General features: G+C 43.6%; 5 protein-coding genes across 8 annotated transcripts; 2 read left to right on the forward strand and 3 right to left on the reverse strand.

The window, feature by feature from the left end:
* Window positions 1-1,079: 1,079 nt before the first annotated feature.
* Window positions 1,080-8,649, reverse strand: LOC120054159 (BLOC-1-related complex subunit 5-like). 3 transcript variants are annotated; one of them, XM_039001595.1, is made up of 5 exons: window positions 8,581-8,649; window positions 7,285-7,385; window positions 4,380-4,523; window positions 3,985-4,142; window positions 1,080-3,766 (listed from the first exon to the last, which is right to left on the reverse strand). In XM_039001595.1, exons 2-5 carry the CDS (start codon window positions 7,340-7,342, stop codon window positions 3,533-3,535), a joined length of 594 nt encoding a protein of 197 aa, XP_038857523.1. In that variant the 5' UTR covers window positions 7,343-7,385; window positions 8,581-8,649; the 3' UTR covers window positions 1,080-3,532. The 3 variants fall into 3 exon arrangements, with proteins under 3 accessions (XP_038857523.1, XP_038857522.1, XP_038857521.1); XM_039001594.1 differs by lacking the exon at window positions 8,581-8,649 and adding an exon at window positions 8,418-8,574; XM_039001593.1 differs by lacking the exons at window positions 7,285-7,385; window positions 8,581-8,649 and adding an exon at window positions 8,418-8,574.
* Window positions 8,650-16,249: 7,600 nt separating this feature from the next.
* On the forward strand, window positions 16,250-26,738 carry LOC120053530 (aurora kinase B-like). Of its 2 annotated transcripts, none has more exons than XM_039000664.1 (9): window positions 16,250-16,365; window positions 16,540-16,578; window positions 16,865-16,916; window positions 17,049-17,097; window positions 17,221-17,412; window positions 17,982-18,120; window positions 18,423-18,571; window positions 21,947-22,121; window positions 26,034-26,738. In XM_039000664.1, exons 1-9 carry the CDS (start codon window positions 16,357-16,359, stop codon window positions 26,205-26,207), a joined length of 978 nt encoding a protein of 325 aa, XP_038856592.1. In that variant the 5' UTR covers window positions 16,250-16,356; the 3' UTR covers window positions 26,208-26,738. The 2 variants fall into 2 exon arrangements, with proteins under 2 accessions (XP_038856592.1, XP_038856593.1); XM_039000665.1 differs by having other exon boundaries at window positions 17,224-17,412.
* A 6,535-nt stretch (window positions 26,739-33,273) lies between these two features.
* On the reverse strand, window positions 33,274-71,853 carry LOC120054161 (cytoskeleton-associated protein 5-A-like). The gene is made up of 43 exons (XM_039001596.1): window positions 71,774-71,853; window positions 69,542-69,629; window positions 67,309-67,502; window positions 65,831-66,037; window positions 65,526-65,697; window positions 65,110-65,242; window positions 64,150-64,250; window positions 63,839-63,952; window positions 63,614-63,718; window positions 63,332-63,421; window positions 62,957-63,121; window positions 62,571-62,699; window positions 62,116-62,268; window positions 61,841-61,939; window positions 61,588-61,698; window positions 61,151-61,243; window positions 60,714-60,899; window positions 60,482-60,576; window positions 60,122-60,305; window positions 59,709-59,851; window positions 59,280-59,454; window positions 58,908-59,021; window positions 58,547-58,675; window positions 57,910-58,104; window positions 57,522-57,654; window positions 51,839-51,954; window positions 48,923-49,051; window positions 48,123-48,275; window positions 47,541-47,744; window positions 45,817-45,952; window positions 44,007-44,200; window positions 43,509-43,705; window positions 42,376-42,549; window positions 41,931-42,051; window positions 41,473-41,652; window positions 41,103-41,290; window positions 40,802-40,877; window positions 40,373-40,561; window positions 40,115-40,243; window positions 39,864-39,947; window positions 39,530-39,692; window positions 34,721-34,845; window positions 33,274-34,449 (listed from the first exon to the last, which is right to left on the reverse strand). The coding sequence occupies exons 2-43, from the start codon at window positions 69,596-69,598 to the stop codon at window positions 34,195-34,197; spliced, it is 6,090 nt and encodes a 2,029-aa protein (XP_038857524.1). The 5' UTR covers window positions 69,599-69,629; window positions 71,774-71,853; the 3' UTR covers window positions 33,274-34,194.
* A 5,856-nt stretch (window positions 71,854-77,709) lies between these two features.
* Window positions 77,710-88,013, forward strand: c9h11orf49 (chromosome 9 C11orf49 homolog). The gene is made up of 9 exons (XM_039000666.1): window positions 77,710-77,895; window positions 78,073-78,175; window positions 78,442-78,572; window positions 82,975-83,059; window positions 84,658-84,743; window positions 85,770-85,965; window positions 86,546-86,655; window positions 86,814-86,877; window positions 87,119-88,013. Exons 1-9 carry the CDS (start codon window positions 77,835-77,837, stop codon window positions 87,282-87,284), a joined length of 1,002 nt encoding a protein of 333 aa, XP_038856594.1. The 5' UTR covers window positions 77,710-77,834; the 3' UTR covers window positions 87,285-88,013.
* Window positions 88,014-89,078: 1,065 nt separating this feature from the next.
* On the reverse strand, window positions 89,079-107,625 carry mapk8ip1a (mitogen-activated protein kinase 8 interacting protein 1a). Its single transcript, XM_039000441.1, has 12 exons — window positions 107,522-107,625; window positions 106,896-107,007; window positions 105,368-105,709; window positions 101,379-101,466; window positions 99,779-100,825; window positions 99,395-99,470; window positions 91,626-91,792; window positions 91,135-91,238; window positions 90,808-90,918; window positions 89,874-89,944; window positions 89,327-89,425; window positions 89,079-89,151 (listed from the first exon to the last, which is right to left on the reverse strand). Exons 1-12 carry the CDS (start codon window positions 107,623-107,625, stop codon window positions 89,079-89,081), a joined length of 2,394 nt encoding a protein of 797 aa, XP_038856369.1.
* Window positions 107,626-144,179: the final 36,554 nt, after the last annotated feature.

Genomic DNA, 144,179 nt, shown 5'->3' on the forward strand with positions numbered 1-144,179 from the left:
GGATGCCACCATCACACCTGTCACAAAGGGAAGCCATAAATTCAGCCAAGCCAACAAGGCCACGGAGCAGGGGTCCGACACCCAGGGAGAGCTTATATCGTGACCCGTTTCGAGGAATAGGAACCCGGTGAGGGATAAATTACCCAGTACCTCTGCAAAAAAACAGGGAAGACCCGTGTTGGAAACGCAGGCAGACAAAAAAACAGCAACCAGGTAATGGATTCTATTTTTTTGTTTTACGCCAACTGCAATATTACCTAGCCGGTTTAATATCCAAGCAGTAAAAACAGCACCATATAATAGAGTAACTCCGTTAAGGATCTCCAAAGTTAATGTCTCAATGTAGTGGAAAGCCCACCACATACTCTTACACTCAGCAGGGGGAAAGAACAAGAAAAAAACCCTGCAGGGTAATTAGCAGAGAAGCAGCATGTTAAAGCAATTCACAACACACACACATAGAACAAGCCAGTGGGTAAGTTGTGTAAGGTAAATTACAGTTTGTGGCAGCTAGATCCACCATACTAATGGATGCACACGGAGTAAAAATGTAACTCTAACGAAACACAAGTACGACAAACCACGGGCGACAGATTCAGAACAACCGCGCGCAGCGAGTGGAGCACTCAAGACAAGCGGCTGGCCCAGCCAGTGAGGATACTTCCACGCAAGATATTACACTTGCCAGTGACTTTTCAAGCGAACTTCAGAAAGTTTGTACCTCAAACCATAATGAAAGAGAGCGTGTGTCGCAGCCATGGGGTCTATATATAGGGGCGGACCCCAGCCGTGACAGAGGTGTACACGAGAGTAAATCTGTAAATCCTCACCTCGGGTGTATCCCTCCGCCGCGGAGTGATACCAATATATTGGAGTGATGCAATATAGTGAAACATAACTGCACATTTTAGAGTGGCCTTTTATTGTCCCCAGCACATCGTGCACCTGTGTAATGATCATGCTGTTTAATAAGCTTATTGATATGCCACATGTCAGGTGGATGGATTATCTTGGCAAAGGAGATATGTTCACTAACAGGGATGTGACCAAAGTTGTGCAAAAAATTGAGAGAAATAAGGTTTTTGTGCATTTGGAAAAATTCTGGGATCTTTTATTTCAACTCATGAAACATGGGACGAACACTTTACATTTTGCGTTTATATTTTTGTTCAGTATAGATACGTTCTATTATGGTTTTCGTGGTTGTAAATGAAACTGTACTTATTGGAAACATGTTTATGGTAGGCTGGCATTGCTTAATTGATTACGTGGGTCCGAATTTGATCCGTGTTGCTGTACTCATGGTACGCATGGTTTTTCATGTTTGAAGCAGGCCTATAGGCCTATTTGTTTGACAAGACAGCTGTGCACTATAGAAGCCTGTTTTGGTTATTTTTATATTTTTACTGCGTTTGTTTACTGTTATTGTAACGGGCTTAAATACAGATTGTATCATGCCGCTGGCTGCTTTGTTCTGTTCACATTCATTCGTTTCTTATTCACAGTTGTGTCAGTATTCTAAACCAAACCGCTATTCAGTATTTTTGTTTGCATGCATTAATTACTAGGCTACTACTTTCAGCATTTAGTTTGCATTGTTTTGGTAAGACAGCTGTATTCACATAGTGTTATTCACCGATTACAAACAACCTATCTTGTGGCCTATATTCATTACCAACACAGCCTTGCTTTAATGTGTAGGGCGTTGTTCATTGTGCTGATACAGCTGAGCGCAGATAGCCTACTGATTTCGCACCAACCTGTCACTTCAAAAGCACTTATGGTATAGCGTGAAATAAGCAGAATTCAATACAACTCCAATGCGAGAACACAATATAACTCCAATCCGGCTCACCGATTTCAACCTCCCCCTTAGTCACTTTATCCTGGTGCCGGGTCTGCAACCGTTTGACGTTGGAAAGTATCCCATACCTACTGTAGAATATGGTGGTGGATCTTTGATGTTATGGGGCTATTTTGCTTCCACTGGTCCTATGGCCTTTGTTAAGGTCAACAGCATCATGAACTTTACCAAGTACCAGGACGTTTTTGTCAAAAACCTAGATGCCTCTGCCAGGAGGCTGAAACTTGACCGCAAATGGATCTTCCAGCAAGACAATAACCTCAAGCACACAAGAAAATCCACACCAAAAAAAAAGTTAATTGAAAACAAAACTCTGAGTCTCCGGACTTTAACCCTATTGAAAATCTGTCGTTGAATTGAAGAGAGCAGTCCATAAGCGCAGATGAAGCATAACAAGGCTCTGGAACGATTCTTTATGGAGGAAAGGTTTAAGATCCCTCCCAATGTGTTCTCCGATCTCATAAAACATTTGAGGAAAAGGCTCAGTGCCGTTATCCTGGCAAGGTGAGTACTGACAAAATCTCTTTCTCTGAGCAATTGTAAAGTATAAAATGATTGCCCCCCCACCCTTTTTTTTGCATACAATATAGCACAGTATTTGTATTATATATTTTAGTCTTTTTTGCTCATCTTTATCAAGGGTGCCAATAAATTTGGACCTGACTATGTGATAACACCAAATGTCAATATCCTATAACCAAACATCACATCCAATTGAGAGGATAAGTATCTGATTCTTTAGTAAACAGAACAGTATAAGCACCTTTATACATTTGGAAAGAAATTCAAATTATTCAAATTCCATTTTTTTTTTCTTTCCCAAATAAAACGCCGTTGTTAGGTAAATCATTTGAAACTCACAGAGAAACCAAAATATTCAAGCATCTAACACACATAACTTTCACAAAATTCACACAGATTACTATCGATGGTTTGAAGTGATATCCATAAATGATCTTCCACAAAGCTGTAGCTATGTGTAGGCCTAATTTGCACAATATGCCACATTTGAGACTACTAGGTTTCTCACATGCTGCACAGTGCAACACAGAATCTATAGGTCAGTTGCCAGAGCTGAATAATAAGCTAAAGCTTATTGGCTAATAAGCTAATAAGTTAGCTTCTTTTATGGGAGTCTTCTGAGCTCATCTTTGACCAATATTACTTCTAGAGATGAAGTCATTTTTGGAAGTCATTTTGTCGCCACACTTCGTGTGGTGTCCTCAAAGTACCAGTAATCCAAGAAGTTTCCCTTCAGTGCATCATCAAGTCAACTTCTGTTTTGCAGTCTTCCAATTCCTTGACTGAAGGTGGTTAACACTCACTGACATGTAAACCCCAGTGTGGGGTGCAGCTGTCCCTGTACCCCACTGCTTCTGCTGGATTTGGTGGGACGTGTGTATGGCTTATGGTGAGGGGCTGAGCTAAATGTCCAGGCCTGGTGGGATGGTGAATTGTGGACGTGAAGGGTTCAAGATGGCTTGGGGAGCTGGTGGGGCAGCGTTCTCTTTCTTTTGCTCGCTCCCTCCCTCTCTCTTTCTCTAAATGATTCAATAAAGTGCTTTCAGAAGTCTCTCTGGAGTGGTGGTTGGCAGGGGCATGGGAGGTAAGACTAGAGGTCCATGACAGTGAGTGTATCAGCGTACTCAGGCAATGCTGCTACTACTATTACTTGGCTGCAGCGTCCCCCTCCGGCCTCATGCCGAAGGGCTCCAGGCGTTCGCTCTCCGGCAGCAGGTTGTTGAGCCTCTCCATCAGAGGGATGGTCTGGTCGATGCCCATCTGGATACGCCGCAAGATCATGGACATCTCGTTCACCTTCTGGATCTGCTCAGCGTACTTGGCGTAGCGCTTCTGACGGTCCTGCATGATGCTGAACAAAGTCTCCACCGATAGGTCCATCTGGGAGGAAGAGTGAGGAAAGAATATGCCTTTCTGGCTGTGGCACACAAGTGACAGACGTTCTTGGTGATATGGCATGTATTTCAATAGCCTAAAGTGCCTTCCTCTCCTCCTTTCCTACATCTGAGTTCAGTGCAGATGAAGGAAAAGAGACAAGGAGAGGAGGCCACTTTCGTCTATCTATAGGGATGCAGACAGTTAATTACGGCATTAGTTACCTCTTTGATCCTCTTGACCAGGGCGTTCTGGTCGAAGGCCACGGCCTCAGAACACTGGCGTAGGTGGTCCTGATAGCGGATGCAGAGCTGCAGCACCTGGGCATAGTCCAGCCGCTCCAGACACACACTGCTGGGGGATGTCTGGCCACTCAGCACACCTAGAGACATGGACAGACTGACCCTCAAAACACTGGACATTAGCAGTCTTTCTGTAGACTTCATGGTCATAAAGGAATGTCTAGACCTATTCATACTTTTGCACATTCTCACAATGTGATTTTCCTGGACTATTATGTAGCGTATTCAAACTTGTGTCTGCTTTCTCCTCCGAATCTCTGCAATACTGTAGAGGCAGAGAAGAAGTCTAGATCCCGGTTAGAGGCCGTTGAGCTTACCTTTCAACAATGGCTGAAAAGTTGGGATTTCCTGAAGCTTGATGACATCAGGGTCATTGTGGATGTTGCGCAATGACTGTGTCCCCTGGGCCACCACCACAATGTCATCCATTTTAGCCTTCTGCTTTGCTGGTGAGGGCACCACTGCAACAACAAAGCAATAAATAAAAAAATGCCCAACTATAAGTAATACAAATCAAATAAAAAAGTATTTGTCACATGCTCCGAATACAACAAGTACCGTGAAATGCTTACTTACGAGCCCTTTCCCAACAATGCCGAGTTAAAAAGTAAGAATACTTTGCAAATAAAAAAACGGAAATAGTAACACAATAAAATAACAATAACGGAGTTAGAAAGTTGGCTGTCAGAAGTTTTACAATGTAATTTAACTTTTAATCTACATACTGTATTTCAAAACACGGCATATCAGGGTGCGGTGAGATACACAATGGGTTGGACCATACTTATCTCAGTCATAAAAAAATATATATATACTTAAAAAATTGAATCAAATGATCCTCCATCATTAAGACAGTGGATGAATCAAATACATTATTTAAACATTGAAAAAATGTTGGCTACAGAGAGAAACAACATAGTGCAATTTGTGTTACAAGCACTGGAGATATCCAAAAGATGAGAAAAGGAAATGGATGTTATTGTGAGACGGACGGGATGGGTATGAATACGGTGTGAGCATGTGGGTCTAAGCAAGTGTGATGTCATTAATGATTGTTGAAATGTATGTACGTCTGAGTTGGTGTTTTTTGTATTTTTTCTTTATGTTAAAGGTTGCGCATTAAGTTCCAGTCAACGTCATGTCTATTTAGTGGATCTGTTTGTGGAATGTTAAATTGTCTATGTACACTGAGTGTACAAAACATTAGGAACCCTTGCTCTTTCCTTGACAGACTGACCAGGTGAAAGCTATGATTCCTTATTGATTCCACCTGTTAAATCCACTTCAATCAGTGTAGATGAAGGGGAGGAGACAGGTTAAAGAATAATTTTTAAGCCATGAGACAATTGAGACATGGATTGTGTGTGCCATTCAGAGGGTGAACGGGCAAGACAAAAGATTTATGTGCCTTTGAATGGGGTATGGTAGCAGGTGCTAGTTTCACGCTCAATAGTTTCCCGTGTGTATCAAGAATGGTCCACCAACCAAAGGACATCCAGCCAACTTGACACAACCGTAGGAAGCATTGGAGTCAACATGTGCCAGCATCCCTGTGGAACGCTTTCGACACCTTGTAGAGTCCATGCCCAGATGAATTGAGGCTGTTCTGGGGGCAAAAGGTGGTGCAACTCAATATTAGGAAGGTGTTCCTAATGTTTTATACACAGTGTATATTTGTGTATTGTCTAAAATCCTAAATAAATTACAGAAAAAAACATTTAAAAAAGAACGAGGCTATATACAAGGAGTACCGGTACCGAGTCAACGTGCAGGGGCACGAGGTAGAATGTACACGTAGCTAGGAGTAAAAGTGACTAGGCAATAAGGATTGTTTTATTATCTGAGTAGCAGAGTTAAAATAGTGTGAAAGTGGGTATACAGTGTGACTGTGTGTTTGTGTGGCGTCAATATGCATGTGTGTGTGTGTGTGTTGTGTGTTTGAGTGTATTTGTGTTGGGAGTGTCCGTGTAATGTGTGGGTAGAGTCCAGTGAGTGAACACAGAGCCAGTGCAAGAGAGGGTCAATGCAAATAGTCTGGCTAGCCATGTGATTAACTAGAGGACCGAGTGGCGCAGCGGTCTAAGGCACTGCATCGCAGTGCTAAAGGCGTCACTACAGACCCGGGTTCGATACCGGGCTGTATCACAACCGGCCGTGATCGGGAGTACCATAGGGCGACGCACAATTGGCCCAGGATCGTCCGGTTTAGGGGAGGGTTTGGCCAGTAGTAGGCCATCATTGTAAATAAGAATTTGTTCTTAATGGACTTTCCTAGTCAATTAAATGTTTTACTGTTCAGCAGTCTTATGGCTTGGGGGTAGAAGCCTTTTGGTCCCAGACTTGGCACTCCAGTCCAACCACACCAACACAGGTGTGAAGAGGGCTCGACAATTCCCTCTTCCCCCTCAGGAGACTGAAAATATTTGGCATGGGCTCTCAGATTTGGCACTTCAGTACCACTTGCTGTGCAGTAGCAGAGAGAACAGTCTAGGACTTGGGTCGCTGGAATCTTTGACCATTTTTAGGGCCTTCCTCTGACACTGCCTGGTATAGAGGTCCTGGATGCCAGGGAGTTCAGCTCCTGTGATGCATTGGGCCATACGCACTACCCTCTGTAGCGCCTTAAGGTCAGATGCTAAGCAGTTGCCATACGAAGCGGTGCTGCAGGCAGTCAAGATGCACTCAATTGTGCAGCTGTAGAACTTTGAGGATCTGAGGTGACATGCCAAATCTTTTCAGCCTCCTGAAGGGGAAGAGGCATTGTCATGCCCTCTTCATGACTGTGTTGGTGTGTTTGGACCATGATAGGTCCTTAATGATGTGGACACAAAGAAACTTAAACTTGAAGCTCTCGACCCTCTCCACTACTGCCCCGTCGATGTGAATTAAGGTGTGCTCGGTCCTTCGTTTCCTGTAGTCCACGATCAGCTCCCTTGTCTCCTTTGTAATTGTTTTATATGTTGAAAGATTGCTAACTAGAGCTCCTAAACAATGACCTATCACTATGGGCCCTGGTCAAACGTAATGGTCTATATAGCAAAATAGGGTCATTTGGGACACATCATAGGTCACCCTGCTAATATGAAACACTGTCGTTTTGTAGTTTACATCCTGCAACCACCACTTTTTTCAGTATCCTATGTGTAAAAGAGGGCAAGGAATAATGTAGGGTAGGCACTTTGCGCGTCACCTACTAGACTGACGATGCGTGTTCTCCCTTACCCGAGGTGCTGTAGTCAGAGTGTTTGTGCTCAGAATCACCACTTTGCTCGGCCCCCATCGTGTCGGTTATCCTATGGCTTCAATTCACCACCTCAGGAGACCTAAATCCAAACAGTTAGTTATCAAGCTAACGTTAGCTGTACCACGCAAACAGACGGTTGAATGATAAACAAGCTCCGCTAGCTAACTTAGCTAGCACATCTCTTAGCTTAGTTTGGTTTTTCTTGCTCTAATAGACCGCGTCTGATTTCTATGAAATCTTTACCATCATGATGCTATCATGATTTAGCAAAACGATATTTAATTTAAGTAAATTATGCTAACAAACTTAAAGACAGCTAGCATTTCCGAGCTAGCTACTTCTGTAAACAAACGTTCTCTTCTTCACTAGTAGTCTGCCAGCAGCACAAACGATGTTTCTTCTGTGGGTTTTATGGCGGACTACAACCCAAAAAGGTGTATTGCCGCCACCATCTGGACGGGTTGAAACCAAAACAAGGTAAAAAGAAAATCCATAGGTGATAGGAAAACTAAAATAATCCGACAAAATAAAACTCCTACTTTTTCCAAGTGTCCATATCTCCCTTCTCAAGAGGGTGATAAGGCTTGTGACAATATTCCATGTAACTCCGTCGCGAAAAATCTTTCAGCCCCAGGAACCGCTTCCACAATGATTTCTATCTTCCTGGACCTTCTCTCCACCTTGGCAGTGCCATTTATCACCATAGCTATAAAGGCCACCAAGTCCACCTTCCTAACCTTTAAAATGTCACGATCCTGCTGGTGAAAGGCAACCCCTGCAGCCTGCAGTGAAGGCCTATCCACCACCATGGACTAGTCAAGTGCACCATTCAACCCCCCAACCCTTTAACAGCTGCTGCATATGATATGCTCTGGATAGCCCTGACTTTGGCCACCTTATTCTCTTTCACCCATGTTGGGGAATCAAAACACGTAGCTTCATGGTTCCCACCACAATTGCAAAATGTCACATTTTCCTCACTTTTAAAAAACATTACATTATATTTTCCACAACTTGGACATCTCCTTTCTACAAACACTTGAAACATGACCAACAACTTTACAATGATCACACTGCATTGGTCTTGGGATAAATGAACAGATAACGTTACTTTTCACTTTTTCAACATTCGCCACACGATTCATCCGACGTGCATCAATCGCTCCAGAAATATTTTTAATCTCTTCAAAATCGACTTCCCACGAGACACCAGAGGGGTGCCCTGTTCCAAGGAGACACACACGACTCATCAAATCCGGGGAGACGCAACGCACCTTCCTTCTGGTCCAAAACAATCTAAACATGCCCGCCTGTCGTGATCCTCACAGCCTTCACTTTACCCAGCATGCTCTCCTTCTTCTTTGGTGGGATTTATCGGCGGTTGGCATCCAACGTTTTGGTGCATTACCGCCACCTACTGTACTGGCGTGCGGGCCAGAGACGGAGAAACTAAATCCTACCTGCTCTTTAAAAAGATAACAAAATATTTGAGACTATATCTAATGACGTTCTACTCAATATACTTTTAAAACCAATTTCCTGTGTCCCCTTCTCCCTCATACTGTATCTCAGCCTCTCTCTTTCCCTCTGATACTGCTTACACTGTAGCAATACAGGACATGCTCCATGGTCTGTTTCCTGGCTATAATCACACTTTCCTGTTGGATGCTTTCCTATCACATTTAAGGTCTTATTCAACTGGCCGTGTCCCACCCTTGATCTTGTAAAAAATACCCTCCTCTCTTCTGTCCCTTCCTACCGTCCTCCCCTCCCCGACTTTCGCCACTACTAAGTGCTTGTTTAGCCAGTACATCAACTGCCTCGTTCCCCTCCACCAGCACTCTCTCCACCAGTTTGGATATCTCAAATGGTTTCTTCAAGATTGGTAATCTGCTCAACTGCTCCTCATTAACAAACCGTACTCCTATTAGATACGGAGGGACATTCTCTTCACTGTACACTACTTTGCTCCATGTTCAATCATTTTGGACAATACTCAAATTCTCCTTGATTCTACCGCCCTTAGATTCAGAATCCACTTCCTCGTCCGCTTCCGCCATCTTTTTCCTTTCACCGGTAAACACAACTCAGCTTCCCACAAATGAAAGAATACCATGTTAAGACTGGTATGTTGAGAATATTGGGCTGTAGAGAGAACTTTTCTACCTGTCTAAACTAAACTGGGGTTGAAAATACTCAGTAGGTTCTCTGCTAACCAAATATGTGTATTTTTGGAGGGGGAGTGTGTCGTACATACCCAGCAACACTTTGTTCTCCACCATCTCCATAGTCCCCAATGCAATACACTGTAATAGACTGTGCATGGGACACATATTGGCTTGTAGACAGAAAACGTTACAACCTTTCTCAGCTAAAGTAGGATGGGAAATACTCAGGATGGTCTCCCGAGTGGCGCAGCGGTCTAAGGCACTGCATCTCAGTGCTAGAGGCATCACTACAGACCCCGGTTTGATTCCAGGCTGTATCACAACCGGCCGTGATTGGGAGTCCCATAGGGCGGTGCACAATTGGCCCAGCGTCGTCCGGGTTAGGGTTTGGCCAGGGTAGGCCGTCATTGTAAATAAGAATTTGTTCTTAACTGACTTGCCTAGTTAACAAAGGTCACATTTTTAAAACAAATATATGTGTAGTTTTGGAGGGGGACTGTGGCGCACATATCCAGCAACAAAGCTTTAAATGACTGGGTACTATCCATGGTCCTGAAATAAATACACAGTCATAAAAAAATGAAACACAAAAGCTAACCTTTTTTTATCAAAACAAAATCAAATTTGAAATGTAATGAAAATTCACCAGGCTATTTGGACACGGTATAATCACACTTTCTGAACAGCAACAGAGAAAATTATTCACAAGTTGTAGGCCGATATATGCTTCTTATCTATCAAGGTTTGCAGTACACAGTAAAGGCATAGGCCTTGTTACCTAGTTTGAAAGAATAATAACAGAGACGAGATTATTTACAAGCTATATTGTCATGATTTATCCAATCAAGGTCAGCAAAGACACTTTTGTAGAGTTAGAAATGGCTTAAAATGAGGGCACCAATGAGAAAATTCATAGTTTAGTGTCACATCCACCACAAATCCATGAATTGCCAGATTTCTTTCATGCCAGGTATTTCTTAAGTGGAAGTAGTGTATCCTTTAATTCTCTTCCATACTGACTTAAGGAATCCATAATTGTTAGATTTCATCTATAACTGTCCAATGTGACTTTAAGTTCACAGGAACTTTCACACGCTCAAAACCCCATCAATTGTGCACCGTTCCAGGCACATCTGGCATAACCTCTTTGTTTTGTCACAGCAGACTCTGTAATTCCTGACTCGCAAAAGACGCAGGAGACATTAACACAAATTGTTCATTAAGATGCGACTTCAAAAGTGCATTATACCCGTCAATTATTCGGTCATTGAACCACTTGTTGCCATTGCTTAATATGTTATCATCTTAAGTAAGTGAAGATGCAAGAGTTTTGGTTGTCTTTAGAATTTGAAGTTTTGACCCAGATGAGTCATTCTTTGTGCATTTGTCAGAGCACAGATGGCTTTTGTCTTTCTGAAGAAAATGTAGTACCTTTTCACAGTATTTATTTTCGTATGATACCATATAGAACACAGCTTGATTCAATAATTACTGGACCTTCTCTAAGGTAAAGCCCACACTTGATTTTGATACTTGAGTGCAGTCGATAGAACAGAGCTCGCTATGTAGTGTGTACAATTTCACAAATACAGTGGGGAGAACAAGTATTTGATAACCTGCAAAATCGGCAGTGTTTCCTACTTACAAAGCATGTAGAGGTCTGTAATTTTTATCATAGGTACACTTCAACTGTGAGAGACGGAATCTAAAACAAAAATCCAGAAAATCACATTGTATGATTTTAAAGTAATTAATTTGCATTTTATTGCACGACATAAGTATTTGATCACCTACCAACCAGTAAGAATTCCGGCTCACAGACCTGTTAGTTTTTCTTTAAGAAGCCCTCCTGTTCTCCACTCATTACCTGTATTAACTGCACCTGTTTGAACTCGTTACCTGTATAAAAGACACCTGTCCACACACTCAATCAAACAGACTCCAATCTCTCCACAATGGCCAAGACCAGAGAGCTGTGTAAGGACATCAGGAATAAAATTGTAGACCTGCACAAGGCTGGGATGGGCTACAGGACAATAGGCAAGCAGCTTGGTGAGAAGGCAACAACTGTTGGCGCAATTATTAGAAAATGGAAGAAGTTCAAGATGACGGTCAATCACCCTCGGTCTGGGGCTCCATGCAAGATCTCACCTCCTGGGGCATCAATGATCATAAGGAAGGTGAGACGATCAGCCCAGAACTACACGGCAGGACCTGGTCAATGACCTGAAGAGAGCTGGGACCACAGTCTCAAAGAAAACCATTAGTAACACACTACGCTGTCATGGATTAAAATCCTGCAGCGCACGCAAGGTCCCCCTGCTCAAGCCAGCGCATGTCCAGGCCCGTCTGAAGTTTGCCAATGACCATCTGGATGATCCAGAGGAGGAATGGGAGAAGGTCATGTGGTCTGATGAGACAAAAATAGAGCTTTTTGGTCTAAACTCCACTCGCCGTGTTTGGAGGAAGAAGAAGGATGAGTACAACCCCAAGAACACCATCCCAACCGTGAAGCATGGAGGTGGAAACATCATTCTTTGGGGATGCTTTTCTGCAAAGGGGACAGGACGACTGCACCGTATTGAGGGGAGGATGGATGGGGCCATGTATCGCGAGATCTTAGCCAACAACCTCCTTCCAACAGTAAGAGCATTGAAGATGGGTCGTGGCTGGGTCTTCCAGCATGACAACGACCCGAAATACACAGCCAGGGCAACTAAGGAGTGGCTCCGTAAGAAGCATCTCAAGGTCCTGGAGTGGCCTAGCCAGTCTCCAGACCTGAACCCAATAGAAAATCTTTGGAGGCAGCTGAAAGTCCGTATTGCCCAGCGACAGCCCCGGAACCTGAAGGATCTGGAGAAGGTCTGTATGGAGGAGTGGGGCCAAAATCCCTGCTGCAGTGTGTGCAAACCTTGTCAAGAACTACAGGAAACGTATGATCTCTATAATTGCAAACAAAGGTTTTTGTACCAAATATTAAGTTCTGCTTTTCTGATGTATCAAATACTTATGTCATGCAATAAAATGCAAATTAATTACTTAAAAATCATACAATGTGATTTTCTGGATTTTTGTTTTAGATTCCGTCTCTCACAGTTGAAGTGTACCTATGATAAAAAATTACAGACCTCTACATGCTTTGTAAGTAGGAAAACCTGCAAAATCGGCAGTGTATCAAATACTTCTTCTCCCCACTGTATATATACATGCATTATAAGGTTTAATATTGTTCCACAGTTCTTTTCTATTCTCTGCTTCTTTATAAGAAATGGTCTGAGAGATGTGTGAGTTATTGCAGTCAAAACAGATTGTCTGTGAGAAAGCGCCTCAAGGCTGAAATAGATTCATAGACTCTAGAAGTCGACCGATCAATCGGAATGGCCGATTAATTAGGGCCGATTTCAAGTGTTCATAACAATCGGTTATCGGCATTTTTGGACACCAATCATGGCCGATTGCATTGCACTCCACGAGGAGACTGCGTGGCAGGCTGACTACCTGTTATGCGCGTGCAGCAAGGAGCCAAGGTAAGGTGCTAGCAAGCATTAAACGTATCTTATAAAAAACAATCAATCTTAACATAATCATTGGTTAACTACACATGGTTGATGATATTACTAGTTTATCTAGCTTGTCCTGCGTTGCATATAATCGATGCGGTGCCTGTTAATTTATCATTGAATCACAGCCTACTTCGCCAAATGGGTGATTTAACAAGCGCATTCGCGAAAAAAGCACTGACGTTGCACCAAGGTGTAGCTAACCATAAACATCAACGCCTTTCTTAAAATCAATACACAAAAGTATATATTTTTTAACCTGCATATTTAGTTAATATTGCCTGCTAACCTGAGTTTCTTTTAACTAGGGAAATTATGTCACTTCTCTTGCGTTCTGTGCAACAGAGTCAGGGTATATGCAGCAGTTTGGGCCGCCTGGCTCGTTGCAAACTGTGTGAAGACTATTTCCTCCTAACAAAGACAGCCAACTTCGCCAAACGGGGGATGATTTAACAAAAGTGCATTTGCGAAAAAAGCACAATCGTTGCACAAATGTACCTAACCATAAACATCAATGCCTTTCTTAAAATCAATACACAGAAGTATATATTTTTTATCCTGCATATTTAGTTAAAAGAAATTAATGTTAGCAGGCAATATTAAACTAGGAAAATTAAGTCACTTCTCTTGCGTTCATTGCACGCAGAGTCAGGGTATATTCAACAGTTTGGGCCGCCTGGCTCGTTGCAAACTAATTTGCCAGAATTTTATATAATTATGACATAACATTGAAGGTTGTGTCATGTAACAGCAATATTTAGACTTATGGACGCCACCCGTTAGATAAAATACGGAACTGTTCCGTATTTCAATGAAAGAATAAACGTTTTGTTTTCGAAATGATAGTTTCCAGATTTGACCGTATTAATGACCAAAGGCTCGTATTTCTGTGTGTTATTATATTATAATTAAGTCTATGATTTGATAGAGCAGTCTGACTGAGCGGTGGTAGGCAGCAGCAGGCTCGTAAGCATTCATTCAAACAGCACTTTTCTGCGTTTGCCAGCAGCTCTTCGCAATGCTTCAGGCATTGCGCTGTTTATGACTTCAAGCCTATCAACTCCCGAGATTAGGCTGGCAATACTAAAGTACCTATTAGAACTTCCAATAGTCAAAGGTATATGAAGTACAAATGGTATAGAGAAAAATAGTCCTATAATAACTACAACCTAAAACTTCTTACCTGGGAATATTGAAGACTCATGTTAAAAGGAACCACCAGCTTTCATATGTTCTCATGTTCTGAGCAAGGAACTTAAACGTTAGCTTTTTTACATGGCACATATTGCACTTTTACTTTCTTCTCCAACACTTTGATTTTGCATTATTTAAAACAAATTGAACATGTTTCATTATTTATTTGAGACTAAATTGATTTTATTGATGTATTATATTAAGTTAAAATAGAAGTGTTCATTGTTCATTCAATATTGTTGTAATTGTCATTTTAACAAATATATATAAAAATCGGCTGATTAATTGGTATCGGCTTTTTTTGGTCCTCCAATAATCGGTATCGGCGTTAAAATCATAATCGGTCGACTTCTAATAGACACAGAACCCTGCAGGGGAGTGAAAGAGATACGAGACTAGTCAGGCATACAACTATAAAGCAACTTGGGGAGTGGAAAATTACTGCTGAGCCCTTAGAAAACACTGGAACCATTGTCTCTCCTGCAAGTTTGTATAACTGTATATGCATGGGATTGGTCTCATGAGTAGAAGGTGTTGACATAGGCAGTTACATCACTAGGGGCCTCCCGGGTGGCGCAGTGGTCTCGGGCACTGCATCGCAGTGCTAGCTGCGCCACCAGAGTCTCTGGGTTCGCGCCCAGGCTGGGCTGGGTTCGCGCCCAGGCTCTGTCGCAGCCGGCCGCAACCGGGAGGTCCGTGGGGCGACGCACAATTGGCATAGCGTCGTCCGGGTTAGGGAGGGTTTGGCCGGTAGGGATATCCTTGTCTCAGTATGTAAAATGTAATAAAATGTATGCACTCTACTGTAAGTCGCTCTGGATAAGAGCGTCTGCTAAATGACTAAAATGTAAAAATGTAAAATGGGTTGACTGCAAGCATATTAAAGCAACTTGAACCCTTTCCTATTTTGCAGAACTTACTCGGAAACATGCATGCTATGTTCTCGTTGTCAACTTCTGTCTGCAATTGCATTAATAAAGGTTTTTGATTGATTCACTTAAAGATATTGTCTGATAAGCAAATGATTGACAAGGAACAAGGAACCTACCCCAACATTTGCATGTTGGCTAATAGGATTGATGGTAGAGGGGGATTACTCACTCGCCGTCGGATCCTTACAAGGCACCCGAACTACGTCCCCAATATCTCCATCTCTTCTTCATGTGAATGACGGGGATTTGGGCCTTGTCGGGTGTCTGAAGTAAATCCTTTGCGTCCGACTCGTTAAATAAAAAATCTTCGTCCAGTACGAGGTGAGTAATCGCTGTCCTGATATCCAGAAGCTCTTTTCGGTCATAAGAGACTGTGGCAGAAACATTACATACAAAGTAAGTTACAAATAACGTGAAAAAACCCACACAATGGCACAATTGGTTAGGAGCCCGTAAAACGGCACCCATCTCTTCCGGCGCCATCATCAGGACTCATCATGGATATAACCCATTTTAGCATGGACATTGCCATTGAGGGCTTCCACCATTTTAAAGTCGTCAACTGGGTGGGGATTCCTATAAGTTGGGAGCAATCAGCCAATGAAGAAGAAGAAAATAGCTGGAGAGGAATTTGTGGAATGGTATCAAATAATGGCTGGAACGGAGCTAATGGAATGGAACGCATGTGTTCAATGCCATTCCATTCAATCCGTTCCAGCCATTATAATGAGCCATCCTCCCCTCAGCGCCTCCACTGATCTCTATGCCCGTTGTGCACACGCATATCTGCCCTTTTATTGTCTAGAATGGTCCCACCTGATCTTGTTTCCTCCCGCCTGCCTTCTATTGTGAAGAACATGTATTTCCATTGTTAGAGCCGTCACTCGAACTTCTTGTCAATATAGTCTTTGAGAAAACGCAGGCCGATAGGAAGTAAAACGGAAGCGCGTCACTGCTGAGCTTCTTCTTCTTGGGGTTCAACGACGGTTGGCATCCAATGTTAATGGTGCATTACTGCCACCAATTGGACGGGTTACTGCTGATCTGACCAATCGACAAGGAGTTATACATTTGGTAGCCAATCACACACGACAACACAGTGTCTTTAAAACATTGGCGGTCGAAGCAAACGACAATGTAACGTTTGCTTTCAGAATTATCGTAATAACGTTTTGTTTTATGTCACATACATCAGTATGATGCAGGTAAGAGTTTAATTGTTCATTTATTAAGGTTATTCCCACATTGCTGTTGTCTCTAGCTAAAGCGTTACTAGCTATCCAGCGTTGTTTGAAAATGGTGTTGGCTAGCTAAAATTAGCTCAATGGTGGAGCTAACTTGAAGTACTGTACTTGATAAACTATTCCATCTCTTTGCAGAATAAGGAGAATTGTGATCCTAAAGGGCTACATAGACCGGTAGGTTTTGCCACAAATATATTCTCTATTTTTGCTTCCATCATTTCCATCTGAAATTTGAGCGCGTTGTGTCTAACGTTAACGTAACTAGCAAATAACGTTGGCTAGTTAACGCTAGATGTCCGTTTTAGCTGTCTAGCTAGTTAGCTACGATTTGAATGCATTTATTACATTCGAATGACAATTCAGAACGTTGTACTGGGGAGCTGGGGACAATTGGGTTTAATCCAGGATATCTTTTTCTACACCATGGATGGCAACTCCAATGGTTTCCTTGGGTCCTCAGCAAGTTCAAATGCCCTCTGCACCAGACGCTACAGACAAAAAGGCAATTACAGGTAACGTTACATTTCTGTAGGTACTATTTTTGCCTGCGGTGTTTCTATAACTTTTCAGATGCCACATCACACCACCTCAATATAATACACCACCACTTCTGTTGCAAAATTCTGTATCCCTATCTCCTTAAGGTCCTGGGAGAGAGCTTGCCACATCTTCATCCAGTGCAGCTCTAACAAAGTAAATATTCTATCACACAATACATCACCTGACACTAAATGTGTTTAATCTAAAATACCCATTATTTTATGTACAATATTTGTACATTCAAGTTGTGGCTTAGCAACATCTGTGTCTTTTAAGCAGGAAATTCACCATCAATGACTTTGACATTGGGCGGCCACTCGGAAAAGGCAAATTTGGGAACGTTTACCTGGCCCGGGATAAGAAGCTGGACTTCATCGTGGCGCTGAAGGTGCTCTTCAAGTCTCAGATGGAGAAAGAGGGCGTGGAGCACCAGCTCAGGAGGGAGATCGAGATTCAGTCCCACCTTAGGTCAATAGTTTTGATTTAGACTTTTATTCTGTTTTTAAAGGGGTGGTTTCTGACACAGATTGAAACATAATACTGGAATGAAATGTATTTTCAATGGATATTTTGTGTCTGGAAAACCAGCCCTTTTGAATGTAGTAGTATGGGTTGACGTTGCCTTACTATTGTGTTTCTGCAGGCAATGTTGTGGCATGTTGATTAACACCAACATTATGTCAGGAACAATACCAGTATTGTGATACTCGTTAGTATTGTGGCAAGGAAACAAGGGGATTTAACTTCTTTAGGAAAACGGCCCTGATTTTGGAAACAAACATTATGTTGTCATCCAGAGTCACATTTATTTTCCGAGCTATAGCACACAATATTTTACATGTTGTGTGGTCTGCTTTTGTGTTTTCATTTTTGCCATGGAAAAAAATAGTGCGTCCAAGCCCTAACCAATATCATGCAATGTACTTAATTCGGTTCACTTTTGAAACTGACCATAAATTCCTTTAGTTCATTGTGTTAATTTTTCAGATTATGGAAAACTCTGAGATTAAATCCTTGCTCTCTCCTCCCTCCTTTAGACACCCCAACATCCTGCACTTCTACAACTACTTTCATGACCGCACCAGGGTCTTCCTAATCCTGGAGTACGCACCGCGGGGGGAGATGTACAAAGAGCTGCAGAAATGTGGTCGCTTTGATGACCAGCGCACTGCTACGGTAAGACAGGAATCAGTGTTGCAGGCTATTTATTTATAATGGTCGACAAGATAATTAATCTATTCTTACTAATCCATTGTTTTATTTCACTCTATTTGCCTAAGAACACCTCCAATCATAACATTTTGTGACTGAAAGGTGTTTTTTGGTTTATAGATGCTAAAATAATTAACTTGACATGAATATTCCCACTATGGACTTGTTTTGGCAGGTAGATTCATGAGGCTGACATGACTTTCATAGCATTTTAAATGCATCACATTGTCGCAATAATCAAATATTTGCAAAATGTTCTTTGTCAGTACATGGAGGAGTTGTCTGATGCGCTGCTGTACTGCCATGAGAGAAAGGTGATCCATCGGGACATCAAGCCTGAGAACCTGCTGCTGGGATTCCGAGGGGAGCTGAAGATAGCAGACTTTGGCTGGTCTGTCCACGCACCATCCCTAAGGTGAGGGAACCCTGAACAGAACCCTCTCCGGCCTAATATGTTTGCCTTCACAGCATTTTCTTTTGGTACAATGTGTGTTTATATTGCAGGCAGATTGCGTGGAATTGCTAATCTACAAATCACCTTGCGTTCCAAATACCTACTCATGTGATCAAGCGATTAGTGATGTGATTCTTAGCCTCGTCTTGCTCAAACTGAATGTGACCGTACTCAATATGGCTGTCCCCTACAAATCTTGGTCAATTGAAAGTTGTCTGTTCTTCCATACAATTGATTTGTCAATTTTAAAATGTTTATTTTTTTTCCCATAGACAAACTGTTTATAATAAAATCAACTAAACTCAGCAAAAAAAGAAAAGTCAACTGTTTATTTTCAGCAAACTTAACATGTAAATATTTGTATGAACAGATTCAACAACTGAGACATAAACTGAACAAGTTCCACAGACATGCGACTAACAGAAATGGAATAGTGTGTCCCTGAACAAAGGGGGGTCAAAATTAACAGTCAGTATCTGGTGTGGCCACCAGCTGCATTGAGTACTGCAGTGCATCTCCTCCTCATGGACTGCACCAGATTTGCCTGTTCTTGCTGTGAGATGTTACCCCACTCTTCCTCCAAGGCACCTGCAAGTTCCCTGACATTTCTGAGGGGAATGGCCCTCACCCCCCGATCCAACAGGTCCCAGACGTGCTCAATGGAATTGAGATCCGGGCTCTTCGCTGGCCATGGCAGATCACTGACGTTCCTGTCTTGCAGGAAATCACGCACAGAATCCGCAGTATGGCTGGTGGCATTGTCATGCTGGAGGGTCATGTCAGGATGAGCCTGCAGGAAGGGTATGAGGGAGGAAATTGTCTTCCCTGTAACGCACATCATTGAGATTGCCTGCAATGACAACAAGCTCAGTCCGATGATGCTGTACAGTACAGGCCTCGGTGTAACTCTCATTCCTTTGACGATAAACGTGAATCCGACCATCACCCCTGGTGAGACAACCTTGACTTGTCAGTGAAGAGCACTTTTTGCCAGTCCTGTCTGGTCATGCGACGGTGGGTTGGTGCCCATAGGCGACGTTGTTGCCGGTGCTGTCTGTTGAGGACCTGCCTTACAACAGGCCTACAAGCCCTCAGTCCAGCCTCTCTCAGCCTATTGCGGACAGTCTGAGCACTGACTGAGCACAGTCTGAGCACTGTCCGCACAGTCGGAGACAGGACGATCAGCTGTCCATCCTGTCTCCCTGTAGCGCTTTCTTAGGCGTCTCATAGTACGGACATTGCGATTTATTGCCCTGGCCACATCTGCAGTCCTCATGCCTCCTTGCAGCATGCCTAAGGCACGTTCACGCAGATGAGCAAGGACCCTGGGCATCTTTCCTTTGGCGTTTTTCAGAGTCAGTAGAAAGGCCTCTTTAGTGTTCTAAGTTTTATTAATTGTGACCTTAATTGCCTACCGTCTGTAAGCTGTTAGTGTCTTAACGACCGTTCCACAGGTGCGTATTCATTAATTGTTTATGGTTCATTGAACAAGCATGGGAAACAGTGTTTAAACTCTTTACAATGAAGATCTGTGAAGTTATTTTGATTTTTACGAATTATCTTTGAAAGACGGGGTCCTGAAAAAGGGACGTTTCTTTTTTTGCTGAGTGTGTATATATACACTGCTCAAAGAAATAAAGGGAACACTAAAATAACACATCCTAGAAAGAATGAATGAATGAAATATTCTTATTAAATACTTTTTTCTTTACATAGTTGAATGTGCTGACAACAATCACACAAAAATTATCAATGGAAATCAAATTTACAGGCTGATCCAACCACACTACAGGCTGATCCAACTTTGATGTAATGTCCTTAAAACAAGTCAAAATGAGGCTCGGTAGTGTGTGTGGCCTCCACGTGCCTGTATGACCTCCCTACAACGCCTGGGCATGCTCCTGATGTGGCGGATGGTCTCCTGAGGCATCTCCTCCCAGACCTGGACTAAAGCATCCGCCAACTCCTGCACAGTCTGTGGTGCAACGTGGCGTTGGTGGATGGAGCGAGACATGATGTCCCAGATGTGCTCAATTGGATTCAGGTCTGGGGAACGGGCGGGCCAGTCCATAGCATCAATGCCTTCCTCTTGCAGGAACTGCTGACACACTCCAGCCACATGAGGTCTAGCATTGTCTTGCATTAGGAGGAACCCAGGGCCAACCGCACCAGCATATGGTCTCACAAGGGGTCTGAGGATCTCATCTCGGTACCTAATGGCAGTCAGGCTACCTCTGGCGAGCACATGGAGGGCTGTGCGGCTCCACAAAGAAATGCCACCCCACACCATGACTGACCCACCGCCAAACCGGTCATGCTGGAGGATGTTGCAGGCAGCAGAACGTTCTCCACGGCGTCTCCAGACTCTGTCACGTCTGTCACGTGCTCAGTGTGAACCTGCTTTCATCTGTGAAGAGCCCAGGGCGCCAGTGGCGAATTTGCCAATCTTGGTGTTCTCTGGCAAATGCCAAACGTCCTGCACGGTGTTGGGCTGTAAGCACAACCCCCACCTGTGGACGTGGGGCCCTCATACCACCCTCATGGAGTCTGTTTCTGACCGTTTGAGCAGACACATGCACATTTGTGGCCTGCTGGAGGTCATTTTGCAGGGCTCTGGCAGTGCTCCCCCTTGCACAAAGGCGGAGGTAGCGGTCCTGCTGCTGGGTTGTTGCCCTCCTACGGCCTCTTCCACGTCTCCTGATGTACTGGCCTGTCTCCTGGTAGCGCCTCCATGCTCTGGACACTACGCTGACAAACACAGCAAACCTTCTTGCCACAGCTCGCATTGATGTGCCATCCTGGATGAGCTGCACTACCTGAGCCACTTGTGTGGGTTGTAGACTCCGTCTCATGCTACCACTAGAGTGAAAGCACCGCCAGCATTCAAAAGTGACCAAAACATCAGCCAGGAAGCATAGGAACTGAGAAGTGGTCTGTGGTCACCACCTGCAGAATCACTCCTTTATTGGGGGTGTCTTGCTAATTGCCTATAATTTCCACCTTTTGTCTATTCCATTTGCACAACAGCATGTGAAATTTATTGTCAATCAGTGTTGCTTCCTAAGTGGACAGTTTGATTTCACAGAAGTGTGATTGACTTGGAGTTACATTGTGTTGTTTAAGTGTTCCCTTTATATTTTTGAGCAGTGTATATTTGCAGCTGCCCGACAATTTTGCTCCACCAACATCAACCAGTCAAATAATTCGGGTCAGCCCTAGTATTCAGTCATTAATTCACTGTGACATGTTTTTCCTTCTTAATCTTGACGGTCTATTTTGTACATATGGGTCAGTCTAAAAACCCTATCACGTGTATTTTTTGACTTGCCCCTCTAGGCGCCATACAATGTGTGGAACACTGGACTACCTGCCCCCAGAGATGATTGAGGGAAAGCCCCACGATGAGAATGTGGACCTGTGGTGCATCGGGGTGCTCTGCTATGAGTGCCTAGTTGGAAAACCCCCGTTTGAAACCGCCAGCAACTCTGAAACGTACAAGCGCATCACAAAGGTTTGCATTTTTAGATGGTCATTAACTTGTTGGCAGAGGCTGTGGATCTGACTTTTCTGGAACCCTCTTCCTAACATAACAGCCTTCTGTGCAAGTGCGGGATTCTCTACTTTTTACACAATCTCTGATCTACTCTGTCAAGAACCTGCCTTCACATTTCTCACTGTCAATCGTGAATGCTAATTTAGGTTTTACCGGTGAATCGTCCATGCAGCATCTGCATACCAACCATTTGATCTTAATCAATTTCGTGGGGATATGCATTTAGATCTTGAGTTATAGTGTTTTTGAAGTAGCCTACAGTGTTTTGAATGATGTACAGCGAGCAACCATAGAGTAGCCTGTTCTCTACATGTAGAGCAGAGACTGTGCGTAAAGAATCGTGCACAGAACTTCAGGGCCCTTAGCTGTCTAAATCGCTGTGACCATATATTTTTCATTAACAAAAAATATAGTTTTTACTACTGTTTTCGAAGCTGGTGGACCAAAACCCGAAAGTGTCTTTTGGTTTGGTCCACCAGCTTCAAACAGCTGTAAAAATGATACTTCACAAAAGTTATGGGTCGAGTTAAAAAGTATTACAATATAAATTTACTTTTAATCTGTGCATATTTCAAGAATTGCCATATGCGGCTACATTGAGATGCACAACGGGTTGGATGATACTTTTCTTGTATATCATCTTGCAAAAACGTTTACTTAACTGGAAATCAACCAATCCTCCATCGTTAACATGATGGAAAGGTAAAATCTCCAAATGCAGGTGTGCCAAGAAGACTCAATTCTCTAATCGCTGCCAAAGGTGCTTCAACAAAGTACTGAGTAAAGGGTCTGAATTTTTTTACATTCTTTTTAAAAACATTTTACTACAATTTATAAACCTAGTTTTGCTTTGTCATTATGGGGTATTGTGTGTAGATTAATGAGGGGAAATTATTTAATCACGTTTAGAATAAGGCTGTAATGTAACAAGGTGTAAAAAGTCAAGGGTTCTGAATAATATACAGTACTGTGCAAAAGTTTTAGGCAGGTGTGAAAAAATGCTGTAAAGTAAGAATGCTTTCAAAAATAGACATGGATGATATTAATCAATTAACTAAATGCAGTGAGTGAACAAATCCATATTTGGTGTGACCACCCTTTGCCTTAAACAGCATAAATTCTTCTAGGTACACTTGCACAAAGTCAGGGATTTTGTAGGCATATAGTCAGGTGTATGATTTAAACAATTATGCCAAACCGGTGCTAATGATCATGAATTCAATATGTAGGTTGAAACACAATCATTAACTGAAACAGAAACAGCTGTGTAGGAGGAATAAAACTGGTTGAGGAACAGCCAAACAAGGTGAGGTTGCTGTAGACAGTTTACTGTCAAAAGTCATACACCACGGCAAGACAAGGTAGTTATACTGCATCAGCAAGGTCTCTCCCAGGCAGAGATGTCAAGGCAGACGAGGATTTCCAGATGTGCTGTCCAAGCTCTTTTGAAGAAGCACAAAGAAACAGGCAACGTTGAGGGCCGTCGACACAGTGGTCGACCAAGGAAACTTACTGCAGCAGATGAGAGCCAATGCTTACTTCCCTTCGCAATCGGAAGATGTCCAGCAGTGCCATCAGCTCAGAATTGACAGAAAACAGTGGGACCCTGGTACACCATCTACTGTCCAGAGAAGTCTGGTCAGAAGTGGCCTTCATGGAAGACATGCGGCCAAAAAGCCATACCTCCAATGTGGAAACGAGGCCAAGTGACTCAACTATGCACGAAAACACAGGAACTGGGATACAGAAAAATGGCAACAGGTGCTCTGGCCTGATGAGTCAATTTGAAACCGTTCAGTAAACAAACTGCCTTCTGCTACAGCCAAAGGGCTGGACAGCGGTACACAAATGAATGTCTGCAGGCATGGTGGAGGTTCCTTGCAAGTTTGGGGCTGCATTTCTGTTTACATACACCTTAGCAAAATACATTTAAACTCAGTTTTTCACAATTCCTGACATTTAATCGAAGTAAAAATCCCCTGTCTTAGGTCAGTTAGGATCACCACTTTATTTTAAGAATGTGAAATGTCAGAATAAGTGATTTATTTCAGCTTTTCTTTCTTTATCACATTCCCAGTGGGTCAGACGTTTACATGCACTCGATTAGTATTTGGTAGCATTGCCTTTAAATTGTTTAACTTGGGTCAAACGTTTCGAGTAGCCTTCCACAAGCTTCCCACAATAAGTTGGGTGAATTCCTCTTGACAGAGCTGGTGTAACTGAGTCAGGTTTGTAGGCCTCCTTGCTCGCACATGCTTTTTCAGTTCTGCCCACAAATGTTCTATGGGATTGAGGTCAGGGCTTTGTGGTGGCCACTCCAATACCTTGACTTTGTTGTCCTTAAGCCATTTTGCCACAACTTTGGAAGTATGCTTGGGGTCATTGTCCATTTGGAAGACCCATTTGCGACCAAGCTTTAACTTCCTGACTGATGTCTTGACATGTTGCTTCAATATATCCACATAATTTTCCTTCCTCATGATGCCATCTATTTTGCGAAGTGCACCAGTCCCTCCTGCAGCAAAGCACCCCCACAACATGATGCTGCCACCCCCGTGCTTCACGGTTGGGATGGTGTTCTTCAGCTTGCAAGCCTCCCCCTTTTTCCTCCAAACATAACGATGGTCATTATGGCCAAACAGTTCTATTTTTGTTTCATCAGACCAGAGGACATTTCTCCAGAAAGTATGATCTTTGTCCCCATGTGCAGTTGCAAACCGTAGTCTGGCTTTTTTATGGTGGTTTTGAAGCATTCAGCTTCCTTGCTGAGTGTCCTTTCAGATTATGTCGATATAGGATTTGTTTTACTGTGGATATAGATACTTTTGTACCTGTTTCCTCCAGCATCTTCACAAGGTCCTTTGCTGCTGTTCTGGGATTGATTTGCACCTTTCGCACCAAAGTACGTTCATCTCTAGGAGACAGAACGCGTCTCCTTCCTGAGCGGTATGACGGCTGTGTGGTCCCATGGTGTTTATACTTGCGTACTATTGTTTGTACAGATGAGTGTGGTACCTTCAGTCGTTTGGAAATTGCTCCCAAGGATGAACCAGACTTGTGGAGGTCTACAAATGTCTTGGCTGATTTTCTTTTGGTTTTCCCATGATGTCAAGCAAAGGCCTTGTAATACATCCACAGGTACACCTCCAATTGACTCAAATTATGTCAATTAGCCTAACAGAAGCTTCTAAAGCCATGACATTTTTGGGGAATTTTCCAAGCTGTTTAAAGGCACAATCAATTTAAGAGTATGTAAACTTTTGACCCACTGGAATTGTGATACAGTGAAATAATCTGTCTGTAAACAATTGTTGGAAAAATTACTTGTCATGCACAAAGTAGATGTCCTAACCGACTTGCCAAAACTATAGTTTGTTAACAAGAACTGTGTGGAGTGGTTAAACGAGGATTAATGACTCCAACTTATGTAAACTTCTGACTTCAACTGTATGTATGAACGATATTTAATGGTACAATGATTCCTGCACTAGCAATTTAGCAACCAAGAAATGACAGAGTAATTTCCACTAGGGGAAACAGCCACATAGTCAGAACAGCTTTCCCAGTTTGACAACCGATACCTTGAGAGAAATCAATAGGCGAATATCACCGCCAGTCACAACACTGGAGGATAAGTTATACTAGGAAACACCATCATTCCACTATTAGTGCCAGAGATATTGACATTTTCTGAAATTACAACACAAAAAATGTGTAGCACCTTAGTTTAAAAAAAAAATCTGCTATATAGAAAATGCTTTTATGCAACCTAGTTGTAATTTATTCAGAGAATGATTGATCAATTCATCCAGTAACCAATGCATAGGTATGAACAGTGATTTAAGGACATCTCCTCCCTCCATGTCTCAGGTGGACCTGCAGTTCCCCAAAGTGGTGTCTGACGGGGCTCGGGACCTGATCTCTAAGCTGCTCCGCCACAGCCCCTCCAAGCGGCTGCCGCTGCGGAATGTAATTGACCACCCATGGGTGAAAAACAACTCACGGCGGGTCCTACCTCCTGCCTTTCCTCTCAAGAAACCCTGACGTCAGTTGTTCCAGCCTGTTACAAACTGCCAAAAAACGCTAAAAGCACCATAGAGACAAATATATGTACTGCTGATTGGGAGGGACTATGGTGATGGATATGTTTTTTGTTGTCTTTTTTCCTTCACTTTCAAGGGTTTCACTTTTTGTTACCTGGACAATCTTCATCCACAAGGTTTAAAGGGGTCTTTTAACTTCTAATTTCTCTGATTTTATAAGATCTGAGAGGTTCGGGGGGAGAGTTTGGGAAAACCTGAACTAGAATACTGTCATTTATATTTCAATTTACTCCAAGAACAGGTTAAGGCTGCCCTCTACTGGTAGAAATGAGGAAGGCCATTGAGAATAAGGATGATTCCTTTATAATTCTTAAATGGATTTCAAGAAGAGTATGTCTGTTTACTAAGTAAAGTCTTTTCAGTTTTTGTACATCATGTATATAACGTCCTCTACAAGCAAAGTTTATGTATCTGTGAAATTTCCTTGTACAACTGTTTTGAAATAAATCATACCAAATGTGAGGGAACCTTGGAACTCTCCTGCCTAATGTTTGCGCCACAAGTAAATGCTGTGAAGTCAATGTGTGTTTGAGATGGTGCAAAGGTGTGGCAAGGATTAATTGAAGTTATGAATTTTAGCAGGTAAAATTGCATATCTTACTACCTTGGAAAGGCTGGTCATGGATCACATCAACAGCATCCTCCCGGATACCCTAGAGCCACTGCAATTTGCATACCACCCCAACAGATCCAAAGATGACTGTCGCACTCCACACTACCCTTTCCCACCTGGACAAAAGGAACACCTATGTGAGAACCTCCCTCTGCAACTGGGTCCTGGACTTCCTGACGGGACCGCCCCGAGGTGGTAAGGGTAGGCATCAACACGTCTGCCACGCTTTACTCCCTGTTCACCCACGACTGCGTGGCTAAACACGATTATTTATTTAACAAATATCAACAAACAAGAGGAATAGTCACATGCATACAAACTATTTACATTGCCAGGAATCCTAAACAAACAAATCATATTCATTAATAAGTTTTAATTGCCTTTGTGTTTTTCGTTTTAGTTAGTGGTGCCATATTGTTTAAACTCATTTATAAAGTGAAAAAGGCTAGACATGACTCCCAAACACCATCCGCTGCTCTTATCTATACATAGTCACTTTAATAACTACCTACAAGTACATATTACATCAATTACCTCGACACCGGTGCCCCCTGTAATATAGCCCCGTTATTGTTATTTTACTGCTGCTCTTCAATCATTTATCTTAAAAATAAAAAAATATATAGGTATATTCTTAACTGCATAGTTGGATAAGGGCTTGTAAGTAAGCATTTCACTGTAAGGTCTACATCTGTTGTATACAATTTGATTTGATTTTTATAGTGAAAGGGAGCATTACATTGCAGTTTTTCAAAGCACCCATACGTATTGCGGACACGTTTGATACTGGTGTGCAGATCAGTAGATTGACTGCAGTTTGTAGGAGGGTCGAGGAACCCCGGGATTTTGTGGGTCATGTTAGCAATAAACCTGAAGAGCAGCTCTGTCACTGCTTTCAATAAGCCTGTGTCCTCAAATCTCACATCTGTGCCATATGCACGAGAAGACTCGATTTCCCCGAGCATCTGTGATGTGACTTGATTTCATGACTGACAGTGGCGAGGTGGCCAGTCCATCGCTGATCAAGAAGTATTTTCAGTTTTTCCCCAGTGTACTGTGCAGCCACCATGGGCTTCCTTAAGAAATTATACAGGGAGCTACACGCACTGAAAAAGTCCTCTATCGCCTTCTCAGTTCCTCAGACATAGCGTGCACCACAACCAAATGCAGACCTTCAACCAGGCGCTACAAAAGGCCTGCTTTCTCCCACTTAAAATGAGGCTCAGGTAAAAGTCAAGACAAGCCTGCGCTGGCTCCTTCCTCCAACACCAACGTCGTCAGGTGCTAGTGGCTGGGGTAACGGAGGTGCGGGTGCTTGTTGTGAAGTTACCCTCATGCTTAGCCAACTAGCTATAATTATTCAGGGCGCCAGTACCAAAACTTAAAGAAGCTAGCTGTCTGCAAAAGTGAACAACCTTTTCTCCCCTCGGTGTGGAAAAAAAACAGTTTGACCCCGTCCTGGGATCCAATGAGCTTCCTAAATAAGGTAATGAGGACAGTACCTAATGAAATTGCATGGCTAGGTGCCCAATCAGAATGCCGTTTGGGATTTGAACCACTACATTTTACATTATTACATCACCCTTTCTCCCCACTCTTCAGATCATGAGCACACACCGGCATATAGCCTCTGTCCCGGTCTGCGCTACTGGCAAACCCATTAGCCACCGGGCATGGTAATTAATATACCAATTGTTATGTTTATGGGGGAAAAAACTGGGGGTGGGCACAAATTCTAGCTGGTGATCCATACCCGGCTTTGCCACCCGGTAGAGCCGGTGTTGTGCCGAAAAGCTCCCCCATGCCAGAATCCCCCCCTTCGCGTGAACGCGCACGCACTCAATTCTTCATCGCTGCGACTTCCTTGCTAGTTGAACATTTAGTCCACTTTTTATGGAAAGTTTTCCAGGTGATACCGTCGCCTGGAACTCAAGCCTAACCTAGTCCTGACAGGCAGCGCAGACATAATCCTCCAATGGTGGGATGTTTTTCATACAGGACTGGTAGGAACCATCGTGGGTAGCGGTCACAACCAATCTGAAATTTATGATGAAAAATGTTAAGATATTTAAAACATGAAATACATTTTCTTGAATTACAATTATTTCATTATCAGACAAAGCAGATGATACTACCTCTAGAAATATTACTGCTTATACAAATTCATACTCCTAAAAATGTGCTTTTAGTAGTGAACAAGCAATTACCCAGTTAGTGTCTTCCTCAATATTGTCCACCTCCCCACAGAAGTGGCACAGTTGGCTCAGGTCATCTAGCAAAACATGATGTCAAGTAGTCTATACATCTTTACATGTATTTTTCAGAGCGAACAGGGAACAAGGGAATAGTATAGGTTTATTGTAACACAATTATTTAAATACATGTGTTTTAGTGGCCATCTAGTCAGAAGTTGGATCAAAGATAACCTTGAAAGATCCATATAAATGTTTTTTTTTATCTACAATTATATTAAATTAGAAATTGAACATACCAGTGTTTTGAAGGAGAGTGACTGCTATTTCTTTTCTTATGATGTTAACATCTTTGTCTGTATTTGAAAAGACTCGACTCCTCCTTCAGAACACATTCAGCAAACTGGGAAAAAACGTTGATGGGCATTTCAGTCTTCTCCAACAAAATGGTGTTACACTTAAGATTCTAATTCGATAGTATACAACGACACAGCTATAATATAATTTGACAGTTCTGTTTTGCCATTTAGTCAGTATACTTTCAGTAGGTTAATTGTGCATTACTTCTACTCATACTTACTTTCAAGGCAAAGACCCCACAAGAAGTAACATCTTGTTGGAATGGGTGAGGAAGGTACCACACGCCCATCTGAAGATATCACACCCCTTCTCTCTCAGGAATGATCTGAACATCTATGTTAATAAAAGTACAGCATTTTGAAACACTTTATTGATTACAATATCGAGATTAATAACAGTATAGCGTTTCAAAGACTTTATTGATTCCATTGTAAAAAATAATATTAAAAGCAGTTTTTACCTTGTCACCCCCTGGCATCCTTTTATCTTTCTGGCACTTTTCTCCATTGGGTCCAGGAATAGAGCCCTCTTTTGGGATGGCAGCATAACCTTAGACAGACACACCCATTACACATTACACACACATACACATATTACATTCACACATAAATATACACATATGGCACACACACATTTTACACACGTGTATGTGTTCACATGTATATTCCGTATTATGTATGTATTTCTTAGTTCTTAGTACTGCCTTAGCGGCTCGTACCGTCACAGTCCAGTGGTTGTGTTCATTGATGATGCCAATCATGTACTTGTACATCATTGGATCAATCTGAATTTTAAAAGAGCAGTTGCTTGAGTTCAAAATCTGTCAAATATAACATATAATATATAATATTATGAGAATAATCCAACCAACCTTAAATTGAGATTTTTTGCTCCGCCAAATGCCAGTCATTTCAAAGGTGTCAATGTAGAAAGCTTGCTCGGTTGACTGCCTGTTAAAATTCCGCACCAGATGGAACATGTAGGCATTGATGGTCTGACAGAAAAAAAGAAAGGCAATGAAGGTAAATCTGTTACATGGAAAAACAACAATTTAGGTTTTCCTTATAAATACACAGATTAATCACACACATACAGTGTTTACATATACTGTGTGCAACACAGTCTTACCTCACTTTCCAGCTCCATATTTGGACCAGTTCTGTGGAGATCCTGATAAAAGATTTGATATGGGCCGATTCTAGACAACAGCACATATACATCTTTTCCTCCCCAAGCCTCTGCAACACCTGGAAAAATGTACCTGTACTGAGATATATAAATGGATCCACCTGACAAGATTACATTCATACATTTGTTTATATCAGTAGCTGGTGTTGCTGCTGGTGTGGTGGCTGAGGAGGTGGAGGCCGCTGGTGTGGTGGTTGTGGAGGCTGCACCTGCTGGTGTGGAGGCCGCTGGTGTGGTGGTTGTGGAGGCTGCACCTGTTGGTGTGGTGGTTGTGGAGGCTGCACCTGCTGGTTTGCTGGCTGTGGAGGCAGCACCTGCTGGTGTGGTGGCTGTGGAGGTGGAGGCTGTTGGTGTGGTGGTTGTGGAGGCTGTTGGTGTGGTGGTTGTGGAGGCTGCACCTGCTGGTGTGGTGGCTGAGGAGGTGGAGGCCGCTGGTGTGATGGTTGTGGAGGCTGCACCTGCTGGTGTGGTTGCTGAGGAGGTGGAGGCCACTGGTGTGGTGGTTGTGGAGGCTGCCCCTGTTGGTGTGGTGGTTGTGGAGGCTGCCCCTGCTGGTGTGGTGGTTGTGGAGGCTGTTGGTGTGGTGGTTGTGGAGGCTGCTACTGTTGGTGTGGTGGTTGTGGAGGCTGTTGGTGTGGTGGTTGTGGAGGCTGCTACTGTTGGTGTGGTGGTTGTGGAGGCTGCTGATTTTATTTTATGAGGGATCCGAGGAGTCTCCTCTACATGAGGTCTCAGGTGATCCACACTTGTTTTAGGGAAGATAACCCCCTTGTCATCTTCCAAGTCCATACTTTTGCCTTCGAGACCTCGAATCATAAATGGGCCAAGATAGTTGGGATCTAGTTTAACCCCTTTCCTCTGCTGGCTTCAGATATTTACCCTCCACACTCTGTCACCCACATTAAGTTTTGGCACTGTGCCTTTAGTTCTTTTGGAGGATTTACTCTGGACCTCAGCAGTCCATGTCCATGGCAGTCTGGAGAACCTCACTGAGCTTCAGCATATCTTCTGTTAAGTCTTCCACTGCTAAGACCTTCTCGACACTGCTGTCAATCTATAACATACATTTCTGATATTAATTTAAACTTACAAGGACAGTCTGCACTTCTCAAATCAACTAGAATGTAAAATTATGTACACCAACCCTGTAATGTTCTGGAACCCTCTGATGGGTAGCGAGCCTCTCTACCGAACATCAGGTAGAAGGGGGAGTATTTAGTTGTCATTTGATTCTTGGTTCTTAAACAATACATTACGGCACCAAGGTGCTTGTGGGTTTTTGGCCCACTAATTTAGAGATGGATCTGTAAATATGATTGAATAGAAAATTATATGGCACAAGATATTATGAGAATAATCCAACCAACCTTATGTTTTGATTTCTTGCTCCGCCAAATGCCAGTAATGTCAAAGGTGTCAATGTAGAAAGCTTGCTCGGTTGACTGCCTGTTAAAATTCCGCACCAGATGGAACATGTAGGCATTGATGGTCTGACAGAAAAGAAGAAAGACAATGAAGGTAAATCTGGCACAAGTTATTCTTAGAATGTGATTTTTTTTATAACATTGCAATTGATGAACTCAAAACCACTACTGCCTGTTAAATATGTTATAACATCAGTCTACAGATGTTGCTTATACCTCTGTATTGTCCCGTTCATCCTTTCTACCAATCCATTCGTCTGAGGATGGTACGGTGAGCAGAGACTTCTTCGGATCGCCAGAGTCTTGCAGACATTTTTATTGAGTTTTTATTATAAAAGGGGAAAAAACTTTTAGAAAGCTGAAGACATTTAAAACCTCTCTGGGGCAGGTGGGACGCAATCGTCCCACCTGGCCAATAGCCAGGGAAAATACAGCGCGCCATATTCAAATAAAATGATATAAAAATCTAACTTTCATTAAATCACACATGTAAGATACCAAATTAAAGCTACACTCGTGAATCCAGCCAACATGTCAGATTTCAAAAAGGCTTTTCGGCGAAAGCATAAGATGCTATTATCTGATGATACCACAACAGTAAACAAAGAAAGTAGCATATTTCAACACTGCAGACACGGATTTGTGTAGCAAGAGATAGAAATCAATCCTAATTCAGGCAACTGACTGTATGCAACGTTCAATCAGTGAGCAGAACATTTTACATGGCTCTTCATAGCTTTCTGTTTGGAAATCAGACCCAGTTGTCATGTCAACACAGCTGTAAGTACTGCTGCAAACCACAACAAAAAAGACATGCCGAGGGCCAGGCTTCCAGTCTGGAAACACGGTTTTCTACGCTCGTTGGCTTAAAGATTTGATGACAGAAATCTGTGGAAAGCTTGATATCCTGCCATTAAATGTCCAATGTTTTCCTGCATGTGTATGCCACATCTTCCATTATCCATTGGCCTTTTCAGAATATTGTATGGAATAGAAAAATAGCTTGTCAGATGTCTAAAATGTTGTGTCCTTTCGGCACTTTATCGTCTTGAGACATTACCGCAGATTGTATATTTATGTACACAAATGCAATTTATGTATATTTGCCTTTATTGTAACTTATGAGCTGAAGTTCCGAAATGCCTTAATATAAATGTACATCACTCAACATGTGGTGCAGTGATGTGTTCAATCGAGCAAGAATAAAATGCAAAACGTATCCACATTAGGTAGTTTGTTAAAAAAACAACTTTATTGCCATTTCACTATCGATTATACACTTAAAACCCATAAGAGCAACAATTTAAGACTACTTCCATTTGAATTAAATACAAAAACAATGCATCAGAATTAGTGACGTTCTGCTACAGTATGCAAGATGGGAGTATTATTAAACCAATGACTTAAGCATATTTTAGTAATGCAAACTTTATTACAAAAACAATTACTTCATGCCATGCTCCTTGCTTTACTTCGAGAACAGAATCAATCCTTCAAGTTTTACAAGTCTTAACTTCATAGATGGAAAAGCAAAATAGCAAGTTTAGCAAACAGTGGTATGAACTGACAGAGCCTAGAAACAGGGTTGGGGTCAATTCCAGAAGTAAACTGACATTCCAATTCCTACTCAGATTTTCCTAAATGCTTCTCTGAGGAAACATTAGTTTTTTTTGTTTACTTCCAGAAATAACTGAATTAAAATGGAATTGACCCCAACCCTGCTTGGAGGCCCAGAGAAGAGACATGTTATGGTTTGACTATGAAATTCAAAACCTTTAAAAAAAAAAGAGAAAAAAAAAAGGCTAGATTAAGTTACACATATTACAGCATTCTGCACATGGAAACTGTACACTATGTCCCTAACTTGACACTTAAAAGCGTTGAGTGGTTAGCATCCATGAGTATATACACACAAAATTGTGCCACGATACTCAACAAAAAAATTGTCCACTTACAGAATATTATACAATGAGACAGGTGCTTTTTGAATTTACACAGAAGAGGGGGTTACCCAGAAAAAGAAAGCCAGGACAAGAGCAGGGTTTTGGGGTGGGTAAAGCCAAGGCTTGGTGTGTATCTGGTCGAGGGTGGGGGCTGGCTAACACATTAGATAGACTGGGTATAGAGATGAGCTTGGGGGTCAGGGGTCGTTTATTGGCGGTTGCTCTTTATCCGTTCCAGCCTCTTCTTGAGGTCGTCGAGGTTGGCGGAGGGGGACGAGCAACGAGTGGGGCTGTGGGAGTGGGACTGCTCCTGCTGGAAGTGGGACTCGCGGGACTCTTTGAGCTGAGACAGTTTGCTTTGGAGCATGTCTGTGGAGGAGGCCACCGAGGGCTTGGACAGCAGGGAGGTGATGGGACGCATCAGTCCACTGTCCCCCTCCTCCTGCTGTAACAGCTGAGCCTGCTATTAGGATGGAGATGAGAGAGGGAGAGAGAGAGACAGGAAAGAGAAGGGAGGGGAAAGCGGGAAGGGAGTGGAAAGAGAACAGGTGATCAGCTTTCAAATTTAAAGTAAGCAAGCCAAGAAACAATGCTACATCACTGGGTATGACAAGCTATAATATAAAATGGGGACAGTCATTAATACAGCAAGTATTCAAATTCTACATCAACATCATAATATGAATGTGAAATTGTAAGCCAAGTGGCACCAATGTGATCAACATTAAACTAACCCTGGAGTTGTTCTCCAGTCCTTGTCTCTGTCTCAGAATCTTCAGTCTCTCGTAGTACACTGCAGGTTTCATCTCCTCTCCGTTCAGAGGCACTGAGCCAGAGTCTAGGCCATGTTGGGGAATCACTGGAACAGAGAAACATTTAACTTCAACAGAACTCGTCACAGCAACTGAAGCGCTTTTCAAACAGTCCAGCACATGCATATACAGTAATATCAATGAATGCATTCGTTCAGTATTCAAACCTCTCGACTTTTTCCACTTCAATCAAATAACATTTTATTGGTCACATACACATGGTTAGCAGATGTTAATGCGAGTGTAGTGAAATGCTTGTGCTTCTAGTTCCGACAGTGCAGTAACATTAACAAGTAATCTAACAATTTCCCAACAACTTCCTAATACACACAAATCTAAAAAGGGGTGAATGAGAATATGTACATATAAGTATTTGGATGAGCGATGGCCGAGTGGCATAGGCAAGGTGCAATAGATGGTATAAAATACAGTATATACATAAGATATGTAAACATTATTAAAGTGGCATTATTTAATGTGGCATTGCTTAAAACTTCTTATGGCTGGATGCTTGGATGAATAAGGTGCCCAGAGTAAACTGCCTGCTACTCAGGCCCAGAAGCTAATATATGCATATTATTATGGATAGAAAACACTGAAGTTTCTAAAACTGTTTGAATGATGTCTGTGAGTATAACAGAACTCATATGGCAGGCAAAAACCTGAGAAAAAAATCGAACCAGGAAGTGGGAAATCTGAGGTTTGTAGGTTTTTAAGTCTTTGCCTATCCAATATACAGTGTCATATTGCACTTCCTAAGGCTTCCACTAGATGTCAACAGTCTTTAGAACCTTGTTTCAGGCTTCTACTGTGAAGGGTGAGAGAATAAGAGCTGTTTGACTAAGGGGTCTGGCAGAAGGCCATGAGCTCAGTCAGGTGTGCGCCCGTGAGAGTTAGCTGCGTTACTTTTCATTTCTAAAGACAATGGAATTGTCCGGTTGGAATATTTTTGAAGATTTATTATAAAAACATCCTAAAGATTGATTCTATACATCGTTTGACATGTTTCTACGAACTGTAATGGAACCTTTTGACTTTGTCTGGCCTGCGCCTCGTGAATTTGGATTTGTGAACAAAAAGGAGGTATTTGGACATAAATGGACTTTATCGAACAAAACAAACATTTATTGTGGAACTGGGATTCCTGGGAGTGCATTCTGTTGAAGATCATCAAAGTGAATATTTATAACGCTATTTCTGACTTTGACTGACTCCACAACATGGCGGTGTCACGAACCGGCTCAAAGCCCGTAACAAAAGGGAGACAACGTGGAGATAAGGAGTAACAAAATATATTTATTAAATAAAGTAACCTAAATGCAATAAACAATGGTGTGTGTAATCAGTAATCAGTAGTGTAAGTGTGTGTTTTGGCATGCATGAATGTGATAATGCAGTGTGTTGAAAGGTGCTAAAGCAAACAACCAAAAAGTCACAAAAAGCCACAACAAAATCTATCAAGGTGTCTGCATGGAGAGAGTCTCCCCTATGAATGGGGAAATGGTGCATTTATCCTATGACAGTGGGCCCAGGTGTTTCCCATGTAGCTGACGACCCTCCCAACTCCGCCCACCGACATCCTAATAAGGAAACAAGAACAAAGAGAGAATACGGCAGACAGAGTGGAAGGGTCGTCACAGCGGGTATCTGTATGGCTTGTTTTTGTGTCTGAGCGCTGTACTCAGATTATTGCATGGTGTGCTTTTTCCGTAAAGCTTTTTTGAAATCTGACACAGCGGTTGCATTAAGGAGAAGTATATCTTTAAAGTGACTAGTGATCCATATTTGTAATTTTTTTGTACCTTTTATTTAACGAGGCAAGTCAGTTAAGAACAAATTCTTATTTACAATGACGGCCTACTGGGGAACAGTGGGTTAACTGCCTTGTTCAGGGGCAGAACGACAGATTTGCTCTTTCCTGAAGTCCACGGTCATCTCCTTTGTTTTGTTGATGTTTTGTGAGTTTCTTTTCCTGACACCACACTCCGAGTGCCCTCACCACCTCCCTGTAGGCTGTCTCGTAGTCGTTGGTGATCAAGCCAACTACTGTTGTGTCGTCTGCAAACTTGATGATTGAGTTGCATGCCCATGCAGTTGTGGGTGAACAGGGAGTACAGGAGAGGGCTAAGCACACAGACTTGTGGTGCCCCAGTGTTGAGGATCAGCGAAGTAAAGATGTTGTTTCCTAACTTCACCACCTGAGGTGAAGGTTGATGATGAGCTTGGAGGGTACTATGGTGTTGAATATTGAGCTGTAGTCAATGAACAGCATTCTTACATAGGTATTATTTTTGTCCAGATGGGATAAGACAGTATGCAGTGTGATGGCGATTATGTCGTCTGTGGACCTGTTGGGGCGGTGGGAATAAATATCACTGAATGACAGTATGAGGACTGGTCTTTATAAATCAATCAGATTTTTATGTGGCAATGTAAGGGTTATTTTGCTCTTCACTCGCAGTCAATAGCCTAGGCCTCCTCCTGACCGGTCAGGTTGTACAGTGCCATATTTTCCTAACAGAAACCCTTAATTAAAATTGCTTTAGCCGTAATTGAAAAATTAATCAATGCTCCCTTTGTCATTTAGTTTTATAACTAAAATGCTTGACTGCATTTAAAGACTTGTATGCTGTGTGATGACGTGCACAAATTAGTTTATTGATGTACTGTATATTTAAGTAGGCCTTTATGCCAATAAGTAAGTTACACTAAAGCAGCTACAGTAACAAATGCATTTGAGTTTTCTTGGAATAGAAACACGCTGTACAGTGCCATATCTTCCTAACGGAAACCCCTAGGCCTACAGTTTTTTTGGAAATAGAAAAACCACAATATTCATAAAATTAATTAAGCTACATTTTAATTGTCTAAAAGCCCCTTAGATATTCATTTAGAATCCTTGTAGGTCTAATCCTAGAATTAGACCTACAAGGACATTTTATTGATCTGCCAGTATTTTCATTTAGAGATTCCGGTAAACTCTTTGATGTTTCCTTTTATGTGTCCTAACAATTATTGGATTATTCACCATGGCAACCAACAAAATGTATTTCTTAGTTAGGCTGGCTTTTGTGGAGATCAGACCGTTTTCATTTGCAGGGATATTTGTGCTTTTTTTTGACCAAATGTAAGTCAGGACAAATACTTATTTCACTTTTATAATATTCCTGTTGCTATTGTTATATGTAAGTACAAGAAATGTGCATGTAGTGGGTTAACTTTCTTCACCAGTTCTCTTACCATTTTGTACAATTGTGTGATTAGCCTACCAATTGGTCAAACTAATGTTAATTCCCTTGAGAGGAATTATGGTGTGTTATTTTTCTCTTATTGTCAATTGTGTATAGGGATGGTTGACATTAGTGTTTAATGTAATATTGTTTATTTGATTTACATTGTAGTAACGTTCTATTTCTTTTATTCCGTTTCTCTCTGTACACAGACCACATGTATACTCTGCTTCATCATTAAACACCTAGACTGGGCTTCTGTGTCTGTCATCACTCTTTGACCAGAGTGCAGTCTGGTCTCTGTCTACTCCCAGTGGCCTATCCACACAGAGAGCACCAGACTCCGTTTTAATAATATACAGTGGTAAGAAAAGTATCTCAATCGGGTTGAGGTCAGGACTCTGACTGGGCCACTCCAGAAGGCGTCATTTCTTCTGTGGAAGCCATTCCGTTGTTGATTTACTTCTGTATTTTGGGTTGTCCTATTGCGTCACCAAACTTCGGTTGAGCTTCAATTGGCGGACAGATAGCCTTACATTCTCCTGCAAAATGTCTTGATGAACTCCGTAGTTGATAGCAAGCTGTCCAGGCCTTGAGGAAGCAAAGCAGCCCCAAACCATGACGCTCCCTCCACCATACTTTACAGTTGGGATGAGGTTTTGATGTTGGTGTGCTGTGCCTTTTTTTCTCCACACACAGTGTTGTGTGTTCCTTCCAAACAACTCTGTAGTTGTAGTTTCATCTCTCTACAGAATATTTTGCCAGTAGCGCTGTGGAACATCCAGGTGCACTTTTTGCAAACTTCAGACATGTAGCAATGTTTTTTTTTTTGACAGCAGTGGCTTCTTCCGTGGTGCCCTCCCATGAATACCATTCTTGTTTAGTGTTTTACGTATCGTAGACTCGTCAACAGAGACGCTAGCATGTTCCAGAGATTTCTGTAAGGCTTTAGCTGACATTCTAGGATTCTTCTTAACCTCATTGAGCATTCTGCGCTCTTGCAGTCATCTTTGCAAGACAGCCACTCCTAGGGAGGGTAGCAACAGTGCTGAACTTTCTCCATTTATAGACAATTTGTCTTACTGTGGACTATTGAACATCAAGGCTTTTAGAGATACTTTTGTAACCCTTCCCAGCTTTATGCAAGTGAACAATTATTAATCTTAGGTCTTCTGAGATCTCTTTTGTTTGAGGCATGGTTCACATCAGGCAATGCTTCTTGTGAATAGCAGACTCAAATTTTGTACTAACCACTGTACATACAGTGGTTAGCTACTAGTAATCCTCAATAGTAATTCAAACAATACTAACACTGCTTATACCAAAGCACTAGAGCTGATGTCAGGATTGCATTTCCTATTACTCTGCTACAGATTTGTACAATCTCTGGGTTAGACACATGGTAGACAGTCTTATCAGATAAAATATTACAAGGCAAAGAACAAAACTTCACATTTAAACTTTTGAGTGGAATTCCCTTTTAATCTTTCAGGGTTAGTACCTGTGCTAGAAGGCTGGATCCTGCCTTTGCCCTCTCTCTCAGACTCGATCATGCGGAGGCCTCTCTCCACGTAGCTCTGGAAGAACTGAGACGTGTTCCTCAGGAAGGGCTCCAGGTCAGCGTCTGAGTAATTCTGTTTATACTCATACAGCTCCGTCAGGCCCTGGGGAAACAACAAACAGTTAACTCACAATTCTGGATTGGTACTGTAAATTAATTTAGCCAGTCACTGAGAACACCATCTTTTACAATTAAGACCTTAACAAGAGGGTGCAAACCGTAAAATTAAGGTATGAATACATGAACGACCAAGGAAATAAAGAAAAATAATCACCTCCTTTGTGTTTTCCTTGGAGCCAATTTTCTTGAATATCTCAGAGAGGATGTCGCTCACTTTAGCTTTTGACATCCTGTCATCCTGGAAGCAGCAAGAATACATTAGGCTATTATGGAAGTGGACTCAAGTTGCACTACAGAGATGTTGGTAAAAACTTTGTGTTATCCACAACTATTTTAAAAGCAGTGTATTCACTTGAATGACGTTAAATAAATCCAGTAATTAGAGGTTGGGTTAACTCAACGCACCTGGCCTTTCTCGGTGCCCCGGTCAGACTTCATGCCAGAGAAGTTTCCAGAGTGTTTGACCACTCGTCTCAGGTGGGCCTCCAGCTCAGAATCATTCTTGTTCTCTATCATGGACATGTGGTCCAGGATCTAGACACAGCAAAGCAACACGGTCAAAACAACAACAGCCTACACTATGGTCTACTTAATCAAAACCACAGACAACAAAATCACTCAACTATTGGATGTGAATGAGCTTTGGGTATGTATAGTACATACCTTGGCTCCAGTGAGTTTACACAGTGTGTGCAGCAGGGTCTTGAGGGTCCTGTGGGGCACGTCAGACTTCAGCTGCTTCAGTTTCTCCTTGGGGAACACCTTCATAAAGTTGTGGACATCCAATAGGATGCGGTCCAGGTTGATGCTGTTGATGGTCTCTGGCAGGAACCGGATCATACGCCACAGGCACTAGAGAGACAGCGAGTACCAGAGGGTTAAATATATTACATTTCAAATTTGTTCATTGAGCCTCAAAATAATTATTCAGAATGATTTGGATTGGAAATAGGTAATCATTTGTTTTCGAGCTAAAAAGGTCAAATGTCCCAAAGAACAGGGAATACACATCTGACTAGCTCATGTGCAAACACCATACATATCATGCCCAGACAAAAGTAAACACTCCCATAACAAATGAAATAGTAATACCTTCATGACCAGTTCAGAGAACATAGGAGACCCTGATGAGGTGGTAAGGCTGTCCTGTAGCAGCACCAGAAGAGCACTGGGAGAAGAGAAAAAGACAGACAGAAAATACTAGATACAGTATTCTGGAAATGCCTTAATCTGTATCAACCTTAGCCAGGGTGCATTCTGCTGCTCAGAGGTTCTCTGAAGTACCCGAGCCATCGCTAACATTTCTCAGGACAAGGCATTTCGAAAAATGTTACTTAATGTGCACTGTCCCCGTAAAACTAAATGCAATAAAGTCAAGGTTCTGAGTTCTGACCTGAGGATGTTGGTCTGGTCAGACTTCTCCAGTACTCTGACCACCAGCAGGTTGACGGAGCGAATGAGCTGCTGTCCGTCCTCGATGTCCTCCACCCGGGCATCCAGCATCAGGGTGATCAGACCGTGCATCAGGTCCTTTAGAACCCCCATAGACGCCTCTCGCGCCAGGCTCTCCATAGAGAACAACTACAGTACACAGGTGACACACAAACACAGCAGTGGCACAGATGTCCACACCAGTCTACTAAGCCTACTCCGGTGTGGTTTTAGATGTTAAAACAAAACCTCTTTAGAGAGACTGAGCCAACTCTTTGAAACAACAGACCAGTATCACCCCTTAGTAGTGTGAATGTGTAGTCACTACTCACTGAGAGCATGTTGCCGATGATACAGCTGTAGAGCTTGAAGATGTCCTTCTTGTCGAGGCGGTCGTCGGCCATGTGTGTGTTGTAGATGAGGCGCAGCTGCATGAAGGTGGCGATGAGGAACTGGTCGATATGACCTGACATGGCCTCCGCCTTGTCCTCCTGCCTCAGCACCTCATCAATCTTGGGGGAAGGGGAGAGACAGAGGTTAATACGCACAGAGACACTGTCCACTGCTTGCGCTCTTCTCGTTTCTAACTAGAGCAGAGTACTGCAGGTAGATAGGTCGAAGTTTGATGTTCCCTAGTCTCCCATTTCCAGACTCCCAAGTATCCTTCACTCAACTATTGGTAGACGGAAATCGAGGTTTGATGACCTCTTTTTCAATAAAAGACTCCGTACAGGAGAGCCTGCTATTGCACCATGGTGTACCTGAGCCTATACTACAGTGATGTACCAACCTGTGCCAGAGCCTGGATGCTGGTGTTGATGTCTCCACTGGCCACCTGGGAGATGACAAAGTTGATGGTGGAAGCGGTGCTGTTGTGAAGATCATCAAAGTGGGGCGAGACAGAGCGGATCCTGGGGAAACACACACAACTAATTACATAACCACTCATTGTCATTTGTCTTGGGATGCCACAACCGTCACTAGTCTCTTGGATCTTAGAAATTCTAAAAAACTTCTACAGTAGATCAATGCACATCCCTCCCAGCCAGTGTTGGTATAATGCTCAGACAGTTTAACCATGTATCCATACTTTAAAAGTTCATCCCTCTACTGTTCATCCCTCTGCTATTTCAGAACTACTGTGAAAAAGACTGAAATGGAAGTTCAGGCCAGCGTTGGTCTAAGACTTGGGACGGGTTGGCATAAAGTTTGGGTCCGTTCAAACAGACACTCACTTGGGCTCTGGCATCGTGATGGGCTCCAGCAGTTCGTCCAGTTTGTGTTGGACCAGGTCGGGCAGCTCACTGACCCGTGTGTGGTCGTTCTCAATCATGTCCAGGTCCAGCTGAAACTCCTTGGGGATGGACGGGTGCGAGTGTTCCCGTAGAGCGTTCTGAGCCCGCGCTTGGCTGGGGGAGAACAGAAGAGGATAATTCAGAACAATGTCATCGAAACCAACACAGACAGACAGGTCGGGTCACACATCTCCGTTCCAATATACCCGCACCAGCATACTATTTGGAATGGCTGTGTAATACATTGCTTCACCCTAAGTGGTTTGCTAGTATGGAAGGTTGCCATTAACACAGGACGACGAGGAAGAGGGGGGGGGGGGGGGGGACACACCAACTGAACTATTTAGTTTAGACTGGTGAGTGTTACGTTTAGATTCATCTACATTACATCCCCATTCTGAGTGCTTCTGGAGAGCAGAGTGCACACTGTCTGGGAGAGGCACGGCGGTACTCACATCCTATAAGTGCGATACATTATTCTGTCCATGGAGAGCAGAGCAGCGATAAGAGAAGAGCAATTATAAAGGAGAAGAGAGGCTGAGGATTAAGAGACCACACACACACCATGCAATGAAACCAAACAGAATAGGAGAAGGAAAGACCACGCAAATACTCTTTTCACACCCTCGTGCCAACCCAAACCGTGCAAAACCAATTTCCTTCTGGCGACAAAGTACGATATTTTTTTTTTATCATCTCACTGTGCCGGCTCAGATATTTCTTCTTTCAAATTGTTGTTCAAGCATGTATGACGGATGCGTAACCTGGCCAGCGCAGTAGAGCTCGACACGGTTCGGCTCATCTCGTCAGTGTGAAAAGAGTAAAAGACGGACATTGAGGAGGAGCATAAAAGAGGGCTTATCCTTACGACGGTTTGTGGGTAAGGTCTTAAGACATGGACAGAATGTTTTTTTTGCCATGAATGTGAGTAAAGTACAGTGGCACTTGTAACTGCTAGATCACCAGACTAAAGTAAAAAAAAAAAAAACATAGATCCGTTAGAATAGAGAGCCATGCTTTGGTAGGTAGGTGGTTGAGGAGGCACCAGGTCAGGGATTTGACCCATCCCATACTTGAGCTTGTCGGGCACATCCTCCTGAGGTTGCTGAGCAGGCTTCCTCATGAAGGTGGCGTTGGGGTTGGAGGAGTGCTCTCTCTGGGGCCTCTCTCTCTCTGCAGCCTGTCTGGCGGGTGCTGGGGCTGCTGCAGGGGTCTTCTTAGCGGAGCGCTTGACCCTCTCCTCTAACATACTCATCTCCTTCTCAGACAGCTGCAGAAGACAGACAGGATGTTTGAGCTAGACACCGGAGACGACATCTCCAGAGGCGTTATACTCCAAAGCAGGATACTAAGTTAGACAACTTTAAGAAACATTCACATTTTCTGGTTCATTAATAAAAGTGAAAGTTGACTATGGGTTGTTGGTTGAAACAGTCCATGGCCATTTCAAGCATATAAAACATTTAAAAAAATATTAATTTCTGAACATTTAAGTTTGCTGGCTAACTCATTGATCCTGCTTTGTGACATAACCTCTATTGCAGTATATTGTAGTAGTAGGAGTATCTTACATTGCCAATGAGTTTGTAGACTTGGTCCCCACAGACATTGTACACAGCCAACACTGTGTTGAGGGCAGCGTTGCGTACTGAATTGTCCCTGTCTCCGATGTGAACAGCGATCTCTTTCAGGGATTTGGCCGGTGTTGGCTGACAGACGTTCATTCCATAGTTCTCTATCAGACAGCCCAGCTCCTCAAGACATTCTAGGGGAATACAGGGAGAGAATGGTTCGTTCGTGCCACAACGAGGAGATACAAATAAGGATATTGAAGGTGGCACAATGTCTTGTCTTCTCAACCCCCCTTGTCATAAATACATAAGGCTCATACAGTGCATTCGGAAAGGATTCAGACTCCTTGAGTTTTTCCACATTTTGTTACGCAAAGGTATTAAATAATTAAACTGAAATATAGATTTACAGCCTAGGAACAGTGGGTTAACTGCCTTGTTCAGGGGCAGAACGACAGATTTGTACCTTGTCAGCTCGGGGATTCGATCTCGCAACCTTTCGGTTACTAGTCCAACGCTCTAACCACTAGGCTACGCTACCATGCCCTGTGGACGGCGCTTAAATCGGAGCCAATTTCCTCCTACAACAGTACAATGACCCAAAGCACAGCTCCAAACTATGCAAGAACTTTTTAAAGAAGAAGCAGTCAGCTGGTATTCTGTCTATAATGGAACGGCCAGCACAGTCACCGGATCTCAACCTTATTGAGCTGTTCTGGGAGCAGCTTGACCGTATGGTACGTAAGAAGTGCCCATCAAGCCAATCCAACTTGTTGGAAGTACTTCAGGAAGCATGGGGTGAAATCTCTTCAGATTGACAACTAGAATGCAAGGTTATAATTGCTGCAAATGGAGGTTTCTTTGACGAAAGCAAAGTTTGAAGGACAATTATCTCAATTAGAAATCATTATTTATAACCTTGTCAACGTCTTGACTATATTCCTATTCATTTTGCAACTCATTTCATGTATGTCTTCATGGAAAACAAGGACATTTCTAAGTGACCCCAAACTTTTGAACGGCAGTGTACATTTCAAAAGTCAAGATTCAGCCTTACGCTTTCAATAAAACAATGAATGTCACAGTTCGCAGATTTGTGAATCATGCATTCACTGACAACGGAGCAGAGTGAAGCCTGCATCCAGCAACGTCACAAGTGACATGACCCGTTTTTGCAGCCTTCTCAGTTCTGCACTCCAGAGAGAAAGAGAGAGAGGGCAAACTCAACTGAACTAGTTTCAATGTATGGAATCACTTGTGAGTTTCTGGATTTTGGGTAAATTTCACTTTTAACTATATGATTATATACATCGTTTGACATGTTTCTACGAACTGTAATATAACTTTTTGGACTTTGTCTGGACCTAGTGCCTGCACGTTTGGATTACTGGACTAAACGCACAAACAAAAAGGAGGTATTGGACATAAATATGGACTTTATCGAACAAAACTAACATTTATTGTGGAACTGGGATTCCTGGGAGTGCATTCCGATGAAGATCATCAAAGGTAAGTGAATATTTATAATGCTATTTCTGACTTTTGTTGACTCCACAACATGGCGGGTATCTGTATGGCTTGTTTTGGTGCCTGAGCGCTCTACTCAGATTATTCCATGGTGTGCTTTCGCTGTAAAGCTTTTTTGAAATCTGACACAGCGGTTGCATTAAGGAGGAGTATATCTTTAAGAAACTTTGGGTCCTTGAAAAACACTATATAAGTATTACTATTATTACAATGAACATAAGATTTGACAATGCAATAAATGATGTCTAGTTCTTTATTCTAGCCTTGGTCCACTTGGTCTTACCAGCTCTTTGTTTGGAGTTCTTGGACTTGGTCCCGTCCATGAGGAAAGGGAAGACTTTGCTTGCAGGGTAGACCTTACACAGCATGGTGAGGATGGCACGCACGTCTTTACGCACCACATCCTTTGATTCCCCAACCTGTCAGGGGAAAAAAGGATGTAAAAAAAGAAATGGTTAGTCACACAAACCATAGCTTCTATAAACAGAGACCACACACGACATGGAGAAACTGTGTGGTGGTCCCAGACCTAGGTTCAAATAGTATTTGAAGTATTTGTAATATTGTGAATATTTGCTTAAGTCTACCCTGAGTGCCAGATGTGTGGTATTCAAAATGTGGGACTATCCCACTGATCCTACTGCGCCAAGGGAGCTCAATCAAGCAGAGTTTAAGTATTTGAAAGATATAATTTTAACACTGGTCGGGGTGGTGGAAGAGGTGACTTACGTTGAGGTAGGGGATGAAGGATGAGGTGAACTTGAGAATGAGGTAGGAGATGAAGAATAAGGTGACTTAGTTTGAGGATGAGGTAGGGGATGGAGGTGACTTACACTATATATACACTTTTTTGTATGTGGACACCACTTCAAATTTGTGGATTCGGCTATTTCAGCCACACCCGTTGCTGACATGCGTATAAAATCGAGCACACATCCATGCAGTCTCCATAGACAAACATTGGCAGTAGAATGTCCTTACTGAAGAACTCAGTGACTTTCAACGTGGCACCGTCATAGGATGCCACCTTTCCAACAAGTCAGTTCGTCATATTTCTGCCTTGGTCAACTGTAAGTGCTGTTATTGAAGTGTAAACGTCTAAGAGCAATAGCTCAGCCGCGAAGTGGTAGGCCACACAAGCTCACAGAACGAGACCGCCAATGGCTGAAGCGCATGAAAACTGTCAGTCCTCGATTGCAACACTCACTACCGAGTTCCAAACTGCCTCTGGAAGCAACGTCAGCACAAGAACTGTTCATAAGATCACTATGTGTAATGCCAAACGTCGGCTGGAGTGGTGTAAAGCTTGGAGCAGTGGAAACTCGGTGAAGCGTGATACATCACTCCAAGGAACATCTGGCAGTCCGATGGACGAATCTGGGTTTGGCGGATGCCAGGAGAACGCTACCTGCCCCAATGCATAGCGTCAACTGTAAAGTTTGGTGGAGGAAGAATTATGGTCTGGGGCTGTTTTTCATGGGTCGACCAATGCTCCTTAGTCCAGTGAAGGGAAATCTTAATGCTACAGCATACAAGGACATTCTAGACGATTCTGTACTTCCAACTTTGTGGCAACAGTTTGGGAAAGGACCTTTCCTGTTTCAGCATGACAATTCCCCCATGCACAAAGCGAGGTCCATACAGAAATGGTTTGTCAAGATCGGTATGGAAGAACTTGACTGGCCTGCACAGAGCCCTGACCTAAACCCCATCAATCACCTTTGGGATGAATTAGAACGCTGACTGCGAGCCAGGCCTAATCGCCCAACATCGGTGACCGACCTCACTAATGCTCGTGGCTGAACAGAAGCAAGTCCCCGCAGCAACCTTCCAACATCTAGTGGAAAGCCTTCCAAGAAGAGTGAAGGTTGTTATAGCAGCAAAAGGAGGACCAACTCCATATTAATGCCCATTATTTTGGAATAACATGTTCGATGAGTAGATGTCCACATACTTTTGGTAATGTAGTGTACTTTGAGAACGAGGTAGGGGATGGAGGTGACTTACTTTGAGGATGAGGTAGGGAATGAAGGAGGAAGCCTCGTATTCGTTGAGGTGGTAGTTGTCTCTGCTCAGCGTGGGGAAGAGCAGCTTCAGGTACTCCAGAACCTTCATCAACACAGTGCTGTTGGTCTCAAAGAAACGCAGTGTGAACCACTTCAGGATCAGGTCCAAGCAGCTGAGTGTGCCCTCAAGCTCATCCTCCATTCGCTAATGAGTGGAAACATAACATTGTAGTCAGTCAAGTAAACAAACGCCCTTACGTTTCAAAGAAACACTAATGGTTTTAGTCTAAAATAAACTTGTAGATAATAGGCAGAATCTACCACACGGCTTTGGCTGATTTGTGAAGGTGATGGAGGCAAAAAGGCAATACTGGAGAAACAGGAGACTTTTTCCTGTAACTCCCGTCAGAAATAAACTAAAAATAAGATTCGATATTTGAATCCTTTTCACTCTTAAGAATATAGTTCTGTTGCAAAAAAGATAATCTCAATAACACAAACCTGTATGAATAAGAAAGAAAGACTCACCAAGGGCTCTATCTAATAAAAAAATGTGTTTTGCTGTCTCCTGCGGGGTTCTTACCTCTCCCATGACCCCAATAGCCTTGACCTGGCGTTGGAAGTCAGAAGCGTGGAAGAGTTCGTCCTGGAGCCATCTGGCGAAGCAGGTGGACATCTGAGTCTTCAACTGGTCCACATACTCATCTCGCGGGGTCTGGAAATTCCATTTCAACACCTGCATCACAAGTGAGATGATTATTCAAGACGTATATCAGCGTTATTTACTCACATTTACCGGGGGGGTATAGGTTTTAAGATGGTCATACCAAGGATCATTTAGACATTACATTTTTTACTTTTAGAACCAAAAATAATAATCGTTGCTGAAACAAAGTTTTTAAAAATGTACTATGCCAATTAGATTTTCCGCAAATTGACTCAGTTTAACTGACTCGCCAGGTTAAACAAAGGATAGAAAACAATATTTCTTCCTCAGCAAACAGTATTATCTTGGGCATCCAAAATGCCACAAAAAAAAAAAAACTGTCAGGGAGCAGATGAAACACATGACATGACTCATTTCAATACTGTCTTTTTGATCAACCCCGAGTTTCCTTCAACACTGCACTACCTCCCCTGACAACAAAGAGACACCTCACCCACTCCTTTTATCAAAGTGAAAAGCTACAAGGTGACAAACTGAATAGCTAAAAAGGTGACGTGACTTCTCTGTAGTTCAGTTGGTAGAGCATGGAGCTTGCCACGCCAGGATATAGGTTTGATTCCCGGGACCACCCATAAATGAAATGCATGCATGATTAAGTCGCTTTGGTTAAAGGCGTCTGCTAAATGGCATATATTATTATATTCTATATTACGTGCCTTCAGCCCTTTTTCCTCCTTTATCCTCTGTTCCTTGCCGTTGGGTACCAGGATAAAGATAACACCAGACCTGTCCTCCTCATCCTTGGCAGTGGCCTTAGTGACCGGGGCCTTCTTCCCAAGCACACCCTGACGACGGGACAGAGGAGAGAAATGGGAAGGTTTACAAGACAGCACAGAGACATTATCAGAACAAGATAAAAAGCACAGAAACAACATCATTACAAGATAAAGCTACAGGTAACTGCCAAAATAAAGGAAACACCAACATAAAGTGTCTCAATAGGGCGTTGGGCCACCACGAGCCAGAACAGCTTTAATGCACCTTGGTACAGACTCTACAAGTGTCTGAAACTCTATTGGAGGGATGCGGCTCAATTTTTCCACAATCCATTCCATCATTTGGTGTTTTGTTGATGGTGGTTTCAGGCGCCGCTCCAGAATCTCCCATTAGTGGTCATTTGGGTTGATATCTGGTGACTGAGACGGCCATGGTTTACATCGTTTTCATGCTCATCAAATGATTCAGTGACAACTTGTGCCCTGTGGATGGGGGCATAGCCACGGTAACCAAAATAATGGCCTGCCCAGCATTTTTGTACATGACCTTAAGCATAATGGGATGTTAATTGCTTAATTATTATGAAAGCACTTGCTTTCATTTACTCAAGTGTTGCCATCATTTTGGCAATTTCCTGTATATAAAAGCTAGAGATATATATTGTGCTCAGAATATGTGGTAGAGAAACGGGGAGGTTTAAAAGACAGTTCAGAAACATAAGATATAAAAGCTATATACAAAAGTTGTAAAACTCATTTATAGCATGGTCAGACAAAGACATAGGTTTAAAAGACTACATTATAAACATATGTTTATAATGTAGAGAACTCGGATTTCAGCCTGTAAATGAGAATAAGTCAAGGGGTATGAGAAGCTAGACTAAATATTACTACAAGATAATACTAAATATAAAAGCAAAAACATACATCGTTTAGATATTGTGTTCAGCCTCACAGAGTGTGTGTGGGTGTACCCACAAAACATGCAATTTTTTTTTGACCAACATAGTTTTAGAGACAGACACACGTGCAGTGTCTCAACACCCGGTGCAAGGCTCAGTCCACCCAGTTAGTAATACCTGAGTCACATATTAGTAACACAGTGGTGCTCGACTCCAACCATGTACCTGCTGGCTGCTAGGCTTCCCCTTTGTAAGTCTTTTAGGACTACTGACCCTATCTTTATCCAAGCTCACAACAGATTCCTGGGGGATGTTCTATTAAATGCAGAATGAAATATCCAGTTCAGAGAGAAAAGCTGGCACATAGTAGTAGCATGGTGTGCCAAGTGCTGAATGAGATTGTCATGAAAAATCTAATTCGGTACAGTGGCAAGTAAGATTCCCAAGGACTGGAGACAAACATTATCGGTCTAGCCACAGAGCCTTCAAAAAGCATTTACACCCCTTGACTTTTTCCACATCTTGTTGTGTTACAGCTTGAATTTAAAAATTGAGATTGTTTGTCACTGGCCTACACACAATACCCCATGTCAAAGGGGAATTATGTTTTTCAAAACTTCTACAAATTAATTAAAAAAGAAAAGCTGAAATGTCTTGAGTCAATAATTATTCAACCCCTTTGTTATGGCGAACCTAAATAAGTTCAGGAGTAAACATGTGCTTAACAAGTCACATAAGTTGCATGGACTCACTGTGTGCAATAATAGTGTTTTTGAATGACTGCCTCATCTCTGTACCCCACTCACAATTATATGTAAGGTCCCTCAGTCGCGCAGTGAATTTCAAACACAGATTCAACCACAAAGACCTGGGAGGTTTTCCTTTGCCTAGCAAATAATGGCACCTATTGTTAGATGGGTAAAAATAAAAAAGCAGACATTGAATATGCCTTTGAGCATGGTGAAGTTATTAAATTACACTTTGGATGGTGTATCAATATGTCCAGTCACTACAAAGATACAGGCGTCCTTCCTAACTCAGTTGCCGGAGAGGAAGGAAACCGCTCAGGGATTTCACCATGAGGCCAATGGTGACATTGAAACAGTTACAGATATTTGTAATGGCTGTGATAGGAGAAAACTGAGGATGGATCAACAGCATTCTAGTTACTCCACAATACCAAGTGCAAAGCAATTAACTTTTTGTCATGTTTGTGGCAAATCCAATACTCTACATATTTTCAAGCAGAGTGGTGGCTGCATCATGTTATGGGTATGCTTGTAATCCTTAAGGACTGGGGAGTTTTTCAGGATAAATAAAGAAACGAAATGGAGCTAAGCACAGGAAAAATCCTAGAGGAAAACTTGTTTCATTCTGCTTTCCACTAGACACTGGGAGATGAATTCACCATTCATCAGGACAATAACCTAAAACACAAGGCCAAATCTACACTGGAGTTGCTTACCAAGATGACAGTGAATGTTCCCGAGTGGCTGAGTTACAGTTTTGACTTCAATCTACGGCAAGACCTGAAAATGGTTGTCTAGCAATGATCAACAACCAATTTGACAGAGCTTGAATAATAAATAAAAAAAATGGACAAATGTTGTACAATCCAAGTGTGGAAAGTTTTTAAACTTAACCAGAAAGACTCACAGCTGTAATCGGTGCCAAAGGTGCTTCTACAAAGTATTGACTCAGGCGTGTGAATACTTAAGTAAATTAGAGATCTTTCTTTCACTTTCAATACATTTGCTAACATTTCTAAAAACATGGTTTCACATTGTCATTATGGGGTATTGCATGTAGACGGCCTACCACAAAACGTGGAATAAGTCAAGGGGTATGAATACTTTCTGAAGGCACTGTATATCTGGAACAATGCATCAAATGTATGTTTTAATTGTACACGGTGCCAGACAAATAAACACTTAATAAATGAATAAATGCATACCTTTTTAGCAGCTCCAGGCTTAACCACTTTCTTAGTCTTAGTTTCGGGCTCAGGCTCGTCGTCATCATCATCATCGTCGTCGTCAATAACAGGTTTAGGTTTAGCTTTAGACGAAGCTGCACAACACCAACAACAGAGTGGTTAGGAAGTTCTGGGATGAACACGGCTTATATAAACAATACTCTATTATAGAAGACACTTTTATATAGATTTACAGTCAAAGTCGACATTTTACAAAACAGGCTACCTGGAGCTAGAAAAATGTTTGCTTGCTCAAGATGTTGGGTTCTGAGAATATGAAATATACTTATTCATGTCACGGAGGGAGTGCTGAGGTTTAGAGGGTCTACACCAGAAGTGAATGGTTATAGGAGGAAGGTATATAGTGTGTGCAATTAAGCTTGGAATGTATTGAGTGCAGGGAAGTGATTACGTGGCAGGCATTGATAAGGGGAGAGAGCCATGGATTAGTGTTGGAGGGGGGTTGAGGTCAGGTTACCTTAAGGGAGAAATAAAAGTTGATGGCCCGTATCACTAGTGTCCTGCCTAGCAGTAAAGAACGATGTTTGAGGAGACTCAGCCTATGAGGAACCGTTAAATATCAGTGCTTGTGTGAAAATGTTTTTGTCTAATGCAGCTGTATTGATCCTCTGGGCAGAATAAACTTGGTTAAGCTTTTCATTATATCTGTGAGTAAAACAGAACTCATTTGGCAGCAAACTTCCATATAGGAAGTGAAAAATCTGAAAACGAGGCTCTGTCAGGGCCTGCCTATTCAACTGGCTTTTATTTATGGATCTGTATGCACTTCATACGCCTTCCACTAGATGTCAACAGGCAGTAAAAGGTTGAATGGGGTGTCTAGCTTGATGTGAGGCCGAATAAGAGCTTTTGTCAGTTTGACGGCGCGCGAGGGAACTCCACATTGTCTTCTGAAAAGCGTTCGGTATACACGGCGAATTGCTCCGGCTCTGATTTTATTTGATACATATGAGAAAATCATAAAGTAGGATTTTTCAACCGAGTTTGACCAGTTTATTCAACGTTTATTGGGACTTTTGGAATTTTTTGTTCTTTGCGCCAAGAGATGATGGACACGTGCGCTCCACAATGCTAGCCAAAGTTGCTAATTCGACGGAAGAAATGGACATTCTAAAACCAAACAACGATTTATTCTGGAAATAGGACTCCTTGCACTACATTCTGATGGAAGATCAAGAAAGGTAAGAGAATATTTATGATGTTATTTCGTATTTTTGTGGTAAATGTTGGCTCCAACAAGGCGGAGAATATGTGAGCGCTGTTAAAAATCTAACACAGCGGTTGCATTAAGAACCAGTGTATCTTTCATTTGCTGTACAACATGTATTTTTTAGTAAAGTTTATGAGGAGTTCTTTGATTAGATTAGGTGACTGTCCAAAATATCTCCGGAGATTTTGGTGAATTGTTGCTACGTATTCACAATGTATAACCACGATTTGCAGCTCTAAATATGCACATTTTCGAACAAAACATAAATGTATTGTATAACATGATGTTAAAAGACTGTCATCTGATGAAGTTGTCCAAAGGTTAGTGATTAATTTTCTCTCTATTTGTCGGTTTTGTGAAAGCTATCTTTACGGTGAATAAATGGCGTTGTGTGTTTGGCTATTGTGGTGAGCTAATATAAATATATATTGTGTTTTCGCTGTAAAACACTTTTTTTTTTTTAAATCGGAAATATTGGCTGGATTCACAAGATGTTTATCTTTCATTTGCTGTACACCATGTATTTTTCATAAATGTTTTATGATGAGTATTTATGTATTTCACGTTGCTCTCTGTAATTAGAGAGACATCAGGGATTGTAACGTTCTTTGCTTCACGGAAACATGGCTCACTCGAGAGACGCTAACGGAGTCGGTGCAGCCAGCTGGTTTCTTCACGCATCGCGCCGACAGAAACAAACATCTTTCTGGTAAGAAGAGGGGCGGGGGTGTATGCCTTATGATCAACGAGACGTGGTGTGATCATAACAACATACAGGAACTCAAGTCATTCTGTTCACCAGATTTACAATTCCTCACAATCAAATGTTGACCGCATTATCTACCAAGGGAATTCTCTTCGATTATAATCACAGCCGTATATATTCCCCCCCAAGCAGACACATCGATGACCCTGAACGAACTTTATCTGACTCTTTGTAAACTGGAAACCACACACCCTGAGGCTGCATTCATCGTAGCTGGGGATTTTAACAAGGCTAATCTGAAAACAAAACTCCCTAAATTCTATCAGCATATCGATTGTGCTACCAGGGCTGGTAAAACCTTGGATCATTGTTATACTAACTTCCGCGACGCATATAAGGCCCTCCCCCGCCCTCCTTTCGGAAAAGCTGACCACGACTCCATTTTGTTGCTTCCAGCCTACAAACAGAAACTAAAACAGCAAGCTCCCGCGCTCAGGTCTGTTCAACGCTGGTCCGACCAATCTGATTCCACGCTTCAAGACTGCTTCGATCACGTGGATTGGGATATGTTCCGCATTGCGTCCAACAACATTGACGAATACGCTGATTCGGTGAGCGAGTTCATTAGAAAGTGCATTGACGATGTCGTACCCACAGCAACGATTAAAACATTCCCAAACCAGAAACCGTGGATTGATGGCAGCATTCACGTGAAACTGAAAGCGCGAACCACTGCTTTTAACCAGGGCAAGGTGACCGGAAACATGACCGAATACAAACAGTGTAGCTATTCCCTCCGCAAGGCAATCAAACAAGCTAAGTCCCAGTATAGAGACAAAGTAGTCGCAATTCAACAGCTCAGACACAAGAGGTATGTGGCAGGGTCTACAGTCAATCACGGATTACAAAAAGAAAACCAGCACCGTCGCGGACCAGGATGTCTTGCTCCCAGACAGACTAAATAACTTTTTTGCTCGCTTTGAGGACAATACAGTGCCACTGACACGGCCCGCTACCAAAACCTGCGGGCTCTCCTTCACCGCAGCCGAGGTGAGTAAAACATTTAAACGTGTTAACCCTCGCAAGGCTGCAGGCCCAGACGGCATTCCCAGCCGCGTCCTCAGAGCATGCGCAGACCAGCTGGCTGGTGTGTTTAAGGACATATTCAATCAATCCTTATCCCAGTCTGCTGTTCCCACATGCTTCAAGAGGGCCACCATTGTTCCTGTTCCCAAGAAAGCTAAGGTAACTGAGCTAAACGACTACCGCCCCGTAGCACTCACTTCCATCATCATGAAGTGCTTTGAGAGACTAGTCAAGGACCATATCACCTCCACCCTACGTGACACCCTAGACCCACTCCAATTTGCTTACCGACCCAATAGGTCCACAAACGACGCAATCGCAACCACACTGCACACTGCCCTAACCCATCTGGACAAGAGGAATACCTATGTGAGAATGCTGTTCATCGACTACAGCTCAGCATTTAACACCATAGTACCCTCCAAACTCGTCACCAAGCTCGAGACCCTGGGTCTCGACCCCGCCCTGTGCAACTGGGTCCTGGACTTCCTGACGGGCTGCCCCCAGGTGGTGAGGGTAGGTAACAACATCTCCACCCCGCTGATCCTCAACACTGGGGCCCCACAAGGGTACGTTCTGAGCCCTCTCCTGTACTCCCTGTTCACCCACGACTGCGTGGCCATGCACGCCTCCAACTCAATCATCAAGTTTGCGGACGACACTACAGTGGTAGGCTTGATTACCAACAACGACGAGACGGCCTACAGGGAGGAGGTGAGGGCCCTCGGAGTGTGGTGTCAGGAAAATAACCTCACACTCAACAAAACAAAGGAGATGATTGTGGACTTCAGGAAACAGCAGAGGGAGCACCCCCCTATCCACATCGACGGGACAGTAGTGGAGAAGGTGGAAAGTTTTAAGTTCCTCGGTGTACACATCACGGACAAACTGAATTGGTCCACCCACACAGACAGCGTTGTGAAGAAGGCGCAGCAGCGCCTCTTCAACCTCAGGAGGCTGAAGAAATTCGGCTTGTCACCAAAAGCACTCACAAACTTCTACAGATGCACAATCGAGAGCATCCTGTCGGGCTGTATCACCGCCTGGTACGGCAACTGCTCCGCCCACAACCGTAAGGCTCTCCAGAGGGTAGTGAGGTCTGCACAACGCATCACCGGGGGCAAACTACCTGCCCTCCAGGACACCTACACCACCCGATGTCACAGGAAGGCCATAAAGATCATCAAGGACAACAACCACCCGAGCCACTGCCTGTTCACCCCGCTATCATCCAGAAGGCGAGGTCAGTACAGGTGCATCAAAGCAGGGACCGAGAGACTGAAAAACAGCTTCTATCTCAAGGCCATCAGACTGTTAAACAGCCACCACTAACATTTAGTGGCCGCTGCCAACATACTGACTCAACTCCAGCCACTTTAATAATGGGAATTGATGGAAATGTATGTAAAAATGTATCACTAGCCACTTTAAACAATGCCACTTAATATAATGTTTACACACCCTACATTACTCATCTCATATGTATATGTATATACTGTACTGTATATCATCCACTGCATCTTGCCATCTTTATGTAATACATGTATCACTAGCCACTTTAAACTATGCCACTTTATGTTTACATACCCTACATTACTCATCTCATATGTATAGACTGTACACTATACCATCTACTGCATCTTGCCTATGCCGTTCTGTACCATCACTCATTCATATATCTTTATGTACATATTCTTTATCCCTTTACACTTGTGTGTATAAGGTAGTAGTTGTGGAATTGTTAGGTTAGATTACTTGTTGGTTATTACTGCATTGTCGGAACTAGAAGCACATGCATTTCGCTACACTCGCGTTAACATCTGCTAACCATGTGTATGTGACAAATAAAATTTGATTTGATTTATTCTGGCTGCTTTGGTGCTATTTGTGATAGTGGCTGCAATGTAAAACTACGATTTATACCTCAAATATGCACATTTTCGAACAAAACATAAATGTATTGTATAACATGATGTTATAAGACTGTCATCTGATGAAGTTGTTCAAGGTTAGTGATTCATTTTATCTCTATTTCTGGGTTTTGTGAAAGCTACCTATGCGGTGGAAACATGCCGTTGTGTGTTTGGCTATTGTGGTTAGCTAATATAAATACATAGTGTTTTTGCTGTAAAACATTTTTAAAAATCGGAAATGATGGCTGGATTCACAAGATGTTTATCTTTCATTTGCTGTATTGGACTTGTGATTTCATGAAATTATATTATATCCCTGTCCCGTTAGGCTAGGCTATGCTAGTCAGCTTTTTTGATGAGGAGGATCCCGGATCCGGGAGAGAGAAGCGGTAGAGGTTTTAAACAATGCAGAGTTAAGAAAAGATTTACTAAATAAACTAAAGTAACAAATGTAATAAAAAGTAACACAAAAAAAACCAGTAACGAGGCTATATACAGAGTGTACTGGTACCAACTCAAAGTGCGGGGGTACAGGTTAGTCGAGGGGGGGGGGGGGGGCTCAATGTAAATCGTCCGGGTGACCATTTGATTAATTGTTCAGCAGTCTTATAAGACTGCTGAACAATTAATCAAATGGGAGTGACCATTTGTGTATTCGGCACATGTGACAAGTACAATATGATTTGATCACCTATCATTCAAACAGTAACTGAGAAGCAAGCCAACCTGACTTTGCAGCAGGGGCACCGCCGCTGATAGACTTGGCTGCGCCAGCTTTGCCAGGAGGTGGAGCAAGCTTGGCTGGCATCACTGCCCGGGCCTTCTCCAGCAGGGCAGACACAGGCTCCTTGGAGGCAGGCTACAGGGAGAGTGGGGGACACAGAGTCACTACAGAACAACAATACAAGCCCATTGGCTTCCGAAAGATTGCGTCATTCTAACACGACAGCGTAGCCATGAACCGGACATAAGACAATGTACTCTAGCCTGGGAATCCAGACTGAAACCAGCTCCGTTTCACTTTCTTTCACTCCACTATCAATTAGTCATTCAGTCATCTTTTATATCTTTAAATTTAGCCTGTCCAAGTCATCTCCTCCATGACAGGGCGTACCTTGAGTTTTCCAGTGGCCTTTAACATCTTCTCGTAGCCCAGGTGCATCATAAAGATGGGCAGGGCGTCCTGGGCCTTCTTCCTCACGTCTCCGTTGCGGTCCTCCAGACAGGAGTACAGGTAGGGCACACACAGCATCAGGTCAGAGGGCACCGTACGCATGGTGGGGAGCTTCTCTGCCAGCCAGCCCAGCACCTGGGGAGGGAAGGGGCATGCTATATGGGTCTTTCTCAAATCAAATGCATTTATAAAGCCCTTTTTACATCAGCAGATGTCACAAAGTCCTTATACAGAAACCCAGCCTAAAACCCCAAACAGCAAGCAATGCAGAAGCACAGTGGCTAGGAAAAACTCCCTAGAAAGGCAGGAACCTAGGAAGAAACCTAGAGGAGCCAGGCTCTGAGGGGTGGCCAGTCCTCTTCTGGCTGTGCCGGGGAGAGATTCTAAACGTACATGGCCATCCAACATGGCTGGGAGGTATTACGCTTCCCATTCCAGATGCCCCCAATGTTTCAACCTTGTGCTCAGATTCCACACAATACCCATGATACCAGCACCTAACCACATCTTTATTACATAGTACTGCAAGCTACAAGAGGCAGGCTTTAAGAGATGACCTGAAGGGCTGTGTTTGTACCTCCTGCCTAAGGAAGGGGTTCTCTCGCTTGAGCTCTTCAGACAGGTCCTCTCCCTCCAGCCAGTCCTTCATGCTGGTCTGTTCTACCCAGGCCTGCAGGGTTGTCATGGCAGCAGCACGCACATTGGTCTACAGGGGAGAGGGGGATACACAGAGTCAGTCAACACCAATTATTCACTCTATACAATACTGAGTGACAACTGATACTGAGAACAACAAACAGTCACTCAGTCTATCACTTGTACTAGATTGTTATGCTCGTCTGTGTGTACTACGCGTACAGTATAATATTCTCTATCGCACTAATCACAATAGCTACCTATGCCTTTGTGCAAGCATGTCAGAGTATGACAGTCTTTACCTTGCCGTCTCCCAGTACAGTGATGATGGGCATGCCCAGGCTCTTGACATGTTGCTTCAGAGCTGGGCCCATCGCTACGGCGATCTGCTGAAGAATGGTCAGGGTTTGCTGGACCTGGGGAGAGAAGAGATACTTTGGTGTCAGAAAAAGCTATACATTCTACTATCAGACAGAAGAAAATATAGCTTAGACTTAACATACTAAAGAGTGCCTGCAAAATGCTTGAAGACTTTTACTTGTCGTAAAATAACTGCCTTTAAAACAATCCATATGTCTTCATCATGCTTTATATTGAATTTGAAACTGGAAAAAAACCACACACAAAAAAAACAGACAGGTAGCTCTTCAGTCAGAGCCCAGCACACTTCTTACCAGGATCTTGTTGGAGTCGTTGAGGCGTCCCTTCAGTGCCATGGGTAGCTCTCCGATGCTGGGCTGGATAAACTTGGCCTCAGAGATGACCGCTGCCACCTCGTCCAGACCCTCCTTACGAATCTTCCAATTCTTGTCACCTATCTTATCCACCATGTCTTGCGTGATCTTATCACTGCACAGGAGATGGAAGAATGGAGTGGATTAATGAGGTGGAATGGCTAAACCATAAAAAAAAAACATCGAACGGAACCACCATAATCAAAATAGTCAAAGTAGTATAGGGTTCTTCACACTGCTGAGCTGAACAGAGCCAAACCGATCTAAGCAGTAATGAGCTGGCCTGATTATGCATCCATCATCGTTGCTGAAAATATGGAGCAGCGCCGACAAGGTAGTGTGAAAAAGGGTATGAGTGGAAAGTCTAACCTGATGTCAGTTCTAGGTAGCAGATCCATGACGTCAGGTGCTCCTCCTCCATCCTCCTCCTGCTCGTCAGCCTCCTCTCCATCCTCCTCCGCTCCTCCTTTCCTGGCTCCTCTGAACGCAGTCGGAGGAGACTGGCCTTGCATCTGAAGCAGCAGTCTCATCAGTCACATTGAAAATATATACATGTACATACAATATATACATTTCTTATATGCCTTCCTGACAATCTTATGTAGAGCGAACAGATAGCAGATGAAATCAACCTGTAGCTAGCAACTTCAAAAGAGAGTCAAGAGAGGCCATTCATTAGAAAAATACAAATACACAATTGTATACATACTATACATATTAGATACTGCCATATTGTTGTGATCTTCAAAATCAACCTATTCCTCACCCATGTTTTTTCTTACCTTTTCAAACTCATCGTCTATCTGTTTCAGCAGGGCAGGTTTCTCGTCCTCGAAGAACATGCGTAGAGGAGCGCCCATGTACAGGTACATGACTCCTAGGAGGGTGATGGCCGCGGTCCGCACCGCAGGGTTGGTCGCTCCCAACGCCGTCTTGACATTGTTGATGAAACCCTTCACATTGATGCTGCAGGGGATAAACACGCACATTATCATACATATTTAGAACAAGTTATAAAGCGTTATACTTGTGTTACCACAATGATCGTGTGAATTAGAACATCTTATCATAGGACACTGAATGCTTTGATATTGTTATTGGCAAATGAATAGACCGACAATAACGGAAAGTAAGACACTTACCCAGCAAATCCAAATTCCTTCATGGCATTAGCCAACCAGTTGAGGGTTTCAGCTTGATTTTTAGGATTCTTCTGTGCAAAAACCATGGAAACCAACTGAGGGATGAAGCACGCTAGTGAACAACTGATATTTCTTACCGGTGTTCTTTTTTAAATTCAAAGACAAGGGAGGGGAAAAATGGAATAGCAGAACCGCAGTGTCAATTAGAAATGGAGTCAGAAAGACAACAGACCTGTTCAGCAGTCCAGGGTAGGGAGCAGGCTTCGGCGGTAGCAGTCAGGCCCTCCTTGGCTTTGCCTCCACACTTCACATCTCCTATTTTATCCACCAGGCCGTCCAACACCACGAAGGCTGACGTCTTGGAGAACGATCCCTTCTGGGCTATCAGACCCACAATGTGAAGCTTCATCTGCATCACCTGAACCATGAACAAACCCAAGAACCAAAAGTCAGTGATGACGACCGAGCAATGTGGGTCCATCTAGTGAATAGAGTTTCTTATTTTACACATCCACAATAATGACAGGCGCTGGACAAATACAAGGTCCAATACATAGGTGTAAGCTGTTAAAAAACAAACCTCAGGTGATATAATCAACATTTGTATCTATGCATCCATTTTAGCTCTTGTTGTTGTGGTAAGTGTTTAAAAACTTTGGTATGCTGTACCTGGAAGTTGGTCTCTTTCCAGCCTGGTTTCTTGGCAAGCATCCTAACCAGAGCCTGGCAAGGCATCTCACTCTTGTCCATCTGCTCCACAGCCTGGTGACAATCACATGATAAGAATATAACATAAAAGTACCTAAGTTCAATAATTAACCTATTTACACATTGTTGTAAAGAGCAGGTTCACAGATGTGAAGCCTGGTTCCTCTAGGTTTCTTCCTAGGTTTTGGCCTTTCTAGGGAGTTTTTCCTACCCACCGTGCTTCTACACCTGCATTGCTTGCTGTTTGGGGTTTTAGGCTGGGTTTCTGTACAGCACTTTGAGATATCAGCTGATGTACGAAGGGCTATATAAATACATTTGATTTGATTTGTTACATTTAACGAGATCTGAGTAAGACAACACTAAAGAAGTCAGATTATACAGTGAAAACTAGTCACCTTCTGAAACTCCTCCATGCTGGCCAGTCTCTCCTTCCAGTTAGCAGAGTCCAGCAGCTGCATGCAGGAGGCAGGGAGCACCGCGGCGGATCTCTCCTCACACACCTCAATCTGGTGGACACAAACAGAAGGGAAATGAAAGAGTTAACTGCAGAAAAACTGGTTCTCGCTCATTCAGTCAGACCAATAAAGCACGAGTATTCCTACGGTTAAAAGGCTGACACATTGCGGTCCTCTTAAACAGTTGACTTACCGATAGCTCGGTCTCTACGAATTCCTTTGTTTCGGGACATTTCTTTCCTTTCGCACTCGGAGCGGAGGCAGGTTTCCCTTTCTTAGGAGGTCCACCCAACTGCGAAATAATGAACACAAATAATCATTTTTAGTAGTTTCTTTACATACGCCTACAATGGTTACAGTTTCACATCGGGGACAGTGTAGCGAGCCTGGTGAAGAAGACTGACAGCCTGGGCTTCACCCCGTCTCATATATGCATTTTAACCGCCAAATCAATTAAATCAATCAAACCTTAGCTGCTGGGGCCTTCTTGGGTGGTCCAGAGGATCTAGCTGGAGCCACAGCAGGCGGTGCTGCCTTTGCAGCAGGTGCCTTCTTCTCCGCCCCACCACCACCACCTCCTTTCTTTCCAGGCAGTTCCACTTTATCGGCACTTTCTTTAATCTGTTCATTTAGAGATGGATGGAGGCCATTTCATTTGTCGTCTACTCTTCAAAATGGGCCAACTTTAAGGATACAATCTCATTTACTCATAATAATACAACCCTATATCCAATAAAGAACTCATCTACATTGGCATTAGTTCACCTTTAGTTTCAAGAGGTAAACTAGTTTTACACAGGATACACAATATAACACGGCACACTAGATCGACTGATGCCAACGATAAGGACATGCTGTATATTGACGATACTAACACACTGATATTAATGATAATGATAAGATATACTGATAGCAATCAGCACCTTGTCAAGCTTGAGTTTGTCCAGATCAGCCAGGAATGGGTTGACAGCCTTCTCCCCCACCACCTTCATGGCTGTCCCCAAAGCTTCATACGCAGCGTCTCTCACCTCTGGGGCCGAATCATTCACTTGCTGAGAGGGTTAATCAAGAGATGGGGAGTAGGAGCATAATTCCACACACATTCACAAAATGGAGGACAAAACATTATCATTTGTGAACACAGAGGGACATTTTCCCAGGCACAGATTAAGCCTAGTCCTGGACTAAAAAGTACTTTCAATCCAGACTCTCAACTAAGCATGCTTTTTAGTCCAGAACTAGGCTTAATCTGGGTCTGGGAAACCAGCCCTGAATTTGCCTGTTTATGAATATAAAATGTTTTCGGTACCTTGAGAAATGCAGGGCAGAAAGCTTTGAGCATGCTCTTTGGCAACGTGGCTTGGGTGCAGTGGCGGAAGCTTCTGGCCAGGAACAGAGAGGCCTGCTGTTTGATGGAAGGGTTCTTGTTGTCCATCACACCCAACACATCCTCACTGATATTCTGGAGAGATGTCTGCAAAACAATAAGAAGACATGGAAAATATTATGTTAGGCACAGAACATAAAATATAGGCAGTCCCTTGACCAAGTCAAACAGCAATGAATATCTCAAAACAAGAACAGTACCAACATCCCAGATCTCACAAAATCAGCTTGATATGAATCACATAGCACACAAAGCCCAAGCTATTACCAGTGAATCCACACAGTACAGTTCACTCACAGTAAGGAAGATTGCATCAATAGCCTCTTGCAAGGCCTGGACCACTTGGGGTTTCTTCTCTTTAAACTTTTCTAAAATTGTTGGCACCACCTTGAAACACAGAGCATAATATAAGCACGGTATTTCTGGCACAGTAAATCAGGATGTACAAAGACATGTTGCCACTGCTCCCTACTGTTAACCCACTCAGCTTGTTCATGCATCAGCTCCCACATCCACTGCTCTTGGCTAGCATAACTGTTGTGAACACAATTCTATACCAATGCCTTGAAGGTAACTTACATGTCCTGCGTATGTTCCAAACTTCTTCCGAAGCCCAGCTGCTAGTCCAGCCACACATTTGGCTGCTAGGGTCACCAACATAACATTAGCATCTTTACCAATCACCTGGGAAACAAGAAATCATTATTTTCAGGACGTTGATCATTGTCCTACTTCCTGGAGACACATTCCATTACCCGGTATCCTCATTAGTGGTTTCCCCGTGAAGCATAAATGTTACAGTACCTTTCTTAGTGCTCTGACTAAGTCACCAAAGTCCCCGTTCTCCAATTTAGGGTTTTTAGCCAAGGTCTCCACTGCTTCCAGGGCCTCTTTCCTCTCCTGCCATTTTTTGGCCTCCTAAGGACAGATATAATGAGAGATGGTTTGTGTCTAATGACATGGATTCCACACAAAACAAGAAACACATAATAGCTTAACTTTTGCTTTCAGAAAATATTACTACATATGTTTAGCAATATATTAATTCAATAGATTCACTTAAGGCCTTTTTAGTTTAAGGGTCATGTCCCTTAAACAGTGGTGCCCAAACTTACAATTTTGTCATAGAAGTCTTTAGGCAGTTTTGAGAGGATCTCCACTGCTTCCAGCAGCTCGTAAGGGTCTACCCGAGGTGCAGGTTCATCATCATTATCTCCTGAAAGAGAGTTTACAGTGTTAGACCTTCAATTTGATAATGTAGGCCGGCCTACCCATCTCATCAACAACACGATTATAGAAAAAAAACAAGACGAGACTATACAGTACCAGTCAAATGTTTGGACACACCTACTCATTCAAGGGTTTTTCTTATTTTATTTTACTATTTTCTACATTGTAGAATATTAGTGAAGACATCAAAACTATGAAATAACACAACCAGCTTCATGAGGTAGTCACCTGGAATGCATTTCAAGTACCGGTAACAGGTGTGCCTTCTTAAAAGTTCATTTGTGGAATTTCTTTCCCTCCTAATGCATTTGAGCTAATCCCTTGTGTTGCGACAAGGTAACACTAACACTTTTTTGGTTACTACATGATTCCATGTGTGTTATTTCATAGTTTTGATGTCTTCACTATTATTCTACAATGTAGAAAATAGTCCAAATAAAGAAAAATCCTTGTGTCCAAACTTTTGACTGGTACTGTATAGTCTCGTCTTGTTTTTTTTCTATAATCGTGACTTTTTGATGACGACGCTTCAGCAAAGGTTTTTTCACAAGACCCGTTTCCATCAACAAGATAACATGGCACATTTACATACATCTTCCACAAAGACATAAAGCGTTGCACAAATTCTCTCTCAAAAGCCATTGATGAAGATCAATTGTTTCACAAATGGAAATAAGCCGCTGGGGAGAAGCCTAGTCACAGATCTGTTTGTGCTATCTCGCCAACAACTCCATAAGGAGTTCCATAAGACAGCGCAAAGACTGCTATCCAAGGCTAGGAAAAAAGAGGAAAAGTGGCTTAAAATGTGGACTTCAAAACTATAGGCTAAATCTGATAAAGTATACCATCTGCCTCGTCTCCTCCAGCTGCCTGCTGCTGTTCAAACTTGGCCTTGAGGGCCTGCTGTGAGCGGAGGAAGCGGCTCTGTTTGGGGGCTGTGGTTGGCAGCTTCACCCACTCTTCCTCCAGTTCCTTCAACTGTGAAAGAAAGACGAGGAAAGACCGCTGTTAGACATCCCATTCATCAGTTGTTCCAGCATTTATGGAGACCCATATTGCATATGAGCATAAACAAACTCTGGCTGCATCTCAATTGGTCTTTTCGAAGATTCCATGCATCAATCCTATTATTGAAGATAATCCCTCCCCTCAGACCTACTTCTCCAATGTGTTTTGAGAAGGAAGCGAGGATGTAAGAAATCGAGGAAAGATGAACTGAGAAAGAGCCTCTGTATCAACGTTTTCAGAAGCCTTATCTCACCTGAACAGAGTTGATGCCCTGGAGAGGAGGTCGAAGAGCATCCCGGATCCATTTATAGATCTCTACTGCTAGTAGTTTGGCCTCATCTCGAACTGCCTTTTCTCTCGACTCAAACTGTTTGGGCAAAACTTTCACCACTGGCTTCAGAGTAATAATTTTGGAGCCAAACTCACTGGAAATGAAAAAAAAAGTGTTACATTTCAGGATTTAGGCCTATGTAATGACATAATAGCTATGGTAATAGCTATGGCTGAATTAATTGGTTGGAGAAATCTTTAGGAAAACTATGAAGTAGGAAAACTCACCTAAGTGCTTTCCTTAAAGTTTCAATACAGGTGACAACAATCTTGGGGTTTTTGTTATCGAGGCCTTTGATGAGCTCGTCCTGAACCACCTCAGCCCTCTCAATCTCCATGTACATGAGGCAGATGTCTGAGCCCAGCTCTTTGGCCCGAGCTTTAGGCTGGTTGAACACTTTACTGACCACTCCCGACACCACCTCTCCTGATGTTCTGGAACACATGCAAAACACTTAAGCCGAAACCACACAGAGAGACACCATCAAAATTTCCGTGCGAGAGTAAATTGTCAATTCACAGACACTGCGTAACGTATACCAGCTTAATTGTCATTAGAGTCCATAATAAACAGTTGAATGATATGTTTGCTACGTAGCCCTTGTGAATTATTGTTGTGTGCTCCTTTTGACTGACCTGATATGTCCTACGGGAGCCTCCTGTTATGTTAGCTCACAAACGTGAGGAGAGTTATAGCTAATACAACCTAGCCGTTTATAAAGAATTTCGCTAGTCTCGTTCTTTCTACATAACAGTATTCTCTCTTGAACTGAGTTTCCCCAGACGTAGCCTGCATAGGCTATATGCCTGTGCTCGAAATCAACAAAGGCAGGCATAAAGTTATTGTTTTCAAATATGTATTATTGGCACTGGCAGCTACACTTAAACACTAAATAGACACGTTTTAACTATACATGTCACAACTACAGACATAACAATCCACAAACGGTCTATTTTCTAGCTAGTTATCCGCTAACTTTACCAGCATTGCTTCGGATAGACGCGAGGAAAAAACACTTGCTTTCCCATTTGAAACGCATGACGCCGTTGATGCTCGCGGCCCGTCTTCTCTCATTCACTACCGTGCATTCTAATTCCAGCATGTTCACACACACACACACACACACGTAAAAAAGGCTTTTTGTTTGACTTCAAATATAGGTTAGGCTTTGATATTTTGTACAATGTGTAAATATCAACCTACACTAAACATCACATAGTAGACATCATCCGGGTGGAATCTTGAAGTGTAAACTCCGAGATAGACTCAAAGTCCCTACTAGTCATTCCTAGAATCATTCAGTGGTGTAATCCTTGCTTGATAGGCTGCACACAATATACAGATCTGATGTCAGACTGGCTCTCTCCATAAATAAATATCAGGCAGGCTTAAAATGTATCCTGTGGAAGCTCACTGGAGCTTCCACAACTAGCCCAGTTTCACACAGAGAGCAGCACTTAAAACAGACAAAGCTTTCATTGGGAGATGCAGATATATTCATCCATCTAATTACAATGAGTCTCTTGTATTATAATTGTATGCATTCACCTAACCTGTAGACCAACGCTATGAGTTAGGCCTTTTCATGACTTCTTTTCAACTATTTAAGTAGCCTGAAGATCTAGGCAATGAGTTACTATTACCTCTTCTTGTATTTACAAAGTTCCGTTTGTGTCGTCAGATGAGATCTAGGTCTAATACTTACTTGCCAGCCACATGAGCATTCTCGACGTAGGCAAGTGCTGCCTCAAGGCCCTTAAGCTGGGCCACCGCATTCGAGTCTGTCACAAACTTCTTAAGCAGGCCCAGGTATTTGCCCCATTCGGGGCTCTTCTCATCCTCTATCCTGTTGAAGAGCTTCAGGGCTTCTTCATAGCCATTTAGTCTGGCTTTCCATACCTTGGTTGAGATGAAGGAGAATAGTGAGCCTTGTGATGAGAGGGAGTCAAGGTACATTTTAGTTCATAACTAAGGGATTTGATGTGACCCAGATTCTAGTTGTACAGCCAGAGTAAAAAACAAATTTTAAATGGGCCTTCTTTTGAAGTTACGTACAGAGGGCAGTTGTTTGGCCTAGCATATCCTCCGTTGTGATTGAAGCAGTCAGTGAGTGTAAATAATTTGAGAGAGACTGAAGACAGGGATTGGAAACTTTAAATCATAAGCTTCACTGCATGTTAGGCTATCCTTTTGGAAAATCCATATAGCAGTCTTCAGTCTAGCTCTTTGCTGTGGGAAATCTAGTCTAAATTAGCTGTTTTTCTGGGGGAAACGGTGTTCAAGAAAAGCTGCTCCATAAATGAGCTTACCAGTGTTTTTCACAAGTACATAGACTAGCCACCAAAGAGAAACATTTGCCAGCCAGGCACCCCCGGGCCAGTAGTGTGAAATTATTGAATTGGCTACTTTATCGAGTTTACCTCCCAGATTGGAAAAATGTATTGTGTAGAAAAACATGACAATTTAAATGACCGAAAATTTATGAATTCAGTGTATTTGGTAGTTGTTCTGGATTTTGTCTAGGTCTATATGATAACGGCTATTTTCTAAGTATAAGAATATTAAACATTTCATATTTAACCTGTATTCTCGAGATGAAAGTCTTATTTACAGTTTTACTGCAAGATATGCATTGCCACGTTTCTTTTTCAAATGACGTATTTTATTAGAATAGAAAAATTACGCAAATAGCCCACATTATCTTGAAAAATAAATGAAAAGGGTTCAATGGAAACCGTCAAAGGCTTACATCAGTCTTAAGTATTATACTAAACACAAAATAAAAAAACTCAACATGTAAGGTGTTGGTCCTATGTTTTATACGCACAAAAAATATTTTGCTAAAAATGTCAATACATTCGTTACATTCCGTTTTAATGCCCAGATTCCGTAAGGGCCCTAATGATCATATTTGGACCAGAATGAGGCTCTCCACAACCTATTGTTCCTGCAGTGATGATTCTTCATCGAATGTTTTCGTTATTTATCTGCAGATAATCATCCAAAAAACCTTGGCCTACCTGGTCCACATGCAAATTAGAGAGTCAAATGAATGGCTCTCTCACCTACGCGATAGGCTACACTGACCGATGAGACAAGAGTCACTCACTTTAGTGTCACTGTCTGGCAAGCCCCGACATCCTAGGAAAGGAAACCCTTTGGTTTACTTGTCCCGATGCGATACCATGTACATAACCACGCTGCATGATTTATGAATGGCAAAGGGATATAGGACATCGACTTTATTCAGTCGGTTCGACACCTTTTATAACAGTCAGCACTTGCTTTTCAGTTGTCAAATAAAGCACAGTAAATAGCCTATGCGTCACGACTCTGCGTTGCTGGCTATGTGAAAGACGCAAAAGAAAATACATTGCCGCAGAAAATAATAGTTAGGCTAAGTGGATTTCGACTCATTGTTACAACTTACATTACATGGGATGTACAAACTCACGAGCATCATGCTCTCTCCCTCCTCCATGTAAAGAAATTCAACTGCAACCAACCACAGCGCACACAAATTATACCGGGGATGGGACAGACGGCGCTTCCCTGTCGTCGCTCGCTTTGTGTATAATAGGCCCCTATCCTATCAATAGATTGCTAGAAACTGCATGTCATTCATTCTAGCGGGAGAGGGCTCGAGGGACTACCCAATTTAAACTTTTAAATGAAAAGTAGCCTTGTTGTTAATAGGAAGTGGAAAAGGTAACCGGCTGAAAATTAGTCCGTAACCGGCTGATTAGCCGACGGCTGGCACTCATGGAAAACACTGGCTTACAATGTGAGTTCAGGGTGTGCTATTGGATAACATTTTCTGAAACAAAACCACAGCTGCTGAAACACATCCAGCAAGAATTCAACACTGTGGAAAGTCAGGTTTGTCTTAAGTGTGTGTGTTAAGTGTGTGTGTGTGTGTGTGTGTAAGGGGTAATCACCTTGTGTTCACACTTCTGGTCGATGGGCAACTTCATCCACTCACTGTCATCACCCATGATGACCTCTGTTTTCGCCTTACAAATTCAACTGTAACGACAATATCAAAACAAAGTGGGAGTCACCAGTTTTGCTATCCATTCTCAGAACATCCAGTTGGAGTGAGTGCTGTTATGTCAATAGTAAAGTCATAACAGAAAATGACGTCAGAAAGTAGCCATAACCCCTCGACTTATTCCACATTCTGTTGTTAGAAGCCTGAATTCAAATATTACGTCACACTGAGTGAGTCCGTGCAACTTATGTGATTTGTAAAGCACATTTTTACTCCTGAACTTATTTAGGCTTGCCATAACAAAGGGGTTGAATACTTAAGACCTAAGACATTTCACCTTTTCATTTAATTCATTTGTAAAAATGTCTAAAAACCATATGGGCTATTGTGTGTAGACCAGTGACAAAATCTCAATTTTAATTCAGGCTGTAACAACAAAATGCAGAAAAAGTCAAGGGGTGTGAATACTTTATGAAGGCACTGTACATTTCTGATTAAATTAAATGTTTATTTGGCTTAATTTCATCCATGACACATAACCTACTATGTATGCATCAAAAGATTGAGAAGATCATACCAAGAATTTAGAAAACAACATGGCACTCACAAAAGCATCAGTATGAGATGCTCTGGCCTGCACCAATAACACTTGTGTGGAGAGTGCCGACATAATTCAGTTAAACAATTTGCTTGTCGAATGCACTGTGAGTGGAGATCTGAAAACAAAACTAGCCGTTACAATATAGCCAGCTAGTTAAGTATTAAACATGGCTGTAGTAGGTGCTACAAATCTATTTCAACGGACAAGCATGTCATTCTCTCCTAATGCCTGTCAGATTTCATATTGACCAATGCACGTTGGGGTAAACAGCTTCAGAAATTACATTTACGGGTACAACTATCATGTCGTGGGTAACGGTATTCCTCAACATGTTAGCTATCCATCTATCTAGCTAGGCAAATTAACTACTTGCAAATAGCTGAGCGATATGTAAAGATTTGCCAAAAAGCATGGCAACAGATTCTGGCAAGCTACATCAAGTACATTACTGGGTCTGTGTTCCCACCCATCCAGGACATCTACTTGAAACGGTGCCTGAGGAAGTCCTGCAGCATAATCAAGGACCCCACACCCCAGCCATGAGCTGTTTACTCCCTTACCGTCTGGCAGACGTATCTGAGCATGAGGTCTGATACCAACAGGCTCAGAGACAGTTTATATCTACAAGCCATCAAGCTGCTCGACCCTTAAACTGGATTGACCACCTGCACATACTCTCCACACCCACGCAATGTAAATACTTGGCCCCCAATTCCCCCCATTCGCTGATACATGTCTAACGTTAGCTAAATATTGTACTACAAATTGTGCCTTCCTGTATTATACTAAAATGTTTATTCTACTTCCATTTACTTGTTCCTATTGTTATATTTTATTATATTGTATTGTTGTTGCATTGTCGAGAAGGAGCATGCAAGTACGAATTTCGTTGTATCCTGTACATACGACTAATACAACTTGAAACGTATGTCTGACTGGCTGGGACGAGTTCAATATTTTGGCTGGGCAGAATGAACTAGCTAGCTACATTACAAGCTAACGTTAGGTTGCTAGTTACAGTAACATAATGAACATTGCTGGCAGAGCCCCACTCGCAACTAGTTAGCGCGCTAATATTTCGGAAAAAAGCTTAGTTAGAAAACTAGATTTTGTTGGAATCAAATAACGGTACAAATGTGTTGCACACGTCTTAAACATCAATGCAGTTAGCTTGCTATGTTAAACTAAAACTGATGCCATTGCAAACGTCAGCTGACAACGTCAAGCTAACGTGGCTAGTAACAGTAACGTTAGCTAGTAACTTTGCTAGCTGGACCTGTCAACACGACCAAAACCCAACAACCATGTTGACTATTTACAACGACGCTTTCTCACCAACCAGTGTAATGTGGAGCAAATATATAAGTTACGACATTGCATTAAGCTGGCATGTGTACAAAATAAGACTCTACCGTTACCTGACATTCAAAAAAAGCTATTTCATCTGCACCACAGCCAGGCCCAGACAACGCAGCAGTGAGCGGAATGAAGTCTGTCTGAGTGAACATCAAAGATCGAACTCTCCTTTATTAGCTAGCTAAGAAGCAGAACAATGAATACTGGCTTTTTAAAAATTACCTGTGGTCTATCTGGTAGGCAAAATTGTGTTAGCTATTTAGATGGAGCCGATATTCGATCATTTCTTTCTCCAGTCCAAGCTTTGAAAACGCCTCCAAGGGCGGGGAACCAGAGGGAGGGTCATAACTAGAGTAACGTACCACAACCACAAATGGCTAAACCCCGCCTTTTTCTACCATTCTCTTCGTTCAAATATGATTTTAAACCTAAACCTAACCTTAACCCTAACCTTAACCACATTGCTAACATTATGCCCAAACCTTAAATTAAGCAGTCTTCCTAGGTAATTGTCAGTCAAAATATATTGACTTTTCGACCTCAACAATACATATATTCAGATGCCAAATCCTGCCAATATGGCAAACGCCATATGGCATATGGAATGAAAACATTTGTGAGCCCTGAAATGGTAAAGTTATAGTCAGCATGAGCATGGTCTCAACTCTCTTCTGTCTATTTCATCGCCAGTGTTTCCCTAACTGTCCCTACCTGCCCTGAGGTCAGCTTGGTGCTCTACTGTATCCAGTCCTCCCCTGCCCCATCCTTCCTTTTCTCTGCCTTCCACCCTTGCCCGCCTCCTGTTTCTTGCCCTGGCTTGCTCCAGCCTTGATCTTTGGCCCATGATGCCCTCTTTCTGGGGCTATAGACCTGACACAGGACATACTGCCTTGTCTTCACAATTTGGATTATTGTTTGACCTGGTTGGCCTACACTATTTATTATATTCATGTTAAAGGGATACTTCAGGATTTTGGAAATGCATGCTAGCAGTTACCATAGACGTCCAGACATTGCGCTAACGCTAGTTAGCAATTACGCTGACTCTAGTTAGCAACTTCTTTCAAACTGAACCTAAAATGGTACGGTATCCGCAAATTCATCTGACTGGGGAAGTAGATAAAGGGCTTCATTACCAAAATTATGAAGTATCCCTTCAATGTATTTGACTAGGGACAGATACAATAAAAACATTTACACATTGAATAACAGTCAGATACCTTGCACCATCACACTTTAGGTTGAACTAATTTCCAGTGCAGTGCAGAGAGTAATATTCTAGTGATTATGCTATTTCCAAGGATGATGATATTCTGAGTTCTTTTAGGAATTCTGTGACAAATGAATTTAAATGTAGAAAGCATTACAGTACATACAGTTGAGGATTCCACTGATTGACTTATACAGCATAGACTATAATATATTCCTATGGTATACACAGTAACAATATGCTGTAAACTTGTTAAACCAAATGTCAGTTTGTGTACTTGCATATTGGCGTATGTATCAATGAAAAGATGGAGAGGACAATGATTTCCATGACAAGACAATGGCTTACCTTGCTTCCATCTTCTGATCTTGCCTCATTGTATAATATTTAAAAACATGGAATATAATAAATGTTGCATGTTGTCAGAACAACAGGAACCAAATGAATGGATTAATTAGTGGAAACAGCATACTGTACTCATCAAGTTCAGGGTTGTCAGACACTTTGGAGCCAAGGGAGATAGTTGGATGCCCTGAAGAGAGAGCTATTGCCTTTTAAAATGTAATATATGTACAGTACCAGTCAAAAGTTTGGATACACCTACTCATTCAAGGGTTTTTCTTGATTTTTGCTATTTTCTACATTTTAGAATAATAGTGAATACATCAAAACTTTGAAATAACATATATGGAATCATGTAGTAACAAAAAAAGTGTTAAACAAATCAAAATATATTTTATATTTTACATTCTTCAAAGTAGCCACCCTTTGCCTTGATGACAGCTTTGCACACTCTTGGCATTCTCTCAACCAGCTTCATGAGGTAGTCACCTAGAATGCTTTTCAAACAGTCTTGAAGGAGTTCCCAGATATGCTGAGCACTTGTTTGCTGCTTTTCCTTCACTCTGCAGTCCAACTCATTCCAAACCATCTCAATTGGGTTGAGGTCGGGTGATTGTGGAGGCCAGATCATCTGATGCAGCACTCCATCACTCTCCTTCTTAGTCAAATAGCCCTTACAAGCCTGGAGGTGTGTTTTGGGTCATTGTCCTGTTGAAAAACAAATTATAGTCCCACTAAGCGCAAACCAGATGGTCGCTGCAGAATGCTGTGGTAGCCATGCTGGTTAAGTGTGCCTTGGATTCTAAATAAATCACTGACAGTCTGGGAACCAAACATACAGAGATCATCCGTTCACCTACTCTGCGTCTCACAAAGACCCAGCGGTTGGAACAAAACATCTCAAATATGTACTCATCATACCAAGGGACAGATTTCTACCAGTCTAATGTCCATTGCTCGTCTTTCTTGGGCCAAGCAAGTCTCTTCTTATTATTGGTGTCCTTCAGTAGTGGTTACTTGAAATCTGTGAAGCATTTGTTTGGGCAGCAATTTCTGAGGTGCAGTTAACACTAATGAACTTATCCTCTGCAGCAGAGGTAACTCCTGTGGTGGTCCTCATGAGAGCCAGTTTCATCATAGCGCTTGATAATTTTTGCGACTGCACTTGAAGAAACTTTCAAAGTTCTTGAAATTTCCCGCATTGACTGACCTTCATGTCTTAGAGTAATGATGGACTGTCGTTTCTCTTTGATTATTTGAGCTGTTCTTGCCATAATATGGACTTGGTCTTTTACCAAATAGGGCTATCTTCTGTATACCACCCCTAATGTATCTTGTCACAACATAACTGATTGTCTCAAATGCATTAAGAAGAAAAGAAATTCCACAAATTAACTTTTAAGAAGGCACACCTGTTAATTGAAATGCATTCCAGGTGACTACCTCATGAAGCTGGTTGAAAGAATGCCAAGAGTGTGCAAAGATGTTATCAAGGCAAAGAGTGACTACTTTGAAGAATCTCAAATCTAAAATATGTTTGGATTTATTTAACACTTTTTTGGTTACTGCATGATTCCATACGTGTTATTTCATAGTTTTGATGTCTTCACTATTATTCTACAATGTAGCAAATAGTAAAAATAAAGAAAAACCCTTGAATGAGTAGGCGTGTCCAAACGTGTGACTGGTACTGTATATATTTGTTAACTTTTTTGTATGTTATGCTTTATTTATACAGGTGAGTCACTGAGTTAAGAATCTATTTTCCATACCTGACAACTATTCACAGAACAGAGGAGTGGGTTTGTGACAGGGGGAGTGGGTTATCGATACAGTATTTGTTTCCCGTTGTTCTGACAACATGCAAAATGTATTTGTCTTTGATTTCTTTGAACTAATACAATAACCTCCATTGGTGAGGTCATCGCATTATATGTAAAGAAATCAAGACAAATACATTTTGCATGTGGTCAGAACAACGGGAATCAAATACTGTAGATGCAAAAGTGGAAACATCGTATCCATAAGGTATAACACGACAGACACATTGGGGCCAAAGAGAGAAAGAGTTGGGTGCCCTGAAGAGACAGAGAAGTAGTAGATATTCCTAACATTGATGCCACAGAATACTATTTTTATTTGATGTATTTGACATGTAAACAAATACATTCAAAATTGTGTAATGTACTATAATATAATTGTGTTATTAATAACCATTAATGAACCATTCTATAATTATCCTAAAATGATCCTTAAATGTAATTGTTATTTTATTATAGGTGTCACCTTCCTTCTCCTCATTCACAGTGCCGAGACACGTAATATCATTTCTGCTTTCCTCTGTAAAACAGTTGGCCTAAAGACATAGCAATCGCTGGAATTTTTTTAATATAGTTGATGATGAGTCAACATCATAAACACCCCCTCGGTTATGCAGGCATTCAAATAACTGAGTGCCTTACATTTTCCAAAGACCCACTCCTTTTTGGCTAATCTACCAGACATTTTGATTTAATATTTTCTAGAGAATGTGGCGTTGAGAGGAGTGGCCTCTCAGTCCTCTCTGTATGATAGTCAGGGTGAACCTGCTCATGCCATTGACCAGGACAATAACCAAGACTATCAAGCAAGGTCCTGTAGCAGCACTTCATGGCAAACTTTCCCAGATGTGTTGTCATCTCCCAAATCCGACCAGGAAAGACCGAAAATGTCCAGTGTAATTAGATGGAGGGTCGCTACATCATTGTGGTCATTCCTGGAAAGGACAACCTGCTCATGCTATGTGAGGTGGGGGTATATGCCACTCCTGCAGGTAATAGCCCATGACTGTCTTCACTGTTCATCTTCATTAGACAGTTGAACTCATATTGACCGTTTCAATCTTTTACAGAGATATGTACGTTTACAGAGATATGCATTGGCCCTGTCAAATACATTTAATAAAGTAAAGGAAACATTTTTGGTATTGTGGTAAGATTCCCTGCATGCTATGTCAGTGAGTGTACCCGTGTCAAGAGTGAAATATTGGAAACTCTCTCTCTGTTTCAGACACACCCACCTCTGTGTCCTCCACTCAACCTTCCAAAATCTTTTCTCCTCTCTTCCCCAATATCCACTCCTCTTCCTTCTTCTTCAACCAGTGCTTCAACTCCCCCATCTTCTCCCACAACCGCTCTCCTGCCCAGCACCCCTCCTCCACTTCCTTCTTACAGTGTCCTCTTGAGGGGGAGGAAGGTGACAGTGGTGACGAAGAAGCTGTGTTTGTCCGACGATCTGTTCTACTGTAGGGATTACTATGGGGACCTGCTCTATGTCCGCAGCAAGGAGGAACAGAGAGCGGTGGGGGATCTGCTGCGGCGCAGCGACCTGCCCTCCCTCACCCCCCACTGTGGCTGGGCCTTCTGTATTTACAGATGTGATGAGAACCTATTTGCCACACCCTGATGAAGGCTATTGGAAATGTTGGTAATAAATCCACAAGCAAGGAGAGATGAGTGTGCACATTTTTTTTTTCATTCTATGACCCTATGCAGGTACATCATGACAGACAGGAGGTGCTGGATGACCGGGGACCACATGGACTACAGACACTGGGAGGGAGTCACACCCCCTAAGAAGGACTTCTCGAATCCTTGTGGAGCGATGACCAATGGGGGAGGCTTCCTATGGGTGGAGCTGCGCTACGATGACCATCACAACTTCCTCTGCTACTCAGGTGAAGATGACAGAAATGCACTGCCTTACCGCCCCATGGTCACTCAGTGAACCTCAACAAACCTCTTTTCATCCTGTGTTTCAAATGACTTACTGTACCTCCAATACTTTAACTATGTGTTATGATGCTGTGTCTGAATGTTTAGTACCAAGATACCACGATTCCAAAACCCCTGTCTCATCATCCTCCTGAGTAACATCTCTCCTTTTCACTCCCTCTCTCAGATGCAGCACATAAAGATGCCTCATACAGATGCTTCAAAATGTAGATAATAGAGAGATAATAATAGAGAGAGATCAATTCCAATGTATTTATAAAGCCCTTTTTACATCAGCAGATGTCACAAAGTGCTTATACAGAAACCCAGCCTAAAACCCCAAAGATCAAGGCTTTTTGTGAATCCTTTGTCTCTCTCTCCCTCAGGTGCTGAGGAAGGGGTCAAAAGAGTGTGGTTCTACAGCACCTACAGAGACAAACGGCCAGAGACAGGGTCTGTGGAAAGATAGTCCATCCACTGATTCAACCGGTAGTGGAGATGTTTTGTGTTGTCTTTAACTAAACGTGGCCCTTAATTTAAATGTTAATATGACAACGGCAAAGGACGGTTTTGTGGTTGAAATTAGACCATTGAGGCTACTCAGGCCAACATACTTCATATCTTGATGTATTGCATATACGGACTGCTTTAATAAATGTGTAATAAGCTATTTGAATTATTGTCCATTACATTAATAGTTCATCAATCACTTATTGTCCATTACATCAATAGACCCATGATTGTTGCATTCTGTTTGGGTGTTACACTAGGAACCTTTCAGTGAATACCGATGTTCCATGGGGGTTTAGTTGATAAAACCCCAAACAGCCGGTACTGTTTCCCATGGAAACGAAATCTGTGCCGAAACCTACCAAGGCTAGATCGTCACAGTAACATGAACATGCAATGTCAGCTGTAAAATTCAAGTAGTGAATACATTAAAATATCAACATATAACCTTAGAATTACGGACCCTGCAATGTGCACGAAAATGAATCCTGATCGTTTCAACCCTACCCTCTCAGTTGATGAGTACCTTGGTGAGTAGCTAACGTTAGCTAACCAGGCAGCAGAGCCGTCAGGCCTATGGGTAGAGATATGCTGCTCTGCGTTACAGTTCTTTGTTAGCTAGCAACACCTGCATAAAAGGACACCAATATTGCTTGACCCAATGCTAAATAATAGTTTGTAGCTACTCACCCTCTCTCCTCTGGCAGCTGAGAGCAACGTGCTTTTCTACCTGAACGATGCTGTGACCCAGCTTCTGGAACACAAGGAGGAATACACCCAGTTTGGCATCGTCCGTTACTTTGCAGAATAGTACGTTTCTATTCTATTCTACCAGTCTGTTTCTTCAGAGCAGATCATGAACAGTGGGGTGGAATACGTTTCCCTGCCACGTTCCTCAAATCAAGTAATCTTATATCAAAGTTTTTACATTGTAGCTACAGTGTAGGTATGTAGGTAGATATACATTCTTACGTTAAACTACTTATAGCCATCTCCTGTTTATGGATTATTATTATGTTTTTGTCAAATAACTGGACCTTATGTTGTATTTCACTTCCTTTGTGATTGGTTGACAGCTTTAGCAGTGTGAAGAACGGCAACCATGTACTGTTCAGAGAGTTCGGCTACATCAAGGCCACAGCTCATAACAGGGCCTCCTTCATCCGCGTCCTCTGGAGGTGCTTCCGACAGATCGGGAAGAATGGAGGTAGGCCTAATGAGTGTGTGTGTGTGTCTGTATGTGTGATGAGGTAACACTGTCTTTGAACATTTGGAAAATGTGAAAACAATTGAGTGAAAAAGTGACGATTAAAAACACAATGCTTATGGAATTATACTCTAGCTTCAGCTTCCTGCAAGGACCTCCTGTGTGTGTGTCAAATCAAAATCAAATTTTATTTGTCACATGCGCCGAATACAACAGGTGTAGATCTTACAGTGAAATGCTTACTTACAAGCCCTTAACCAACAATGCAGTTTTAAGAAAAATAAGTGTTAAGTAAAAAATAAAATACAAAAAAATAAAAGCAGCAGTAAAGTAACAGTAGCGAGGCTATATACAGGGTTACCGGTACAGAGTCAATGTGAGGGGGCACCGGTTAGTTGAGGTAATTGAGGTAATACGTACATGTAGGTAGAATTAAAGTGACTATGCATAGATAATAAACAGAGAGTTGCAGCAGCGTAAAATAGTCTGGGTAGCCATGTCAAATCAAATCAAATCAAATTGTATTTGTCACATACACATGGTTAGCAGATGTTAATGCGAGTGTAGCGAAATGCTTGTGCTTCTAGACAATGCAGTAATAACCAACGAGTAATCTAACCTAACAATTCCACAACTACTACCGTATACACACAAGTGTAAAGGGATAAAGAATATGTACATAAAGATATATGAATGAGTGATGGTACAGAACGGCATAGGCAAGATGCAGTAGATGGTATAGAGTACAGTATATACATATGAGATGAGTAATGTAGGGTATATAAACATAAAGTGGCATAGTTTAAAGTGGCTAGTGATACATGTATTACATAAAGATGGCAAGATGCAGTAGATGATATAGAGTACAATATATACATATACATATGAGATGAGTAATGTAGGGTATGTAAACATTATATTAAGTGGCATTGTTTAAAGTAGCTAGTGATACATTTTTACATAGATTTCCATCAATTCCCATTATTAAAGTGGCTGGAGTTGAGTCAGTATGTTGGCAGCAGCCACTAAATGTTAGTGGTGGCTGTTAAACAGTCTGATGGCCTTGAGATAGAAGCTGTTTTTCAGTCTCTCGGTCCCTGCTTTGATGCACCTGTACTGACCTAGCCTTCTGGATGATAGCGGGGTGAACAGGCAGTGGCTTGGGTGGTTGTTGTCCTTGATGATCTTTATGACCTTCCTGTGACATCGGGTGGTGTAGGTGTCCTGGGAGGGCAGGTAGTTTGCCCCCGGTGATGCGTTGTGCAGACCTCACTACCCTCTGGAGAGCCTTGTGGGCGGAGCAGTTGCCGTACCAGGCGGTGATACAGCCCGACAGGATGCTCTCGATTGTGCATCTGTAGAAGTTTGTGAGTGCTTTTGGTGACAAGCCGAATTTCTTCAGCCTCCTGAGGTTGAAGAGGCGCTGCTGCGCCTTCTTCACAACGCTGTCTGTGTGGGTGGACCAATTCAGTTTGTCCGTGATGTATACGCCGAGGAACTTAAAACTTACTACCCTCTCCACTACTGTCCCGTCGATGTGGATAGGGGGGTGCTCCCTCTGCTGTTTCCTGAAGTCCACAATCATCTCCTTTGTTTTGTTGACGTTGAGTGTGAGGTTATTTTCCTGACACCACACTCCGAGGGCCCTCACCTCCTCCCTGTAGGCCGTCTCGTCGTTGTTGGTAATCAAGCCTACCACTGTAGTGTCGGAAATTTGTTGATTAGCTGTTCAGGAGTCCTATGGGTTAGGGGTAGAAGCTGTTAAGAAGTCTTTTGGACCAAGACTTGGAGCTCCGGTACCGCTTGCCGTGCGGTAGTAGAGAGAACAGTCTATGAATAGGGTGGCTGGAGTCTGACAATTTTTAGGGCCTTCCTCTGACACCACCTGGTATAGTGGTCCTGGATGGCAGGAATCTTGGCCCCAGTGATGTACAGAGCCGTACGCACTACCCTCTGTAGTGCCTTGCGGTCGTGCCTTGCCATACCAGGCAGAGATGCAACCAGTCAGGATGCTCTTGATGGTGCAGCTGTAGAACTTTTTGAGGATCTGAGGACCCATGACAAATCTTTTCAGTCTCCTGAGGGGGAATAGGTTTTGTCGTGCCCTCTTCACGACTGTCTTGCTGTGTTTGGACCATGATAGTTTGTTGGTGATGTGGACACCAAGGAACTTGAAGCTCTCAACCTGCTCCACTATAGCCCCGTCGATGAGAATGGGGGCGTGCTTGGTCCTCCTTTTCCTGTAGTCCACAATCATCTCCTTTGTCTTGATCACATTGAGGGAGAGGCTGTTATCCTGGCACGACACGGCCAGGTCGCTGACCTCCTCCCTATGGTAGCCTAGTGGTTAGAGCGTTGGGCCAGTAACCAAAACGGTTGCTGGATCAAATCCCTGAGCTGACAAGGTAAACATCAGTTGTTCTGCCCCTGAGCAAGGCAGTTAACCCACTGTTCCCCAGGCGCCAAAGACGTGGATGTCGATTAAGGCAGCCTCCCGCACTTCTCTGATTCAGAGGGGTTGGGTTAAATGCGGAAGACACATTTCAGTTGAAGGCATTCAGTTGTACAACTGACTAGGTATCCCTCTTTCCCTTTAAATCGTTGTCGGTGATCAGGCCTACCACTGTTGTGTCGTCGGCAAACTTAATGATGGTGTTGGAGTCGTGCCTGGCCATGCAGTCATGAGTGAACAGGGAGTACAGGAGGGGACTGAGCACACACCCCTGAGGGGCCCCCGTGTTGAGGATCAGTGTGGTGGATGTGTTGTTACCTACTCTTACCACCTGGGGGCAGCCCGTCAGGAAGTCCTGGATCCAGTTGCAGAGGGAGGTGTTTAGTCCCAGGGTCCTTAGCTTAGTGATGAGCTTTGAGGGTACTATGTTGTTGAATGCTGAGCTGTAGTCAATGAATAGCATTCTCACATAGGTGTTCCATTTGTCCAGGTGGGAAAGGGCAGTGTGGAGTGCAATAGAGATTACATAATCTGTGGATCTGTTGGGGCGGTATGCAAATTGGAGTGGGTCTAGGGTTTCTGAGATAATGTTGTTGATGTGAGCCATGACCAGCCTTTCAAAACACTTCATGGCTACAGATGTGAGTTCTACGGGTCGGTAGTCATTTAGGCAGGTTACCTTAGTTTTCTTGGGCACAGGGACTATCTGCTTGAAGCATGTTGGTATTACAGACTCAGTCAGGGACAGGTGGTAAATGTAAGTGTAGACACTTGCCACTTGGTCAGCGCATGCTCGGAGTACATGTGAATGGTGACCTGTTTAAAGGTCTTACTCATTGGCTACGGAGAGCGTGATCACACAGTCTTCCGGAACAGCTGATGCTCTCATGCATGTTTCAGTGTTGCTTGCCTCGAAGCGAGCATAGAAGTAATTTAGGTGGTCTAGTAGGCTCGTGTTGTAGTCTGTAATAGTTTGCAAGCCCTGCCACATCCGACGAGCTTCGGAGCCGGTGTAGTACAATTTGATCTTAGTCCTGTATTGATGCTTTGCCTGTTTGAGGGTATAGCGGGATTTCTAATAAGCTTCCGGGTTAGAGTCCCGCTCCTTAAAAGCGGGAGCTCTACCCTTTAACTCAGTGTGGATGTTGCCTGTAATACATGGCTTCTGGTTGGGGTATGTACAGTCACTGTGGGGACGACGTCATCGATTCACTTATTGATGAAGTCAGTGACTGATGTGGTGTACTCCTCAATGCCATTGGTAGAATCCCGGAACATATTCCAGTGTTTGCTAGCAAAACAGTCTTGTAGTTTAGCATCTGTTTCATCTGACCACTTTTTTATTGACCAAGTCACTGGTGCTTCCTGCTTCTGCTTGTAAGCAGGAATCAGGAGGATAGAATTTTGGTCAGATTTGCCAAATGGAGTAGGCGAGGGAGAGCTTTGTACGCGTCTCTGTTTAGAGTAAAGGTGGTCTAGTGTTTTTTTCCCTCTGGTTGCACATTTAACACGCTGGTAGAAGTTAGGTAAAACAGATTTAAGTTTCCCTGCATTAAAGTCCCTGGCCACTCTGGATGAGCTTTTTCCTATTTGCTTATGGGCGTATACAGCTCCTTGAGTGCGGTCTTAGTGCCAGCATCGGTTTGTGGTGGTAAATAGACAGCTATAAAGAATATAGATTAAAACTCTCTTGGTAAATAGTGTGGTCTACAGCTTATCATGAGATACTCTACCTCAGGTGAGCAAAACCTCGTCATTGAGTTATAGAGATGAATGAATACATTTACATTTACATTTAAGTCATTTAGCAGACGCTCTTATCCAGAGCGACTTACAAGTACATACATTCATACTTTTTTTTTTTTTTTTTGTACTGGCCCCCCGTGGGATACCTCTGGTGTTGCTTGTCAGTGTTTATATATTTGATGTGCTTTTGTATGCTTGCTATAGACCTCCTGGCCATGTTGGAGTACAGCTCACTTCTGCAGCTTCTCTGTCCAGACTTCCCAGTGGAGATGGTACAACATGCAGCAAGGTCTGATTTGGCATAATTTATTGATATTGTACAATATTATGTTAATTTAGCTACATTACGTTCAGTGTGTTTTCATCTCTGTGAAATGGAATGCCAACACATGATTGTAAACATTTAAAGTATACACTATTTGTATTTATTATGGATCCCCATTAGCTGCTGCCAAGGCAGTTATACAATTTTAAATACATTACAGTACATTCACAGATTTCACAACGCACTGTGTGCCCTCAGGCCACTACTCCACTCCACATATCTACAGTACAAAATCCATGTGTACCTGTTGTGGTAAACCGTGGGGTGTTGGGTTGAGCGTGCAGAGATTGACACAGAGACAGGGAGGCTTTAGTCCGAAAAACAACTTTACTTAAGACAGAAAATAAATATATCAAAGAAATAACTCAGGTTTGCTCGGTCTTCCGTCTCTTTCTTCTCTGGTGTCCGTCTCTCTCTCTTCTCTCACGCGGTGTGCCACCGTGCTCCTTTTATTTAGCCTCCACGGTTGGTTGGCACTTTCCTCTAATTACCTCCACTTAGCTGTCAGTGTCGGGGTGCCCAGCTCCCGTATTCCCAGCAGAGGGAGCCAACGTCACCTCACGTACCTCCCCTTTATTACCATCCCCCGGGGTAGACCTCCTGGGATACCACAGTGTGTGTATAGTGCGTATGTTATCGTGTGTGTGTGTATGTGTGTGCATGTGTCTGTGCCTATGTTTGTGTTGCTTTACAGTCCCTGCTGTTCCAAAAGGCATTTCTTTTATCTGTTTTTTAAATCTAATTTTACTGCTTGAATCAGTTACTTGATGTGTAATAGAGTTCCATGTAGTCATGGCTCTATGTAGTACTGTGCACCTCCCATAGTCTGTTCTGGACTTGGGGACTGTGAAGAGATGTCTTGTGGCATGTGTTGTGGGGTGTGCATGGGTGTCCGAGCTGTGCGCCAGTAGTTCAAACAGACAGCTCGGGTGCTTTCAACATGTCAATACCTCTCATAAATACAAGTAGTGATGAAGCCAATCTCTCCTCCACTTTGAGCCAGGAGAGATTGACATGCATATTATTAATATTAGCTCTCTGTGTACATCCAAGGGCCAGCCGTGCTGCCCTGTTCTGAGCCAATTGCAATTTTCCTAATTCCTTTTTTGTGGCACCTGACCACACGACTGAACAGTAGTCCAGGTGCGACAAAACTAAGGCCTGTAGGAGCTTAACTCTTTGTTAAGTGTTGTAGCTGACATGTATTGTTGAGTCATCCTCATACATAGACACGCTGGCTTTACTCAAAGCCAGTGGCATGTCATTAGTAAAGATTGAAAAAAGTAATGAGCCTAGACAGTTGCCCTGGGGAATTCCTGATTCTACCTGGATTATGTTGGAGAGGCTTCCATTAAAGAACACCCTCTGTGTTCTGTTTGGCAGGTAACTCTTTATCCACAATATAGCAGGGGGTGTAAATCCCTAATATATACGTTTTTCCAGCAGCAGACTATGATCGATAATGTCAAAAGCCGCACTGAAGTCGAACAAAACAGCCCCCACAATCATCTTTTTATCATCAACACTATGACTATATCCAACTGATATCTCTTTCAACATAGGATAGTGCTAATGGATGATGCCATGGACTGCCTCATGTCCTTCTCGGATTTCCTCTTCTCTTTCCAAATCCAGTTCTACTTCGAAGGTAAGTACATCTGTATCAACCCACGACGAGAGAACTTTTGGTTCACCACTATGTACCTGACATGATGATCAAATCAAACTTTATTTGTCACATGCACCGAATACAACAGGTGTAGACCTTACCGTGAAATGCTTACTTACAAGTCCTTAACCAACAGTGCAGTTCATGAAAGAGTGACGAAAATATTTACCAAATAAACTAAAGTTAAAAATAATAACAAAGGGGGCCTCCCGGCCACCAGAGACTCTGGGTTCGCGCCTAGGCTCTGTCGCAGCCGGGAGGTCCGTGGGGCGACGCACAATTGGCCTAGCGTCGTCCGGGTTAGGGAGGGTTTGGCCGGTAGGGATATCCTTGTCTCATCGCGCACCAGCGACTCCTGTGGCGGGCCGGGCGCAGTGCGTGCTAACCAAGGGAGTCAGGTGCACAGTGTTTCCTCCGATGCATTGGTGTGGCTGGCTTCCGGGTTGGCTCTCCCGAGCCCGTACGGGAGTTGTAGCGATGAGACAAGATAGTAATTACTAGCAATTGGATACCACGAAAATTGGGGAGAAAAGGGGGTAAAATTAAAAAATATATAATAATAATAACAAGTAACGCAATGTATATAGTCCGTTGGCCATTTTATTAATTGTTCAGCAGTCTTATAGCTTGGGGGTAGAAGCTGTTAAGGAGCCTTTTGGTCCTAGACTTGGCGCTCCGGTACCGCTTGCCGTGCGGTAGCAGAGAGAACAGTCTTATGACTTCGGTGACTGGAGTCTTTGACAATTTTTGGGGCTTTCCTCTGACACCGCCTAGTATATAGGTCCTGGATGGCAGGAATCTTGGCCCCAGTGATGTACTGGGCCGTACGCACTACCCTCTGCAGCACCTTATGGTCAGATGCAGAGAGCAGTTGCCATACCAGGCGGTGCTGTTACATAAACTCTAATGCTAGAGCACTAGATACTTTTCAGCCTCTGACTGGGTAGACTCTAGGTTGCACAGTGTCACCTGAAATCCTGTATTCCTTTTACTTTCCACTAACAGAGTTCCTGGAGAGTATTGCTGTGATCTACCAGGACCTGCTGTCAGGGAAAAGCCCCAACACTGTGATCGTCCCAACCTCTACCTCAGTGGAACAGCTCCCCCAGGTGGCCACAGAGGAAACTGAGGCCCAGGAAGGAGTGGACTCCTCTGTCTTTGGAGAGTGCATCGAGGTGCTTTGTGAAAGGTTCAAACACAAGTAAGAAATAGTTCCATGATTACAATACATCTAAATAAATATTGTGACTAGCCTACAATGACAATATGAACAAACATTCAATGATTCTCAGGTAACACCAGCACTCGGGAGAAGATTATACCGGGGGGTCAAATTAAGTTGTATTGAACTACTAGGGTACATATCTCCTGATTAAAGATGCTCTATGTTGAAATTGCTCCACCATTTCCTGGTTGCTAAAATTCAAATAGTTTGCCTAATATCAGTTTATGTGACAAAACAAGCAAGTATAGTGTAGAGAATCATTGTACCATCTAAACAGCTTTTAAATATATTTTTCCAAACCCAAAAATGTTGTAATTTCAGCTGTTTGAAGCTGGTGTACAAAACCGAAAGTAAAGGACGCAAAAACTAAGCTTAAAAACAGGAAGTATAGAAATAGTGCCCATAGAACAGATCTACTGCATCTTAGACTTGCTTTCAATGGGAATGACAGATCTATAACACACGTTTCTATGTGAATTTGGTCAGGTCACCGAAAAATTTACATATTGCCGCTTTAAGTTAGAGTGATTTATTGATCTTGTGTGTTTCTCCATAGTCATCCTTCTACATCTGCCATTAGAGAGGTTCTGGAGCTAACACAGAGAGTGACATTCTATGGCTTTGTGATGGCTCTGGTCAGACATGAGGGCGTCAACCAGGACATTGGTGAGAACTAGCCTACTGTGTTGTTATCCATTGATAACAAAGACTATTGTTCCAATAATGAAATAGAACTACAATGCATTACAATAAATGTTCCCTACTAGGCTTTTCATTTAATCACTGTTTATCTAGTGTTTATAATTGTGAGTTGACCTTGCTAGGTGCCCTACCAAACAAGTCAGAGCTTCTCATTGACCCTGAGATGGACCAGGAAGTGGAGAAACTGTGAGTAAGCTGGAGCACATAATGTACCATAATCAAAACCTAAATTTGCCCATGTTTCTACTCCACTGTTAAAAATGGCTAATAGATCATGTTGCATGCCTTCATTGCCTTGACTATGAACCTTCAGTCACCCTCTGGTTGGAAGCTCAGTCAGTTCCGTAGTACTGTGTGTCCTCTCCTCTCAACAGGATTAAATAGTATTATATCGTAATGTGTTATTATATCTCTATGCTCTCTACAGCATTGCCCAGATCGCTATCAGTCCTACGTCCAACAGCAGCAGCAGTGTACCAGGACACAAGGAGCCCCCTAGGAAGGCCTCCCCACGCAAGTCCCTTCACCACCGCAAGAGGATCGAGATGGAGAGTGACGGATCCACCGAGGAGACAGACTCCTCAGAGAACTGAGCCTGGACTGAGGCTGACCTCCCAATGGCCCTTGGTCTCCCATTAACACACTTGTACATCCACTGACGGACTAAACTTGTCATTAACCCTGTTACAACTATAGTGTCTGTGTTACAACTGTGTACTTTAGGCGAATTTCTGTAGAACTGCTATATATCTAGTACTATGAGAACCTGTCTGATGATTGCGTTCCCTGTCTGAAAAGTGTGAAAGTTTTATTTTACAATAACGTCTCTTCAGGTTGGAGCTGTAATTCAGTGTTCCCTACCTGGTAACACGCATTCTTTCATGTAGTTATTTATGATGTGATATATCTGTATGTAATTTATGATTACCAACCCTGTATCAACTAACATAAAGATTGTTGGTGTGTGTCACAATGTCGCCCATGGCAATAATGTCTCACTGCATGGCCAGGAAGATTTTTACACCTCAGGTTACCTCTTAGCGGGTTGTTTAGAGATGGAATCATCAAGGAAAATATAAATCAGTAAGTTCAGAGAGGATGTAAACACCTTCACATTTAATGACAAGAATTGACATCCTGTGTTTTTTTTCTCTACATTGTTTTGTTTGACATTGATATCATGCAATACACACTGGGTTTGATCAAACTTACTGTAGGACATTTCATTTACAAACAGCATATTTATATTGTACAGGTATTACATCTGTCCCACAGTGCCAGGATAACCTTCTCAAATAAAAAGGAAATACATAATGTATACAGTAATCACAATAATTAGAAAATAGGCACTACTTGTGGTTTGAAAACATGATTTTAGAACACATGCCTTCTGGGTGACTTTTAAAGTGGAAAGACCACAGTGATTCCAAGATCATATTTATTAAAGTGTTTTCCTTATACAGTAATCCCACCTTACAATTTGGGCCAAAAATATTGTTTCCAAGTTACAGTAGGAGTATGGGCTCTATTAAATCATATCCGCTTTGGCCGACATCCGCATTGCAGTTGTTTTGGAGGTGTCAGAGGTGGAACTGTGCTAAGAGCTGTCAAATCCACAAGCCTAAAGCGGACATTGCCATTGGCTGTATGGAGTCACATGAATAAGAGAAAAAGAAAAGTGAATTCACCTTTTTGGTATTGGAAGATAGATGACAGGCCCTAGTCAAAGTTCATTGGTGAGAATGATGAACTGGACTTCATTTAAGACCTGTTATGATGTGATGGGGACCATTAATCCATTAATACACTTTCCCATCCAACATACATACTAACTGATTCTGAAATCAAACACAGTGTGATTTTAAAAACAGTCCACGGACACATACAGACAGATTGAAATCACTGCCTCTCTGTCTTCCTCTGTACAAAGACAAGGTTTCCAGGTGACTTGATATAGTGATCTCATATCATTTGGAATTGCTCGTAAAGCCACACATATAGAAACATATTCTATCTTGATTTTGAGTGATATTGAATTAGATCTGAAATCTGTAACTACTTTTGGGAATTTCTGTACTGTAGTGCCGGTCCTTACATTTGGCTGCACACTTTACATTTTAAAAGTACTGTATTTTTGGCCAATTACCTTTTTTTTAAGAAAGATACATGTATGCTCTTTTGGATAGGATTGGTAATGCTTTAGTTTGGGTATTTCTGTAGACATGTTTGTGCTGTGGAAACATGACAGTGAATAGGAAGCCGCACCAAGTAGACCTGTGTGACAGATCAATATTACTAAAAGCGTTACCATTCAATGCAGTAATCCACCATGCAAGTTGTTTCATCATGACACAACATTGGAGAAATGTACTATAGCGAGAAGAAAGCTACTCAATGAAGATGTCCTCTGTTGGGCATGAGTAGCCCACCGTTTCCTTGTAGTACAGCTGGAAGGCTTTCCTATAGGTAGGAACAACGCAAGAGAGGTTAGGTACAAATAGTGAGCAGTAGTTTGTGAATAGAAAGATGTATCATTATAAACAGTATGATGTTCATAATCATTAGCATATTTGGATAGTAAAGAAGAGATGAGTGGCAGAGAGAAAGGAGGAGAGAGAAACGTTAGAGAGCTTACCCAACCGACTGAGCCAGAGGCATCATGGAGTCGTCTGACATAAACACATGGCAAGCAAACCTCTGGTGATCAGGATGTTTGGTGATGAATCCAAAATACCTGGAATCAATGGGAGAGGTGTGGTACAACATGCTCCAGATACAGTAGCTGCTACTTGCTAGTCTTTTTGCCCTTGAGATACAGCTCTTGAAGTTTCATTAAATAAGTTGCCCACTGGGCACAGACGTCAGTTTTGATTTACATTTGGTTGAGTGGTCAACGGACATGGATTCAACATGGAATCAACAAAAAACTGGAACCGTGTCATTGGATTTAGGTTCAAAGTTTAAAGTGAAAAAGACGAAATTGATGAGTGTGCAAATCCAATCAATTTCCCACGTTGGTTCAACGTCATCACTTAATTTTGGGGGGTTTGAAATGACATGGAAAGTTGATTGAACCAGTTTTTGCCAAGTGGGTGAGGTGGCCATCAATCTGATTTGGTATTTACAGGCCTGTAGCCTGGAGTTGAATGACTTCCTTAGTTAAGTATGTGTCATTTACTCACTTGTTATGTTTTGGGTGACAGCCGCAAAAGGAGATGTTCTTAAGCTGGAAAAAGTGAAAGCACTTATCCCCCTGTGAAAATATACATAGAGATGAGAGATCGTCACGGTGAGTTCCTGCACTAGCATGTGATGTCATAGAATTAGAGAGTACTTATAGAATGTGCTAGGTCTATTTCTATGGGTACAGTGGCTGTTGGGCCTGAGTGGATGCATTATACTAGCGTAGCCTGGGTTCCAGTCTGTTTCCGCTCATGTTTGCCATGGCAATTCAATAAAGAGTTGTCAAGAGAGCAGAAACAGACTGACTCTCAGGCCACACCACACCATACACCACACCTCGGTAAGAACAGAGCATAATGTTAGGCTCAGACCCTATGGTCTGTGTCTGAGAGTTTACTCATACAGTAAGCCAGTCCAATGGGACACACTGGTGGAACCACGAGTGAGGAGGATTAAAAAGTCTTAAAACTAAGTGGTCATTATGCAAGAGGGGTTATGTCACCGACCACAGGACCACCGTATCCCAGGAGGGAAATGTCCACCCTGCTAAAGGACTGCTGCTTTCCACCCAAGACTGTTTTGAAAAGATCTAGTCATACTTAACCTTGTTTTGAACCTTGCTTGAACCCTGTTTTGAAAAGGTCTAGTTATACTGTATTTTCCATGCCTACAGAAATACTCCAGACTTGTATTTTCCAATGTATGACAAACGTATGAGGGACTAGGACTAATGTATGACTACAAATTACTTACAGGATTAACTTTGGTCTGACTGGAACATTCCTTATCACAACATGTGTCTAGCTAATCGAAATGAAAAATGTGTACATTTACATGGGCCTTGAACACTGATGCATAAACTAATAACAGTGAGGCATTGTGAACACAGATATCAATAAAAAAGGGCATTTCAGTGTATAAGAGAGGACATACTCTTTCCGAGGTCCTACATTCATCTTGCACAATGATTTTCACCCCCTTCATGTTGATTTCCAGAATACATGCAGAGGGAGGCTGCATGGTCATCCGGCGGTTGTTAGCAATCTGTTGACGAACACAATAGCGCAGCTTGATTGTTTACATGTGCACGCCAGCATATCCACTCAGGTTTTAAATAAGCCAATCCGTTCTCAGACTTTGCTGTAAGTACAATAGGCTGCCTAATCACGTTCTGTCTGTATTGTTCTTCCAATTGAGGATTGTGAAATTATGGTTGAGATTACAAACCCCAACACACCACCAGGGGAGCGGATACTGTACCTTTTGCATAGCAGCACAAAGCACATCGTTGCCTTTGTGGTAGGGTACGTTAACAGAACCCAGGAACTTCACTCGGAACCTGTCTACCCAGTCCTCTTTGTCATCTAACGGAGATAGGGTAAGACAAAGGCAAGGGCAAAGACACACTTAGAGTTCTATTTGTCAGCATATTATGCATTAGAGGTTCATTCAGAGCCAAATCAGGCTATTTAAAGATCCTATCCATCCTATACTGTTTGTGCTCTCTTGCCAAAATGCCAACTCCTATGGGCAAACATATTTGGCATGACAATAAGGGACAAGGAGTTGGCAAGAGGGCACAGACTTGCACTCAGGCTAATGAACTGAATGCATTTCATAGAACGTCTATATTGATCCTATAACCAAACAATGATGCCCAAAGTGTATTGATGACAGTACCTTTGCCGTGTTCAAAGCCTGTCTAATGGATTAAATAAACCATCATAAACAGTATAAACCATATTTGATACCTTTGATGGGTTCCTGGGTGACCTTGGCAGCGTAGTAGGCAGGGAAGATGCCGCAGGCCCCAGTTCTCATGTTGTAGGCCTTACACCACAGATCATCAGCCTGAACCTCCATAAGCAGAGGGTCGTCCACTTCTAGCTCCAGCTCATCGCCATGGCGAGGGACAAACCTGTTAATCACACAGACGGCATGGTTAATCATTCAATCAATAAATCAATCAAATGTATTTACAAAGTGTTTTTTGTAAATGAGGTGTTAATCACACTGACCACTATGATGTTATGTTTGATATTAATCCATGTAATGAATCTCTAATGTGTTTGTCGGTACCTGAAGGAGGACCCTGTGTAAGATTGCTTCAAGCATTTATAAATATTTCTATCACAGCATTGTTGAGTACTCGTCTCTGACTGGCTAGAATTCCATTTCCACTTGAGCCGGTGTTTGGAGGGGATCTTTGTGGGCTATACTCTGCCTTGTCTCAGGATTGTAAGTTGGTGGCTGAAGATATCCCTCTAGTGGTGCGGGGGCTGTGCTTTGGCAAAGTGGGTGGGGTTATATCCTTCCTGTTTGGCCCTGTCCGGGGGTATCATCGGATGGGGCCACAGTGTCTCCTGACCCCTCCTGTCTCAGCCTCCAGTATTTATGCTGCAGTAGTTTGTGTCGGGGGGCTAGGGCCAGTTGGTTATATCTGGAGTACTTCTCCTGTCTTATCCAGTGTCCTGTGTGAATTTAAGTATGCTCTCTCTAATTCTCTCCTTCTCTCTTTCTTTCTCTCTCTCGGAGGAACTGAGCCCTAGGACCATACATCAGGACTACCGGGCATGATGACTCCTTGCTGTCCCCAGTCCACCTGGCCTTGCTGCTGTCCCAGTTTCAACTGTTCTGCCTGCGGTTATGGAACCCCTACCTGTCCCAGACCTGCTGTTTTCAACTCTTAATTATCGGCTCTGAAAAGCCAACTGACATTTATTCCTGATTATTATTTGACCATGCTTGTCATTTATGAACATTTTGAACATCTTGGCCATGTTCTGTTATAATCTCCACCCGGCACAGCCAGAAGAGGACTGGCCACCCCTCATAGCCTGGTTCCTCTCTAGGTTTCTTCCTAGGTTTTGGCCTTTCTAGGGAGTTTTTCCTAGCCACCGTGCTTCTACACCTGCATTGCTTGCTGTTTGGGGTTTTAGGCTGGGTTTCTGTACAGCACTTCGAGATATTAGCTGATGTACGAAGGGCTATATAAAATAAACTTGATTGATTGATATATTGGCACGGTATTGTTAGGCCCGAGACAAAGTAATTCTAATAATTTTATAGCATAGCATTGTTGAATAGTCGTTTATGATTGGCTGGAAGGGCATTCTAGAGTGGACATTTAAACCAGATTGGACAGTTGAAAATATATCGGGACAGTTGGAAAAGATGTTGGGACACCTTGCAATCATGACACAATATGCGCAGACACATGCAGACTGTACCTGCTACAAACAACCACTCAAACTGAAGTTGGATACATTGTAAACGCGGGTCCAACGAGGAAAAAAGTTCCTTTCCTGAGGATGGCTCACCTCTCACAGTTCTGGGTGACTTTAACCTCCCCACGTCTACCTTTGACTCATTCCTCTCTGCCTCCTTCTTTCCACTCCTCTCCTCTTTTGACCTCACCCTCTCACCTTCCCCCCTACTCACAAGGCAGGCAATACGCTTGACCTCATCTTTACTAGATGCTGTTCTTCCACTAATCTCATTGCAACTCCCCTCCAAGTCTCCGACCACTACCTTGTATCCTTTTCCCTCTCGCTCTCATCCAACACTTCCCACTCTGCCCCTACTCGGATGGTATCGCGCCGTCCCAACCTTCGCTCTCTCTCCTCCGCTACTCTCTCCTCTTCCATCCTATCATCTATTCCCTCTGCTCAAACCTTCTCCAACCTATCTCCTGATTCTGCCTCCTCAACCCTCCTCTCCTCCCTTTCTGCATCCTTTGACTCTCTATGTCCCCTATCCTCCAGGCCGGCTCGGGCCTCCCCTCCTGCTCCGTGGCTCGACGACTCATTGCGAGCTCACAGAACAGGGCTCCGGGCAGCCGAGCGGAAATGGAGGAAAACTCGCCTCCCTGCGGACCTGGCATCCTTTCACTCCCTCCTCTCTACATTTTCCTCTTCTGTCTCTGCTGCTAAAGCCACTTTCTACCACTCTAAATTCCAAGCATCTGCCTCTAACCCTAGGAAGCTCTTTGCCACCTTCTCCTCCCTCCTGAATCCTCCTCCCCCTCCCCCCCCCCCTCCTCCCTCTCTGCGGATGACTTCGTCAACCATTTTGAAAAGAAGGTCGATGACATCCGATCCTCGTTTGCTAAGTCAAACGACACCGCTGGTTCTGCTCACACTGCCCTACCCTGTGCTTTGACCTCTTTCTCCCCTCTCTCTCCAGATGAAATCTCGCGTCTTGTGACGGCCGGCCGCCCAACAACCTGCCCGCTTGACCCTATCCCCTCCTCTCTTCTCCAGACCATTTCCGGAGACCTCCTCCCTTACCTCACCTCGCTCATCAACTCATCCTTGACCGCTGGCTACGTCCCTTCCGTCTTCAAGAGAGCGAGAGTTGCACCCCTTCTGAAAAAACCTACACTCGATCCCTCCGATGTCAACAACTACAGACCAGTATCCCTTCTTTCTTTTCTCTCCAAAACTCTTGAACGTGCCGTCCTTGGCCAGCTCTCCTGCTATCTCTCTCAGAATGACCTTCTTGATCCAAATCAGTCAGGTTTCAAGACTAGTCATTCAACTGAGACTGCTCTTCTCTGTGTCACGGAGGCGCTCCGCACTGCTAAAGCTAACTCTCTCTCCTCTGCTCTCATCCTTCTAGACCTATCGGCTGCCTTTGATACTGTGAACCATCAGATCCTCCTCTCCACCCTCTCCGAGTTGGGCATCTCCGGCGCGGCCCACGCTTGGATTGCGTCCTACCTGACAGGTCGCTCCTACCAGGTGGCGTGGCGAGAATCTGTCTCCGCACCACGTGCTCTCACCACTGGTGTCCCCCAGGGCTCTGTTCTAGGCCCTCTCCTATTCTCGCTATACACCAAGTCACTTGGCTCTGTCATATCCTCACATGGTCTCTCCTATCATTGCTATGCAGACGACACACAATTAATCTTCTCCTTTCCCCCTTCTGATAACCAGGTGGCGAATCGCATCTCTGCATGTCTGGCAGACATATCAGTGTGGATGACGGATCACCACCTCAAGCTGAACCTCGGCAAGACGGAGCTGCTCTTCCTCCCGGGGAAGGACTGCCCGTTCCATGATCTCGCCATCACGGTTGACAACTCCATTGTGTCCTCCTCCCAGAGTGCTAAGAACCTTGGCGTCCTCCTGGACAACACCCTGTCGTTCTCAACTAACATCAAGGCGGTGACCCGTTCCTGTAGGTTCATGCTCTACAACATTCGCAGAGTACGACTCTGCCTCACACAGGAAGCGGCGCAGGTCCTAATCCAGGCACTTGTCATCTCCCGTCTGGATTACTGCAACTCGCTGTTGGCTGGGCTCCCTGCCTGTGCCATTAAACCCCTACAACTCATCCAGAACGCCGCAGCCCGTCTGGTGTTCAACCTTCCCAAGTTCTCTCACGTCACCCCGCTCCTCCGCTCTCTCCACTGGCTTCCAGTTGAAGCTCGCATCCGCTACAAGACCATGGTGCTTGCCTACGGAGCTGTGAGGGGAACGGCACCTCCGTACCTTCAGGCTCTGATCAGGCCCTACACCCAAACAAGGGCACTGCGTTCATCCACCTCTGGCCTGCTCGCCTCCCTACCTCTGAGGAAGTACAGTTCCCGCTCAGCCCAGTCAAAACTGTTCGCTGCTCTGGCACCCCAATGGTGGAACAAACTCCCTCACGACGCCAGGTCAGCGGAGTCAATCACCACCTTCCGGAGACACCTGAAACCCCACCTTTTTAAGGAATACCTAGGATAGGATAAAGTAATCCCTCTAACCCCCCCCCCCTTAAAAGATTTAGATGCACTATTGTAAAGTGATTGTTCCACTGGATATCATAAGGTGAATGCACCAATTTGTAAGTCGCTCTGGATAAGAGCGTCTGCTAAATGACTTAAATGTAAAATGTAAATGTAAATGAAAAAACGTAGCTAGCTAGCATTGATTTGTTTTTGCAGAGACACATTTTTTGGGAACATCTCATGCCCTAACGTGGTGCGTGATAAACATGAATTTCTCTGGTCCCGGCTATTGTTGCACGCAAGTGCTGTCAAATTCTCCCACGTTTCAAGTTTGACCAACTGATATTTTTATAATGCGGTTGTCATATTGGCAGGTTTGCTAGCAACAAGCTATTTAGCCAGCTTCTAGCTTAGTGTTTGATATGCAATCCGATCTCCTTGTAATGAACAGTGTCGAGTGTCCTGACGAGAAGGCAAACTTTTCTAGCTATGCCAGGCAAAATTGGACATTATCTGCTCATTGTCATGGATGTATCCAAATTAATGTCAATAGAAAACAGCTACTTTGCTGTTATTCTGGCTGCAGAGGTTGTGACTGTGTTAGCCGAGGGATAAGAACGCTGCCAGCAGCAGGATGGCAACGGAACATAAAGAATGAATGACTGGGTCACATCCACAAATATCGAACTAATCTAATGAACGACTGGATGGCGGCCAAACCCTCCCCTAACCCGGAAACAACTGTGCACCGCGATATGGGTCTCCCGGTCATGGCCGGCTGTGACAGAGCCTGGACCACAGCTAGCACTGCGGTGCAGTGCCTTAGACCACTGCACCACTCGGGAGGCCTCTGGCAACATTCTTATCCCTTGCTTGCTAGCTAGCTACAGCTAACACAGTCACGACCTCTGCAGCCAGATTAACAGCTAGTAGCTGTTTTCTATTGACATTAATTTGGATACATCCATGACAATGAGCTGATAACGCTCGATTTTGCCTGGCATAGCTAGAAAAGTTTGCCTTCTTCTCAGAACACTCGACACGGGTCATGACAAGGAAATCTCAATACATATCAAACACTAGGCTAGAAGCTAGCTAAATAGTTTGTTGCTACAAACCTGCCAATATGACAACCAAATAAAAAAATATCAGTTGTTGAAAACAACTGGTCAAACTAGTCAAACTGAAAACAACTGGTCAAACTCGTTTTTCAAACACGCCAGTCAGGAGCTGCCAGAGCCGCGCGCCAGTCAGGAGCTGCCAGAGCCGCCCGCCAGTCAGGAGCTGCCAGAGCCGCCCGCCAGTCAGGAGCTGCCAGAGCCGCCCGCCAGTCAGGAGCTGCCCTTCAGTCCGGAGCTGCCCTTCAGTCCGGAGCTGCCCTTCAGTCCGGAGCTGCCCTTCAGTCCGGAGCTGCCCTTCAGTCCGGAGCTGCCCTCCAGTCCGGAGCTGCCCTCCAGTCCGGAGCTGCCCTCCAGTCCTGAGCTGCCCCTCAGTCCTGAGCTACCCCTCAGTCCTGAGCTACCCCTCAGTCCTGAGCTGCCCCTCAGTCCTGAGCTGCCCCTCAGTCCTGAGCTGCCCCTCAGTCCTGAGCTGCCCCTCAGTCCTGAGCTGCCCCTCAGTCCTGAGCTGCCCCTCAGTCCTGAGCTGCCCCTCAGTCCAGAACCTCAGTCCTGAGGTTCCCAGGCCAAGGTCGGCGGCGAGGATCGCCGCTCAAAGGACGCTAAGAAAGCGGACAAAGACAATGGTGGAGTGGGGTCCACGTCCAGCGCCAGAGCCGCCACCGCGGACAGATGCCCACCTAGACCCTCCCCTATAGGTTCAGGTTTTGCGGCCGGAGTCCGCACCTTGGGGGGGGGGGGGGGGGTACTGTCACGTTCTGACCTTTATTTCCTTTGTTTTGTCTTTATTTAGTATGGTCAGGGCGTGAGTTGGGGTGGGCAGTCTATGTTTGTATTTCTATGTTTTGCTATTTCTGTGTTTGGCCTGATATGGTTCTCAATCAGAGGCAGCTGTCAATCGTTGTCCCTGATTGGGAACGATATTTAGGTAGCCTGTTTTGTGTTGGGTTTTGTGGGTGGTTGTCTTCAGTCTTCGTGTGTCTGCACCAGACAGAACTGTTTCGGTTTTTCACATGTTGTTTTTTTGTATTTTGAGTGTTCACTTTTATTAAACAAAGATGAACAATTACCACGCTGCACATTGGTCCTCCGATCCTTCTAACTTCTCCTCCTCAGACGAGGAGGAAGACGAAAGCCGCTACAGCCACTCAGCAAGGAAGAAGCCAGTGCTCCAAAACCCTCATAAAAAAGCCAGACTACGGTTTGCAACTGCACATGGGGACAAAGATCATACTTTTTGGAGAAATGTTCTCTAGTCTGATGAAACAAAAATAGAACTATTTGGCCATAATGACCATCGTTATGTTTGGAGGAAAAAGGGGGAGGCTTGCAAGCCGAAGAACACTATCCCAACCATGAAGCAAGGGGGTGGCAGCATCATGTTGTGGGTTTGCTTTGCTGCAGGAGGGGCTGGTGCACTTCACAAAATAGATGGCATCATGAGGCAGGAAAATGATGTGGATATATTGAAGCAACATCTCAAGACATCAGTCAGGAAGTTAAAGCTTGGTCGCAAATGGGTCTTCCAAATGGACAATGACCCCAAGCATACTTCCAAAGTTGTGGCAAAATGGCTTAAGGACAACAAAGTCAAGGTATTGGAGTGCCTTGACCTCAATCGCATAGAAAATCTGTGGGCAGAACTGAAAAAGCGTGTGCGAGCAAGGAAGCCTACAAACCTGACTCAGTTACACCAGCTCTGTCAGGAGGAATGGGCCAAAATTCACCCAACTTACTGTGGGAAGCTTGTGGAAGGCTACCCGAAACGTTTCACCCAAGTTAAACAATTGAAAGGCAACGCTACCAAATACTAATATAACGTATGTAAACCTCTGACCCACTGGGAATGTGATGAAAGAAATAAAAGCTGAAGTAAATTATTATCTCTACTATTATTCTGACATTTCACATTCTTAAAATAAAGTGGTGATCCTAACTGACCTAAGACAGGGAATTTTTACTAGGATTAAATGTCAGGAATTGTGAAAACAACTGAGTTTAAATGTATTTGGCTAAGGTGTATGTAAACTTCCGACTTCAACTGTAGCTCCACATGCCTCAAGACTGCAACAGTAGGATTCATGTTCATCACTCACCACGTTTTTTTCCTTGTTGGACCTGCGTTTACATTGTATCCAATTTCGGTTTGTGTGGTTGTTGGTTTAGCTTTCTGTAACTTTGTATGGTTTGCATGTGTAGGTGCTTATTGTGTCGTGATTGCAAGGTGTCCCGATATCTTTTCTAACTGTCCCGGTATCTTTTCCAACCGTTTCCGTTATATGGTTAATATGCTTTTATTGTCCATTCTAGAGTGCTAACCAATCAGAACCAGTATTCATCAATGCTGTGGTATAAATATATATACATGTCATTTAGCAGACGGTCTTATCCTAAACGACTTGCAGGAGCAATTAGGGTTACATGCCTTGCTCAAGGGCACATCAATAGATTTTTCACGTAGTCAGCTTGGGGATTCAAATCAGTGAACTTTCAGTTACTGGTCCAATGCTCTTAACCACTAGGCTAGCTGCCGTGGCTCTATGCGCTCTCTGGCAAATAATGTAACTTTTTCCATAGAACGCTCGTCGTTGATTATCACTTACGGATAACTCATTTATAATGGCTCATTCATGAGTTTTTATATAAACCAAGTTTTTATGAAGAGTAAAACCATACAATGTCTCACCTGAACACAGCTCTGTGGCTCTGCTCTTGCTCTACTCCATCTAACACACAGGAGAACAGGCCAAAGGACTCCGCACCTGGAGGACACAAGGCAGGAGAGGAGCTTTAGGTCATTGTGATAAAAATGGAATAACAAAGTGCCAAAACAAGAGTACTATACAGGAGTAACTTTGCTGAATTTGGTGTCTTTTAATCATGTTAAATAGGGCATTCTAACTTCTGTAATTCCTTTGAAGTAAGAAAGTAAGTTCAGTTCTTTGTCTTCAGAAATATAAACATGGTTTCAATGAATTTACAATACAATTGAGTATGAGCATTATCCTGAGCCTGGTCTGCCTCGGGGGAAAAAAGGATCATTGGCAGCAGCCAGTCACACAAAACTCACCAGAAGAGTGTAAATGTCTGTTCACGAACACATTGCGGAACTTGCGTGTTCGAGGTCCCCCGCCAACTCCTGCCTCAGAGGACGAAGAAGCCCTCGACAGACGTGATGACTTCCTTTCTCTCTTCAGCTCGCTGTGATCCACCTCATAGTCCTCTTCCTCGTTGGCTGACTCATATACCGTCTCTGTGTCGCTTTCATCACTGTAGCTCTGGTAGCACTGCTTCAAGCTCACCAGTTCTAACTTGGCGTGCTCGTCCACCACTAGGGTGTACTTAACAGAGTCATAGGAGAGGCCATCGGCCTCGGAGCTCTGAGCGTGTGCAGTCCGCAGGGCCCCCGACCCCCCCGACTCACCCTTAGACCTAGACTTAGAGCCCCTGTCCCACAACTCCCTTTCCCGCTCCCCTCCCTCACTGTCAGATGGCCTAAAGCATGAGGAGATGGAGGAGGAACGCGGAGGAGGTGCAGGGGGTTGCAGGTAGACCTCGTCCTCCTCGCTGATGGAGGGGTTTGTTCGGTTGGGGAGGGCAGTGTTTGTGTACGCTGGGGGTCCCTCCGCGTCGGAGCTGATCGACATGCGATTGCCCTCGCTGCTCTGAGACAGGAAGGGACGGTCAGAGTCTGGACGGTCAGTGTCTGCGTTCTTCTGGTGTACCGGTGTCAGGTAGATCTCCTCCGTGGCTTCTGGCTGGCGCTTCTCCTCGCGGCAGCACCCCCGCCCTTGCCCCTGTCCTCCTCGCCCCCTGCTCCCATCCCTATCCCCATCCACAGCTTTGTCTCTCATACTGCCTGCTTTCGGCTTTGCTGCTGTAGTCTGGTTGTGTGGAGCAGTGGAGGCCTTCTTATCCCGCTGTTTTGCGCCACGCTGCCTGCCCCGTGATTCTGTAGGTCCATGTGAGATGAACGTGGAGTAGTCCTTGCTGTATGCCTTGACTGCCTTCTCTGGTACTGTACCTCTGTGTTGGGGTTGTTTGGCCACAGAGCCATCGTTGTGCTGCTGGACTTTAGACTCATCGTTGACCTGCTCATTAGTGGGTGTCAGATCGCCTTTAACACACACAAGCAAAACAACAACACAAGCAAAAACAAAAGATTATTAATTAGGCCTCAAACTGCTGAAGGATTATAAGGGATGTAGCTACAGTAACAGTATCCATGCTGCATGGTAAAGAGTTACAGGATGAGAGCCATTGTCGGGTTTCCTGGCCAACATGTTCTTATTGTATGTATCATACTGAAGTATGAGAACACTGAAGATGTTGGGCTTTTAATATTTTCTATCTCTTGAAAATGTTAAGGATTATGACTGTGAGTGTTCATGTCGGGGTCGCCTTTATGAGGGGATTAGCGGATTGGAGTTGAATAAAATACTGTACTGTGGTGTTGACATATGTGGAATTACTTTGTGCTCATTGACACAAATGAAATAAAAATGTCTAGAAAAACGCCACGGGAAGTTGTCGTTTTCGAAATGCGTCCACTTCTGCGAACAGAAACGTTGCTGCCTTGTTCAAAGTTAATGTTGGTATATTACTCTCACAAGAAAGTACTGTATACATGCACAGTATGTGGTTTATACCAGTGAATATCCCATTCTCACCTGTTATGTGGGGGGAGGAGGAGTTGGAGTTTGACAGATTCTCCTTCCACGTGTCCTTCTTTCCAAATGAGTTGTTGTTAATTGTATCCTTGTCCTACAATGATATTACAGACAGAGAGAGGTAAAGATCGAGAGACAGGAAGAGAGAGAGGAGAGAAAGATAGTTAGATGTAACTTTTATTTGATAAACATTACATCACCCTTTAAGAGTGTGCGTACACACACAGTATTGTACAGCTAACCTTGTAGGGACACACAATTCAGTCACATTCAAAATCCTATTTTCCCTAACCCCTAACCCTAAACCTAACCTGTACTCTCACCCTTACCCCAACCTTAACCCTAACCTAAAAACCTAACCCTAAAATTAACCCTAACATAATTATAACCCTAATTATCACCTTAACCCTAAACCCCATAGAAATAGCCTTCTGGTCCCCACAAGAACACACACACACACACACACACACACACACACACACACACACACACACACACACACACACACACACACACACACACACACACACACACACACACACACACACACACACACACACACACACACACGAGTGGCTGTTAAAAAGCATGAGTGGTTGTTCTGCCTAAGAAGACGGCTGTTCTCTATTATTACCACACAGTCCAGCCCAGTCAGTCCACAGCCCTTTTCTAGCCAAGCAGCTCTATGATCAATGACTTGTCTCAGCTGTCAATCACATCTATTCAGTCCTAGCCTCTGTTCCAGGCTTCCTGCAGCCGAGTGATGAACAAGGCTTTGGAGTACGGTAATGCGAGATCCCAGCCATCTAAATATATGGCGCTGGCTTGGGGCGAGACTCACCAAGCCCTGATGACATCATCTCACATACCATCACAATCTGATCCGGCTGCCAGGAAGAGGAATCAGGAGCTAGCCAATAAAGAGGAAGTCAAGACTGTTACACTACACAGCAGCACACTGTCATAGAGATCATTCACAGTGATGATGCTGACTCACAGTCGTGATGCAGCTGCTGCTGGGCACTGGAACTGGCTCTGTTACCATGGTTACCGTGGCCAGGAACTGGAGGAGAGAGAAACTGTGTGTAGGTGTGTGTGTGTGTGTGTTTCTTTGGTGTGTCGGGTTTGTGTTGATAGAACGGTTTGATGTTGAAATGCTCCAAGTTCTATTTATGAAATGAAAATAAGACATTTTGGAATTCATGGGACTGACTGTTTATCAAGACTGTGTTATCATTTTGGTAGCTGTTATCCCTTTGGTTGAAGTCTTCGGCTCTCAGGTAAGGTTACTCTTCACGTAGATTCACAAACTTTGGTACACTTCACCCTCCCCCTTGGCCTCCTGTCCTCCTGTCCACAGTAACCAACCCCGGCAACTGATAACCATCCACTGTGTAATCCGATTCATGACACCACCATAATCAGTCATATTGCTCTGAGAGATTCAGGTCTCAGACAACATGGCACCGGCATAGTTTAGAGTAGTATCATCATGTCTAATAGCCTAATTGTCAGAAAAGCACACACACACGGCTCAACCCATCCATCACAACAGCGTGATGTAACAAGGTAGGACACATAGTGACGGCAACAGCCATGGTGACATATGGCTGGCAGATGTTGTTCACAATCAAAGTAATCCGGTTTTTAGTCTCAACAAAGGGGCTAAGGTTTCTAAGTAATCGTTCACCTTGATCACATTAGAAACCTGAGCGGGTGTGATATAGTATAGAGCAGGGCTCTACAACCCTGTTGCTGGAGAGCTAGCCTCCTGTTGGTTTTCACTCCACCCCAGTTGTAACTAACCTGATCCAGCTTATCAACCAGCTAACTATTACTAGAATCAGGGGCGCTAGACTAGGTTTGGAGCTAAAACCTACAGAAACAGGGTTGATCTTGAGGGGGATGTAATCTCAAGGACTGTGAAAATAGGCAGTGAACACCACCATTCAGATAGCCTGGTCCCAGATCGGTTTGTGCTGCCTTGCTAAAGCACAAACAGATCTGGGACCAGGCTATCTGAATCAAGCTTTCACTACCTGTTTCCCCAGGCCTTGAGCTCAAGTGTCTCTGTCATTGTACCAGGCTACCACTCAGACAGAGTAGGAGTGAGACATAAAACATGGTTCGCCTAATCCTTCCCAACACAGCGTGAGACCACGAGCAGCAGCAGGACTCTGAGGTCAGGTCATGTTGTGGTGCCATACACAGAGACGATAGTCACGTGACCAGGTCTGACAGGGCTAGAATTAGGAATTACACCTCCTAGAGGAGAAAACATCCTCCCCATGCCAGACCTGGGTTCAAAATAAATACTTTCAAAATCTTTCGAATACTTTTTAGCATTTGCTTTAGTCTGCCGAGAGTGCCAGACAGAGTCTGAGTCTAAAGTGGATGTGATGTTAAGTTATTTGATGGGAAGGAACCTTGACAGGGTAAGGATTAACCAGTCAGTGTAGCAGGTTATCCAAACCTACATCTGGTCACGCACCTTATCCTGGTTTTCCTGATCTTCTTTGAATTTAATCTGCCACAAAGACATTGTGCTCATCATTCATGAATATCCTTGTGAAACAGATTTTCTGAAACATTTTCTTTTTAGCATCTTAATGTTTTGGTTATAACTGATTATAACCGGTTGTATCTGATTATCGCTGGTTTCAACTGGTTATACCTGATTTTAACTAGTTATAACTGGGTGGAGATGTTTGGGTGGGTACATATATCATACATACAGTACATACACTACAATAATCCTACTAATGGCTTAGGTTAAAAGATGAAACCGTCAAACATTCAACCTGCAGTCTGCACTCAACTACTAGAGACTGTAGAGTATTTGGTCGTGCTGAGCATTGTGGGCAATTACTAAGATCATTCCAAATCTCCTCCAGAGAAATGACAGCCCTCTCCTCGTCGTATACTTCTTCAATGAAGACAGGTCTGAAGCTCACTGGACTATATCAAAGCATCCAAGCAATAATAAACACATTTTGTTACGACAAATGCTAACCTACAAAATCTAATTCTGGCAAGAGGTCTATTCCGAGGGAAAGATCAAAGATATTTTATAAAGATCAACATGAGATGCAATGGATGAAAGATGAGGGAGCAGATCCTCACTCGCTTAGACACTCTACATAGGATTGTCATTGTAAACGGCCCTATCCTTGGACCGACACTGATGGACTCTGACCTGTCCTTTCCATCGCTATCCCTAGTCAGCAGAGCACACCCTTCCTTCCCTGTCTGATGCCACTCAGCTGGCGGTGGAAGCTGACAGACTCACAGAAGGACGGAAGGGTGCGCTATTTACAGACAGCAAAGATCAAGGACAGCAGTCGAACGGAGCACATGCTACAAACACCGTCGTAGGCACGGGCTCCGTCGAGAGAGAACGAGCACATTCGTTGTCACACGAAATAACATTTCCTCTACTGTTACAATGGTTCGATCGAGAACCACGACCGTCCCTGCATGATGATTTTCTGGTATACAGTGGCTGTCAAAGTGAAATGAAAATATTTCCATTTAACGACGTTAACAAATACACACTGTAGACATATTGCTTACATTACATTAAAAGGAAATCCGTATTGATAATTGGTGCCTGGGTAAGGTATGCTGCCTCGATACAGATTCAATTCTATCTCATCTCCCATTAATTATTTAAACCAAACAGACGATCTGTAATCACAGAGGAGAAAATAAGCAGGATCTCTACTGTAAATTGGTTCTGGGTGTAAGCTACCAGCTTCTATACTGCTCTCATACAGATCCCATCCTATCGAATCTCATATTTCAAACAAACCTAATATGATCTATGATACAGTATATGATCTGCCTGTCATCCCAGGGAAGATATAGAAGCAGCCCCTTTAATGCCTCTTTACAGATTCCGTTCTATGGCTAATCCAACATTATATGAACCAAACAGATGATGTGATGATGCCGTGTCATCACAGAGGGTAGAAATAAACAGTCCCCACCTGAGTCCTGGGAGGCTGAGGCTGCACCTGTGGAAACAGCGCTAGTGTGGTGGGTCTCTTGGGCCTGTACGTATCCATAGCGACTGGATGTTCAGCAGATTTGAATTCTATCACATTGGGCTGTTTCTGTCTGACAGGAGTTAGAACGACGGCCCCTCTCTCTTCCTGGTTGAGTCTGTGGTCGTCGAGGGAACCATGGATCAGGCCCCAGTGCTCCTCTTCCTCCTGGATCTCCTCCTCAGCATCGATCAGGTCCAAGTGGAGCACCTCCGCCTGCACTTCCCTGAACCCCCGCCCGTCTGCCTTCCCCGCCTCGCTACTGGCTGGCCACGTCACATGGTCCTGGGAAGAGCCAGGCAGCAGTGTTGCAGCAGATAGAGAGAGAATAATTCAGTGAGGTGGAGGGGGAGAGGGAGGGAGGCGGAGAAAGCAAGAATGAGAGCGAGTGGAGAGAGAGAGAGAGAAAAGGATTCAGTGAGGAGAAAAGGAAGGGAGGGGAAGAGGAGGAGAGCAGAGAGCAGAGAGGGAGCCAGTCAATCACGGCCTGGCAATGACATCAGCAGCCTGAGCCTGTGGCTCGTTCTCTGCTCATGCTCACTGTAATGCCATTCTAATTCAATCATACTGTCGTAGGATAAACCTCCCTGAAAACAAACACAGGCGAAGCTAGGCTACTCTTCTGTTCTGTGCGGTATACAATAGCAGCGTGTAACATCCTTACCGTCTTTACATGGACGTCAAATCTAAAGATAATGTTAATACGGAATCATTTCCTTAACCACAAAATATTAAGATGCCCACAGACCTGCAGTACTGTGCATCAACGTCATACAACCTTCCCCTAAGCTAACGTATGGTCTGACGTCTCCATTTGACTGGTACTAAAATGACAGTTCACCCTAGCAGCTAGTTTAGTAGACTATCTGCAGGGCTAAAGGCGGAGGCCAGTGATGTGATGGCCAGGCTTTAACGACGTGTGGCATGTTAGTTCTACTCGGCTCTGGAACACATGTGTACCAAGACCATCCCCGCCTGCAGTCATTAATCTGATTAGTGACTTTGGACTACTTACTCTGGATTCTACTACCGCTTGTGCTTTCGCTGCGGCTACTATCTCACGGTGACAGCCCCAAAATAACAGCAAGCACACAATGGGAGCGACATTTATCTCAATATCTCAACCTTCCGTTATGAATATTCATATTCTGAAAAAGAAGACCGCAACAGAGTGAAGTCAGACGGTGTGTTGTGGGAGAAGGGAGGGAGGAGTTTGTTGAAGGAAACTGGTGCAGAGGAGCTTACTTGGTCATCCAGGTTGTCTTAGTTGAGGCTGGCACCACACTGTGCGTACCAGACCTGGGTTCATATACTATTCAAAATCCTTTCAAATACTTGATCTGTGCTTGATTGAGCTTGCCTGGCTTAATGGACCAATAGAAAAGTTGCAAAATTGCAATCCGAGCACATTAGACACTTTGAAAGTGTTTTTGAACCCAGGTCTGGTGTGTGTACATGTAGATTAGCTTACTTGAGAGTCAAGGTCGTCGTAGTTAAGGCTGGCTCCAGCCTCATCAGTGATCTCTGTGACCTGAGAGAGGTCCTCGTCCTCAAACTCCTCCAGGCTGATGTCATGGGTCAGCCTGAGGACACGACATACACACACCGCGTCACACCACACTACAGAAAACAAACCACGCCGTCACTCAACATCTCTGAGAGCTGAGGGCAGAGCACACTGTTTTTACACACATCAATGAGAGAGTCAACACAGGGGTGTCGCTCTCTGCAGACAAACGACTTAGTCACACTTTCACCTTAGTGAGGTAGTGCTTGATACTCCTGATGGTAGGTGGCAGTTGTACAACCAGGTGGACAACCATCTGTGCTGACATCAAAAAGCTCTAAACCCTTTAATTAAAAGGCTTGCATTGGGGTTCGCATGAAGGCCCGAGAAAGACAGGAAAAAAGTGTGGTCTCTATGTCTTACATTAGCATTACTGCACGGCACTGCCAAGAAGTCTAGACCTTTATGGCAAATAAACGCTTGTCTGGTAAACACTTGTTTTAGTTATCCATTGGAAAAACATTTTGTTACTTTTTACCCTAATGAATGTGACCCTGGTTTAACTCTACAGTATATAAATACTACTGTACCATTTCTCCCACTGGTCCTCCATCCACTTCTCTCCATTCTCCTCCTCCCTCCAATTCTCCCCATCCTCGTTGGACTCCATGGCCAGACTGAGGTAGAGCAACATCAGCTGGGCTGGGCAGGGTAGGCAGATGGACCAGGAACTAATCGATTCAACAGGCAATTACAGCACTTCCGCCTTTCAACAGAGCATCATTCACAATCCTGACTTTTCAATCTCCGTCCGCACTGGCCCACACATCAGCATCAGCAACAACAACAACAACAACAACAACAAACAACAACAACAACACACCACTGATAGAGAGGGACTCTGAAGATAAAGACAGCTTATTTTCCTTTTCCCCACACACAGTATATAGCTCTCTTCTCTTCACCACCGGCTCCACCCAGGCACTTATCTCCTCTCTGTGTATTTGTACTCCCCCTCTGGTCCAGAATAATGACTGGAGGAGGACGGGAGGATGGGGGAGGAGCAGGCTGCAGGTGGACAGTAAAGAGACTGGAGATCGGGGGACTCAATCACCCGCTTAAGCGCCAGCCCATCAGCCCTGGCTGGGTAGGTTCTCCTCCTGTAAGTCCCTGCCTCCTGTATGATAGACGGCTTGAATCGATGCAGCTCTACTCAGGTTGCCTGCCTCCTCCTCCGCAGGCCAGGCTGCCATATACAGGGAGGGCCAGACTGAGGGAAGGGAAGTGGTGACGGCTAGGATCGATGGAGCTGCTGTAGTGCTGAAATAGAATCTTCTTCCCTTTTATCCCTGATCTGAGGGAGGGAGGATTTGGAAGGTCCTTGGCCCTGCTTAGAACATCATGGCTTCCGTTGTGTTGTCGTGTAGGTTGGTTCTCACGCCATGGAATGACCCACGCCTTCTTCTCCTCACTCCTCACAAACTGTGACGTGATGTGTGAGCCGGTGCAGCAGAGAGAATTAACAGCTTACGTATGTCGGGGGTATAATTTTTAAAATGGCGGAGGAGGGCAAGTGGGCTAAGCGGTCATTACATTATTACCTCTAATGTGATTTGCTGTCCCTGTGGACATGTCCACACATTACACACTAAAATACTGTTTAAGACATGCACACACATTTTACACACTACAACCCTGGCCACTAATACGTATACCACGCCAGGGGTGTGTACTTTACAGTTCCTTTATAACTGAATACAGCAAAAAGAAAGGAGGGCAAAATCACAGTAAAAAGTTTGACAACCTGGGCCTGTGTACATTCATAGACACAATATCCTATTCTTGGTATCCTAATCCTGTCTTCACTTTATCAAGTTACAAACCTGGATAATTATATTGTACAGGAAAGCTAAAATGTCACTTTCACTGTGCCATGTCTGTATCAGATATCCGAACGGTGCTTAAAGACAGCCTTTAGCTCATTTGTCCCTCATCCTTTTATTCTTTATTGTTCACCGTAACAGAGGGATCGTCAGAGGAGGTTACACAACCATTCAGGAATTTGTTTCTATCAGAGTTGATATCAGGGAGCTAGGCGAGAGAGAGAGAGAGAGAGAGAGAGAGAGAGAGAGAGAGAGAGAGAGAGAGAGAGAGAGAGAGAGAGGACTCAGGCCATTAGTAGTGATCCCTGAGGAGATCACATAAGCGTTACTGCTGGTCAACAAAGCACTGTTAAACCTCATCCTTCACATCCTCCTCCCAGACTACAACTGACCTGTACAGTATCACATAACAAGCCTCTATTGCTATAACTGACCTGAGACTACCACTTCAATGAACCAAAGTTTGGCCCTAAAGTGTTGATGGATTGTTGATTAATTGATCTATTAATGATACATAACTATTGACGAGCCACAACTATTTTCAGAAAATAAGGGTTGTTCGAGTGAAGTGCAGATGACCCGCGGTCCAAGTTCAGTTCCAGATCTAGACTTTATACAGTCTTGTCGACCAGTCTTGTTTACCTCCTGCACTGCACATAGCTTTCAGCACATTCTGTGCTAAGAACCTACTTCATGTGGCCCTCCAGTGGCGAAACGTAGTACTGAAAAAGTGGTACTGTAACTACCTACTACCAACTATAAACTGGGTGGTTCAAGCCCTGAATGTTGATTGGCTGACAGCTGTGGTATATCAGACCATGGGTATGACAAAACAGTTATTTTTACTTCTCTAATTACGTTGGTAAACAGTTTATAATAGCATTAAGGCACCATGGAGGTTTGTGAAATATGGCCAATATATCACGGCTAAGGGCTGTATCCAGGCACTCCGCGTTGCGTCGTGTTTAAGAATAGCCCTTAGCCGTGGTATATTGGCCATCTACCACACCTCCTCAGGCCTTATTGCTTAAATATACAATGCTATGAATGAACTATATTTATTACCATCGACAGTGAATTCCAGCATCAGGTATAGAGTTTCATACACAGATACAATCACGAAGACTGAGTGGATCGCTATTCTATCAGCCCTTTAATGAAAATAAAACTGTTTTGTACAATACAAAACAAATAAATACAACTAAATACACGTTTCACAAAGCTCATCATGGGAATTTTTTTTAAATAGTGAATGTACTCTTTTTGCATGGAATGTACAATATTTGGTGACTGACAAATAATGACAAGCTTTAGATGTTAATGGGAAATATAAATGAAGTGTACCTCTGTTAGTATATTCTAAAAGCTTATTTATAGTCAATGTAAGTATGCAATGCAAGAATGCAAAATGGCTGTCCTGAGTACTTAAGTAGACTATAAATTAGGCAAAACTCATCCCCTTCTGGGCAGATCCACAGACAGAACAGTGCAAACAAAGAAAACGTGTTTTATGGTAATATATACAGTATAATATATACACAGGGCTGATAGATGTGCAAATATAAACAGAATATAGCGGGAATTAATACAAATATTTTATACACATGGTACTTAGTGGAAGTAGTTATTATTGTATTAGTATAGACACTATTATCATTATGGGATCTTTTTCAATCAATTTAGGTTGCGGCAAGACAGATTTAGTATCCGTCAAAAAATGTATTGAGGCACTGGATTTTTCTATGGGAGTCATAGGTTGAGGACAACAGAAATGATAAATGTCTATGCACAGCCTTATCCATATTATTATTTTTTTTAAGTTAGCAACTCATATGTGAAAAGGTGAAACGAGTTGAATGGACAGCGAAAAATGCATATTCATTTTTCATACGTTTCATCCATCTCTGTGTGGCCACAGACTCCCTTCTCACTACCCATAGTGGTTGAGAACAGCTGTCTGTTTGATAGTAAGCACAATGACAGTTCATGATGTTTCATAACTTACACGAAGGGCACTAAATCATATGAAAACATTGATTCTAGGTTCTTTCACTGATAGATATTATATCTTCTCTGGCAATGGCAAAATATTTGTTTCTAAACCAGTGACATCGTTGTGATCGAAGTGAAAATATCATACAGAGGACAAACAGATGAATGACAGTAGAACCTCAGATGAAGAATGGAGGTCGTTGGGAACACTGAAATAACTTTGACATACACCTTTATAGAAAATATGAATGAGTATTTTACATTAATGTGTATTGTTTTAATGCGTTTTTTGGGGGGGATAACAAAAAAAACATCCAGGTTAATATTGCCTGCTCGCTTGACCGGTCAGTTCGTAAATCTAAGGTTTGTATCTTTGAGGTTCTACTGTAGTCCTAAGGCAGTTATTCACTCACAAATAAAAGTGTGTGGTGGTGCAAAAAACGATAACAAAAAACATTTTTTTGCTGAAAGGAACGGTGTAAGCACTAACTTGCTATATAATACACTGTTTGTAACCTTTCTGTATGCAAATTATTATTGGCAATTACGAAGGTGTTCTTGCTGCTCTTATACCTTATAAACCGGTTATTGTATGTAAAACTCTGTGTATGTTTGTGCGTGTGTGACTAGTCTTGCCCGAAGGAAAGGGGTGAGCACAAGACATCAGAAGTCTTCGGCCATGTCTCTCTGGCATACACCATCACACATGGCAAGCTCTGAAAAACCATAGAAACCAAATTACACAGTTGGTTAAATTTCTGCAAAAAGCCTACAGCAGGTTTTATTTGGCCCCCCAGTTTTGCTGGGCAAAGGAAAATAAAATAATACGATCACGTGTCTCTCTATTATGTGTGGGAATACTTGGGAACAGATACCTTAAATAAAAATCAATTGGAGTTTATTTCCTGGTGTTTTTCCAGTCTTTTACACTACCGGTCAAAAGTTTTAGAACACCTACTCATTCAAGGGTTTTTGTTTATTTAACTATTTTCTACATTGTAGAATAATAGTGAAGACATCAAAGCCATGAAATAACACATATGGAATCATTTAGTAACCAAGAAAGTGGTAAACAACATATTTTAACAAATTATTTTATATTTGAGATTCTTCAAATAGCCACCCTTAGCCTTGATGACAGCTTTGCACACTCTTGGCATGGAAAGACTGGAAAAACACCAGGAAATAAACTCCAATTGATTTTCATTGAAGATATCTGTTCCCAAGTATTCCCACGCATAATAGAGAGACACGTGATTGTATACAAATGTAAGCAAGGTTAGAAATGATTATGTTTTAGGCTAACATTATGCAGTGCTTTGCAAAAGTATTCTTCCCCCTTGGAGTTTTTCCCATTTTGTTGCATTACATCCTGTAATTTAAATGGATTTTTATTTGGATTATGTGTAATGGACATACAAAGTAGTCCAAATTGGTGAAGTGAAATGAAAAAAATTCTAAAAAAATAAAAATGGAAAAGTGGTGCATGCATATGTATTCACCCCTTTTGGTATGAATTCCTGAAATAAGATCTGGTGCAAACAATTACCTTCAGAAGTCACATAATTAGTTAATTGCACACAGGTGGACTTTATTTAAGTGTCACATGATCTGTCACATGATCTCAGTATATATACACCTGTTCTGAAAGGCCCCACCACTAAGCAAGGGGCACCACCAATTAAGCTGCAACATGAAGACCAAGGAGCTCTCCAAACAGGTCAGGGACAAAGTTGTGGAGAAGTACAGATCAGGGTTGGGTTATGAAATAATATCCAAAACTTTGAACATCCCACGGAGCACCATTAAATCCATTATTAAAAAATTTAAAGAATATGCACCACAACAAACCTGCAGAGAGGGCCACCCACCAAAACTCACGGACCAGGCATGGGGATTAATCAGAGAGGCAACAAAGAGACCGAAGATAACCCTGAAGGAGCTGCAAAGCTCCACAGCGGAGATTGTAGTATCTGTCCATAGGACCACTTTAAGCCTTACACTCCACAGAGCTGGGCTTTACGGAAGAGTGGCCATAAAAAGCCATTGCTTAAAGAAAAAAATAAGCAAACATGTTTGGTGTTTGCCAAGAGGCATGTGGGAGACTCCCCAAACATATGGAAGAAGGTATTCTGGTCAGATGAGACTTAAACTTTGCTTTTTGGCCATCAAGGAAAACGCTATGTCTGGTACAAACCCAACACCTCTCATCACCCGAGAACATCATCCCCACAGTGAATCATGGTATTGGCAGCATCATGCTGTGGGGATGTTTTTCACCGGCAGGGACTGGGAAACTGGTCAGAATTGAAGGAATGATGGATGGCGCTAAATACAGGGAAATTCATTAAGGAAACCTGTTTCAGTCTTCCAGAGATTTGAGACTGGAATGGAGGTTCACCTTCCAGCAGGACAATGACCCTAAGCATACTGCTAAAGCAATACTCAAGTGGTTTAAGGGTAAACATTTAAATGGTTTGGAATGGCCTAGTCAAAGCCCAGACCTCAATCCAATTGAGAATCTGTGATATGACTTAAAGATTGCTGTACACCAGCGGATCCCATCCAACTTGAAGGAGCTGGAACAGTTTTGCCTTGAAGAATGGGAAAAAATCCCAGTGACTAGATGTGCCAAGCTTATAGAGACATACCCCAAGAGACTTTCAGCTGTAATTGCTGCAAAAGGTGCCTCTACAAAGTATTGACTTTGGGGGGGGGGGGTGAATAGTTATGCATGCTCAAGTTTCAGTTTTTTTGTCTTATTTCTTGTTTGTTTCACAATAAAAAATATTTTGCATCTTCAAAGTGGTAGGCATGTTGTGTAAATCAAATGATACAAACCCCCCAAAATCCATTTGAATTCCAGGTTGTAAGGCAGCAAAATAGGAAAAATGCCAAGGGGGGTGAATACTTTCGCAAGCCACTGTATCTGTTTGGGCTTTTTGCGGTCAATTTTCAGTCCACAAATAATTACAAATCATGTTCCGGCCCCCCAACCCTCCACTCAAGAAAAAGAAAAATTGGCACATGGCTGAATCTAGTTGACGATCCCTGGCCTACAGAAAGAGTATTGAAAATGTTTATTTGACTGAAATTTGATGACTTCCGAAGAGGTTCCAGTGAAATGCCTCACATCTCAGAATACAGAACAACCCAGTGTCTTATTACCGTGTGCCACTGCAGATCCATTGGCTGTTCTACAGCCTACTGCGACTGTTCCTCCCACTGCTCTGACTGTTCCTCCCACTGCTCCTGTTGCTGTTCCTGTTGTTGCCGCTTGTCTCCTTGGGCAGTGACGGTGTGCAGGTGTTTCGAGTGGGTGCACTTCTGGGTGCTCTATGGTTCGGAGGGCCTGCCTCTCTTCAGAGTGTTGGACCGGGCAGACAACGTGTGTGTGGGTGACTGCATTAAATAGAGTTTAGATTGGTCATGTCTTTTCCTGTACATGTATCCTTCACTTTCTGTTAGACGACATTTATTTGTTTAGCTGATACATTGAAACTTTGAGAAAAGAAAACGCATGCATTCAATTTCAAATCATAGCTTGTTTTTTATATTAATCTAAAGCAGCAACTAAAACCTGGAAAATGCTGCTTTCTTAACCAGGACTTTCCTGGTTAATTAAATGATAAATTAAAAAAACTACACCTCTCAACATACCACAGGTGCAGCTGCTGATCTAAAAGTTGTCTGTCGGGGAAGGCACTGCCTCTTCCTGGATGGTGGGCACAGAGGCCAGGAGACCTGATGGACACACACACACACACACACGTTACATCACTGTTACCATGGCAGCCACTGACTGGTAATAGCCTACATAACGGCTGATGGCAGAATGAAAACATAACACGGAGAAAATGATAATGCAGGACATCCAATGAAAAAAACAACAGCATTTAACCACTAGGTGGTGCTCTCTACGTCCATAGAATAAGCCAGGAGAAGTGCTTTGTAAAAACAGGATGCAAAAAGAGTCAAATGACTAGCTAGAGGATTGTGGTGGAGTTGTGGGCCGAATCAAGAGCCACACTGCTTCAGTTCTCAATAGGAACTGTGAGAGCGAACCATGATGTGGAATCAGAAGAGAACGAGTGGGAGAGTTGCTGGAAGACCTTCTTCATCTTTTCTATGTTGAGCCTGCTGCCCTCTGTGTGGTTGATCATGGGCTTAGGGTAGTCCACTCATGATGCAGTTAGCCGCTTCCTGGACAGGCTCTGGGGCTCTCCACGGCTCATAGATGTAGTAGTTGGGCTCGTCCTTTAGAGTAAGGATGTAGCGCCTGTGAGATAGACAATCACAGACATGTTAGGGACATGCATTGTTATTATGGATGTGCATCTCTCCCTCCTTACAAGCACGATTTGATACACATCTAGATACATGGGCTCTGATATGATACAGGAACGATACTTTTAGTTTGAAGCGATTCGGTGCGATTCAATTCGATTAGTGGAACGAATCGATGCGATTCGGTTCGATGTACTAACAATTGTTGCATGAACCTATTCATTTTCTATTCAAAATGTTTATACGGTACTGATGGAGCTCAGGAGCTGAGCTGGATCTATCTGAATTGACTTCTCTGAGCGGCTCTGTGTGTTTGTGTGTGTGTGTACATCTACCACTATCAGATTAGGGGGGGCAATTTCAGTTTTTTTGTGCCCCCACTTGTTATCCAACATCCTCATCACCCACTGATTAACTTGTCATATAGCAGATTCAAATGCTTTGAGCTAGTAATATGTCAAAATCTATTTTTAGAAATGAGCTATGACATAAATAGGGAATTATTATAACACAGTTTTGGATTTGATCCCCATCTCAAAAGCAAATGGTTGTGACCATTTGGAAGTTTACGGAGGAGAGCTGCTCTCTCCCAAAAATGGTTGCTGTCCTTGTTATGAAATTACACCTTTACCCTGATCATGTAAAAATTACCAAATGCACTGACTGTCTAAAGCAGACAAAACCCCACATTTTTTACAATGAACCTGGCAATCAAAAAGCCCCAATCAGCAGTAAGATGACAGCTCCATTTTCTACACCGCATTTGGTGACAATGACCCAGAAAATTACGTTGGTTGTCACTCAATGAACAAAGACTATGATTTAATATTGCGAAAGCCATTTTACAAACATCTAAATGCTGAAGGTGCCACGCAGATGAAGCCTACGAATGTTAGAACAGGGAAAGGGTAGGCCTCGTTGGCGCAAGCAGCTGCATCAATTATTCTGCCAAAGCACAAACATTGTTGTAATCACGGACCAATCACCGTCTTTTGTCTGAAGCCCAGGAGGGCAGTAAGTGAGTGTCTGTGTTTGTGTGTAGTGTGGGTGTCTATGTGAGTACCTGATGTAGTGTGTGTGTAGTGTGTACCTGATTTAGTGTGTATGTGTGTGTGTCTACGTGTGCGTCTATGTGTGTGTATGTGTCTACGTGTGTCTATGTGTCTACGTGTATGTGTATGTGTGTGGTGTGTTCCCCTCTTTAGTGTGTGTGTGTGTGTGTGTGTGTGTGTGTGTGTGTGTGTGTGTGTGTGTGTGTGTGTGTGTGTGTGTACCTGATGTAGTCTCCGCTCGGGTCTTTCCTTCGTCCGAAGCCTACAGGACAGTAGCAGTGGAAGAACTGCTGGAAGAAAGACACTGCAGGAGAGCCACATCCAGTGCCTGAGTTTACACTCCAGTCTGCATCCAGGAGCACCTATTCAAATACCTGACAGGATAAACCAACCAGCACAGAATACAGTTAGTCAGATTCTAGTGAAGCTGCACCACTACTGTCTCTCTTAAGCGTCTATCATAGTCCAAAACGTGTATGCACAGCAGTGTTCGAGTATATTGGACCGTTGGCTTTCGTACTTTTTCAAATTCTCAGAGCAGCTCAAGCTATTTCTCCAACGTCACCACATTAAAATGAATAGAGGATGTGTAGCGGAGCCGCGTTGGTTGGGAATCGTGGGGAGGTGAGCGTTTGTGATTTGCATCCCCCTCAGATGGTGGTCTCAAAGCAGTTTAGCTATGTTGCATTGCGTCTTATCGTCTGTGGACTATGATTTACGCTCAATGTCTTTATGCCATGCTTTGTATATCAAGTAAATCCCCATGTCCCCCAATGCTTTTATGTGTGTGTAAATGTCTTGAATTTGTGAGAAACATATTGGACTGTTATGTGGAAGTAATAGGCTAAGGTAAAGGAAACACTGTGTTGACGTTCTGTATTCGGTAAAAGCTCTTTAAAGTCATGGACAAGGGGAAAACGCCCCAATAGGGAAAAGCCCCAATAGGGAAAAGCCCCAATGTTACATGCTCTAAGACACTGACTGACTGATAACATGCTTTGTGGCTTAGCCCAGATATATTTGCACTGGGCTTATGACAAGCTTTACAAGTAACTTTTATATGTCCTCCTAACAAATGTAAGGTTTGAAATTATTACGTTTTAGTCAAACCATATCTGTTTGGGCTTCTTGCAGTCAGTTTGCAGTCTACAAATGATTTGTAATTATGTTGACATTTTATATATTTAGTAGACACTCTTATTCAGGCTCGGGGATTTGAATCAGTGCCTGTTTCTCCCCCCCCCCCCGACCATCCGCTCAAGGAAAAATTGGTTGTGAGAGAAAAATCACATATTTACCTGATTTGTTTAATATTAATAGTTAATAAATAATATGCTTAACAATGGTATAGACATTTCTTTAGTGCTAATGCTGTGCTTCTGAGAAAGGATGGTTAATTTCTTCCACATTCACTCCCTGCAGCTGGTCTGGGCGTGTAGTCAGGGACATAGGATAGAGGTCAGCTGGTCTGGGCGTGTAGTCAGGGACATGGGATAGAGGTCAGCTGGTCTGGGCGTGTAGTCAGGGACATGGGATAGAGGTCAGCTGGTCTGGGCGTGTAGTCAGGGACATAGGATAGAGGTCAGCTGGTCTGGGCGTGTAGTCAGGGACATGGGATAGAGGTCAGCTGGTCTGGGCGTGTAGTCAGGGACATGGGATAGAGGTCAGCTGGTCTGGGCGTGTAGTCAGGGACATGGGATAGAGATCAGCTGGTCTGGGCGTGTAGTCAGGGACATGGGACAGAGATCAGCTGGTCTAGGCGTGTAGTCAGGGACATGGGACAGAGATCAGCTGGTCTGGGCGTGTAGTCAGGGACATGGGATAGAGATCAGCTGGTCTGGGCGTGTAGTCAGGGACATGGGACAGAGATCAGCTGGTCTGGGCGTGTAGTCAGGGACATGGGATAGAGATCATCTGGTCTGGGCGTGTAGTCAGGGACATGGGATAGAGATCATCTGGTCTGGGCGTGTAGTCAGGGACATGGGATAGAGATCAGCTGGTCTAGACATAGTCAGGGACATGGGATAGAGATCAGCTGGTCTAGGCGTGTAGTCAGGGACATGGGATAGAGATCATCTGGTCTGGGCGTGTAGTCAGGGACATGGGATAGAGATCAGCTTGTCTAGACATAGTCAAGGTCATGGGATAGAGATCAGCTGGTCTGGGCGTGTAGTCAGGGACATGGGATAGAGATCAGCTGGTCTAGGCGTGTAGTCAGGGACATGGGACAGAGATCAGCTGGTCTGGGCGTGTAGTCAGGGACATGGGACAGAGATCAGCTGGTCTGGGCGTGTAGTCAGGGACATGGGATAGAGATCAGCTGGTCTGGGCGTGTAGTCAGGGACATGGGATAGAGATCAGCTGGTCTAGGCGTGTAGTCAGAGATATAGGATAGAGATGAGCTGGTCTAGGCGTGTAGTCAGGGACATGGGGTAGAGATCAGCTGGTCTAGACATAGTCATTGTCATGGGATAGTGATCAGCTGGTCTGGCCGTGTAGTCAGGGACATGGGATAGAGATCATCTGGTCTGGGCGTGTAGTCAGGGACATGGGACAGAGATCAGCTGGTCTGGGCATGTAGTCAGGGACATGGGATAGAGATCATCTGGTCTGGGCGTGTAGTCAGGGACATGGGATAGAGATCAGCTGGTCTAGGCGTGTAGTCAGGGACATGGGATAGAGATCAGCTGGTCTAGGCGTGTAGTCAGGGACATGGGGTAGAGATCAGCTGGTCTAGGCGTGTAGTCTGGGACATTGGATAGAGATCATCTGGTCTGGGCGTGTAGTCGGGGACATGGGACAGAGATCAGCTGGTCTGGGCGTGTAGTCAGGGACATGGGATAAAGATCAGCTTGTCTAGACATAGTCAAGGTCATGGGATAGAGATCAGCTGGTCTAGGTGTGTAGACAGGGACATGGGATAGAGATCAGCTGGTCTGGGCGTGTAGTCAGGGACATGGGATAGAGATCAGCTGGTCTGGGCGTGTAGACAGGGACATGGGATAGAGATCAGCTGGTCTAGGCGTGTAGTCAGGGACATGGGATAGAGATCAGCTGGTCTAGGCGTGTAGTCAGGGACATGGGATAGAGATCAGCTGGTCTAGGCGTGTAGTCAGGGACATGGGATAGAGATCAGCTGGTCTAGGCGTGTAGTCAGGGACATGGGATAGAGATCAGCTGGTCTGGGCGTGTAGTCAGGGACATGGGATAGAGATCAGCTGGTCTAGGCGTGTAGTCAGGGACATGGGATAGAGATCAGCTGGTCTAGGCGTGTAGTCAGGGACATGGGATAGAGATCAGCTGGTCTGGGCGTGTAGTCAGGGACATGGGATAGAGATCAGCTGGTCTGGGCGTGTAGTCAGGGACATGGGATAGAGATCAGCTGGTCTAGGCGTGTAGTCAGAGATATAGGATAGAGATGAGCTGGTCTAGGCGTGTAGTCAGGGACATGGGGTAGAGATCAGCTGGTCTAGACATAGTCATTGTCATGGGATAGTGATCAGCTGGTCTGGCCGTGTAGTCAGGGACATGGGATAGAGATCATCTGGTCTGGGCGTGTAGTCAGGGACATGGGACAGAGATCAGCTGGTCTGGGCATGTAGTCAGGGACATGGGATAGAGATCATCTGGTCTGGGCGTGTAGTCAGGGACATGGGATAGAGATCAGCTGGTCTAGGCGTGTAGTCAGAGATATAGGATAGAGATGAGCTGGTCTAGGCGTGTAGTCAGGGACATGGGGTAGAGATCAGCTGGTCTAGGCGTGTAGTCTGGGACATTGGATAGAGATCATCTGGTCTGGGCGTGTAGTCAGGGACATGGGACAGAGATCAGCTGGTCTGGGCGTGTAGTCAGGGACATGGGATAAAGATCAGCTTGTCTAGACATAGTCAAGGTCATGGGATAGAGATCAGCTGGTCTAGGTGTGTAGTCAGGGACATGGGATAGAGATCAGCTGGTCTGGGCGTGTAGTCAGGGACATGGGATAGAGATCAGCTGGTCTGGGCGTGTAGATAGGGACATGGGACAGAGATCAGCTGGTCTAGGCGTGTAGTCAGGGACATGGGATAGAGATCAGCTGGTCTAGGCGTGTAGTCAGGGACATGGGATAGAGATCAGCTGGTCTAGGCGTGTAGTCAGGGACATGGGATAGAGATCAGCTGGTCTAGGCGTGTAGTCAGGGACATGGGATAGAGATCAGCTGGTCTGGGCGTGTAGTCAGGGACATGGGATAGAGATCAGCTGGTCTAGGCGTGTAGTCAGGGACATGGGATAGAGATCAGCTGGTCTAGGCGTGTAGTCAGGGACATGGGATAGAGATCAGCTGGTCTAGGCGTGTAGTCAGGGACATGGGATAGAGATCAGCTGGTCTAGGTGTGTAGTCAGGGACATGGGACAGAGATCAGCTTGGAAAACAGATAGACCTGTATTATTTCCATTTCTCTTTGCTTCTGAGTAAGCTGGTCACACCGGCATAAGACAAAGAGCCTCTGAGAAGTGACCACTGTCCTTCAGCCCATCATGTTCTTTTACTATCTTCCAAGGGCAAAGCTGTGGGGAGAGAGAAGAGAACGGAGGCTAGCTTGGTAGAGAATGGAGTAAACGGAACTAACGTCTGCTATGACCCGAGACACATAGCCACAAGATGAAAACAAGGTAGCTTATATTGCCCTGATCTGCCAGGGAGGGTGGAACCAACCATGACTAAGCAGTTTTGTGTTTCAATATAAACCCCTTGCTTCTCTGTATTGTTAGAGCACTCAATCGATTCACCTTGTATGTGTGTGTTGTATTGACCTGCTCCCTTACTAATAAGTGAATAAAGAAGTATAACTCTGACTTGTGTGATAAGCTTGTCTTTCCTCATTTGATAATACAGAAATAACCACTACACGGTCCACGGCTAACTCGGGTGGATGATCCCTGCTGTATAGGCTACTTGCTCAGCCCACTAATGAAATATAAAATCACCTGCTATTGAAATGATGCGCGCATCATTCCCTTTCCTGTCAGATCGACTCGGGGCAGTATTTGTTTCATTCGGGCCAGTAGCTTTCGGTTGAATGTTGAGCCCTGCTGTGTGCCCCAAAAGAATGTTGCAGGAATGGTAATCCTATCGGTTTCTAACAGAAACGACATCAGAACAATCTGAGATGATGTATGTCAAAATTCTCTTTCTTGTGCTTTTGGAGAAGGAACGACCCACATCCAATTCTGTTGTTTTAATATATTTTTAAAGTGTGATTTTGAGAGCAAAAACCTGACAAAATGCGTTAAAATCACTGCCTTTCTCCCCCCTGTTTTTTTTAAAAATGTGTTGCCTTGGTATCATTTTGGTATCAAGTATAGTTTTTTCAAATTCTATTATTTTACATGAATATTACATGGCGATCAGCGAACACGTGTTGATCCTGGTCCACTCAAAGTTAGCCACCCAGGCTTTTCTGTCTAAGTGTTCGTGGAGTCTCTAGTGCTTCAGACTCCTCGCCCTTCCACGTCGCTGGGTCCAGTCCTTGAGTCTTGAATCCTGGGAAAATGGAGTACAAGTATAGCACAGTCAGACAACAAGCACCAAATGTACATGGACACTGTGACTCTCTATTTCTCCTTGTCAACAGACAGTACTGCAAACAGTACGTGAGGAATAACAGGATGTAACAGTTCTGGATATCACAGTGGTGGAAATGTGTCAAGCACTATATTATACTGTACATTCACACTGTTGTTCCACCAGGTGTTAATGAAACAAAAAGAGTAGATTTAGGTCAAAGTTAAAATGACCTTCCATAGAACAAAAGACTTCCATATGGTCGGAGTCCCTTCTCTCTAGTCTGGATGACCCTTTCTGACAACTGCTAACGTAAAAGGGGATTTATACAGTGCCTTTAGCAAGTCTTGCCTTTTACTACATTTGTTGTGTTACAAAGTGGGATTAAAATAGATTTAACGCTGTCGGTGTGATCGAGGCGAAAGAGCTTTGCACACCTAGATTGTACAATATTTGGGCATTATTCTTCAAAAAATTATTTAAGCTCTGCCAAGTTGGTTGTTGATCATTACTAGACAACCATTTTCAGATCTTGCAATATATCTTCAAGCAAATTTGAGTCAACACGGTAACTCGGCCACTAAGGAACATTCCCTGTCATTCTTGGTAAGAAACTCCAGTGTAGATTTGGCCTTGTGTCTTAGATTATTGTCCCACTGAAAGGTGAATTCATCTCCCAGTCTTTTGTGGAAAGCAAACTGAACCAGGTTTTCCCAAGGATTTTGGCTGTGCTTAGCTCCATTCCGTTTCTTTTTTATCCTGGAAAAACTCCCCAGTCCTTAACAATTACAAGCATACCCATAACATGATGCAGCCACCACTATGCTTGAACATTTGGAGTGTGGTACTCAGTAATGTGTTATGTTGGATTTGCCCAAAACATAACACTGTATTCAGGACCCAAAAGGTATTTGCTTTGCCACATTTATTGCAGTATTACTTTAGCGCCTTGTTGCAAACAGCATGCATGTTTTGGAATATTTGTATTCCGTACAGGCTTCCTTCTTTTCACTCTGTCAATTAGGTTCGTTTTGTGGAGTAACGATAATCTTGTTGATTCATCCTCAGTTTTCTCCTATCACAGCCATTAAACTCTGTAACGGTTTTAAAGTCACCATTGGCCTCATTGTGAAATCCCTGAGCGATTTCCAGAAACTGAGTTAGGAAGGACGCCTGTATCTTTGTAGTGACTGGGTGTATTGATACACCATCCAAAGTATAATGCATGCACAAAGGGTTAACCCCCTAGATTCGATGTCTGTGCCCCACACACAAAAAAAAAAATCCACATCAAAATCAGTTTAAGCCAGAGATATCCACCGCATCCACCAATGGCGGCCTTCCACATCTGCGGAATATGAGACATCCCGAAAATCGATCTTCTCACCAAAACGTCTGTAGCGTTCAAACTAATATGAAAAGACTGGAAAGATGAAGCTCTCATGAACACGATGGTGTTCTCCGTTTTGCTCTACGACCCCCACAAGCGTCACGGGAATCATCTGAAGCTAGCCCGGTACCAGTTTAAAATGTTTTATTCAATGCGTTTCTATGGCCTAATAGCAGTAAGGCCAAATTCAACGTTTCATTAAATAATTGTTTTGATACCTAAAAGGTTCCTGAAATTCAAAATCAAATGCCTTAAATGATCCTTGGTATGACCATCTTAAAACAACTCCATATGTAAGCTTTGTAGAACCTCCCCCCATAACATTGAATACTTATTGACTCAAGCCATTTAAGCTTATGGGGTATTGTGTGTAGGCCAGTGGCACAAAATATACATGTAAGCCATTTTAAATTCAGGCTGTAACAACAAAATGTGGAAAAAGTCCAGGGTTTTGAATACTTTCCAAAGGCACTGCAAAATTCATTTGATTGATTGATTACCCAGCTCTTCCAGAGAGGGGACGCTGTAGTGTTGGTCGTGGTTGTCTGCGATCTTCGTCTGACAGCTGTCCATTTGTTCCTGTGTGATGGTGGGCAGGGGCTCTAGCTTGTTCCCTAAGGCCTGGAACTTCTTGAAGGTCAGCGGAGGACTGCCGTTGTTCTTCTCAATTATCCGGATAACAACAGAAACATGAAGGACAGTGAGATTAAAACATTGACATCTGGGCCCATATTTATGAAGCTAATCGGAGTAAGTGATGATCTACGGTCAGGTCCTTTAGGTAAGGTCTGCACTTGTTGTGACAAATAATGTTTGATTTGATTTGATTATATGTGACAAAAAAAAGTTTGATTTGATTTGATTATCCTGTTCTTGTAATCTTACTCATTATTTATCTCAAATGCATAACTGATCCTAGATTAGCACTTCTACTCTGAGACAGTCTCTGAATACTTGGCCCGAGGTAACTTTGTAGAAATGTCAATAATAATACTGTTGGTGTGGTGAAATGATGCTGTTAATAACTTGGCACAACTGTATTTGGGGAGTTTCTCACCTTCTTCTCTGCAGATTCTCTTTAGCTCTGTCAGGTTGGATGGGGAGCGTTGCTGCACAGCTATTTTCAGGTCTCTCCAGAGATGTTCGATCGTGTTCAAGTCTGTGTGTTGTCTGTGTGCTTTAGGGTCGTTGTCCTGTTGGAAGGTGAACCTTCACCCCAGTCTGAGGTCCTGAGCGCTCCGGAGCAGGTTTTCATCGAGGATCTCTGTGTACTTTGCTCCGTTCATCTTTGCCTCGATGCTGACTAGTCTCCCAGTCCCTGCCACTGAAAAACATTCCCACAGCATGATGCTGCCACCACCATGCTTCACCGTAGGGATGGTGCCAGGTTTCCTCCAGAGGTGACGCTTGGCATTCAGGCCAAAGAGTTCAATCTTGATTTCATCATACCAGAGAATCTTGTTTCTCATGGTCTGAGAGTCTTTAGGTGCCTTTTGTCAAACTCCAAGCGGGCTGTCATGTGCCTTTTACTGAGGAGTGGCTTCCGTCTGGCCACTCTACCATATAGGCCTGATTGGTAGAGTGCTGCAGAGATGGTTGTCTTTCTGGAAGGTTCTCCCATCTCCACAGAGGAACTCTAGAACTCTGTCAGAGTGACCATCGGGTTCTTGGTCACCTTCCTGACGAAGGCCCTTCTCCCCCGATTGCTCAGTTTGGTCGGGCAGCCAGCTCTAGGAAGAGCTTGATGGTTTCAAACTTCTTCCATTTAAGAATGATGGAGGCCACTGTGTTCTTGGGGACCTTCAATGCTGCATAATTCATTTGGTACCCATCCCCAGATCTGTGCCTCGACACAATCCTGTCTTGGAGCTCTACGGACAATTCCTTCGACCTCATGGCTTGGTTTTTGCACTGACATGCACTGTCAACTGTGGGACCTTATATAGACAGGTGTGTGCCATTCCAAATGATGTACAATCAATTGGACTCCAATCAATGTAATGTATCAAAATGTGGAAAAAGTCTAGGGGTCTGAATACTTTTCGAAGGCACTGTAAATGTAGAGGTAGAAATGATTAAAACACAATTTCAAGATTAAAACAGAGCATCACTTTTTGAAATGCCAATTGATACTGATCTGGCAATCTTTGCACAACAAAAGATCAACAAACTGGTTGTTTCAAGTTAAACTACACAGTACATCATTTCTCGGCACAATCCAAAACATCATAATACCAATAGAGTTTTACTTTTCAGTCTTTGAAATTCTGTAGTTTTTACATTTAGTAAAATCTAAAATCCTACTGTATAAATGATTTATAGTCAACTTGTAAAGTAAACATAGTCATGGTACTTGATTTGATCATAGTTATCAAGTTGTTATTCATCTTCTCCATTACTCATATACAGGATGTACAACAAAGTACATATAAAATATATATTTAACAAATTAGAATAAAATGGCTGCATCATGACTCATTATGGAACAGCGGGCAGTATCTACATAGCCATTCCCTAACCATGCCCTGATGAAGTTACAGCACGTCATCTATATCGGTGTTGGCTGGAGCCTTTCAGACCTTCCTATTGGATCCTTCCCTGTTGTGGGCCGGGCCAAACAGGCGTATCAAGAGCCCCCATGAGTCTCCAGCAGAAGCATGGTTGTAATGGCTGAGCGCTGCCACCCCACCAGGACGCCACTCGCAAGTCTGCCACGGTGACTGCCTCCCTGCTTAGCTATTTCATCTTCTCACTGCTTGGAGCCCGCACATGTTGTGTGGTGTGACAGCACTGAGCTACGGGACTCTCTGCTGCAGGAACTAAAACATCAAAACTCTTTCAGTTGGTTCTACATCAGTGAGAGCTTTTCCCCTTTGACCTCTGGAGCTTTGCTCGCGGCATGTGTGCCTTTTGAGCATCAATCACATTTATGTAACCCACTGTGCTCTAGTTTAGTTACAGTAGCATACTGACGTCAGTTAGCCTACTGGATAGAAAGAAATAGGCTGAATGGAAGCTACTATGCTGACAATAGAATTGGTGGAAATGTGAAAGTAGAAATTATAATCTTATTGATCCCTCCCAGGCAAAATACCCCACCAATGCTGCCTTTTACACTGTCCTGGGGTTCTGGATTTTCTGGAACCTGACTTGTCGTTCCGGATTTTTCTGCTCAGTGCTCCCACTGATCCGCTGCCGCTTCCCCTTTCATTGACATGGAGGGAAAAGCGTCATGTTGTACACTAAAGATATGGTCGACATGTTCAAACTATGAATTCCATAGTTTGAACACGTCCTCCTCTCCGAGAACTCAGTGTTCACGGCCTATAATTGAACGTGTTCTTAGATGTGCCATTTCCCTACCCGCTAGCATTTTCTCAATTTACACTCTTATTTTCCAGTTTGCGCTTCTCTATCCAGCAAGCAACAGTGTTGAATATGCCACCGGAAACAGTTTGAGCTCAAAATTCAAATCACTATTGAATGTACTGTTATCGGACTAATCAGAAATGAGAGACATAACTTCAAATGACATGGGTAGGTAAGCACTAGCCTGGTCCCAGATCTGTTTATGTCGTCTTACTAACTCCTATGGTCATTGTCCTCTGGCTACAGAGCACAAACAGATTTGTGACTAGGTTTTTTAAAATTATTTTAAAATTATTAATTTCACCTTTATTTAACCAGGTAAGCTAGTTGAGAAGTTCTCATTTACAACTGCGACCTGGCCTAGATAAAGCAAAGCAGTGCGACACAAACAACAACCCAGAGTTACACATGGCATGAACAAGCGTACAGTCAATAACACAATAGAAAAAAGAAAGTCTATATACAGTGTGTGCAAATGGCGTGAGGAGGTAAGGCAATAAATAGGCCGTAGTAGCAAGTAATTACAATTTAGCAAATGAACACTGGAGAGATAGATGTGCATTTGATGATGTGTAAGTAGAAATACTGTTGTGCAAAAGAGCAGAAAAGTAAATAAAGACAATATGGGGATGAGGTAGGCTATGTACATCTGCAGCGGTCGGTTAGCTGCTCGGATAGCTGATGTTTAAAGTTAGTGAGGGAAATATAAGTCTCCAGCTTCAGCGATTTTTGCAGGTAAGCACTATCATGGAGAAAAGCATTTCACTTATTGGACCCTTCCTACTGTGTGTGACAGTGAGTGACTAACCTGTCCAAGTTGTAGAGTGTGTGAGAATTCCCCACTATTGTCTCCACTACAAACTCCTGGGCCATTTTAATGATGGATTCATCTCTCTCCTTCCCAAAGGTCAACCGGGTGATGTTCCACTCCTACAGACAATACAAAGACAGGAGGAGGGATAGAGACAGGTATAGAGGTGGAAATGAGAGAGGATGAGAAATGATAACAAGACATACAGTATGTACTGGGGTTGAGATCATTATTCTGTGAGGTTTTTGGGACTATCTGTTGACAGATATGCCAGACTAGCCATATCTCCCAGACATACAGATCAGAGCCTAACAATACTGTTTACGCCTGCATGATATTGACACAATTATGTACCTACTAGGGCAGAGAAATCAATCTTAATGCATGTTCAGGAAAACACATTTTGTATTCACCTATTAGGCCTATATCTACTGTGTGCCCAGGCAGCATGACAGGTTGCCAGAGTGTACACTTAAGTCAATGTTTTCATTAAGATGAGGGAAGACAACAGAGTATTCTCCATCAGTGGTTTCTTACTAGTCACAGAACCTTCTAAACTGTCATGTTTTGTCATTGATCATCATGTCTTGTCCCTGTGCTTCCCTCTGCTGGTCTTATTAGGTTCTTTCCCTCTTTCTATCCCTCTCTCTCCCCCTCCCTCTCTCCCTCTCTCGCTCTCTCTCTCTATCGTTCCGTTCCTGCTCCCAGCTGTTTCTCATTCTCCTAACTACCTCATTTACTCTTTCACACCTGTCCCCTATTTTGCCCTCTGATTAGAGTCCCTATTTCTCCCTCTGTTTTCCGCTTCTGTCCTTGTCGGATTCTTGTTTGATGTTTGCTGTTCTGTGTCCTTGTTCCGCCCTGTCGTGTTTTTGCCTTCTTCAGATGCTGCGTGTGAGCAGGTGTCTATGTCAGCTACGGCCTGTGCCTTCCTGAAGCGACCTGCAGTCTGTGGTCGCGTCTCCAGTCGTTCCTCTCTACTGACGAGAGGATTTCAGTTTCCTGTTTTTGGATTTTCCTATGATAATATCCAGGAGTATCATTGTTTGTTTAAGACTGGATTAAAGACTCTGTTTCTCTTAAGTCGCTTTTGGGTCCTCATTCACCAGCATAACAGAAGAATCCGACCAAGAATGGACCCAGCGACTACGGATTCTCGCAACACTGCCGTCGAGTTCCAGGGAGCAATGCTCGGCAGACACGAGCAGGAATTGTTTGCTGCTCGTCATGCCGTTGAGACCCTGGCCGCTCAGGTCTCCGATCTCTCAGGACAGTTTCAGAGTCTTCGTCTCGTGCCACCAGCTACTTCCTGGTCTTCCGAGTCTCCGGAACCTAGGGTTAATAACCCACCATGTTACTCTGGGCAGCCCACTGAGTGTCGCTCCTTTCTCACCCAGTGTGATATCGTGTTCTCTCTCCAGCCCAACACATACTCAAGAGAGAGAGCTCGGATCGCTTACGTCATATCACTCCTTACTGGTCGGGCTCGGGAGTGGGGCACAGCTATCTGGGAGGCAAGGGCTGAGTGTTCTAACGTTTATCAGAACTTTAAAGAGGAGATGATACGGGTTTTTGATCGTTCAGTTTTTGGGAAGGAGGCTTCCAGGGCCCTGGCTTCCCTATGTCAAGGTGATCGATCCATAACGGATTACTCTATAGAGTTTCGCACTCTTGCTGCATCCAGTGACTGGAACGAGTCGGCGTTGCTCGCTCGTTTTCTGGAGGGACTCCACGCTGAGGTTAAGGATGAGATTCTCTCCCGGGAGGTTCCTTCCAGCGTGGACTCTTTGATTGCACTCGCCATCCGCATAGAACGACGGGTAGATCTTCGTCACCGAGCTCGTGGAAGAGAGCTCGCGTTAACGGTGTTTCCCCTCTCCGCATCTCAACCATCTCCTCCCACCGGCTCAGAGACTGAGCCCATGCAGCTGGGAGGTATTCGCATCTCGACTAAGGAGAGGGAACGGAGAATCACCAACCGCCTTTGCCTCTATTGCGGTTCTGCTGGACATTTTGTCATGTCATGTCCAGTAAAAGCCAGAGCTCATCAGTAAGCGGAGGGCTACTGGTGAGCGCTACTACTCAGGTCTCTCCATCAAGATCCTGTACTACCTTGTCGGTCCATCTACGCTGGACCGGTTCGGCTGCTTCCTGCAGTGCCTTGATAGACTCTGGGGCTGAGGGTTGTTTTATGGACGAAGCATGGGCTCGGAAACATGACATTCCTCTCAGACAGTTAGGGAAGCCCACGCCCATGTTCGCCTTAGATGGTAGTCTTCTCCCCAGTATCAGATGTGAGACACTACCTTTAACCCTCACAGTATCTGGTAACCACAGTGAGACCATTTCCTTTTTGATTTTTCGTTCACCTTTTACACCTGTTGTTTTGGGTCATCCCTGGCTAGTATGTCATAATCCTTCTATTAATTGGTCTAGTAATTCTATCCTATCCTGGAACGTTTCTTGTCATGTGAAGTGTTTAATGTCTGCTATCCCTCCTGTTTCTTCTGTCCCCTCTACTCAGGAGGAACCTGGTGATTTGACAGGAGTGCCGGAGGAATATCATGATCTGCGCACGGTCTTCAGTCGGTCCAGAGCCAACTCTCTTCCTCCTCACCGGTCGTATGATTGTTGTATTGATCTCCTTCCGGGGACCACTCCCCCTCGGGGTAGACTATTCTCTCTATCGGCTCCCGAACGTAAGGCTCTCGAGGATTATCTGTCTGTTTCTCTCGACGCCGGTACCGTGGTGCCTTCTTCCTCTCCCGCCGGAGCGGGGTTTTTTTTTGTTAAGAAGAAGGACGGTACTCTGCGCCCCTGCGTGGATTATCGAGGGCTGAATGACATTACGGTTAAGAATCGTTATCCGCTTCCCCTTATGTCGTCAGCCTTCGAGATTCTGCAGGGAGCCAGGTTCTTTACTAAGTTGGACCTTCGTAACGCTTACCATCTCGTGCGCATCAGAGAGGGGGACGAGTGGAAAACGGCGTTTAACACTCCGTTAGGGCATTTTGAATACCGGGTTCTGCCGTTCGGTCTCGCTAATGCTCCAGCTGTCTTTCAGGCATTAGTTAATGATGTACTAAGAGACATGTTGAACATCTTTGTTTTCGTTTACCTTGACGATATCCTGATTTTTTCACCGTCACTCGAGATTCATGTTCAGCACGTTCGACGTGTACTCCAGCGCCTTTTAGAGAATTGTCTCTACGTGAAGGCTGAGAAGTGCGCCTTTCATGTCTCCTCTGTCACATTTCTCGGTTCTGTTATTTCCGCTGAAGGCATTCAGATGGATCCCGCTAAGGTCCAGGCTGTCAGCGATTGGCCCGTTCCTAAGTCACGTGTCGAGTTGCAGCGCTTTCTCGGTTTCGCTAATTTCTATCGGCGTTTCATTCGTAATTTCGGTCAAGTGGCTGCCCCTCTCACAGCTCTGACTTCTGTCAAGACTTGCTTTAAGTGGTCCGGTTCCGCCCAGGGAGCTTTTGATCTCCTCAAGAAGCGTTTTACTTCCGCTCCTATCCTTGTTACTCCTGACGTCACTAAACAATTCATTGTCGAGGTTGACGCTTCAGAGGTGGGCGTGGGAGCCATTCTGTCCCAGCGCTTCCTTTCTGACGATAAGGTCCATCCTTGCGCTTACTTTTCTCATCGCCTGTCGCCATCGGAACGCAACTATGATGTGGGTAACCGCGAACTGCTCGCCATCCGCTTAGCCATAGGCGAATGGCGACAGTGGTTGGAGGGGGCGACCGTCCCTTTTGTCGTTTGGACTGACCATAAGAACCTTGAGTACATCCGTTCTGCCAAACGACTTAATGCACGTCAAGCTCGTTGGGCGTTGTTTTTCGCTCGTTTCGAGTTCGTGATTTCCTATCGCCCGGGAAATAAGAACACCAAGCCTGATGCCTTATCCCGTCTCTTTAGTTCTTCTGTGGCTTCTACCGACCCCGAGGGGATTCTCCCTGAAGGGCGTGTTGTCGGGTTGACTGTCTGGGGAATTGAGAGACAGGTAAAGCAAGCACTCACTCACACTGCGTCGCCGCGCGCTTGTCCTAGTAACCTTCTGTTCGTTCCTGTCTCTACTCGTCTGGCTGTTCTTCAGTGGGCTCACTCTGCCAAGTTAGCTGGCCACCCCGGCGTTCGGGGTACGCTTGCTTCTATTCGCCAGCGGTTTTGGTGGCCTACTCAGGAGCGTGACACGCGTCGTTTCGTGGCTGCTTGTTCGGACTGCGCGCAGACTAAGTCAGGTAACTCTCCTCCTGCCGGTCGTCTCAGACCGCTTCCCATTCCTTCTCGACCATGGTCTCACATCGCCTTAGACTTTATTACCGGTCTGCCTTCGTCTGCGGGGAAGACTGTGATTCTTACGGTTATCGATAGGTTCTCTAAGGCGGCACATTTCATTCCCCTCGCTAAGCTTCCTTCCGCTAAGGAGACGGCACAAATCATCATTGAGAATGTGTTCAGAATTCATGGTCTCCCGTTAGACGCCGTTTCAGACAGAGGCCCGCAATTCACGTCACAGTTTTGGAGGGAGTTCTGTCGTTTGATTGGTGCTTCCGTCAGTCTCTCTTCCGGGTTTCATCCCCAGTCTAACGGTCAAGCAGAAAGGGCCAATCAGTCGATTGGTCGCATATTACGCAGCCTTTCTTTTCGAAACCCTGCGTCTTGGGCAGAACAGCTCCCCTGGGCAGAATACGCTCACAACTCGCTTCCTTCGTCTGCTACCGGGCTATCTCCGTTTCAGAGTAGTCTTGGGTACCAGCCTCCTCTGTTCTCGTCCCAGCTCGCCGAGTCCAGCGTTCCCTCCGCTCAGGCTTTTGTCCAACGTTGTGAGCGCACCTGGAGGAGGGTCAGGTCTGCACTTTGCCGCTACAGGGCGCAGACTGTGAGAGCCGCCAATAAACGTAGGATTAAGAGTCCTAGGTATTGTCGCGGTCAGAGAGTGTGGCTTTCCACTCGTAACCTTCCCCTTACGACAGCTTCTCGCAAGTCGTCAATCCTGTCGCTGTGCGACTGCTTCTTCCGCGACATCTTCGTCGCGTCCACCCTGTCTTCCATGTCTCCTGTGTCAAGCCTTTTCTTCGCGCCCCCGTTCGTCTTCCCTCCCCCCCCCCCGTCCTTGTCGAGGGCGCACCTATTTACAAGGTACGGAAGATCATGGACATGCGTTCTCGGGGACGTGGTCACCAGTACTTAGTGGATTGGGAGGGTTACGGTCCTGAGGAGAGGAGTTGGGTTCCATCTCGGGACGTGCTGGACCGTTCGTTGATTGATGATTTCCTTCGTTGCCGCCAGGGTTCCTCCTCGAGTGCGCCAGGAGGCGCTCGGTGAGTGGGGGGGTACTGTCATGTTTTGTCATTGATCATCATGTCTTGTCCCTGTGCTTCCCTCTGCTGGTCTTATTAGGTTCTTTCCCTCTTTCTATCCCTCTCTCTCCCCCTCCCTCTCTCCCTCTCTCGCTCTCTCTCTCTATCGTTCCGTTCCTGCTCCCAGCTGTTTCTCATTCTCCTAACTACCTCATTTACTCTTTCACACCTGTCCCCTATTTTGCCCTCTGATTAGAGTCCCTATTTCTCCCTCTGTTTTCCGCTTCTGTCCTTGTCGGATTCTTGTTTGATGTTTGCTGTTCTGTGTCCTTGTTCCGCCCTGTCGTGTTTTTGCCTTCTTCAGATGCTGCGTGTGAGCAGGTGTCTATGTCAGCTACGGCCTGTGCCTTCCTGAAGCGACCTGCAGTCTGTGGTCGCGTCTCCAGTCGTTCCTCTCTACTGACGAGAGGATTTCAGTTTCCTGTTTTTGGATTTTCCTATGATAATATCCAGGAGTATCATTGTTTGTTTAAGACTGGATTAAAGACTCTGTTTCTCTTAAGTCGCTTTTGGGTCCTCATTCACCAGCATAACATAAACATCCTCCAGGGATTGTTCTGCCATCGAAATCCTTGGGATTTCAAAATTCTGGAATGGACAAACGCTAAAACCTGATATAAGGTATGTAGAAAAGATAATGTACCTATATGTTTTAAAAAAGAACTATGTTCGAGCAAAAGAACACAGCATTAACCAAAATGTTCTCTCAGCTCCATGGCAAAATGTGTAGAATTGCAAAGAATTTGCCGACAGCACCCATTGCCTCGCCCCGTGCCGCGCCCACCACCTAAGCCCCTTTTTGATCCAATAAAACCCTGCTTATCTGTTGAAGCAGTGGCTGAATAGATGCAGCAATCTCCTATAGCGATCACATCTCTGTGCAGAGCAATTTCATCACGATAACTGCATTCACTATCAAAATAAGCAGCGGTGTGCATTGCATCTGTACTTCTGAAGAGGGGCTGTTATTGGACTTTTATAGACATCTGATGTTGATGGCTATTCAACCATCTAGGCCCTGCTGCTATACACACAATGGTGATAAGAGCTTACAGCTGAATGTGAAATGTGCTGACTGCTCTCAGACCTGAAGGACTCTTGCATAAGCAACCCTTTTCTCTAACCGGCTGGTCGGTGCGTCACCCACTACACGTTCACAACATGTAATCTAGCGCTGTCAATTGGACATCTCAAAGTGTGGCAAAGTGGCCAACTGTCAAAAGAGTGATCTTTTCTCTCTCCTCTTAGTTATCAACCTTTCAGAGATGAATTGAGACATACAAACGTGCCATTTCTTAGAACAGGTGAAAACAGGTGACTGGGATCAGATCCCTTTGTTCTTTACAGGTTGTTCAGTGTGGCTTGATTTACTTATTAACCCTAGGCTCTGTTCCCGAAAGGTGGAAAACATTTTCTTCTCATAGGCATCTCACAAGACTAATGGCGATTCATCATCTTGTCTCATGCACGGACAAACTCATTGCATGGTAGAAAATATGGGTAATTAAGCAAGTTGATGCATATTCTCAGTGTCCAGTTTATTTCTTTGTGGAGGAAATGAAGGTGTCTGAGTTGTAGGCTGTGTTGTGTTAGGCCAGGCTCGCAGAGCCTTGATTGGTGGCTCGCGGTAATATTTTGATTTTACATGTACAGACTACCAAATACAGCACAATTTCAAATAGTTATCCGAGCAGTCAGATTCCACAAACTCCCAACAGGTGGCAGTATAAGATAGATGTTGAGATTTTGCATTAACATGTGCAGTCGAATTACCTTGCAATTAACATTTAAAATGTAGCGATTTGTAGTACTCAAGCAGAAGCAAAAAATGCAATAATGAGAAACTTGCTACCAGTAGCAGTGTGTGGATAAAATCACTGGGGAAGTCAATGCCCCCCCCCCCATAAAACAAATCCATATTACAACCTATATGTTGTGGTTATTTGCTCTATAACCTGTTAATTCACATGCCTTGCGACATGATATATAAATATATATATATATATATATATACACTATAGGCCTAAAGGCCGAGACAATAAGAAGACACAGTGGCAGAATAAATTCAACCACACCTTTTGTTTCAGCACAAAACCTGATAGCAAGCTCTGGCCAGTGAAGTCCACAAAGCATATTGCATGTAGAGTAACAGACAGATACATGACCTACAGCAGGGTCAACCAAGTTAATGTTTCCGACACTTTCGGACCACTAAACAACTATTGATTTAGACCCTTACGAGAAAAGATTGCAGTTTTGAAACTGCAGTAAAAGTGCAGTAACTGCAGTCGACTGTGATATTTTGAACGCAGTGATTGCAGAATAACTCGTTATACTGCACTGTAACTGCAGTTACACTGCAACATTACTGCAGTAAAAAAACATTTTTTATTTTGGACGCAGTATTTACAGCCTGCTGCAGTTATACTACATTCTAACTACAGTTAGATTACAGTGTACTGCAGTTATACTGCACTCTGACTGCAATCTTCTCTTCCACAGAAAAAAAACAGGAGCTACCTCCACTATTCCAGCACCATTTCAACTTCAACATTTCAACATAATCAAATCACCTCTGCTTAGTCTAATACATTGACGACTAAAAGATACCAAAAACAATCAACGTGAGCTAAATATGATGTGGCTGTCCATGGTTCTGATTTCTGTCTGTGTGTGTATGTGTGTGCATTCGTGCAAGTAGAAAAACACGTTGACTCACACTACTTGAAGAGAAACGCCAATGCCATCCTCCTCTCTTTCATGTTGACAAAATGGTCTATACCTCCGTCATACAGTACACACTTTTATTTTTTGCTGTCTTAGGCTGCCTGACTAAAATACCTGCTCGCTAGCCTAACTTCATTTAAGTCATTTAACTTCCAGTTATGGGCAATGTTAGCTAGTTAACATTAGCCTTCTACGTCTAGCTACATATTGAACTTCCACCCTCTCAGACCAGGGGTACAACAATGTATGATAGATCAATACCAATGCCTCAATACCACATATAGGCTACAATGAGAAATACCCACCTGGCAGTGACCTATGGAAAACAAATATCAGCAACTTACTGCTTTGCTGAAAGTACAGTAAGAGCTGATGAACAGAACAACTTCTGCCGCAGAGAAATTGACGGAGGCAACATATGAGAATGTGTGGATCTTGGCCAGTAGCGATTTTAGTATGTACGTCGTGGTGGGGCAAACAATTGTTTTGTTGTTTCAGATGCATGCCAGAAAAGCCACTACACAACACAACACTAAACAATACATTAATTGCACTATAAAGGTGACAAACGGTGCTCTCAAACTGTTAGGGCCTACATAAAGCTGTCCCAACTACAGAGTCCCAACAACAGTCCTAACACCTGACTAATGCTACACCTGGCTATCAGTGGAACCTCGTCTGGCAGCGAAACAGTTCACTCAGCCTCATTTACTGCCATTTTCTAAAGCATAGCTGATATGGCTGACTTGCTTAAACAAACGTGGTTTCTACTGACAATTGAGATGTACAAACGATGGCATAAGTGGATGACGAGCGGATAAGAGGCAATCCGTAATTTCGATTTAGACATTAATGAGCGAGCTAGGATGGACGTAGTCAATATAACTATTTGTTTAGCACTTTTGAAATGTACATCGACATAATTCAGAACATGGGCCGTTCTTACAGTAGTCTCCCTGTACACCAAGTCAGAACGGTAGGATAAATATAGGGGGCATATAAGCAGACAATGAAAACTCTTACAATATTCGATGATGACATTTCTCTAAACAGACTACAGGCTAAATGTGCACCACCAAGTCAGAATAGTAGGCTAAGTTATGAGGGGAAAAGATACCAAATTATTAGAGTGAGGCACATGGGCTACTAACAGCTTACTACACAATATACACTTAGTATTACTTTCTTAGCTAGAGTATACATATCTCCCTGGCATATTACATCATTTATGCAGCAGCATACAAGACATTTTTGGACTCTTTTGGACTCTCAGGAAAGTGCACGACAGTCCTTCATGGGCAAATTTTGTCATCAAAGTCTGTCATTCTCTGGATTTATGGTGCTTTCAATACAACTGTGAACTTTCAAAAAAAACAAGGTTGAATTATGACGTCAGTAATCTTCAGGTCGGAGCTCCAGAAAGAGGCCAGATTTCCCGACTTGGAATTCTGAGTTGGATGACCGTTCAAAACGGATTTTCCCAGTCGAGTTCCCAATTGTCTTGAACTCACTGAAGTCAAATCAAATCAAATTTTATTTGTCACATACACATGGTTAGCAGATGTTAATGCGAGTGTAGCGAAATGCTTGTGCTTCTAGTTCCGACAATGCAGTAATAACCAACAAGTAATCTAACCTAACAATTCCACAACTACTACCTTATACACACAAGTGTAAAGGGATAAAGAATATGTACATAAAGATATATGAATGAGTGATGGTACAGAACGGCATAGGCAAGATGCAGTAGATGGTATAGTGTACAGTCTATACATATGAGATGAGTAATGTAGGGTATGTAAACATAAAGTGGCATAGTTTAAAGTGGCTAGTGATACATGTATTACATAAAGATGGCAAGATGCAGTGGATGATATACAGTACAGTATATACATATACATATGAGATGAGTAATGTAGGGTATGTAAACATTATATTAAGTGGCATTGTTTAAAGTGGCTAGTGATACATTTTTACATAATTTCCATCAATTCCCATTATTAAAGTGGCTAGAGTCGAGTCAGTATGTTGGCAGCGGCCACTAAATGTTAGTGGTGGCTGTTTAACAGTCTGATGGCCTTGAGATAGAAGCTGTTTCTCGGCCCCTGCTTTGATGCACCTGTACTGACCTCGCCTTCTGGATGATAGCGGGGTGAACAGGCAGTGGCTCGGGTGGTTGTTGTCCTTGATGATCTTTATGGCCTTCCTGTGACATCGGGTGGTGTAGGTGTCCTGGAGGGCAGGTAGTTTGCCCCCGGTGATGCGTTGTGCAGACCTCACTACCCTCTGGAGAGCCTTACGGTTGTGGGCGGAGCAGTTGCCGTACCAGGCGGTGATACAGCCCGACAGGATGCTCTCGATTGTGCATCTGTAGAAGTTTGTGAGTGCTTTTGGTGACAAGCCGAATTTCTTCAGCCTCCTGAGGTTGAAGAGACGGGTAATTAAATATTTTTGCATCTGAGCTCCTAGAGTGTGCGGCTCTCCTTTATTTTCATGAAACCTAAGATTACCTGGGGTACCAATGTAAGGAATAACACATAAAACAACAAAATACTGCATAGTTTCCTAGGAACGCGAAGCGAGGCGGCCATCTCGGTCGGCGCCGGAAGTAAAGAGAGTCTGAGATTTCCCAGTTCCGAGTTTCCAGTTTCCAGTGAACACGGCAGAAGTCATGCTGGATTGACAGCATGGCCAATGTTGAATGTTTATTATTTTAAACTTGGAAAAGATACATTTAAACCCAGACTTGGACCACACACTGAATAGCAGGCTAGTGATTGCTTTCCATACCACTCATTGTTGTATTTGCGATTTCCAACTTGTTGTGTAATGTTTATGTCCAATGGGTGTTGTGTAATGTTTATGTCCAAAGCACCGATACGTTTTATCTATCATTTTTCTTCATATGACAACAATTGAAAAGGATTTGCCAGAAGATTGTTGACTTGATTCATGATGATGACTGCTAGCTTGATAGCTAAGATTTTGAAAGTATGATTTTGACATGATCAGTCCAATCAACGCTACTGTAGATATAACTTGATTTGACGTCCTTTTATCTGTGGCCAATGACCTTGAGCCTTCTTGGATGGGCACTGCTAATCAAACACTCCCCTGTAGATTTTGCGGTGACATAGTGTCCCCATGAGTGACAGAACACTAGGCCAATCATGGCGCAACTAGAGAACATTACCAACCCCTACGCTCCGTATTTGCCGCTGGCTGCCCCACGACCACAGAAAGCACTGAGCTAGGCTGAAACACCTACATTTTGGAGCTGCCTTACTCAAGAAAGCAAAAAAGAGACCAAGTTTGTATCGGATGCTGCCTGAACCAAAATAGTATAACAAGTTGTCTCTGTTGCATTTGATTGATCAATGCCAGCAAGCATTTGCTCAACTGTGGGTTGTACTGGTGCAGCAAAACGTCCCCCAAGGGAGGCCAGTTTGGATTTGGCTTCAGACCAATCAAATCATTTCCTAAGCAAAACCTAATTTTCTGTTTCTGGACTGCTTGTGTTGATGTCCTGCAGAGATGGAGATGGGGATGTGGATTTGTGGATTTGTGGTTTTGACTTAATTCTCTGTACAGGTCAATGGTTATGGCAAATCCGATCAAACCATAAATGAATATGTTGTGCCACTGGCCTGAGACGATTGAAGTTAAATATGTAGCCTAGATGTAGCCTAGTAGGCTCACCATAGCTAGCTAGACAACTTAGCTGGTTGATTGTTGCCCATGCCAGGAAGTTTGGCTTACAAGCCCATAACCAACAATGGAGTTTAAAAAATATGAATAAGAATAAGAAATAAAAGGATCAAGTAATTAAAGAGCAGCAATAAAATATCAATAGCGAGTCTATATACAGGGGGGTACCGGTACAGAGTAAATGTGCTGGGGCACCGGTTAGTCGAGGTAATTGAGGTAATATGTACATGTAGCTATAGTAATTAAAGTGACTATGCATAGATAATAACAGAGAGTAGCAGTGGCATAAAAGAGGGGGTGGGGGGGCAATGCAAATTGTCTGGGTAGTCATTGATTAGATGTTCAGGAGTCTTATGGCTTGGGGGTAGAAGCTGTTTAGAAGCCTCGTGGACCTAGACTTGGCAATCTGGTACCGCTTTCCATATGGTAGCAGAGAGAACAGTCTATGACTAGGGTGGCTGGAGTCTTTGACAATTTTTAGGGCCTTCCTCTGACATCGTCTGGTATAGAGGTCCTGGATGGCAGGAAGCTTGGCCCCAGTGATGACTGTCTTGGTGTGCTTGGACCATGTTAGTTTGTTGATGTAGACACCAAGGAACGTGAAGCTCTCAACCTGCTCCACTACAGCCACGTTGATGAGAATGGGGGCGTGCTCGGTCCTCCTTTTCCTGTAGTCCACAATCATCTCCTTTGTCATGATCACGTTGAGGGAGCGGTTGTTGTCCTGGCACAACATGTGCAGGTCTCTGACCTCCTCCCTATAGGCTGTGTCGTCGTTGTCGGTGATCAGGCATTCCGGCAAACTTGTCCCGGGCAAACTTAATGATGTTTGGAGTCGGGCCTGGCCGTGCAGTCATGAGTGAACAGGGAGTACAGGAGGGGACTGAGCACAATCCCCTGAGGGGCCGCTGTGTTGAGGATCAGTGTGGCGGATGTGTAGTTACCTACCCTTACTCCCTGGGGGCGGCCGTCAGGAAGTCCAGGATCCAGTTGCAGAGGGAGGTGTTTAGTCCCAGGGTCCTTAGCTTATTGATGAGCTTTGAGGGCACTATGGTGTTGAACGCTGAGCTGTAGTCAATGAATAGCATTCTCACATAGGTGTTCCTTTTGTCCAGGTGGGAAAGGGCAGTGTGGAGTGGAATAGAGATTGCATCCTCTGTGGATCTGTTAGGGCGGTAAGCAAATTGGAGTGGGTCTAGGGTTTCTGGGATAATGGTGTTGATGTGAGCCATGACCAACTTTTCAAAGCACCTCATGGCTTCAAATGTGAGTGCTACGGTTCGGTAGTCATTTAGGAAGGTTACTTTAGTGTTCTTGGGCACAGGGACTATGGTGGTCTGCTTGAAATATGTTGGTGTTATATCTCAGACAGGGAGAGGTACACGTCCCGGTAATCCATCTGGCCCTGCGGCACTATGAATGTTGCCCTGTTTAAAGGTCTTACTCACATTGGCTGCGGAGAGAGTGATCACACAGTCATCCGGAACAGCTGGTGCTCTCATGCATGTTTCAGTGTTATTTGCCTCGAAGCGAAGATAGAAGTAGTTTAGCTCGTCTGGTAGGATCGTGTCACTGGGCAGCTCTCAGCTGTGCTTCCCTTTGTAGTCTGTAATGGTTTGCAAGCCCTGCCACATCCGATGAGCGTCGGAGCCGGTGTAGTGCGAGTCAATCTTAGTCCTGTATTGATGCTTTGCCTGTTTGATGGTTTGTCGGAAGGCATAGCAGGATTTCTTATCAGCTTCCGGGTTAGAGTCCCGCTCCTTGAAAGCGGCAGCTCTAGCATTTAGCTCAGTGCGGATATTGCCTGTAATCCATGGCTTCTGGTTGGGGTATGTACGTACTGTCACTGTCGGGACGACGTCATCGATGCACTTATTGATGAAGCCAATGACTGATGTGGTGTACTCCTCAATGCCATCGGAAGAATTCCAGAACATATTTCAGTCTGTGCTAGCAAAACAGTCCTGTAGCTTAGCATCTGCTTCATCTGAACACTTTTTATTGATGGTGCTTCCTGCTTGAATTTTTGCTTGTAAGCAGGAATCAGGAGGATAGAATTATGGTCAGATTTGCCAAATGGAGGGCGAGTGAGAGCTTTGTACGCGTTACTGTGTGTGGAGTAAAGGTGGTCTAAACATAAGATATTACAGATTTGAATGTCCCGTTGGTAGTTTAATCTTCCTCATAGGTCGTCAATTAATCTTCCTCATATGTCGTCAATGATTGCATGTTAGCTAGTAGAACGGAAGGCAGTGGGGGTTTATTCGATCGCCTATGAATTCTTAGAAGGCAGCCTGACCTCCGTCCTCTTTCTCTCCATGTTCTCTTCACGCAAATTACGGGGATTTGGGCCTGTTCCCGGGAAAGCAGAATGTCCTTCACATCGGGCTCGTCGGACTCATTAAAGGAAAAAAAAGCTTCTGCCAGTTTGTGGTGAGTAATCGCTGTTCTGATGTCCAGAAGTATTTTTTTGGTCATAAGAGACGGTAGCAGCAACACAGCCCCTTAGTTCCAGTGAAGGGAAATCTTAACCCTACAGCATGCAACAACATTCTAGACGATTCTATGTTTCAAGCTTTGTGGCAACAATTTGGGGAAGGCCCTTTCCTGTTTCAGCATGACAATGCCCCAGTGCACAAGCGACGTCCATACAGAAATGGTTTGTCGAGATGTGGAATAACTTGACGGGCCTGCACAGAGCCCTGACCTCAACCACACCGAACACCTTTGGGATGAATTGGAACACCGACTGCGAGCCAGAACTAATCTCCCAACATTAGTGCCCGACCTCACTAATGCTCTTGTGGCTGAATGGAAGCAAGTCCCCGCAACAATGTTCCAACATCTAGTGGAAAGCCTTCCCAGAAGAGTGGAGGCTGTTATAGCAGCTACGGGGGGACCAACTCTATATTGATGCCTACGATTTTGGAATGAGATGTTCAATCAGTAGGTGTCCACATTCTTTTGGTCATGTAGTGTATGTACAGTTGAAGTCGGAAGTTTACATACACCTTAGCCAAATACATTTAAACTCAGTTTTTCACAATTCCTGACATTTAATCCTAGTAAACATTCCCTGTCTTAGGTCAGTTAGGCTCACCACTTTATTTTAAGAATGTGAAATGTCAGAATAATAGCAGAGAGAATGATTTGTTTCAGATTTGATCTCTTTCATCACATTCCCAGTAGGTCAGAAGTTGCACTCAATTAGTATTTGGTAGCATTGCCTTTAAATTGTTTAACTTAGGTCAAACGTTTCGGGTAGCTTTCCACAAGCTTCCCACAATAAGTTGGGTGAATTTTGGCCCATTCCTCCTGACAGAGCTGGTGTAACTGAATCAGGTTTGTAGGCCTCCTTGCTCACACACACTTTTTCAGTTCTGCCCACAAATTTTCTATGGGATTGAGGTCAGGGCTTTGTGATGGACACTCCAATACCTTGACTTTGTTGTCCTTAAGCCATTTTGCCACAACTTTGGAAGTATGCTTGGGGTCATTGTCCATTTGGAAGACCCATTTGAGACCAAGCTTTAACTTCCTGACTGATGTCTTGAGATGTTGCTTCAATATATACATAATTTTCCTGCCTCATGACGCCATCTATTTTGTGAAGTGCACCAGTCCCTCCTGCAGCGAAGCACCCCCACAACATGATGCTGCCACCCCCATGATTCAAGGTTGGGATGGTGTTCTTCGGCTTGCAAGCCTCCCCCTTTTTCCTCCAAACATGACGATGGTCATTATTGCCAAACAGATCTATTTTTGTTTCATCAGACCAGAGGACATTTCTCCAGAAAGTACGATCTTTATCCCCATGTGCAGTTGCAAACCGTAGTCTGGCTTTTTTATGGCGGTTTTGCAGCAGTGGCATCTTCCTTGCTGAGCGGCCTTTCAGGTTATGTCGATATAGGACTCGTTTTACTGTGGATATAGATACTTTTGTACCTGTTTCCTCCAGCATATTCACAAGGTCCTTTGCTGTTGTTCTGGGATTGATTTGCACTTTTCGCACCAAAATATGTTCATCTCTAGGAGACAGAACGCGTCTCCTTCCTGAGCGGTATGATGACTGCGTGGTCCCATGGTGTTTATACTTGCATACCATTGTTTGTACAGATGAACGTGGCACCTTCAGGCATTTGAAAATTGCTCCCAAGGATGAACCAGACTTGTGGAGGTCTACAATTTATTTTCTGAGGTCTTATTTCTTTAGATTGTTCCATGATGTCAAGCAAAGAGGCACTGAGTTTGAAGGTAGGCCTTGAAATACATCCACAGGTACAACTCCAATTGACTCAAATGATGTCAATTAGCCTATCAGAAGCTTCTAAAGCCATGACATAATTTTCGGGAATTTTCCAAGCTGTTTAAAGGCACAGTCAACTTAGTGTATTTAAACTTCTGACCCACTGGAATTGTGATACAGTGAATTATAAGTGAAATAATCTGTCTGTAAACAATTGTTGGAAAAATGACTTGTGTCATGCACAAAGTAGATGTCCTAACCGACTTGCCAAAACTATAGTTTGTTAACAAGAAATTTGTGGAGTGGTTGAAAAACAAGTTTTAATGACTCCAACCTTAGTGTATGTAAACTTCTGATTTCAACTGTACATATAAGTAGCGTTAATACTAGGCAACAGGATAGATGCAGTAGCAGGTAGCCAGCCATTTGATTAGCTATTTAGCAGTCTTGTGTAGCAGTCTTATGGCTTGGGAGTAGAAGCTGTTCAGGGTCTTCTTTTGTTCCAGACTTGGTGCACTGGCAAGCCTCGAATTTCCCGGACCCCTTGTGTGGCCATAATGACCCCTAAAAAAAATCCATGCTGTCGTGTCTCTGACTGATTAAATGAGATGATAGGTAATCGATTTGAGAAAATAGCCTAACGTTTAATTGATTATGTAATTGAATTAAACCATGCAATAATTAACTCATTAATAACATGGGGCACCACGGAAGAGTGTTTATTAGTGCTGCTGTCTTCCGAATAAACTCTTAAAGATCTGAAGATCTTTTATAACAATAGCAATCAACTATTAATCTTCACCTTATTCAGTCTCATTCTGATTGTTGTCAAGTCCTTGGTTATCTGCACGAACCCTGGCTAACAGGTT

The sequence above is a fragment of the Salvelinus namaycush genome, chromosome 9, assembly GCF_016432855.1.
Source record: "Salvelinus namaycush isolate Seneca chromosome 9, SaNama_1.0, whole genome shotgun sequence".
NCBI classification, from domain to species: Eukaryota; Metazoa; Chordata; class Actinopteri; order Salmoniformes; family Salmonidae; genus Salvelinus; species Salvelinus namaycush.

What these genes read in the sequence shown, in the direction of transcription:
- LOC120054159 (XM_039001593.1), bottom strand. Translation starts at nt 8,556, where the DNA reads ATGAGTCGTGTGTGTCTCCTTGGAACAGGGCACCCCTCTGGTGTCTCG. An exon ending in GAATGTTGAAAAAGTGAAAA is followed by an intron (nt 4,524 to 8,417) that starts GTAACGTTATCT and finishes TTGTTGTTGCAG; the next exon opens with TGGTGCCCTCACCAGCAAAG. An exon ending in TGGTCAAGAGGATCAAAGAG is followed by an intron (nt 3,767 to 3,984) that starts GTAACTAATGCC and finishes TCTTCCTCCCAG; the next exon opens with ATGGACCTATCGGTGGAGAC.
- LOC120053530 (XM_039000664.1), top strand. An exon ending in GAGATTCAGTCCCACCTTAG is followed by an intron (nt 17,413 to 17,981) that starts GTCAATAGTTTT and finishes TCCCTCCTTTAG; the next exon opens with ACACCCCAACATCCTGCACT. An exon ending in GTCCACGCACCATCCCTAAG is followed by an intron (nt 18,572 to 21,946) that starts GTGAGGGAACCC and finishes TTGCCCCTCTAG; the next exon opens with GCGCCATACAATGTGTGGAA.
- LOC120054161 (XM_039001596.1), bottom strand. Translation starts at nt 69,598, where the DNA reads ATGGGTGATGACAGTGAGTGGATGAAGTTGCCCATCGACCAGAAGTGT. An exon ending in GGAAAGAGACCAACTTCCAG is followed by an intron (nt 60,900 to 61,150) that starts GTACAGCATACC and finishes TTCATGGTTCAG; the next exon opens with GTGATGCAGATGAAGCTTCA. An exon ending in TGCCCCTGCTGCAAAGTCAG is followed by an intron (nt 51,955 to 57,521) that starts GTTGGCTTGCTT and finishes GGTGTTGTGCAG; the next exon opens with CTTCGTCTAAAGCTAAACCT.
- c9h11orf49 (XM_039000666.1), top strand. Translation starts at nt 77,835, where the DNA reads ATGTGCACGAAAATGAATCCTGATCGTTTCAACCCTACCCTCTCAGTT. An exon ending in ATGGTACAACATGCAGCAAG is followed by an intron (nt 83,060 to 84,657) that starts GTCTGATTTGGC and finishes CTTTCAACATAG; the next exon opens with GATAGTGCTAATGGATGATG. An exon ending in TGTGAAAGGTTCAAACACAA is followed by an intron (nt 85,966 to 86,545) that starts GTAAGAAATAGT and finishes GTTTCTCCATAG; the next exon opens with TCATCCTTCTACATCTGCCA.
- mapk8ip1a (XM_039000441.1), bottom strand. Translation starts at nt 107,625, where the DNA reads ATGTTGCTCTACCTCAGTCTGGCCATGGAGTCCAACGAGGATGGGGAG. An exon ending in CTCAGCCTCCCAGGACTCAG is followed by an intron (nt 101,467 to 105,367) that starts GTGGGGACTGTT and finishes TTGTAGGACAAG; the next exon opens with GATACAATTAACAACAACTC. An exon ending in TGTCACCCAAAACATAACAA is followed by an intron (nt 89,426 to 89,873) that starts GTGAGTAAATGA and finishes CATTGATTCCAG; the next exon opens with GTATTTTGGATTCATCACCA.